At 25.4% G+C, this 114353-nt stretch overlaps 12 protein-coding genes and 1 non-coding gene across 16 annotated transcripts; 11 read left to right on the top strand and 2 right to left on the bottom strand.

Annotated features, from left to right (window-relative positions):
• Positions 1–11982: 11982 nt before the first annotated feature.
• Bma-aakg-2 (Uncharacterized protein) lies at positions 11983–21978 on the top strand (the record flags this gene model as incomplete). Its single annotated transcript, XM_043074991.1, has 14 exons — positions 11983–12035; positions 12690–12863; positions 13626–13715; positions 17316–17530; positions 18029–18128; positions 18430–18641; positions 18810–18867; positions 19198–19324; positions 19711–19791; positions 20324–20527; positions 20759–20878; positions 21184–21296; positions 21575–21604; positions 21867–21978. The coding sequence occupies 14 exons, from the start codon at positions 11983–11985 to the stop codon at positions 21976–21978; spliced, it is 1689 nt and encodes a 562-aa protein (XP_042930925.1).
• A 7531-nt stretch (positions 21979–29509) lies between these two features.
• On the top strand, positions 29510–33485 carry Bma-gdh-1 (glutamate dehydrogenase, mitochondrial precursor, putative; the record flags this gene model as incomplete). 2 transcript variants are annotated; one of them, XM_001893078.2, is made up of 10 exons in its annotated part: positions 29510–29665; positions 29825–29965; positions 30681–30888; positions 31091–31330; positions 31457–31587; positions 31730–31885; positions 32374–32499; positions 32598–32805; positions 33080–33220; positions 33361–33485. In XM_001893078.2, the coding sequence occupies 10 exons, from the start codon at positions 29510–29512 to the stop codon at positions 33483–33485; spliced, it is 1632 nt and encodes a 543-aa protein (XP_001893113.2). The 2 variants fall into 2 exon arrangements, with proteins under 2 accessions (XP_001893113.2, XP_042930924.1); XM_043074990.1 differs by lacking the exons at positions 29510–29665; positions 29825–29965; positions 30681–30888 and having other exon boundaries at positions 31216–31330.
• Positions 33486–34852: 1367 nt separating this feature from the next.
• Positions 34853–38489, top strand: Bma-hel-1 (putative ATP-dependent RNA helicase p47 homolog, putative; the record flags this gene model as incomplete). 2 transcript variants are annotated; one of them, XM_043074988.1, is made up of 10 exons in its annotated part: positions 34853–34951; positions 35295–35397; positions 35539–35666; positions 35858–36134; positions 36211–36329; positions 37245–37376; positions 37548–37691; positions 37877–37987; positions 38161–38308; positions 38470–38489. In XM_043074988.1, 10 exons carry the CDS (start codon positions 34853–34855, stop codon positions 38487–38489), a joined length of 1281 nt encoding a protein of 426 aa, XP_042930922.1. The 2 variants fall into 2 exon arrangements, with proteins under 2 accessions (XP_042930922.1, XP_042930923.1); XM_043074989.1 differs by lacking the exons at positions 34853–34951; positions 35295–35397; positions 35539–35666; positions 35858–36134; positions 36211–36329 and having other exon boundaries at positions 37248–37376.
• Bm15601 lies at positions 37732–37817 on the top strand. The gene has a single exon (XR_006227984.1). It is a non-coding gene; the product is annotated as a small nucleolar RNA Bm15601 (small nucleolar RNA).
• A 574-nt stretch (positions 38490–39063) lies between the features above and the next one.
• Bma-pstk-1 (putative ATP-dependent RNA helicase p47 homolog, putative) lies at positions 39064–40311 on the top strand (the record flags this gene model as incomplete). The annotated part of the gene is made up of 2 exons (XM_043074987.1): positions 39064–39906; positions 40303–40311. 2 exons carry the CDS (start codon positions 39064–39066, stop codon positions 40309–40311), a joined length of 852 nt encoding a protein of 283 aa, XP_042930921.1.
• Positions 40312–44273: 3962 nt separating this feature from the next.
• On the top strand, positions 44274–47829 carry Bm7982 (uncharacterized protein; the record flags this gene model as incomplete). The annotated part of the gene is made up of 6 exons (XM_043074986.1): positions 44274–44592; positions 45474–45752; positions 46510–46622; positions 46925–47046; positions 47312–47428; positions 47724–47829. The coding sequence occupies 6 exons, from the start codon at positions 44274–44276 to the stop codon at positions 47827–47829; spliced, it is 1056 nt and encodes a 351-aa protein (XP_042930920.1).
• Positions 47830–50128: 2299 nt separating this feature from the next.
• On the bottom strand, positions 50129–51094 carry Bm7981 (Uncharacterized protein; the record flags this gene model as incomplete). 2 transcript variants are annotated; one of them, XM_043074985.1, is made up of 3 exons in its annotated part: positions 50129–50326; positions 50521–50639; positions 51034–51094. In XM_043074985.1, 3 exons carry the CDS (start codon positions 51092–51094, stop codon positions 50129–50131), a joined length of 378 nt encoding a protein of 125 aa, XP_042930919.1. The 2 variants fall into 2 exon arrangements, with proteins under 2 accessions (XP_042930919.1, XP_042930918.1); XM_043074984.1 differs by having other exon boundaries at positions 50521–50621.
• A 3437-nt stretch (positions 51095–54531) lies between these two features.
• Bma-ipgm-1 (2,3-bisphosphoglycerate-independent phosphoglycerate mutase, putative) lies at positions 54532–59448 on the top strand (the record flags this gene model as incomplete). The annotated part of the gene is made up of 12 exons (XM_043074983.1): positions 54532–54601; positions 54890–55053; positions 55206–55322; positions 55556–55688; positions 55772–55887; positions 56275–56419; positions 56956–57074; positions 57290–57416; positions 57922–58070; positions 58311–58428; positions 58711–58845; positions 59294–59448. 12 exons carry the CDS (start codon positions 54532–54534, stop codon positions 59446–59448), a joined length of 1548 nt encoding a protein of 515 aa, XP_042930917.1.
• Positions 59449–79747: 20299 nt separating this feature from the next.
• Positions 79748–85146, top strand: Bm18017 (Uncharacterized protein; the record flags this gene model as incomplete). The annotated part of the gene is made up of 8 exons (XM_043074982.1): positions 79748–79807; positions 81325–81468; positions 81792–82025; positions 82335–82487; positions 82873–82976; positions 83564–83678; positions 84036–84226; positions 84978–85146. 8 exons carry the CDS (start codon positions 79748–79750, stop codon positions 85144–85146), a joined length of 1170 nt encoding a protein of 389 aa, XP_042930916.1.
• A 3295-nt stretch (positions 85147–88441) lies between these two features.
• On the bottom strand, positions 88442–89252 carry Bm13351 (Uncharacterized protein; the record flags this gene model as incomplete). The annotated part of the gene is made up of 2 exons (XM_043074981.1): positions 88442–88575; positions 89207–89252. 2 exons carry the CDS (start codon positions 89250–89252, stop codon positions 88442–88444), a joined length of 180 nt encoding a protein of 59 aa, XP_042930915.1.
• A 1183-nt stretch (positions 89253–90435) lies between these two features.
• Positions 90436–92612, top strand: Bma-lntl-1.3 (Uncharacterized protein; the record flags this gene model as incomplete). The annotated part of the gene is made up of 4 exons (XM_043074980.1): positions 90436–90574; positions 90985–91204; positions 91636–91795; positions 92514–92612. The coding sequence occupies 4 exons, from the start codon at positions 90436–90438 to the stop codon at positions 92610–92612; spliced, it is 618 nt and encodes a 205-aa protein (XP_042930914.1).
• Positions 92613–95587: 2975 nt separating this feature from the next.
• Bma-lntl-1.1 (Uncharacterized protein) lies at positions 95588–103898 on the top strand (the record flags this gene model as incomplete). The annotated part of the gene is made up of 6 exons (XM_043074979.1): positions 95588–95603; positions 98961–99136; positions 101659–101860; positions 102271–102490; positions 102922–103081; positions 103800–103898. 6 exons carry the CDS (start codon positions 95588–95590, stop codon positions 103896–103898), a joined length of 873 nt encoding a protein of 290 aa, XP_042930913.1.
• Positions 103899–106449: 2551 nt separating this feature from the next.
• Positions 106450–113911, top strand: Bma-smgl-2 (ATP-dependent helicase, putative; the record flags this gene model as incomplete). Its single annotated transcript, XM_043074978.1, has 22 exons — positions 106450–106592; positions 107050–107200; positions 107450–107608; positions 107837–107887; positions 107976–108215; positions 108448–108615; positions 108854–108964; positions 109206–109357; positions 109493–109601; positions 109675–109789; positions 110040–110186; positions 110342–110508; positions 110687–110862; positions 111232–111325; positions 111577–111707; positions 111823–111890; positions 112077–112291; positions 112458–112568; positions 112781–112897; positions 112977–113194; positions 113316–113451; positions 113780–113911. The coding sequence occupies 22 exons, from the start codon at positions 106450–106452 to the stop codon at positions 113909–113911; spliced, it is 3111 nt and encodes a 1036-aa protein (XP_042930912.1).
• Positions 113912–114353: the final 442 nt, after the last annotated feature.

Raw genomic sequence — 114353 nt, 5'->3', positions numbered from 1 at the left:
ATCAAATATATCAAACTTTGAGTAATCAAAAATACCTGATATTTTGAGGTAAAATCATAACTTTTAATATTACTAACTTAGTAATAAATATCATTTCCTTTACAGCTGTATTAATTATGGTTTAGCAAAATCTACACATAATTTTAAATTATAAGCATAAAATTTATAAGATAATATTATATCGACCATAAGTCATTATATTTCCTTTTATCGTATTTCATTCTCTGGTAAGGAATTTCATAATAATTTATGCAAATTATAGAATATATTTCATTATTATCAATGGAATGAATCAATAGGATAAAACATTTATTTCTGAATGGAATTTATATGACTAATTATTGTAAATAATGAAGAAGGAGTAAAATTTTAAATTCAAAAAGTTTTAAAAATCTTTGATTTCCATTGTAAGAAAATCAAATACCAATAAAAATTGTCGAAATTTCATTCTAAAAGCATCAATCAATCATAACATTGATGCGATAAATGATGAAAGCATTCTTGTTAAATAATTATTTTTCTCATTACTTCGTCTTCTAATAATTCTAATTTGATAATAATAATAATAAAACGACAATAATAGTGTTTTATGCTAATTTAAGAACAAATTCGTTTTCTTTTGAATTTCTTTTTTGCTAACTTTTAACCAACAGAATATTAATGGTAATTAATTTAATAATATTTCAAAAAATATATAAATTTAGCAAAATTAATTAGCTAACATATGTATATGTAATGAAATCCAAAAGAAAAAAAATGTGATTTGGTAGTTGTCAAAAAAGAAAAAAACCATCTATCAACTCTAATTAACAATTTCAATTATCAATTCTAGCTAGGCTTTTTCCGAGGTGATTGGATAGCAAATATCCCGGGATAAAGTGATGCTGTCTAATTGTAACGAAATGATTGTAAACAGCTGTGCGTACAATTTACATGTCCAATATTTGAATAATTAATGCGACGGGGTTTCTTTTTTTTTTTATAAAATAAAAAACGGTATGAAACTAAATTATATTCCTTCATTTTATTTTCAATGTTTCTTTTTATTTTATTTTATTTTTATTCTTTTTTTTTATTATTTATTTTTCCAATAATAATGAATTAAAAGTTAAGAAATAATGAATAGAATAACCTTTATTTATTTACTCTAAAACTTTTTAAAATTTTTATTTTCTTTTTTTTCCTATTAGTATTTTCTACATTAATATTTAACCGTTGACTGAGAAAAAAATTAATTAATTAATGATTACGAGAAATAAATGGATTAACATTTATTTATTTATTCTAAAACTCCGTTCATTCGTTCGCGTCTTTTTTTTTTTCTACACTAATATTTACTTACTTATTTATATTTCGATTATTTATCTATTAATTGATCGACAGAAATTAATTAATTACTGATTATGAATGAAAAAGTAGGAAATATCTAATATCTTTTTTAATGATAAAAGCAACCCAAATCATTTTAATATATATTTATCAGAATTTTTATAAAATTTCATTACTCATGTTGGACCACCGAGTAAATATTATTTTGATTGATTTAAATTTAAAAAAATTTCAAACTTTTAAATTTTAAGTATTGCTAAATAATTGAAATGAAATAAAATGATTAACTGACTGGCCGGGTTATGATTCACTAGCAGGATTACAATTAACTAACCGATTATTGTTGGTATAGTATTCTTGGTAATGGCTCTAACAGTATTACTGATAATAATTTTCTCAATTTTATAACCCAATATGCTAAAAGGAAGCTTTTTAAATATATTTAAAATATATTTTAGTAAAAATAAAATCACTTTGCATAAAATTATAAATCTTATCAAATTATTTTTATCACAAATATTTTTTACTTATTTTTATAAAAAATAATAAAAAAATAATAATTTTCGTTCCTTGATAAAATTAATTATTAAAATAAATAATGTAAAATTTTTAATGTAAAATGAGTAATTTAAAATGAATAAATCCGTAAATTGTTTTGCGGTTTATAATATATGAAAATAATTTCCACCTATCATCAAATATTTCTCAATTATTTGTTTTAATTTTCATTAATTTTGTCGGAATTAATTAAAATACAGCAAAAGGAAAAATATTAATGAAATAGACAAAAACAAACAAATAAACTCTACAAAATATCGATGTAAAATGATATTTGCACATCAAATATGACATCTATTTCTAAATTCCAACTGAAGAAAATTTATAAAATGCCTTTCACTATGATATTTTCAATTCAATTCAGAAAAAAAAATTGAAACGAATTAAAATTATAAAAAGTAATCACATTTATTACTATGACTTCATTTTTATTTTCTTAATTTTACACAAATTAAGTATGATCTTTTTGCGCAATTATTTATATACTTTTATCGTAGAAAAAATAAACAATAGTTACTGTATACTATTGGTTAATGTTAAATGAAATAAATTTCATTGAACTAGGTTTCAAAAAAAAAAAAGAAAAGAAAAACAAAGCAAGCGAGCGAACAAACAAACAAACAAATATAATGAATAAATAAAAATGTTTATTATAAAAAAATTTTATTTTTAGATTAATGAATGTTTAAAGTAATTGAAGCAATATTTTTTAGAAATCTAAAAAGATTTCATCATTGAATCTTTTTTTATGTGAAAAATCAAAAGGGAATGAATTTTGCTTTTTTGTTAGTGTTTTTATCAAAAATTAATGTAAATTCAAAGCTTTCAAACCTATGGTAACAAATTAAAACATTAAAATGTTCACTTTCTATTAAATTCGATATGATAATTTTAGTTAATATTTAGAATTTTTCATCTTTTATTTCCTTTATTTATATCTAATATATTATATCTATAACTAAAAAAATTTAATTATTTAAGCAAATTTGAAATTTTGAAAATAAAATATTTTAGAATGGTTAGGTGATAAAAAGAACAGTGACAAAGAAAAAAGTTTTTGTTATTGAATGAATTAAAATAAAAAATGATTGAAATTATGCGATAAAAATATGCTTTAAATAATTTTTTTTTTGCTACCAATTATGAATAAATATGATTGAAATACAATATATAAATTTGAAATTTTTAAAAAACAATGATATCACTTACGCATCCAACTTATAAATTACAAATGCTATTTTTAAAATTATATTTTATTGAATAATTGAATAAAATAAAGAATGGAAAATTTTTTGATCATTAAAATCGTTGAAATGATTCATCAAAATGATTAAATGGAATAAGTGAAAGTTTCAAAAATGCATCACTTTGTTTATTTAACAACAAATACAAATATCCAAATACTTATTTTGAATGAATATATTATAGTTAAAGTTTATTTACGTTTTACGTCTATGATTACATAAATAAAATTTAAAAGAAAAATGCATCGATGTCTTTCCTTTTTTCTTTTCTAACACGTTTTGATCACTTTTTTCTAAATGATGGCCCTTTTTTTTTCTACAAATGATCTTTCCAAATTATGAAGTAGTATGGTGGGAGGATTTAAAATTCAATTTATTAATTAGTTTTGAAATTGGACAATAAACAAATTGTGCACCGGATAATTTTGGTTTAATTTTTTTCCCTTTTTTTTCCTGAAATAATTTGATTTAGATAGTTTTTAATTGATTATTTTCTGAATTATAATTTTATTTTAGAACCATTTAAACTTGCTTCACGTCATTTAAAAAAATTTAATCTGATTTAAAATTCAAATATAAAATTTGAACGAATCAATTTGCGCTCCATTTTTTTTTTCCTTTTTTTTTTGTTTGCTCTTCTGATTTTGATTTTATTGATGGATTAAAATTGATTCATAACCAGATTTTTTTAAAAAATTATTTAGCAACATTATCAAGAAAAAAAACTGGAAGTTGCAACTTTTTTTCATATGTTTCCATTACATAATTTATGCTTAACAAAAGTTAAGTTATTAACTATTTTTAGAATTTGTAAAAATTTTCTAAAAATTAATTTAATTGTGCTCAAATTACTTCGAAGCAATTTTTTAATATTCACAAAAATTGTTTTAAAAAAATGTGGCTTAATTAAAATAATCTATCACTTTTTATCCATTATTGAACTGTTCCACACAGCATAAAATTGTAAAAAAAATCACTTAATGGTTATTAAACGAGGAAAAACGAAGAAAATTTCATCAAAATGATTTTTAAGAAATGATCGTTTTCAGTTAATTAATTGCTTTCTAACTTCTTTGCATTATTCCTGTCAACATTTTTAAAACATATTGAAATTAATAATTATTTTAAAAAGAATTAAAGTAAATAATCACATATAATATATAAAAATATTTGTTGCATATAGCGGCTGACATTACCTTTGGATATTGCTAAGAAATTTCAATTTCATTAAAAAAGGATTGATTGTGATAAAAGATAAACTAACATTTTATTCATTTAATTATCATAGCTGTTATTGCAAATTAATAAACATGAAATAACAAAAATGTTATAAATTGAATCATTTTTTAATAATAAAAGGATTAACTTTTACATCAAAAAATTGCGCATTGTTTTTTGAGTAATATAACAGAAAAATCATTAAAATAATTTAAAGTTATTGTATTAAAATTTTACTGATAATTTAAAGTATTAAAATTTTACTGATAATTTAAAGTATTAAAATTTTACTGAAATCGTTATGTTATCAATTGATTTTTAATTGAAAAATTCATTAAAAATAAACAATTAGTATCAAAATAAGTTTTTTTTTTTTCCTTTTCTTTTCTATATAAAATACATTTGAAGGGGAAATAATCAACTTTTTTTCTTACTTTTTCTCATTTAAAAAATTATTTCTATATTAAAAAGAAAACTGTTGTTCTCAAGAGGAGAAGAAAATTTATAATACTTTCCATGTGCCCTCCTTTTTTTGTGCAATAAAATATTAATAATGATCAAAAAATATATTAACTGAAAAAATTAATTCCGTCAAATCTCCATTTTCAAATTGATTTGTTAAAAATGAAAAGAAAATATAAAAGTAATAATTATATTCGTAAATAAATTAGGTTTATATTATCGATGTAATTTTTTTTATTTTTTCAACTTCATGCGTCACTTTTTTTTGCTTTTTTTTATATTTTGATCATTTTATAACAGCAATTTTCACTTATATTTTATTGTGATGATTGCGGCAAAATTTCTACTTTTTGTAATAAATAGTGCAGTGTTATGATAATGATAATTGTTTATCGCTATTTTTGTAAAGAATAAAGATATTTTCCTGCATAATAAATAAATTTGTGAAGCTTTATCCCTATTATCACCATTATATTAATAAATATCATTTAAATTACTGTTAATATTACATTTTTAGATTAAATGATCTATTCAATGATGGAATCATCATTGGCTATCTTTTTCAATTCATCATTTCATTTTAATTATGTAATTATAAAATGATTACAAATGAAAATTTGTAATCATTTTTTTCAGACTAAACATTCAAGAATGTGCACACTATTATTTTTCACTCAGTTCTTACTTTTACATTTTCCGGAAATTTTCATAGTTGCAATCTAACATTACTAATTTCGCTCTAAATATATAATAATGCTTAACTCTTAGTGTACATATTTTTATGATTTGGTCATATCATTGAAGTTGAAACTGTCTTGAAAGTACTGATCAGATCAATCGATATTAAATTGACCATTTTTTTTGGCAAAATCTTTCAACTATTTCATAAATGATTTTGCTTCCTTTTCCAGGTAAACTATAATTGAAGGATAAACAACAATGAGCGCTGTTGCCCTTCGTTATGGCTTTGGTCTTTTGTTGTTTTTTTTTTTCCTTTTTTGTTGTTTTTTCCTTTTGAATGACTTAATAAATTATTCATGTCATCATGATTGTCTTTCCTTTTTGCTAATTTTTTGTTTCGAACTTGGTTATATTCTTATGAATTTCAGCTAATATCAATTCCTTGTTTGATGATTTATAAGCGACTACAGTTCATTTGCGGAAAATTATTTTTTAAGTTAATATTGTAAAAAGTAAAAAAAAAAGTGAAATACAAGTGATTTATCACTTTTGATTTAGCGCTATTTGTAATCACAACAGATTTCTTTAAAATTATTTAATTGAAACATTGAAAGAGAATGCAAAATTTATTACATAAAATTGTTTTTGAAAATTAATTTTTATTAAAAATTAAAGTTCTAAAAATTCAAATATACAAATAAGAAAATATTCACTCACCTTTAGTAAACACAAAGCATTTCAATCAATGAAAAGTCTCTTATTACACTTTTTCCTCTCTTCCTCTTTCTCCTGTTCACTTCATTTCATTTTCATTTTCATTATCGATCATTCAGTATTTTCACTTCACACAACATTTCTCTGATATTCTTGCACTACACTATTCCTCCTAGTCTATTATTTCTTTTTGTGCTTTCAGCTTTTAAAGGCATTAATATGAAAAATTTTTATAGTGTATAATCCTAGAAACAGTAAATGCTATTCTGACTTATATATTTTGCAAAAGTATTACTTAATTCTACAACATAGTAAATAAAGCAATTATTATAGTAATGTATTTTGTTGTATGTTTTACTATTAAAAATGGATTCAAACTTTATTTTTTCTTCATAAAATGAAGTTTAGTAAACGGCATTTAATTTGTTAAATTTTTATTTTGTGATCAATTTCTTAGAATTTAATTTTACTTTTCGTTTATTTGTTTTTTATTTGATTAGCAATATAATGAAAATTCATTCATTTATTCATTTCATATTATGTACTATGTTAAAAAATGTGATCTGAAACTTTGTATAATATAATTTACATATGACTTATTCATCATTTATATTAATCAGTATTAGCAATCATTTGAAATTTACAATGCTCATATGCAATAATTATATTTTATTTGCAAGCTGTCTCACCAACATTAATTATTATACGGTATAAATTTTCCCTTGTTTTTTTTTTTTTTTTCTCTCTCTCTCTCTCTCTTTCTTCTTTTGTTTTAATATTATTATTGCCGTCATCATCTCATCATTCATTTGTTTTTCTTTTCTTTCATTGAATTCAAATTTGTCTATGTATTATTAAATAGCAATTGTGGCAGCACATCACATCAAGAAAGTTTTTTTCTTTCTTTTTTGGTCTTTCAATCAGTCAGTCAACAAAAAGTTTTATCATTTATTAGCATAGCTAATCTTGTATGTATCAATAACTATAATTTGTCATACTGTAATGTGTGTATATGAAAGAAAGCAAATTTTTTTTCAAAATTTTTGCATTTAGTTTTTATTTGTCTTGTAATCGAGCATCTTCGGAAAATTAAACTTTTTTTTCAAATTTTTTTCTCATTTTATAAGTGTCCTAACATGTCATCAAGTTGATGATCAAATTATTGCAATTAAATTTATCTCAAAAACAATACTTTTACCCATCATCATTTCTTGATTAAGAAGTTGTTTTTTTTTTTCTTTTACTCTTTTTTGTTAAAAAAAAATTTTAGTTTATTTGAAATAATTTATTTGCGTTGTTTATATAGTTTACCAATAAATATTTCATTTTTGCAGCAGAATTCACTTACACTTACAAAATTTGAGTCAGAAGTCGAAAGAAAAATTCCCTATTAAAAATTTAAAATGAAGGCAAAAAAAAAGTTTCTATTAAAACATTTAACTAAGCAAACTATATTAATACAAATATAAATATTATTTTTCTTTCCTTCTCTTTTTCTATCCTTTTTTCGTGACCAGAAAATAAGCTACGATTTTAAAATCATTGTATCATTCCTGTTTGAACAACTATTGCGTTTCTTTTGAAAATTAATCTCATCATTTTAATTTCATCTTTCATCATTCAAAACCGTTGCTCTATTTAATTAAGATAAATGAAGTTAAACGATATCTTAAAAATCCACGAAAACATTATTTATATCTTTTTGCTAATAATTGAAGTTAAACTTTCTTAGTTTCGCAAATATTTTTGCTTCATTTTAAAAAGCTAAACTCAACAACTGTTTATACAATTTTTTTTTTCCTTTTTTTTTCTTAAAAAAATATGTTGTTAAAATGAGGAACCCAGTAATGAAATTTTTATCCATGTGTATCAAATTTCAAACCATCCCTTATTCATATTCAACATTTTTTATTCTTTATTCTTCACACATTCATCCTTCATATTCATACTCATTTACTTACTCAAATTTTACTTTACAATTTGAAATTTAATTTGCACATAGTATGCATTATAGTTACATAATTTTTTTAAAACATTTAATACATGTAATGAATTTAATATTTCTAATGAAGTTGATAGAATTTAAATATTTATATATTTTATTAACATTAACAAATATAATGAGTAAATATTTGAAATAATTGATAGTTTAAAGAATGAAATTATATGGTAAATAATTTTTGATATTCTTTCTCTTCTTTCCATCCCATTTATTTTTCTTCAGCAATTATTTATAATCATATAAATGATGTTTAAAACAAAAACAAAGGGAAAAAATGTATGATTGTTTATTATAAAATGATTCACTTCTTTTTTCTTTCTTTTCTTTTTCTCTTTTTTCTCTCTCCCTCCCCCTCTTTCTTCCTCCTTTTCATATCTTTCTCAATTTAATACAATTATCTTTTTTCATTAAAAATTCAAAAAATATTTTTCATAATATTTAATTACTATTTATTTGTTTTTTCTTTCTTTCTTTTTTATTATCAAATAAAATTAATTATTTTGCCTGGTTTATTTCTGCTGTTTTTATTAATGTACGAAATATTTGATAAAAGTTTCAAGTAAACTTAAAAAGAAATGAGAGGAAAGAGAAAGAGCAGAAAGAAAGGTAGAAAAAAAGAACAGGAAAGAAAGTAAATATATTTTATTGATGCATGAATCATACATTAAAATGATGTAAAAAAATAGAGAAAGAGAAGAAAAAAAAAAGAAGAAAAAGGAAAAATTTTACATGAAAGCATTGATGTGTGTATTCAATTCGTTTCATTCTAATTAACACACTAATTCATCTATTTTTTCCTTTCTTTTTAATTTGTTAAACTTTTGACAAATTTTTTCCGCTGTTTTTTTTTTTTTTTTGTTACTTTTCATCCTTTTTCTTTTTGTTCTTTATTTTAAATAATTGTTTTCTTTGCAAACTTATATATATATTTCAGTGATTTTTATGATTGGTTTTTATTTTTTAGTTTTTTGATTTCGTTTCTTTTTGAATTTAATAATAATTTAAAAGTACTTTTAAAGGTTATTTTTATTATAAGAAATAATATAATTGTAAACAAAAAAAAATCAATGTAATGTTAGGAAAAGGATGATAACATTTTGTCATTTTATTTCAATGAAATTATCGTTGTGATTATTTGGTGGAATAAAAAGATAAATTTTAAAAATGAGTAGGGAGAGGGAGAAAGAGAGAGTGAAAAAGAAAAAGACTAAGCGTGGATTAATGAAAAGTAATCATAAAGCTTGGTTTAAATAATTTTAAAAGATACGGGAGAAAAGAAAAAGGGAAATCTTAATGAAAGAAAGAATATATAACATATATAGAAATGTCTGAAAGAGGAAAATAAAACTATACAAAATAGTTTGATAGTTTTAAGAGATAATATGAAGAAAAGAAAAAAGAATTTATTGAAAAGAGTGCATGAAAATATGATGTTGAGAGAGAATAAAAAAATGCAATAAACAATGCATTGTATCAAACAGTTAAGATTGATGATAAATGAAGAGAGTGTTAGAATATAAGATAGAATAAGAAAGGTCAGAGAAAAAACTGAGAAAATCATACTGGAATAGAAGCAAAACATGTTTCCTTTTATGTTCTATTCATCCTTTCCTCTTCCTTCCTTTCTTTCTTCCCTCTCTCTTTCTAATTCTCCCACCTTTGTCCCCATTCTTTTTTCTCTCCCTCTACCATTCCCCCTCTCTCTCTTTTTCGTTCATTCTCTCTTCCTCTTATTTGTTAAAATTAGCAATGATGTGAGAATGAATGCGAATATTTCATTCATTTTGCACTTTTTTTTAATATAAGTTCTATACACGTACGCACACGCTTACGTGCATACGTGTACTTGATGTATGCGTGTAAGATATGACTTAACAGTAGGTTCATGTTCAATTCGAAAACTACTTAAGATTTAATAATTATATGATGCGAAGATGTACTATCACTAATCGATTTCTTTTTTTCGTATTTATACATTCGTTATATATACTTTTTTTCATTTTATATATTAGAAATTATAATTTTTCTATAATCATTATGAAAGAATTTTGATCATTCCTTCATTTATGATTAAAAATTAATTCCATTTATTCTTTATTTCATAATAGCTATAAATGAATTAAGTTTTCTGTTCTAATAAATTAGAATTGAAGTTTTTTTTCTTCCTTTTCTTTTTCTATTCATTTATAAGATTTCACTTTATAACATTGATTTTTCTTTGAGAATGGAATGTTTGTGATGTGTTTTAGCTAGTAATAACAAAATTGACGCTTTTTCTTTTTTTTTTTTTTTTTCGAACTTATATATATATATATACTATATTTATTATGTGAGATTAATTATTTTATTCCATTTGCACAATTTATTTACATTTTCATGTGATACTGATTATTGTTATTAGTTACTAATTAATGGGTCATTTTTTAGAATAAATTTTTTAATGATTGATAAGAATTTTTTTCTTTAAACTTGTTAGTGATTACATCTTACTCGTCTTTCTTATCATTGCAATCTTTTTATTTTCTTTTTTTTTTTGAGGACATTTTTTACTCATAAAAAATAGCAATCGAAAACTAATTTAGGAATTTTGTTAGAGGTTATCGTTGATATCTATTATTAAATAATCAAAAAAGTGTTGGTTAATTAAGATTACTTTGAAAAGGCGGAGAGAGAGAGAGAAAGAAAGAAAGAAAGAAAAAGAAAGAAAATGGAAAATAAACACTGGAAGAGATGAAACGGGCATGCTAAACAATCCGTAAGTTTTTATAAATTCTGATATGACTAACCGAATTTTCATAACAAAATTATGAAAATGATACATTACAATTAAATAGTCACAAAAAAAAAAGACAAAAGAAAAGGAGGGCTATAAACCGAAGTTTTTGCGGAAAATCAAAGAGGAAGGAAAAATTTTTTTTTAATATTTTGGTATCATTTGTTTTCCTGGTACGATGGACAAGCTGATCTTTATAAAATCGATTTTTTTTTTGCAGCTCTTTCAGCAATAATATATTGTTTTATTAATAGAAGGAAAAAGGATGAAGAAAGAGAGAGAGAGAGAGAGACAAAGAGGAGGAGAAAGATAGGTAAGGACAGCAGGAAAATATAAAATCTTTTCTCATTTCATTTTAGATCAATTAAAAGATTGCAAAATTTTGAACAGAGAAGAGGAAGAATGCAATTTTTTTTTTTTTTTTTTTTTGAATTAAAACGATAAAAAGAAAAGAAAGACGAAGGAAGGAAGGAAAAAGAAAGAAGGAATAAAATGAAATGGATAAGAATGACTAATCCACCATAATTATATTTCCTTCCTCATTTCTAAATTATGTTATACGTATACATGCGCACATTGATATATTACATATATTTTTCTTTTTATTTCTCTCTCCCTTTTCCTTTGTCGATTTTTCATAATTATGTCATATATTAGAAATTTGCTATAAGTTTAATATCCATGTGATGAATGATCGTCAATATGTCATTCGTAATTTTTGATAAAAAAAAATGCTAACCATATTTATTAATCATTAATTATCATTTATTCATTATTACTTAATTATGCATATTTATCCATTATTTATTATGCGATCAATTTATATCAATATTCTATATTTGTCCTTTGACCTTTACAGTTCGTGAAATAATATAATGAGAATTAATAAATCAGCAAAATTGTTTTTTTTTTTTTTTTTTTTTTTTTGTATTGCAGTCATTTGAAGTGATATCTTTTGCCCGTCGTCGGAAATTCGAATTATCGATAAGGATTGATTAATTATGTCGCATCGTCGTACATCAATGGGTCAGTTGAAGCATCGAATTTTTCGGAGGTTGTTTCAAAATTTTTTGCAAAATATCAAAAATTTATAGGTGATAACTAAAGTAGTGATGGAAAAGAATTTTTATAATATATGTTCTTTTTTCTCGTTTATTCTATGATAACAATGAAACTGATATGATAATTATCACTGAAGTGATCCTAAACGAATATATTTTGTTGTATTCCTTGTGAAAATAGTATGTTGACGATATTTTTAAATGGCAAGTCATTTGATCTTTCTATTTTTTTTTTTTTTTTTCGACCTAATTATTGCTAAATTGTATTTAATGATTAGTAAGTGTAAAGCTATTCGTTCTGGTTTTTTTTTTAAAAAAATTTAGTAAAACCAAATGAATTTTCTCAAGTAAGTTATTTTTTTTTTTTTTTTTTTTTTTTGCTGATATTGACTACTTTTAGAAATGAAATTAGAAATTTTAGTGCTGTTTGCAGAATTATTTATGCCTTAGTTTTTTTTTTTTTTTTTTTGTAATGTATTAAATAATATATTGATGTTATACGACAGTATCACTTAAGAGTAATGCATTAGTTTAGGAAAAAGTTTTGTCTACAAAGAAGAGGAAAGAAAAAAGAGATGGAAAAATTAGGTTTTAGAGAGACTGAAATGGAAGAATTTTTTTTTTTTTTTGTATGATTTATATTTCAGGAAGAGCGCAAGTTTCACAAAAATTGAACTTGATGCCGAGAAGAATAATGAAGAGGTGGATGATAATGATGCAAAAAATTCAGCATCAGGTTCGAGAACATGGACTAACTCAATGGGACGTACTTTGCGACGAAGATTGAGTGCTTTTCGAAAAGATACTAGTGATAATGAAAGGTATTGTTATTAATTAAGGAATACTATATTTATGTTAGTTTCAGATAAAGAAAGTAATGTTTTTGTGTATAATGGCTGATGGTTGGCATGTAAACATCTTTTTGAAGATTTTATTGCTTCAACTTGATCTCATTATGTTGTTCTGTTCAAATAGATGAAATGCTGTTGACAGGATTATTACTATTTCAAGAATCGATTGCTATTTGTCTCAGCTTACATTTCTCATCTCTTTGTTTTCAAATTATTTGCTGAATTTCTTGGAATTGGAGCATATCTCTTTAAGGCTTGTTGGATTTATCGCTTTGCTTCCTCATATGAATCGCATAAGTGGATTGCTTCAATATAATAGATTGTAATCATGATGTTTTTAAGGATAACTTTGTCTTATATTTTGTGTGCAATCATTTTCATTCTGAATTTTAAACGTTCTTTTCTGAATTCTGCTTATTTTATAAATCTTGAATATTCTAGACAAACTTGAGTTGCAATTTCGGTCAAAGAAAAGTCCTGTTTTAACCATGACTGTTTTATTTCATAAATTGTTTTGTAAAATTAGTGCTTTATTGTTTCATGATGTACATTTTATACTTCAGTTTATTTATTGTCAAATTATCTAATATTGAAAACAAAACGAAATGAATTTCAATTATATTAATTTGTATGTTAATTTGTTTTCATTTATTGCAAATCTAATATTATAGAATTATAATTATTAGCAACATATTTTGTGCCCAAGTATTTAACTGTAAAATTAATTTTCAGTTCTGTTGTTTCGAAATCAGTACAAGAGAAGGTGAATGTTATCCAACTTCGAAATTCTTCACATCGAAATATTCCTTCAAATACCGTGAGGTAATTTAGTAGTTGTTTGCATTTTCGTTTTCTTTTTTTTCTTGTTGACATCAATTCCATTTAATTATCAATTTTTGGGATGTTTTGTTGTTCAGAGATCATCTAGAAAATTTAGAAGTCTATTATCGCATAGAAAACTAGTTTTTCATTTATAAAAATAGCAATCATTTATGAAGTTACTATCACTTTTTTTTTTCAATAATACATAAAAATTTATCCAGGTTCTTGTATTTTAAATATTTTGTAAATATCTTTTAAACCTCTTTTTCTATCCTTCCAACAACTACGTAATTTAATATTTTCCATCATTGCATTATATAATGCTGTATAAGCTTGAAAATTTTAACTTCGCTTATTTTTATTGATTGTTGGAAAAAATGAGGTGAAAAGAGATAATTCAAGCAGAAATATGATTAAGATTAACTTTGTGTTGCTTCGTCTTTTTTTATTAGAAAAGTCTTATTATTTGCTATCCTCACATTAGCCTTCAACATTTGAATTTTCCGAAGGAATTTTAAATAGTAAATTTTTTTTTTTTTGCGAGAATATTAAATGAAACGAGATAAGAAATGAAATTTCTGCATTTTCTCATAGGTTTAGCTGTAAATGATATTTACGAAGAGTAAAGAAATTATTTATGAAGTTGGAATTATATATATATATATATATATATATATATATATATATCAGTGTTTACATAGGTGATAGAAAAAACGATTAAAATAGTAGTAGAAGGATGAGAAATTTCAAAGATTATATTTTTATTATCTAATCACATTACTGATAACTTACGAACAGATTAATAGTAATGTAATCGAGAAATAAGACTATCGTTGTGGATTTTGTAAGATTTTCTAGAATATAGGAGAAACTTTTTAGAATCCATATGTAACAAAGTAAGAAATCGAAATAGAAAAGAGCTAAAACGAGTATAACACCAATGATCCTACCAACTTTTTCTTTTTTTTTTTAATTTTGCTAAACTAAGGAAAAAAGTAAAGTGATGATAAGAAGAGGAGATAGAAAGTGATAAAAAAAAACGAAATTATTGCAAATAGTAGTTTTTGAGAATTTTTGTCAATTTTTGTGTGCGTTTATTTCGTTTAGCTATGGTCAAGCATCATTGCTGATTTATTATGAATTAGCATAGCATTGTCGCATTCAAATGATAGCATTATGAAAAAAAAAAAAAAAAAAAAAAAAAAAACGATGACAAAATGATTAGTTAGAGTAGAAATAAAATTTGTATGATAAAATAAATACAATTCTATGAATTATTTTTTTTTTTTTTTGTATATGAAAATTTAGATAAAATAGAGTTTTTCTATTATTTATTTTATTTTTTCTTTTCCTTTTTTTTTTTTCTTTTCCTTTTTTTTTTTTTTTTTTTGTAATATCTTGATAATGGATATTCTAGCACTGAAAGATATTTGACATTGAAAAATAAGAATTGGTAGTGTTGCATTTGAAGGATAAATTAAACTATAATATGTTGACTCTATCTGATTAAATCAATATGATATTTTGCAACGAAGCTATTATTATTTATTGTTATTATCATTATTATTATTACTAATTAGTTGTTAATTATTATTAATATAATAAATATATGTGAAACGAAAGCTTCAGCAAGCATATTTGCTGAATAGGAAAAAAAAAATCTTTTAAGAGATATCTGAAATGTCTTTTCTAGAATATTTTATTTTAATTGTTTTGCGTTATCATCTGATTTGAATTATATATCTTGTATTTACCTGATTTTTAGCTAATGATACAGTGTGATTTTTTACTCTGATGCACATATCAATTGTATCTGCTGGATATTATACTTCAAATCTTTTGTAAATATTTTTTTTCATTTATACTTTATGCTTACTACAGCAATTAATGGAAATAATTTGAGCAATTGTTAACAATTTAACGTTATTTATCGATTGTAATCATTATTGAATCTTAAGTATTGAGTTAGTTTTATCCATCACAAATATATGTATTTGTTACTGTTTTGATTGTTATCACAGATTGTTATCACACATTTATTTGTGAATAACAATTTGAAAATAGAATGATATTTGTAATTTCAGTTATTTTCTTATAGTAATTGCGTATGAATAATTATCATTTAACACGCATAAAGTAGAGGTTTTTTATAAATTTTTTACATATTTTCTAAATTTCTAAAGGTTTTTGATAATTTTATAAGTTGTTTGAAATATGCTCTTAATTATATTTCGACTTGTTGGAATTTTATATAAACAAAAAAAAAAAGTTTTCCATTTGCATACAGTACTAAATCTTGTGTAAATTTCATTTTTTTTTACTACATTTTCACTTCTCAGTTTTTGCATTCAATTAGAACTGTCTGAATCAAATTTGCTCAGATCTAGCTTTATGGCTATTATTTTATGCTTGAAACTTTTGTTAATTTTAATTTGCTTAAATTATTATTTATTTTGCTATCTAGTAGATGTATTTCAATAGATATTTCTTTTTCAAAATTTAATTCAGTAGCTATGATGAATTCACTGTTTTAAAACTAATTTTCACATTTAACATGGAATTATTCTTTTAATTTAGATTTCGTATGTGATTTGTCTGTGATAAATTTATTTTGTTTACTGTTATATAAGTGAAATGTTATGCATTGTATTTCTAAAAGAAGACAAATGTTCAAGAATTAACTCAAAACTAAATATCTTATGTAATTATATAATAAAACTAAAACAAATAATAAGGTTTCAGGTTGCTAATGAATCTTTCAAGTTAGTTAGTTAGTTTGTTTTGTATTAGATAAAATTTTAGAGTTTTTTTTTTTTTCTTTTTCTCCTCGGCTGTTTCAATTTATGATCGCTCACTGATTTGCTGTTTCCAAAGCAATGCGTATCGATCTATTGCTATACGAGCTTGCCTGTGAATTTTCTCTATCTAAACACTTTCATTTTGAAAACAGCTCTTTGTTTTTGATTTCTGTGCTTTATATTATTACTATTATAAGTTAAGAAGTTAGATTATAAATTAGAGTATATATCACATATTTACTAGGAATATTCGGCGATGTAACAATAATTACATATTTGTTCATCGTATAAGTCATTTTTATACTACAAATAGTTTAACTTCACTAGGATCAAATTTTTATGTTTAGAATTGTTATAATATTAATAACAGGATGATATTTTTAGTGATTTAAGTAGGAATATGGTAATTTGGATGAAGAGAAAGGAAAAAATATAAATGCATAATAGAAAAAGAATCATTCTGTTACTTATTTATGATTTCTAGAAGGAAGCAAATAGAAACAGAAAAAAACGTTTTATTATTATTTCTATTTCTTTGTTTCTTTTTTCTTTATTTTGTTCTGTTTTCTTGTATTCAGAATGGGAAATCATTTTTTCAATATCTTACTATTTCACTTTTACTATAGTATTATTTATTGCTATAATATTAAGGAGATTTTTGAACTTATGTGCATATAGTAATCAAAAATTTGAGTCTTAATTTTCGATAACTGCCAAAAGATGACAATTTTAGTAATTTTCGGATGTAAAGCTTCTTAATTCATTTTAAATTGTTTTTTTTTTTCTTTTTTTTTTTTTTCAGATTTAGTTCAACTTGTCGGGAAACTGACGCTTCATCAACGATTGGCATTTCACAGCACAGTTCAAATATGCAGAATAGTTCAGATGCGAAATTAAATTATGTTCATTTGATGCAATTTAATGCTTGTTATGAAGCAATGCCAACAAGTTCTAAAATGGTTGTTTTTGACACTAAGTTGCAACTCAAAAAAGCGTTTAATGGTCTTATATATCAAAGTAAGTTTTAAATTTAATAATGATTTGTAGGAATTTTGAAAATGAGCTGTTTTATTTTTATAATTCATCTATTTGCTTAGATTTATTACATTTAATTATTACTGTAATGGAACATTGTTATATTATTAAATTTTGTACATGTTACTTTTATAAATTCTTTACACTGGCTCCCATTACATCAAAATTATGATCTGACCTTTTATATCTTATATATCGAATTCCACTATATCTGATTAATTAGTTTCATGGGAATTGAAACCTACCTAAATTACTGTTTTTATTTATTTATTTATTTATGAAGTTTCATTCGTAAAAAGCATATTTGTTCGTCACAGATAAAATTTTTTTCCTGAAGTGTTGGATGCCAAAAATAGTTTCTGAAAAAATTTCACCTCACTTCTCTTTAATTTAGATTGAAAATGAATTGATCTTCTATTCCTAGTTGTTAAAATAATAAAATAGTTGTTAAAATAATATTTATGAATAATTTACTTACAGATACACGACATGTATTGTTATCGGATTCAGCTAAAAATAATGCAATTGTTGGTATATTATCTGTGACAGATTTTATCCGAGTCCTTTTGTTATTACACAAGTAAACTTTTTTAGTATCTAAGATTTTAAATCTCATACTTCAAAATATTGCGGCAAACTTAACTGCCGGCCATTCTTTATCTATACCTTACTATTTCAGGATAAATTTCATTCCAAAAAAAAATGCATGGTTAGTGCGGTTATTATTTAAAACCAAAACTATTAGGTTAGGTTTGCTATATTTTGAGATTTCATCTCTGAGCCGACTAGGGTCAATTACAAAAATATGAAATTCTATCATGATTTTTCCGGATACTTTTTTTTTTTTTTGTTTGTTATTCTTTATTGTTCTTTCTTTTCAGGATGAAAAAAGAAAGAAAAGATGAACAAAAAGGAGCTGTATGCGAAGGAGAGAAAAATTCTGCAATAATTAAGGACGATATAGATAAAAATACGAATTTAAAATTGAATGATGAATGTCAGAAAGATAAGAAAATAATAGAAGATGTGGCGGGTGCTGTAATAAATGCATCAAACGAAGACATCGGAACCCTTACCATATCCGAATATCGAGGTTTTTATTTCATTTTCAATTCTTTCTAAATTGTCTTTCTGGATGAAATCATAATTTGCAAATTAAAAACCATTTCCAAAATGTAAACAGGTTATATTAATGTTTGGCAATTTTATTCATTAGTTTTGTGTATTTGCCGTAAATTTTTTTTTTTTTTTCTTTTTATAGATTTGGTATGCCGTGAAGGGAAATTAATGGATCTTGTATCAATAACTGCAGAAGAAAGGTATATGTATTTATCAAAACAAACTCTCTTATTATTACCAAATAAAAGTGGGTTTGTTTTTGTGAGAAGCTTTTAAATTTCAAAATTGGTTTTCGGGGCAATTTGGAATTTTATGAAAGATATTTCTTATAAAATTTCGAGCAAATAGTTTTTGAATTTGTCCAATCTTCAGGATTCAAATGTGAGATACTTATTTATAGAACTATTTATGGATAAGATTCTTCGAATCAATTTCCAAAATAGTTCTGTAATTCTCTACAATTCTTTATATTTTACTATTTCTGGGATACGTTATACTTAAGTTATTCCTTCATTGTCTGTTAATTTCAGTTTATTAAAAGCGGCTTTTTTACTCAGCAAACAACATATACATCGTTTGCCAGTGTTAGATCCAAATGATGGAAGTCCATTGTTCATTTTGACTCATAAACGAATTCTAAAATTTTTGTGGCTTTTCGTAAGTTATTTGTTTATTGTATTATATTATTATTTATCGATCATCTTTATTTTCCTTCAAATTTTTATGTAGGCGTTTATGGAGATTGTTTTTTTTTTTTTTTTTTTCTTTATGTAGATTGGATGCCAGCTTATGTTGCTTAGTGTAGAAAAAGACTAAATTTGAGGCAATTTTTACTGCTAAGTTGAGTGAACTTTGGAGAATTAAATAAACTTTGTTCCGGCTAGAAGAGTTACTAAGAAATGTGTTAAGCATAACAAACAGAACCTTCCGTAGTATTAATCCTAGCAAAACTGTTAGTATTGTATTACTTAGCTATAGTCAGTGTTCATTTTGTCTTCAGGTATTGTTATTTATCCTTTATTGGTCATATTTCTTTATTGTAGGGTCAATCACTTTACATTCCTGGTTATCATAATAAAACATGTAAAGAGCTTGGTGTTGGCACATATGATGGTATACGTGTGGTAAGTATTTCAAATAGTTTCTAAACTCTATGAAGTAAATATATTTCTCGAAAAAAGAAAAAGAAAGTATTCATTTGAACAAGAAGTGGAATAAATTTAACTTAGAAAAAAGTTAGTTGTTTAGAATTTTGTTTTTATTTGACATATATTAACATGAAGTATTCATGATAAAGAAAGGTTTTTTTTTTTTTTTTTTTTCCTTTTTTTGTTTTCAATGGTTTTTTCTCAGAAATTCTTTATCAAAATAAAGAGATTTGATGATGGAAAAAATCTACTTTTCTAAGCTAAATGAAATTTTGTACTAAACAAATGTCGTAGCAGATGCTATCACAGATAGGCTGAAGAATGAGCCATATTGTTCAATTGGTCATGAGTATCATTCTAAGAAATCAGCAGAATTAGAAATTACCACCAGTTTTACTAGTGGAGTAGGAACTTTATATCGAAGTGAAGTAATTATAGTGGATAAATAAATGCTTGAGATATATTAGGTTCATAACAAGTATAACCTATAATTTATCTCACATTTCAGGTCTATCCGGATACATCTTTAATTTTATGTCTTGATATATTGCTAAATAAGGGTGTTAGTGGTGTCCCAGTTGTGGAGCATAATACATTCCGGGTTGTGGATATGTATTCACGATTCGATGCGATTGGTGTAGCGTTAGAGGATAAAATTGATGAGCTTGATGTAACGGTTGAAGAAGCACTAGCCTTCCGGAACACTTTCAGGGTTCAGTTTATTTCTTGATATATATATATATATATATATATATATAAAGTTTTATGCAGGAATGTAAAAATCATCTCTATTAATAATAACAATAATTCGGTTGATTTCTTTAGAAACTGAATGAAATTTAAAATCGCTCAATGTTGAAAAGGATCACACAAAAACAGCTTTTTCAAAATGTTTACCAATTTTGACATTTTTATAAATTATTTATTTTTTGCTTTTTTATAGCTTGAGAAAGATCGTGTCGTTTCAATATCAGTAAATGATTCATTGTGGACAGCGATTACAGTACTTGTTGAAAGGAATGTTCATCGACTTTGTGTTTTGAAAGATAATGGCGCAATTGAGGTAATTTCTAGTTTTTATATTTTGAATATTTTACATCATGTCTAAAGTTAATAAAATTATAGAATATATAAGGTTCATGCTATTATTAATTTGGTGGTTAGAGTAGATTTAAAGAATAGTAATTCTTCAAATGTAACAATACAAATGATTTCACATTTTAATTGATCTTGCATGTCATAGGCAGTGACATTGTCGTTCCTCTTAAGTGATCATATATTTATTTTATTATGTGAAGAAATCCAATATCCTCTTATAAGTTCTCACTTTCTCAAATTATTTAATTTAATAGTTTATCTTCTTTACAGGGTTTGATTTCTTTATCTGATATAATGAATTTTTTGGTTGTTAATGTAGCTGATATGTCAGCCGAAAATCTCCATTATCATTCGCGTTTTAGTCAGCATTCGCGGCACAGTTCGTATGTTTTCATATCTAATTTTTTGAAAGCTTATTAAAATTATAGCTTTATTGAATGGTATTTATGAAAAATTAATATTCTTCTAACTTGACATTTGTGCTAATTATTTGATCTTATTATATATTAGGATTAAAAATAAAAGAGCATGCATATGTTTTTTTTAAAGAGTGCTACCAGTTAGAGTGCTGTTGGGATTTTAAGGAAATGACAATTCCAAGATTTTCATCTAACCGAAACAGTTGCAAAATTTGAATTAAAAAAAGGAATACATTTTTCAGATTGGGCATACTTCCAGAAGGACTCGAATCGTTAGTTTTTTTAAAAAATGTTAGAAGGACTGAGTATGAAAAGAACATTTTATTACGAAATCAAGAGATCGAAGCTCCTTGAAATGAGATGTTCCAAAAAAGAAAAGAAAATGAAATAATAATGATAATAAGAACAAATAATATTGAGGTATGCAATAATCTTACAAGGAGCACCAATAATATACTGAGTATATGACAAAGAATTAGAATTCTTTTACTGTGGAAGTTATAATTAACGTTTAATGAGAGAGTTATCTTTTAGAACAAATGATCTTTCGGAGACGAAAATCGATGATGAGGCGGAGGATTTATCGGAACGACAAAATGATGCGAAGGAACTTCACCAAAAGTTTCACACAATTTCGATGAATTAATTAATCTTTTGCATTTTGCATGTGTTGATTGAATTTAAAAAAATATTTGAATTAGAATTTTTTTTTTGTTAACAGTACTATGTCTTATTTGCTTTTATTACATACCCTGTTGTAATATTTGTTATGCTAACATTGATAATGTGAGAAAAATCATTATCCATCAAATAATAATGCTAAGTGATAAGGTAAATTAATTTTATGACTAAATGACCAGGATAGGATTACTATATTTTCCTTATTTTAACAATAATAATAATAGTAATAATTGTTTTGGTATATTTGAAATATTCTGGATATATTTCTATCACTAGCACTGATTAAATTGTGCTATTTGATTTAGTGATAAGATTGTGTTTTCTAGGTGAATATTTTTGTTAATATAATGAGAGCACCTCATACTGCATCATTTTGTCTTTCACCTGGAATTATTTCGTTATTCTGTTATAGTAATATAAAATGAAATGAATTATGATTTTATAACATTTCCATTTTTTTTTTCTTTTCTCTTTTTTTCTTGCATTCTTGAAATAAATTTAATTTTCTACTGCTAGTCATATTTTCTTTTTTTTTTTTTCCTTCTTCCATTGCTTTTTTCCTTTCGTCTATAATTGCTTCATACTTTTACACTGTTTTACACTGTTATATTATTTTATGTTACTAAAAAAAAGAAAACAAAAAGGGTTTGTTTATTTCTATATATTTTTGGTTTTTCTTATAGCTCAAAGATTTTCAACTGTACGATAGCTTACCTTGAATAATTGCTCATATAAGTAAGTCATCCTAATTATAATTTAGTCTCAGGAATACTTGTACTTGAATGGATAATTGTCATACATTTTTGCATCCTAGTCATACCAAAATATCTCTGATACTTTACGAATGTTTAAATGAACATATTTTATTTGCTGCGGTAAATTTAATCTTCAAGTTTTGTTATATGCGGGAATGAACGATTTACTTTATTGTTAAAATTGATACTGTTATGAGTTTGACTTTTCTAAGCGAATGGTAAGCAATAGTGATGATGATAAGTGATAAACATTTTCATTCATTGTGATAGTGTTATTACTTAGTATATATGTGCCATTTCATCTGTAAAATTCTCTTTTGTTATATTTTTGTTTATACGTGCGCAATTTTCTTCTTTTCTTTTTTATTTTAACACATTTGTGATTAAATGTATAACTTTTACAAAGTAAATTTATGACTTTTAAAATTGCATGTTTTTTATGGACTGAAAATCTATCGTATGAATCATTACCATTTAGCTGTATCCTTTTTCATTCAGAATTATTAGTTCGTAGTTTTTATTAAGTTTTCAATAATGCTAACGTTATTACTTCAGAAAAAAAAACGCAATAAATATTCAAATAAATTTTCAAAAATCTTTGATCAGAAAAAAAGAAAGAATTGGAAAGATAATATAAATGCTAATCTGTGATTACTTGTTCATTAAAAAGATCAAAAGTTAAAGTAAAAGTGTCTAACTTGCTTATTTTAATATCTTGATTCAAACTTGAGGTTGCATTTGAAGAATATGCAACATAATTCAATTTCTGAAAATTTTCGAATATTGTAGATTGAATTACAATTATTAATTCTTAGAAGAAATTTGAAACTCTATTTCACATGGAGTTTTAGTTCCAGTTATCAAATTTCCTTTCTTTTTTTATGCTGAAAAAATTATAGGATTTACCTGATCTGAAATATTTTAGTATTTCTGGTATCATTTTTTCCCCTGATATTACTGAAAAGTAGTCACTCGATATAACTTTTTTTATTTAATGCTCATCCAAATACATTTTTTTCATATTACTCATTGGAAAAAGAGAAAAAGTATTGTATAAACCTTCAATAAACTTCTAATTATAACTATTAATAAGTGGTAAGTAAAATATAATAACTCTTCACAATTTGCAAATCATTCAACAATGATTTAATAAAATTTGATTTGTCAATGAAGTGATATTCGATCATCAACGGATGAGTTTTGAAATGATTTAACAAATTTCCTTTGAATTTTACATTTATCACTTATATGGAATTAGACACTGAATCTAAACTCGGCGACAATATATTTTACTTTGTAACGATATCAATAAAAGAGATAAATAGTTTATCAAATTAATTGGTCTCTCCAAAAAGAAAGGAAAAAAAGTATATATGAAAAATTTCCTTCTGTATACATTTTTTCATTAAATGTCGTTGTCATCAAGGCAGAGAGAGAGGATTTTCTGAAAATTTTAAACGTTAAAAGTAATCAGAGATTCTCACTGTAATTCTTTTTTTTACACCAAAATATTCACTGACAATTTCCGATTATCAGTTTGATTTTAAAATACGGGATAATTTTGGCCAGAATTCGAATATATTTTCAAAAAATTTAATCTTTTTTTTGACAATATAATGCAATGCAAACTGTAAAGTGCTGTGAATATGGAAAATGTTGCATATAAATTGTCAGATGCAAAATTTTTCGACAAATAATGCAGAAATCACTGCTTGCTCTCAATAAATGTATTTGAAATGTTAACAAAAAAAAGAACTAAACACATAAATATTTGAATTTGATGTTTTTTTCACTTTCTTTTTTGTTTGGAAATATGGAAGTTTCTGTAAGGAAAAAAGCGAAAGACAAAAAAGTATGGAATGAATAATTGTATAGTTAAAATGAAATATAATTTATTTCAAAAATAATTGTTTATATAGACAAATAGACGACAATAACATTGTTCATATTCTCTCTGATCAACTAAATAAAATCAATAATATTTTTTGTGATCACTTGGTTAAAATCAATAATATTTTTCCTGATCGATTAAGCGAAACAATAATCTTGCTCGATCGTTGAACAAAATTTGCAATCTTCTATTTATTTTCTACGATTTATTAATATTATGAATTTATTTATTCATTTATTAGTTAATTTCATATGATAATTACAATTAACATGTATTTTGCAATTACTTTGAATATTTTTTTGAATAATTTTTGATTAATTTCGGATAATTTTTTTGAAAAATATTTGAATAATTTTGAATAATTTTTGGTTAATTTCGGATAAGTGATTTTTGAATAATAATAATTTTTTTTTTCTTTGAATAACAATTTCATTTATTTTTTAATCAATTTTTCTTTTCGTAATTTATTTTGCAATCCTTTTATAAATGTAAAAATTTCTAATGAATGGGAAGAAATGAATAAATCTTTTGCTATTTTGTTTTCTCATTTCCTTTATTTTTTTTTTCGTTTTTCTTTGCAAACTATAAAAAACAAATAACTGAATGAGATGAAAATGAAAATGCAATTTATTTCACATCAAAATGTTTACAATGATTTTTGCATTTGTAATTTTATTTTATTTTCAAACAAAAAACGAATGATAACATTAATATTGATGATGAATTATAGCTGTGTTGTGTTACTATGAAAATGGCATCATTTTTAATTTCAGTTTTTTGAAATTCATATATTCTATACCGCTTTTCCTCTCCTTTTTAATTGCTTTGTGTGAATGAGAAAAAAAGAAAATTCGATAGGAAAAGCCTTTTTTTTTGCTTTAAAAGTTAAAACTTTCATTTTGTTCCTTCATTTTTTCTTTTTTTTTCGGGTCATATAATTGACTATTGATTTTGAATTCTCAGCAAATTGTATATATAAATAAATATGCATACCTTCTCGTGTATTATGACGTGTCATAGCTAAGGTACTTTTATGTTTATTCTATTTGTACATACCTATTCAGGTATGGTCACGTGTTATATCACGTATTGCATGTAAGCTCTTACATGTTTGTCTATATAGTTTACTTCATTTTGTTTTGTTTTGTGCCATTATTATTATTATTATCATTAATAATTAAGCATTGAGGAAAAAAACAATCTCATTTACATTTGTGTGTTATAATTTTTGCAAATGTAAATGATTAATATTGAATTGAAATTTTGTTATTAATTCTCTTCTGAATGAATAAAACTGAATGAATTTAAAAATTAGGAATGCAATATCCCTAATAAAAGTTGTCAGATAATTCCGGAAAAACGAAAAATACTAGAAATGGTAAGAAGTGATAAATTTAAAGTCATATATAGAAATCTTCAGCGCTGTTCAACAAATCAATTTTAAATGCTGAATGATGATGACTACTTGACAGTTGACAAACTTGTTCCAACAATCAATATATTATCATAACATACATACATGGACACAGACAGATACATGCGAATATTGGTGCGTCACATGCACACATACACACGTACATACATACATACATGCATGTATTAAGTAAATCCTGAAAATCCCCATAAATTTTGAAATTCCTCATAAATTACTCCATATTTTGTTTAACTTTGTTTGATTTTTTTTTTTTTTTTTGTTGATTTTTTATACATATTTAAAGTCTAATTTACATATTCATATGCAAATGTATATCTATCATACTGTCATTTTTATTTTTTCCCCTCCTTTCCTTCTCTTTCTTTCTCTCCTTTTATTTTTTGATTCATTTATTTTTGCATTTAATTTTTTCAAATAATTTCTTTACCATTTCAAAAATTTGCCAAATTCTTACTGAAATTAAACAAATTCTTTGCTTGCACTCATTCATATCCCTCACTCTCTTCCCTTCTTTTTATCTCATTTTCTATTCACAAAATGCATCAAATGTCCCTCTCATCGATTAATTTTGTTCCATTCTAGACTTGAATTTTAGAAAATGTGTTGAATTTCAGTAATGTAACTATTATGATTTGTGTAGTGAAAAGAGAGAGAGGGAGGGAAGAGAGAGAGAGAGGGAGTGGATAAAATAATATGAATACGAATAATCCTAATTCTATATCTCTCGATGAATTTGTAGTGAACAATTTTTCATTCCCTTTTTTCCTTCTTTATCTTTTTCCCAAAATTTGAAAAATGATCGTACCACTTAGTTCGCTTTCACTTTCTTTTTTTTGAAACTAATTTCAATTAGATACATTTCTAATTAATTCATTTGTTCCTTTTGTTTTTCTACTAACAATATCATAAGTAAGATATTTTAAAGTAATAGAAAATAATAATTAAAAGTTACGTATATATGTATATGAATAAATTTATTAGGAATAATTTTTGGTACCTAAAAAAATTGCAAAAATTAGCATAATTCTTTTAAGAGATTCTATTATAAATAATAAATTAGAGGAAAAAAGAAATCATTTATCCTATTTATCTTTAACATATAGTAATAGCAGCAAGCTATTTTTAATTCCAAAAAGATTCCTAAAATATTCCATTTGTAACATAATTATTTATTGTAAAAATTAATATATATTTTTTGGTTATTTCATTAATTTTTACAATAGCATTTATTTATTTCCTGTCTGAAATCTTTTTTTTTTCGCATAAAATTATGAGAATATTCAAGTTCTGATTAAAAATTGTTAAATTACTTGAATAAACTAAAAGTAATTAAAGTTTGCGTGTGTGTATGTATGCGTATCTATTGTGTAGTCACATGAGGAAACATTAAATAATCAATGAATGGACTAAGTAGTAAGTAGTAATAGTAGCTACTAATAATAGTATGCAAACATTTCTTATATCTAAATTAGAATTTTCTGCAATTTTTTTTTTTGTTGTAAAAATTTTCTTTCGATATCTTTTTTTCTTTTCTTCTCCCTCTCTTCTTGTCTCTCTCTCTTCCTCCCTCTTTTTATTCCTTTTTTGTCTGTATTTTAGTCACTTTTATCTAAGCTAGCGCTATTAACAATTCTATCCTCGTATTGCTTTTTATTTTAATTTCATTTATATCACTTATGAAAATGAACGGACCTTTTATTGAAATTATCCAGAGCTTATAAAATTTAAGTAAAATTTCAACTTTTTTTCTTTTTGCTTTGTCTCTTCTATTTAATTATAAACATTTCTGCTCATGTCTTTTTTTTTTTTTTATTTTCTTCTGTGAATAAAATATAGGCAAATATTGATTTTCGATATTTCAATTTAACAGTGTTTATTACTTCAACCGCTGCAATAATCTTTTCACTCTCTCTCATTCTTTGTACATTTGTCGATTGTTCACAGTCATTAAATTTTGCGGAGACAGATTTCTTACTCTGTCATTCGTACATCAAACGAGTAAAATTGCAGATGAATGGGTTTTCTCGACTAAAGGTCATATCTTAATGATTTAATCTTTTCTCTCTTCATATCATGTCGCAACTATTGATTTAATCATTTTTTTGTCTTCACAACCTAACGTTCATTGTTAAATTTTTATTGTTGCTATTTTTTAATTGTGATTACTATTTACTTGATTAATTAAGTTTGAAATTTTGATATGATTAAAATAACTTATCTTAGTTTTGATATTTTTAATCTTTTACAGTACATACACTTTTCATCTTTGCAAATAATTTTTATTTATCTTTCAATATGCAGAATTTTTTTTTATTCTTTCCATATTTTGCTAATACGAAAACCTACACTTTTTATTATTTAGAAATTAACTGGTCGTAAAAAAATTAGTTTTATTAAATGATCAGAAAAGATTAGGAAAAGCAAATAAATATTTGTAATATCATATTTATGATTTCATTGCATTTATTTTAATTTAGTATATTAGTTTGAAAACTTGTAAAATTAACCTCAAAGTTGTGACATCTTTTTTTTTCAATTGAACTTCATTTGACTTGTATGGTTTCAGAATTTTCTACAATTGAAGGTCTTTTTTTAAATTGAATATGTCAAATAATAATCTTTTTAACAATGCAAAATAATCTTTTTAATGTTTTTAACAACAATGCGTTGCTTTTTTTGCTAACATTTCATTTAAATTGTTGCAGATTATTGATGAGTATGTTTGATTAGCTTAGTAAATTTTCTCATAAATAACTGACGTCAGAATGAGTTATCAACATTGCTAATATCGTTTGCACGTTTTCTTTCTCTCTCTCTCTCTCTCTCTGCCTCTCTGTTACTTTAATTTCAAATTAAACTTTGAGCAAATTTTTTTTTTTTTTTTCTATAAATTATTTGTAATAGAAAGCAATCATTATAATTTACTGTAGTAGAAGAGGAAGAAAAATGTTAAGTTTATAAATTATGCAAGGAAAACCAGTTTCCATTAGTTGCAATTTGATATCTTTTGATTATACTAAGGCGAAATTTTGAAATGCTATTGAAGTTTACTACATATATGTCAGTGTTGATATGATTTAGACATCTAGGAACATTGTTTCTTTTTTTAGTTTTTAATTCAAATAAAAATTCTTATAAGTAATACAAAAGAAAAGGAAAAAGGAATGTTTTATTTTCTGATATAAAAAAATTGAAAATAATTTTTGTTATTTTCAATAGTTTCAACGTGGCGTATGAAGAATTAGAAAAATTGGAATAAGAAATCGAATAGTTTAATTCAAAGATTTATTTTTTCATTTCGTTTTTCTTTTTTTCTCTTATACACGGATATTAATGAAATGAATTTATAAATTTCGAAAAAACGATAAATTATTTATTGCAGGAATCAGTTTTTTTTTTTAAGAAGGAAAAAAAAATGGTATCGTTATATACTCGAAATATGACGCGATTTATCACAACGGCTAATATCAGCGTACGTTCTATGGCGACACCACCTAAGATGGGTGGTCATGCTCAACTGAATGATTCTAAACTTCCAATGGATGAACAAATTAATCCTTCGTTCTTTAAGGTATCATTTCTTTTTTTTTTTTTTTTTTTTTTTTTTAAATTATTTTCAAATATACTCGAATTTTTTTATATAACATTTTATGAATGATAATAATTTAATCATTTTACTAAATGTATTCATTTTAATTATTATCGCAATCATCTTATATATCTTTTATAGATGGTAGAATATTATTTTGATAAGGGATCACAAATTATTATGCCAAAACTTATCGATGAAATTAAATCACAACAAATGGGTGGAAAAGAAAAAAAGAATTTAGTAGAAGGAATTTTACATGCTATCAAACCTGCAAATAAGGTAAAATAAGCTATAATGAATACTTAATTTCAATGTTAAAATATGTAATATTTGTTCCTGTAATTAATTAAACATGTGTTGAAAATGAAAATATTTGATCATTCTAATTCATTCTTAACGAAATGTTTAGTAAAAAATTTATTCCAAATAAAGTTTATCTTTATGTGAGGAGAAAGTTAGAGGGAAATTATTCTAGTTAAAATAAAATGATATAAGTAGTTTAATTTAAGTCTTTGATTATTGTATGAAAACATTCCTGCTTATGGAAGCATTTTTTATAGTACATAAGATAATCATTTGTCACATTTTTTTTTTCTTGTTTTCATTCGTTAGTAAGTGATTTGCAAACATTTTATAACTTCTTGCTTGTTTACGTATAATCTGAGCTATGAGAAAAAAAAAAATATTAGCAAAAGTCTAAAACACTTTATATGTTTTCCTTTTTTTTAGTTTCAAAATTAATCTCATATTACTTAATCTAAGTCAAGTATTACTACGATAATGATAATGATGCTAACTTTCTCTACTCTTTTTGCGTACTGATTTAAAAGCCCTGAAATAGATTAATACATCACTAATATGTTAATTAGATCAGTAAATCATGAAATGATTTTACTTGTAAAAATTCATTTAAAATTCTTAATTAATAATTTTTTTTCGTCTTTAATCCTCAACAGTGAATTAAAGAAAATATGTTTGATGAAGAATTTTCTAGGTTTTATATATAACATTTCCAATTCGACTTGATAATGGTGAATATGAAATGATAGAAGCTTGGCGAGCACAACATAGCGAACATCGTACACCTACTAAAGGTGGTATCCGATATGCACCTGATGTATGTGAGGATGAAGTACGAGCTTTATCTGCACTAATGACTTATAAATGTTCCGTTTCTGATGTACCATTTGGTGGAGCTAAAGGTTTAAATTTTAATACATATCTTTATTATATAGTATAATGAAATGGAGAAATTTAGCATGTCATTAAAATTTAAAGAGTTGATAATACTTGTCGTAAATGCTTTTAAGTTAAAATTAAAACTCAAAATTATGATTTGAAAGCAGATTTGAGGTGAATTTTGTTAATGTTGAATAAGTGAGAAAAATTTTTTTTTTTTGTAAGGTGGTGTAAAAATTGATCCAAAAAAATATACGGAATATGAAGTCGAGAAAATTACACGTCGTGTAGCAATTGAATTTGCCAAGAAAGGATTTTTGGGACCAGGTGTTGATGTGCCAGCTCCAGATATGGGAACAGGTGAACGAGAAATGGGGTGGATTGCGGATACATATGCTCAAACAGTGGGACATTTAGAAAATGATGCATCAGCTTGCGTTACTGGAAAACCAATCGTAGCTGGAGGTATAAATCTTTTTTTAATAGTTTTTTTTTTTGATCGAACAGAATTTATTGTATAGTTTGGTTTTCATTTTATTCTTCAAACTTCAATTTCATTTGTAATTACTGTTCGTATATTTTGCAATTCAGGAATACATGGACGTACATCAGCTACTGGACGAGGAGTATGGAAAGGTTTGGAAGTATTTTTGAATAACGAGGAGTATATGTCACGAGTAGGATTGACACCTGGCTATGAGGGAAAGACATTCATCGTACAGGTAGTTTTCATCTCCTATCCATTCATCCTTAAATAATTTGAAACTTTTGAAATGTCCAAACTGCTGCTAAAAAAGTGAGGACTGTCATATTTGGAGCTTATCTTTATTGAATTCTCATTTAAACTTATTTCTTCTATTCTAGGGATTTGGAAATGTTGGTTTGCATACTACTCGATATTTCCATCGATCTGGAGCAAAATGTATTGGTGTACAGGAATATAACTGCTCCATTTATAATCCAGACGGGATTCATCCACGAGAATTGGAAGACTATCTCATCGAACATGGCACTATCAAAGTATTGATGTAGTTTCACATAGTTAATTATTAATTGAAAAATCATATGTCAAACATCTGAAAGGAGAGAGAGTAGCGAATAAATCGGTCATGATAGTAAAGAGTTAAATTGATATTATTAGTCAGTCGTATTTCATTTGAAAAAGATAATTTGAGTGAAATTGTTTTGAAAATATTTATTACCTAAATATTTTCAAAAAGTCAAATTTCTCTTTCAAAAAAAAGAGATAAATTTGAAGTAGACTATAATCAGTTTGATATGATACATTTTCTCCTCATTTCTAATGCAGATTTAAATTAAATAGCTGACATTAAGAATATTGAGCATTTTCTAGGAACTTAAAAATACGTGAATGACATTTTGTATCTTTGTGTTAATCTAGGTTTTGTGGTTCATTGTTTCGCTTTCAGAATAATTCACTACATTATTTATGATTTATATCATTTCTGTATTATTTATTCCAATGAAATTGAATTTCTACCTTCCAGGGCTTTCCAAAAGCAAGAGCTTATGAACCATTCAGCGATCTCATGTATGAAAAATGTGATATATTCGTACCAGCAGCGTGCGAGAAGGTTATTCACAAGGAGAATGCTGAGAAAATTCAAGCGAAAGTAACAATTATTTAACATTAGCGTGGCAGTTTTTCATTTTAGAGTTAAACAATAAACTTTAGAAATTTTTTCCAAATTAACAAGTGTTACTTTTACAGATAATAGCAGAAGCAGCTAATGGACCAACAACACCAGCTGGTGATAAGATATTGTTAGCTCGTGGTGATTGTCTTATCGTGCCTGATTTGTTTGTGAATGCAGGCGGTGTTACAGTTTCTTATTTCGAATGGTTGAAAAATTTGAATCATGTCAGTTTTGGGCGTTTAACATTCAAGCACGAAAAAGATTCCAATTATCATTTGCTTGGTTAGCCTTTTGTAATAAATTTTATAGGATGTTTTTTTTTCCTAGGATTTTAATCATTTTGTCTTGAAACGTACAGTCTTATCCATGTTATTCACAATGTGATGAAGTGTCTGAGAAGGGATGTAAAAAGTGAAAAATCTTTTCATCAATTTTATTGAAATTTGATCGACTCTGTCAATATAACAATGCAGAAATAGCAAACTTTGTGGATTTTTTTCAATAGCGAATCCTAACTTTTTCGAATTTTCTAAATTTTTCTTGCCATTTTTTAAAGATAGTGTACAAGAATCATTGAAACGGTCACTCAACAAAGATGTGAAAATTGAGCCAACACTTGAATTCAAAAATCGTATCGCAGGTGCATCAGAAAAGGATATTGTGAATTCAGGCTTAGAATATTCGATGCAACGTTCAGGTAAAATATTTTTTGATCATACACCTTAATAAAATATACAACACATCAATGTCCACTGAAGCAAATATAAAATATAAGAATGTATCAATTTTTTTTAGAAAAAAATTTTTCTTATAAAGAAAAATAAAATGTTCTTTCAGCAAAAGCAGTGATCGCTACAGCACACAAATACAACTTAGATTTGGATATTCGTACAGCAGCATATGCAAATGCAATCGAGAAAATCTATCAAACATATAGAACCTTAGGATTTACCTTTACGTGATTTCTCATTCAGAATCTGTTTCCTAGGTAAAATAAATATTGAATTTCGTTGTTTCTGCGGTGAAAAAAAAGAAACATTCTCATCACTTGCTGCATCTCTTCTTTCATTTTTTATTTCTGTCCGGTTTCTAATTTAATTGAAAATACAGGAAAGATTAATTACATGGGATTATATTATCTTAAGCAATGCTCGAATAATTGTTATTCTTTTATATCATTACGAGGAATTATTTTTTTATTTTTGATTGATTTTTGCTGATAACAGTAAGAAATATGACATAATTGTTTTCTTCGTTTAGGTACTAAAACAGTGTATTAATATTCGTATGATATTGTAATAATTGTTGAAGTATAAGAGAATAAATGAACAAAATGGAAAGGGACATGATTAGAATTACTAAAATTACTCAAACATTTTATTGAATGATATTATCGAGGATATATAAATTAGAAACATGTGTTCTATTTCATATTTTCCTATTTCGAAAAATTTCCGTTGATCGTTTTGTGTCCAGATGCTTTTGTAAGGCATTATTGTAAATTGAATATCTGTGTTTTACATTGATTTTTTTTTTTTTTTTTTGTTATAATTGCCAAGAATTAAATTAAATGCTACTGGGGTTTTAAGAATTTCAAATTCACTTATCGATAAAATAGGAAAAACCAATTCCAATATCTAAATTATGATATGATGAAGTGGTTGCCGTAAAAAGCAAGGCGTGTGTAAAATTCGGATTTTGTGGAAACGACAATTACAAATTTGTTGTAATTTAGTTTAGATAAATGTAAGTTGATTTAAATTTTACTGAGATAACTTATTGATTCAATTATTATTAGTAACAATAAAGTCCTTAAGTGATCATTTAGGTGTGGTGGATTTTGCTTCATTCACTTGTGCATTTATATATTCTAAAGCTATACCTGCTTATTATCGCAACTAAGTTACTAATGGATTTAACTTGCAGTGGAATAAATATTTTGAATTTAGAAAATATAATAGGAAAAGCATCGAATCCCCCTCAAATGTGCGCTTGCCCTCCTCATTGGTAGTGTTGAAGTTTTGAAAGTTCACACCTTGGGATGTGCCTGTTGCGTTGCGTTGCTTGGTCGGTTATGTCAGAGTTGCATAAAAAATCAATAGTTAATAGTTTCGTTGTATCGGTTCATTTAGGTTGTAGGTTGGTTGGTTGCCTATATGTTGTTTGGCCGTTTCTTAAGGTGTGAGTTGACGTGCATATTTTGCGTGTTTTCATTTTCATACGTTAGCCTTTTACATTTTTGTTACCAGTAAACCTTTTTTAGGTTACAAAGTTTATTTAACATTGCTTTTGTCACGTGGTTACTTCGAAGTAGTGTCAAGGAAGAATAATGGACGAAGATCAGTTGTTGGACTATGAGGAAGAGCAAGAAGAAACGACTGATGGCAACAAAACAGAAAATGGATCAGCAACAGATAAGAAAATTAAGGTATCTTTTTTTTTTTGTTTTTAACTGCCATTCACAACGATTTCAGATGGAGCGAAATTTTGCTGGTTTTGAGCTACTTTCTAAGTTTATTCGACTAGAAAATTAATTTAGTCCGATCGTGGAATTAATTGTATTTGAAAGTCAAATTTGACTGAAGAATTCTATGGTATTCAGAATTTTTATAGGGTAGTTGTATCGTTGTTATTTTCTTTTATATTGTCGGATGAAATGGCGATTCTGGTTTAGCAGCGAAAGGCATTGTAAGGGATAATGGAGTGGTTAGTTCGATGAGAAATTTAATTATTACTTGCAATAGTTAATTAAGAATGTTCCTTTATTTCAGGGCACTTATGCTTCCATTCACAGTAGTGGTTTTCGAGATTTTCTCTTGAAACCGGAGCTGCTGCGGGCAATTGTGGATTGCGGTTTTGAACATCCTTCAGAAGGTATGTACTTCTGTTTTGCAGGTGTTGAAAATCTTTGATTGTATGATATTTGGTGCGGGTGAAAACATTTATTGTTGCAGCTGCATATGAATAAATTCTTTGCTCTCAGTGAGAGGCAGATAACTGTGCAAGAAATTTCAGTGCAACATGAATGCATTCCGCAAGCTATTTTGGGCATGGATATTGTTTGTCAAGCAAAATCGGGAATGGGCAAAACAGCTGTATTTGTTCTGGCAACTTTGCAGCAACTTGAACCTGTCGACGGCGAGGTGAGTCTTATATTTTGCATTACCAAGATGTCCACTTTTTATAATAAAATTTGAAGTTGAAAAAAGACGTAACATGGTTCATAAAGATGATTACAACTTTTATGTGGATGCTTTGCAGAAGAATTGAAAATTGTGAAGATCATAAATTATTATGATGATTCTGCAGTGGAGATATTTTCCGTGTTTTTCAGGTGTCGGTTTTGGTAATGTGTCATACCCGCGAGTTGGCATTCCAGATTTCAAAGGAATATGAACGGTTCAGTAAATACATTCCTGGTGTTCGTATTGCTGTCTTCTTTGGTGGCATACCAATCAAAAAGGATGAAGAGACACTTAAAAACAATACACCACACATCGTTGTTGGAACTCCTGGCCGTACGCTCCAACTAGCTCGACAAGGAAGCTTGAAATTGAAGAACATCAAATATTTCGTTTTGGATGAATGCGACAAAATGATTGGTGATAATGGTTGGTTTTTGTCTTTTTCTTTCTTTTATCTGAAGCGAATGAGCATGCTGTATAACATATGACGAGGTTATTTTAGATATGAGACGAGACGTTCAAGAAATTGTGAAAATGACGCCGCAAGAGAAACAAGTGATGATGTTCAGTGCTACGTTACCAAGGGATTTACGAGTGGTCTGCAAGAAATTCATGCAAGATGTAAGATTTTCTGGTGCAAGCAGCAACACACACAAAACACCTGTACACTATACGCTTTGATGGGATGTCAAGTGAATACCAGCTGGTTGCTGATGGATACATAAATCCTGCCGCTGTACATTGAATTCACGTCGGAAAAATTACTCGAAGAGCTTTGCTCCCAGCAAATCTGTTCTGTTTTGGTGAAGCTACTGCAATGCCTTTTCCCTAAATGCTACCAAATTGCGTTTAACCCTCTTTCCTTAAACATTAATTTTCATGGTTCCCCATTTGACTATATAATTGGATTACGGAGTGGATTTCCTGGAAGGTAAGCTATTTTCATTATCTTGTCACTTGCATATTATTATGTTAATTTGAAGAAAGGCTGAAAATTATTGCATGTTGCTGACTTACATGTCTCTTGATGCAATCAAACGTTTACAGTTATGTTTTTTTTTTCGGAATTCAAGTTGCTGCCTTATACTGTTGATACTCGTCCAGTTCAAAATTGATAAGTTTCAGGTTTCCTTCCAAGATCTACTCCTGAAGAAGGATTCGACATGGCGCACTTCGTATGGCGTTGCATGTGCCAGTTGAAAATTTTTGGCGCAGCAATTTTGCAGTAATTTATATTCGTGGTGTGGAAAGCCTTGCGGTTTTTTTTTTGTACGAACCCAAAGCAGGCACTCTGCTATGTTTATTTTTAACATAAAAGAAACCTTTAATGTAGGTAATAAAACATGAACATGAAATCAGAGGTACGCGACATTCAATCTAGGATTTCCACAGCATGTTAACTGTCACTACCATGATTTCTCAGAAAATAAAGCAAAATTTGTAATTTGGTTCAGTAAACTGTAACAGTCAGTGACGATGATGTGTCAATGGTTTTTTAAATGATTTTTTAGCCATTTATATAGACAGATTTTTCAGCCAATGGAAGTGTATGTCGATGATGAAGCAAAGTTAACACTGCATGGATTGCAACAGCATTACGTGAAACTGAAGGAAACTGAAAAGAATAAGAAATTGCTTGAATTACTTGATCAACTGGAATTCAATCAAGTAAATATTAAAAATAGTGTTAGGAAAGCAAGTTGTGTATGTTGTATCGCAAAGGTAATTTTAAGCATTAAGAGTAGTTTTTCCTGATCTAACAGTGGTCGTAGAAGCTAAGATTTATCGGTAGCTGAGATCCCTTTGTAGTATTATCGTTTTATATATTGCACTTTTCAGGTTGTGATTTTTGTGCGATCTGTGCAACGCTGTGGCGCTTTGCATACTTTGCTCTCTGAACAGAATTTTCCAAGCATTGCAATTCATCGTGGTATGCCACAAGAGGAGCGCCTTTCTCGATATCAGCAATTCAAGGATTTCCAGGTATTTTGAAGTCCACGAGTACCACTTTTGCTTATTCTCAATTAAATTTGCCAGTGATGCATGAAATGATGTATTGATAAAAATAGTGATAGTTGCATCATTCGTCACTACCACTGAGGCATTCATGACTGATAAGGTGGAAGAGACAATTCGTGACAATTGTGGTTTCATTCTTATTCTTTTAGAAGCGTATTCTTGTTGCGACGAATCTTTTTGGTCGTGGTATGGATATTGAACGCGTGAACATTGTGTTCAATTATGATATGCCGGAAGATTCAGATACGTATTTGCATAGAGTATGTTTTTTTGCTCATTTTCACTCTCACTCAGTTTATAGATATGCTTCCTTAAATTAGCGTTTTCAACGAATTTTACAAAATTAACTCAATACATTTGCGCAAGATGTATTGAGTTCTGGTAAATGAATTCAAGGGGAATTTTAAATGAGTATTGGAATACTGAGTTACAGGTAGCACGTGCTGGACGTTTCGGTACCAAAGGTTTGGCGATAACATTTGTCTCCGATGAAAATGATGCGAAAATTCTGAATGATGTACAGGACAGGTTTGATGTGAATGTTACTGAGTTACCGGCTGAAATCGAAGTTGCAACATACAGTGAGTTCTCCTTTTAGTCTTTCCATATTTCAGTACACTTTGATATATGACATAATGGGATTGGATTATTCACTTTTTTTATGTTAGATGTTTTCAAGTTTAGTATGACTGGACTTCACTTTTCCAATTATGTTTCTAGCTTATCTTCCATTCAATTTCAGTTGAGGGACGAGCTAATTGAAGCGGCGTGAAATATTTGCTGTATTTGGCGGCCTTGAAAGAACGCTGCAAAAAAAGTTGTTGCTGTTAAAGAAACATTTCTCTTCATTGTAGTAGTGTTTCTGTTTGTCAATGATTGTTTTCTTATTAAGCCTATATTACAGTTGTTTCAAGAGATATTTTTCCTTTTTTATTTACCTTTGATAATTATTGTATCATTACATTTCTCAATACTGTTTGGAAAATAAATTTGTACTGTTAAAAAATTTTGATGTGAGAGCTATACAGAGCTGTATATATATATATCATCAGGTCAAGAGAGTATAGGATGTTTTTTGTTCAAATAGACCAGTTATCAAGTAAACTTGGCTGTATTTTAGAAACGTTTATAACGAAAGATTTACAATGGTCATAAAATGTGTAAATTATTCTAGGAAAGAATCATGGTAGGTATTGTCAGAGTTATCCAAAACGTTTATACTTGCTTGAGATCAAAAGACATAATCTTTAGTTGCAGTTCACTCTTTCAGGATTTCTGTGCTAATCAATATGATTGGATGATGTAATTGTGGTGTTCCATTCATCACTTCAATTAAATGGCTTTAGTGCTACTGATGGGTATACCGGGTTCCGGTAAGACATACCTATGTAGAAAATTGAAGGAGAAATTTGGCGATGAAATTTGTGCTACGTTCTCGTACGATGACATCTTCAATGATGATGGTTTTATGAAGTACATATGGGGTAGCGAATATACCGATAAAAGTATGCTACAACTATATGATTTAGATGAAAGTACAAATGCTCATAGTGAACGGAAAAGATGTGAAAATCGAGTAAGAGAATTTTTGAAAATAAAGTTATCAACTGAGAATATCATACCACCGGTAACTGTAGTGGATGATATATTTTATTTAAGAAGTATGCGAAGACCTTTCCGTCGAATGTCAAAAATGTTTCATCTTCCGTTTCTAGTTGTGGTAGTAGATGTACCACTTACTATAGCTCTAGAACGGAATATGCAACGTCCGATGAAGCGTCGCATTTCGGAAGATACCATTCGAAAAATTAATCAACAAATGGAATTACCATCAAATGATGATAGTAGTTTTATCATCTATCAATCAACGAATGATTTGCAGCCATTAGTTGAACATATTGATCGTATTAGATGGAAAAAAAATCTATGGATTATTTCAAATAATATTAGATCAAAGATATCTAAGGAAAATGATGAAATATCAAAAGATGGAAAATGGATGAAATTGGAGCTTGATTTGCGTAAATGTATTAGTGAATTAATTCGAGAGAAAAAAATCGGTAAGAATGGTGATGTATTAGCTAAAATAAAGAAAAATCTCTATTGGAGAATACGAACAAAAGATGTAATTAATTGGGATATGGAAGAATTAAAAAATATTTTATGGAAAGAATATCAGGTAATCGTTTAACAATTGATTTTCAGCATTTCTTAGTGTTTCAGACTCAAATCTTATCCAAATATTGAATTTGACTAAAAAATTAACGTTGAGCCTTGACTTGACTTCAAAATACAATTCATTGCGGTGAACAATAAACAGAAAAAAAACAACGATTACCTCATTGAGAATAGTTAAAGCATTATTTTTATCGTAATGGTTTTTTAATTCCTAATTTTCTTTTCTTTAGTTTTGTTTAATTCTGTTCTGTTTTATAAATGGAAAAATCTTTCAACAGTAAAATCAGTCAGTCATTCAAATAATCACTAACTTATATTTTTCTCTTTTCCCATTTTGTCATCGATTATTATTTATTATGATTTCCTCATTTCCTTTACTTTTTTTCTTTTATTTCAGGAATCTTAGAATATTATTGCTTTAAAGAAGATAAATGAATGTTTAATTCATTAAATTGATATTATCTAATGCGAATAACAAAACGATAAATATTTAGACTACTGATGATTATGCATTATTTAATAATGATTAAATCATTTCAATTTGCTTCATGCTTATTTTTTAACACTTATCATTTTTTTCTTTCTTTTGTTTTTCGTTGTTATAAAAGTACGTACTGCCAAGTCGGAATATTACTAAAGATAAAATATCAAATACTCTGTTCTCATCATTTGAAACAATTAAAATGAAAAAATACGTATATATATATATATATATATATGAAGTAAATGATTTCTCTTTACCTCTTCCCCTAAAATTCATTCTTTCCGTTCTTCTTCCTCCTCCCTTCCTTTTCTTCCTATTCCTATCTTTTTCTTGAATTTTTAGTCTTACTCTTCGGAAGAAATGTAAAGGGAGAATTTCATGTGTATCCGTGTTTATATAATTTGATATATATATATATATATATATATATAAGTAGAGGAGGACACCATAAGGCGGGTAGAGGAGGGAGAGGGGAGGAGAGGGGTATAGTGAATGGAGAGAGGGAGGGAAGGGTTTGTACCCCTTCCTTTCCTGGTTTCCCTTTCCCCTTACATAGTGATCGATTCGTCACCGTTGCTTTTATCGCTTCACCCGAGCGACCCCTCTGTTTCCTCCTCTCATCCCCATCCCTCCTGCATCAACGTTTGCTAAAGGAGGAGAATGAGGAAAGTGATGTCTTGTTCCTATAATATGTTTTCTAGAGAGATGGAACAAGGGGCGGGTAACGAGAGGAAAGGGAAAGAAACGGCGGGCGGATAGGAGGGACTGAAGAGTAGTAGTAATATTTGTGATGTAAGGGGGGAAGGAGGAAGCCTCTTGTAGTAATAATGATAGTATATGGGTATGAGTACGTGTATGAGTAAGGATAAAGGTAAGGGTGATGAGAAGTCATATGGGGAGGAAGAGGGGCGCAAACGTCCCCAGAAATAGATGGTGGAAAAAAAGGGGCAAAAACAAATCGACTCGCAAAGTATCTTCCCCCCGCCTCTTCTCCACTTTTCCACTCATTCATCGTTTTCCCCGTTTCTCTTCTTTTGCCCACACTTTTCCTGTCCCCTTTACCCCCGTCCCTAATACCACCTTTCCCTCTCATTCCATCTCTCCCCTTATTCTTCATAACGATGGTGATTGAACAAACTCGTAAATTTTCATCCAATTTTTTTCCCCCTTTCTATAATTTTTACAACCTTTTTAATTTTTTCTCAAATAAAGTAATGATAATTAATTAATTAGCATTATTTACTAAATTCAGGAAAAAAATAGTTTTTGTGTTTGTGTTCATTTAAACAAATAAAATGGACAATAATATTGTGTTATCAAATTTCTTTCAACTCTGAAACAGTTTTAAAATCACAGATTTATTTTGCTATCGGTTTTTGAACACTTATATGCCAGTTTGTGAAATGACAAATGGTTCGATGATTGATTGATTCATTGGTCGATTAGTTGATTGATTGATTGATTGATTTTGATTGATTGATTGATTGATTGGTCGATTAGTTGATTGATTGATTTTGATTGATTGATTGGTTGTCGTGTTGATATCTCTGCGTGCTAGTTTAATTAATACATGGTCGATATGCATAAATATGCCATTTAATTCATTCATTTAATCCATTTACCCTAGTAAACGAGAGATTTTCTACAGTGCTATAATTTAAAATTTATGATTTTCCTAGAATGCCTATTTATATATATATATATAATGAGAGTAAATTTAGTTATGAAAAATGTCATTTTTTTTGGAATATGATTAAATTGGATTAAGAAAAGGTCATTTTCCGATTAGTACTGGGATTTACTTTTTTTTGTATAACTATTTACATTATAATTAGGTGATTGACTGATTGATTTTGATTGAATACATTCATATATTTGTATTCATATAAATATATGACTGTATTCATTTGAAATACAACATAAAAAAGATAGTTAGTGCTTTAATTAAAGTATAACAAATTAATATGAACAAAGCAGAAAAAGGAAAAGAAGTGGAAATTTTTGAAAAGAAAGAAGTACTTCCAATCATCTGATATTTTGATTATTAAAAATTCGTAGTTTCTCTCTGGAATTTAATTAATTTTAATACATATGCTTGTATAATATTATCTGAAATGAAATCTTTAGACTTTCTTCCTTTTTCTTTCTTTCATCTCTTTTTTTTTATTAGTTCGAACATTAATTTTTAACCTTGACGGCAATATCAAAATTTCAAGGCTTTTCATTTATATCTATAATTTATTACCGTTCTACAGCCCAGCTTGTTTTCTGCTTGGGCCTACTTTTTCTTTTTGCCAAAGCATTTTTACAAAAAAAAAGGCAACGAAATTAGCGGAATACACTTCTCTGCTTAGGTCCCTATACACTTAGCTCTTAATTGCATTTCCACTTTTTTGCAATTTCACATGCGCAGACATAGATAGACACGGACACGCACATACACACGTGTACAGACACACACACATATATATATATAAATGCACATACACAAGTACATGCCAACATACACACATAAAATGCATATATTTTCCAAAAATTTAAACTGAACACATAGCGTACGCATGTGCACGTACACACGTACGCATGCACGTACACACACACACACACACACATAAATATGCATACACAGGTACATGCAAATATACATACATAAATACACTCAGATATACATTCCAAAAATTTAAATTGAATACGTACACACAGACACGTACGTACGTAGTGCACAATACGTGTATAGCCGTAAATCGCTGACTGTTATGTCCGCTTAAGTTTGTACATCTGTGCCACTACTGATGTTGCGTAGTCGCTTATAGTATTATGCATATCCTGAAATGCTGACATGTTCAGTTTGAAGCAGCTTTTCATTAATCATTTATATTAATTTTTATTTGATATAATTTACTATCCTATACTATCGATCATAGTTGAGCTGAACAAAGGAAGCATTATATTTTGCATAAATTATATAAAAGGATTAATTAGAATATTAATTATATAATTAACAGATTTGTTATTATCAAGTAATTATAAATGATTACAAAATTAAATTAAGTAAAGGAATCATTCATAAAGAATAGTTGCAAGAATAAATTTGAGTTAGATAATTACAGGAATAGATTTGAACAGTGAAAATATTTATATCGTAAATTTGAGTAACTGATTGTAGTGTATAAAATAAATAATAATTTTAAAAAAGCAGTAGTCCTACTGATTTGATTAATTGAAAAATCAGATGGATTTTTTGAAAATAAAACGAATTATTTTATATACTATATTAGATAAATGATATTTTGCGTAAAGATAAATTAATTTTTTTTTTTGCTTTAATATAATCAGTTTCACATCTGACCAGGCTTGTATTTCCATTTTAAGCTTGGGAATTTCAGCACAAATTTAATCATTTCAAAAGTTCCTGTTATATCAGAAAAAACAGTATAGCAATTTTAATTAGTAATATCTTAGATGAAATATTCAACAAATGAGCTATAAAATGTGATTTAACTCATTTCATTGACCTATTGAATCAACTGATTTTCAAAAATAAACGAATATCTTATTATCATTTATCATTTGTTATAATTCATTATGATCATTATTTTGTAAATGTTACAGTCAAGAATTAACTGTTTAAACATATTTGTGTATATCTAATTAATTCTTTATTAATTAATCTTTTTTAAATTAATTTCTTTCCTTTGTAATTTTGGGATAAAATATAAATATATTTACTGTATATCAGTTAAGCGAAAAAAAAAGTATTTTAAATATACGTTTAAAATGTAATTGAGTCATTTTTACTTTTGTTTTGTTTTTTTTTTTTAATTTATTTTTAATTTTGATTCATATTGGAAATTATTTTATTACTATATTATTATATGAGCAGAATGAAAATGGTAGATACAGTGGTAGCAGTTATGGAAACTGTTAAATCACCAATAACATTATCATCAACAATGGAAACTATGCAACAACAACGACAACAAGAGCAACAACAAAAGGATAGTAGTGTTAAATCACTTGATTTACAATGTGATGAAGAATTTGATGAAATATTGGCTGAGAGGCCTAGTACTAGCTATAATCATTTACATCATCATCATCAACAACAACAACAACAGCAGCAACAGCACAATTCAACTAATAATCATATATCGATAAGCAATGGTGAAACAATTGACAATTGCGCTATTGTTGATTCACCTTGTAAGTTATTGGAAACTTTTCATTCTAACTTATATTTAACATATTTGCAATCTGTGTTTATAATGAACAACTAAATTAATTGGATTGAAATTTGTAGTTAGGTATTAATGAATGTTATTTGTTTCACAAGTTAATGAAGGTAAAATTTGTGGTTAAATGCCATTCAATAAATTTGTATTCCTGATTTTATATGGCTTAAAATTGTTAATTATCTAACTACGACAATTTCAGTATGTTAAATGTTTATGAGTCTGTGTAGTGACTGTTACCAACGATATGACAGATTAACTGAGTGAGCGATAGATGGAAAGTAATTAAGTATTGTTGCTGAAATAATTTAGTTCGTACTAATGAATTAATTATTTAATCGTTCCTAATTAATGAAACGAAAAATTTGCTTCTCTTTGGCCTGCCAAGAAATTAAATTCAAAATTTCAGAAAAAAAGGTTTTTTCAGAAATTGCTTAAAATATTTTCAAATATAGCATTAATTATTTTTTAATGATGGATGAATGATTAAATTGAGAATATCAAATGTTTCAGATTTCTAAATAACCATTTTTCTTTGTAATATTTTACATTTTATCTTACTGATGAAAGTAGACAAATTGCCGTGTAAAAAAAGTTATCATGAAATTATCATTTCATTTTTTTTCAGTGAGATATTTTAATATGTATGTATTTGTAATCAAATTCTCTATCATTATAATTTATCTCTTTCTAGAAATAAATTATTGAAGGTTATTCTTTGTTATAAAATATATATTAAAATATAAGATTATAATTATTTGCTTAATTATTCATTATTGAATAACAGTGATAATAAGTTATTCTGATAGTATAATTTTTTTAAATTTATTTTTATTTTTTTCGTTTTTATAGTATTTAACAAAATGAAACGCCAATGGCGAAATTATGGTTGGTATAAATCATGTGAAGAAATGGATGAAGTACGTCGACGTGAGAAAGTATCAAAACGTAAAAGTGTTACATCAGTTCATGGCACAAAAGTTTTTTATCGTTGTAACAATTGGAGACGTACGAGATGTAATTTTCGAATGTATGCGATTATTTTTACATCTGATAAAATGTGCTTATTTGCAAGTGGTGAACACGATCATACTGCTAAAGATCCATATTATGTTACGGATGTTATTCCACGTAAGTAATTTTTTTTTTCTCAGGAAAAAATTTTTGTTTATATGTTTATCATTTATTGCTGTCATACAGTTATCACTAAAGATAAAACTGTTTATTATCCTTATTAACTAGTGATTTTACCATCAAAAATAACAAAAATAGTTATCCGATTATCATCAAAAGAAAAATCATTAACCATAATACATACTGTTTATTTATCATCAAAGATAGGATGCTATTATTGGCATATATTTAATTATTTTATCATTATGAATAGTACAGTGCTATGGTAGGATGCGAAACGATTATAGATTCAATGTGTGTAACATAATTTAATTTAAATTTATGTATTAAATTTTCTTTTCTTAAATTTCATCGTATTTCACTCGAAGCCGTATTTAATAAAAAGAAAAAAAAAAGAACGAAAGAATAATTATGAAATTTGAAATAAGTTTATTTTGAACGGTTGCAATATGAAAGAGATGGAAACACCTGATGACGATCAATTTCATACCATTTTTAATCTTAAGCTTATCTATCATTTAACTTCATTATCCAGAGAGGTGTGCCAGTTATTCTGAATGTGTGTTCAATAATTTTAACATTCATTTAATGTTATGTGAATATTACTTCTAATTCTTTTTGAGTATTGATTATCGATCATATGAATATGGATTATGTTCATTAGCTCGTATTTTTGGTCTTTATACTTATTAAGAATGAACTATAAAACATGAACTGCTATTTATCCTTGTATATGTATTCTAACATTTTACAGAAGCGGAAAAAAATTCTGAAATAACACCTCAATCTACTACACAGCAAGATATCCTTACACAGTTTGTCCTGAATGCTACAGCGAATTTACCGTTTGGTGCCAATTCGGAACTAGTTCATTTTTTTTTTTTTGTTCATCTTTCGATACTTATTATTTTAAAATAATAATGATTATAAACAGTAATAGTAAAGTAAAACCGAAGATCTTATGAGCTAACATTTTTTATCATTCTGATCTAAGAGGACAAACTGTTATTTTTTTTACATAACCCACCAAATCAATTGTATTAAAATTTCGAACATCAGTAATAGAATAATATGGTCTTATGTTATTTGAAAATGGATTAGCTAATTACTGTAATGTCCAAATATTAAGTTCTTTTTGTTGTATTTAATGAGAGAATTCTTTATTTTAGTCAACTTCACAGCAGTTATTGTCTTATCAACCTCCGACATATCAATTAGCGGATGAGCAAAGAATAACAGGAATGCTTCAATTAGCAATGGAAATTGATCATAAATTCACTTTCATTCAACGGTAGAATATACATTTTTTTTTTCTTGCATAAAATAATGTTAGCATTTGTTTAGTTAAAGGAAATTTTGAAAGAGAGAAAGGGTGAGTTGACGTTATCAATAAATCATTAACAATTTGAAGGAAAAAATTGGCATTTTTTAACATATTTCTTTCATTGTTATTGATTGAAGCCATTTATATGTAAATTAGCTAAGTGTTAATTGATGCTGAGGCAAAATGTTATCAGACAAGTTTGATAAGTAGCTGATAATTATTTCGATTTTAGGAATAATGAATTCTGTTTCGAGCCAAACAATCCTGCACTGAAAGGAAGAAGTGTTGTATTATTGGATGGTGGAACAGTGGTACTTGTAATTGAAAGATTTAATGGAATGGAATTGAGGTATATTTTTTGTATTAATTATTTTATTATTAATAATTTTCAATTTATTTAGTATATAGTTTATGAAAGTATTCATTAATTCTCTATTGAAGAAAAAAAAATTTTTCCAATGGGTTGATAAGAAGCAGACATTTCGAAACATTTTCAAATTTCGCATACTTCTGATAAATTATGCAAAGATTGGGTTGTCAAAAATTTTTTTTCGCATTTTAATCTCTTATACACTTCATCTATATCATATAATGCAAAATCAATTAGGTTGAATAATTTATCAAATATCAGTTATCATTTTCAGTCGCGAAATATGGCAAAAAGCATATTGGAATCAGTTTCTTTGGGCTGTTCGAGGAAAATGTATGCGTGTATTATATCAGAATTTTAAGGAACCAGCTTGTTTATAATATAAATTTAAGAAATCATTTTTAATTACTTAATTTTCAATTTGCTTATACTGTTAAATAATTCATCTTTTTCACTTTCTCATTTTGTTTCTCATCGAACACCTCGGTAAATTTTGATGCTGTTTTTTTTTTTTTTTTTTCATTTCTTGTTTGTATATCTTTCTTACTTTTGCATGTTTTTATCTTTGTAAACAAGCAAAAAAAAAAGAGGAATTATCCATCAACACGGGGTAAGATATCAGGTTTATGGTTTTTTTTTTTTCTTTTTTTTATATCATTATTTATGTTTATGTATTTGAAATTCCATTCATAAAGTTATAACATATTGAAATATTGTTAGATGTATCATAGGAGTGAGTATAATTCACATTTCTAATGAGATTTTAATGATAATTTAAATAAGTTTCGGAAATTTGAACTTTTCAGAAGAAATGCAAATAATGTGTAATATAAATTGAGGATTTGTTTCACTGGTTATCCTATTTTTTTGAATGTCTTTCTCAATAATACGTGTATTGAGACATTTGCCGTTTTATTTTATTTTTTTCCTTTTATTTTTCTTTTACTCAACAAATGCTTTATATGGTATAATTTTATAGCGTCTTTCCAACCCTCTGATGAATTAAATTCCACGAACATTTTATTGGCATTTTATTGGTTTATTAATGTGGCATAAACAGTTATACTAAATGAATGCAGTGGAACATTCTCCATTTTTCAACTACTTTATCACAGATTAGCTATGCAGTGATATGATAGCAAAAGGTTTTTCATATTCAAAATCAAGGAATCCATTGATACGAGTACTAGAAGTGGTTGTTTAAATTTATGTATATTATCCTAATAGTAGCAAACAAATAATAGTAATAATGATGATAGTAATAATAATAGTGATATAATAATGGTAATAATGATAGTAATAATAATAATAATGGTAATATAATAAAAAAATAGTAAATAACAATAATAAGAATCGGTCGGGGATACCGTAATATGTAATATGCATATGCTATCTCTCGAGTATTTCAATTAAAAATTGTTTATTACTGATCAATCATAATTGTTTTACCAATTGGTCTTCAATTATTTATTCAATTTAAACTATAACTCACACAATTTTTCATTCTTCTTAAGTGAATTGTTGTGGATGAAATCATACTGTCTGGTAAATTTGTATTGATTCATGGAAATCTTTCATTTGAAATTAGCTTATTGTTTTCTCGCTTTCCCTCTTCTCTCTGCTTCTCTCTCATTGTAATTTCCATAAGTGATAACTTCTCCCAGTTTTCCTTTAAATATTTATGCTCAAACTGAAATCCTTCTGTTTTCTCTTCTACTTCAAATATTTTTTTTCATTTAAGTTCACTGAATCCTTAATTTTTTGTTTTTTGTTTTTTTTTTTTTCAAAAAAACTAAAAGTTGTTTTGATTTCTAACAAATAAATAAAACTAAAGTCTTTTATAGCTTCAAGAAATCTGATGAGAAAATTTCTTAGACGAAGAAACTATCGTTGTATTGTATTATATTTTTTAAGCATCCTTATATATATTTCATTATTTACTGGAAATTAATTAAATAATCATTCAAGCAAATCTCCTTGTCTCTTTGTAGTTTCGCTCTTTCTTCTTCTGCAATATTTTAAACTTAGAAAATTTTATGTTTGAAATACTTATATAAAATATGTTAGAAAGAAACTGTTAACGAATAATATGTGTCATCATTTCATGATTTTAGTTATTTTATCAGTATTTTTTCAGTTATTTAAATTACAAAATAAAAATTATTACAAACATGAATGTATGCTATATTTCTATATGTAGCTCGTTTATTCAAAATTTGAAATCTGAGTGAAATAATTTCAAAAAGTTTTTGTTTAAAAGTAAATTTCAGGATTAGCCGCATGCAAGAAATATGCACTTCATTTCTTTTTTTGCTTATCCTTTGCTGTTGTTTAGAAAATTCAATTTTACAAATGATTTGATTGACCGATGTAGACACATAATATTATCATTTTTATTTGAAATTAAATAAATCAGAAATGAGATGTAAAATGAGAAATATTAACAACAACAATAATTTGAACATCATAATTATCAGTGTAATCGGAAATTTTATCCGATTAAATCAGAAAATATGGGCAAGAAATATAATAGCACGAAAAATACAGTAATCAAACAAATATCATATTAATTTCATCCAATTCTAATTAATTATACACCCTTCTCATTTTTTCATTTGCTTATTTTCTTCTGATATAAATTATTATCGGTATTGCCTTATCATTTCTCACTGGAATGAATCACTCTGCAAGATTATCTGTTTCTGTTTCACTATCATTACCGTTATCATTATCAGTCTCATCATGCATATCTGCTAATTTGTCCATTGTTATTTCGTCATGCAATATTTCGTTATCTTTGCTAATCATTTCATCGTTATGATCATTATCGAAAAAATCATCTTCCAGATCATCCATGTTAATCTCACTTACACTTATCTAAATTAATTAAATAAAATTTAATTTGATAATTTTACCGTAAAATTTGTAATCACTTTCAATCATTAAAGCTGATAAGATTTAGATCAATTTCAATATTGATAACTGCTAAATGTCATTACTAAAAGTTAATTTATTACTTATTATGAGAGAGATATGATGAACTTAAGCATAGGAATATTTTTAAAACTTACCAATCCATCATTTATTGTATGATTTTCAGTATCGATAAGATCATCTTTTAGTATGATTTCCGATAATTGTTGTTCATTTGTGCTGATTTCCGATAATTTTCCTAATTTTTTTTTTGCTCCTTAGGTTTTAGAAAAAAAAAAAATCATATTAAGCTTATAAAAAAGAACTAAAAGTTGTAAATAATTTTGCTATTACGAAGACTCCATATAGCTTATTTGTTTACATATTGGAAAATGAAAAATTAAAAGTTTCATTTTCCTTTTTTTTCCCAAAGAGATAAACTAAACAACAATAATAGCTTTGCCAGAAAAACTGGAAAAAAATGAATTAATTGGACGATTGAAATATGAATAAAGACAGAATTTTTTTAAAAATTATTATTTTTTACCTTTTTTTGTCTTAATTTCTTTTCATACAAAGTATTTTTGACAAGAAAAAAAAAGAAATCGAATAAAATTGAAAAGTAAATGATTATAAGTCAATTAATATTAGCAAGAAAATAATTTAATTACCTGATCCGCTATCACTATGATAGGATTTTGAGGTAATTGGAATAAGCCATGTAATAAGCATAGAAAAAATAAATATAACAGCAAACATTTTATTGCCAAAATGAATTTATTATTTAAACCCTTGCATACATTCATTTATATATTTGTTTCATTTTGTTGCATTTTCAATTATTCAAAGATATTATTTCTTTAGTTATTATCATTTACAATTTTTTATCTTTAATTTTTGATCATTCTAGTAATTGTAGCAATAATATTAAATATAAAATTTTATAACTGAAACAAACTTTAAACCTTTTTTTATTACATTTTCTATTGGTAAAAATTTAATGTTATAAAATAAACAATTCATAAGTAATGCAAATATTTACCATTTTAATGTAACGTATACATAAAAAAAAAAAAAAAAAAAAAAAAGAAACATATCCGAAAACGTTAATTATGTAATAATAATATCTGTATGCTTGATTAAGCTAACATAGCTTAATTATATAGCATAATATTTTAAAAAAAAACATTGTTTTAACCACTATTTTTCATATTTTAAAGTTCTGATTCCTTTTCTTCCCTTTATTCATTAAAAAAATTGAAATCTAGTTTCAAAATAAAAATTGCATTTCATATTCCTGTTTTTATTTTGAATTATGATTATGGTATGTAATGCACGTGAAATACACAAAAAATTTATTTTACTATAGCAGTGATATAAACGATTAGCATTTTTCATTCAGAAATTTATGTTTCAAATAAAATTAGACAAATAACTAATTTAATCTTTTGTCAAATTAAACAATCAGTATTTTTTACTACTATATTATATTGTTTTTAAAATTTCCGTTTTTATTTATTCAAAATTTTTTTTCTTCTACGGAAATACAAAACAATTTTAAATAACATTTTATATTTGAAAGTTTTTTTTCTTTTAATTGAGTATTTAATTATAATTATCTCACATACAACAATGCTACACATCTATCTTGTTAAAACTATGCAGATTAGATCACTTTTATTACTATATTATATATAGTTTAACTGAACTAGCGTAAGTTAAATGATTAATAAAGGTAAACGATAATGCATTTTTCCAAAAATAATTTAAAAATATACTACTGTTTTGAACGTTTTCCTTTTATATAACAAAAAATCGTTTTTTTTTTTTTTTTTCTTCCTCTGTTTATTAATACTTAATTATATCATCGTGTTACTTATTAATCTTTATGATTACGTGCTATCATACTATTATGTTTTCCAACTTGCAACATTATTCACTTTTACGTTATCAGTTTACAATCCATGGAGTTATTAGTTAATTTTTAACAAATTTAGCATAGTACATTTTACATTTTATATAAATAATCATTTATATTATCATGTTATCATCAATGAATAATAATTGAATGATTGTTGTCAACTATTATTTGATCAAAGTCAATGATATAATTGATATTAACTTAAAAAAAAAAAAAAAAAAAAAAAGGAAAGAATCAGTCAACTGTCATCTATCATTTCATTTAATATCGTCGTGTATTATTCGTGCATTTCACGTGAAATTGTACACTTTTCGTCTCATGTAAACGTGCAACAAAGTTCATATATCAGTAAATTTGTATTTATTATTAAGGAAAATAAATGGAAAATTTTGACATTTATTTTCATAATATTTCTTCCCGCTGACGTTTTACAAGATTTTAAAACATAATTTCATATCCTTGTATGCAAAAAAAAACACTTAAATATTGTAATAATTATTTGTATTAAAATAAAAAAAAAATTTTGAAGAAGGCAAATAAAATAATTTAATATTTTTAAGTTCAAAAAAAAAAAAAAAAAAGTACGTAAATATTGCAAATAACGTAGTGCAAACTCGTATATATTTATTCAATCTAAACAACTACATCAAATATTTGTTATGTCATTAATTGGTAATGTGTATTACTTCTTAATATTATATTTGAAAATCATTTCTTTAATCTTACTAAAAAACTTTCTATTTTAATATATTTTTTATTTCCTAAAACAAAAAATTTTTTCAAACCCTTAAATTACTTTATTTCTTATCATTAAGCAATTGTTCCTTTTTTTGCTATTTTTAAGCATATAAATTATCATTTATCTTATCATATCGTATTAACTTCTAAACATTGTGTAATTTAAACAAATTTGAAATGTTGAAATGGATGATAACTCCAAATTTTAAATGTATTTTTGTACATTAAAGACGCATAAAGATAATTCACTTTTATATTTTTTAACTTTTTTATTATCTTGAAAAATCATTTTCTTTCTTTACTCTCTCTGTTTCCTTCTCTCTTTCTGTCTCACCACCTCAAAATATCTTACCTCCCTTATCGATTTAACAGCATTACTCTCGATTTCTCACTTCTCATCTATCCAGGAACAAACTTTTGACATAACCCTATTCGAGACGGATCATTTTTCTCTTTTTTCTATCCTAATCTCACTCCCTCTCTCCCTCTCTTCTTTCTTTCTCCCTCCTCCTCCTCTCTCTCTCTCTCTCTTATCAACTAGACTAGTGGATGATAGAAATATTAGCTTTTCAGTTTTTTTTTGTTTAAAACTTGCAAATGAAAAGTTATACTTTCGTACAATTTTTTCTCTCTTCGTCGTCTTAAAACTTAAAAATTTTTTCTAGGCTATAGTAAAAGTAATTGTTTTTTTAATTTTTTTAATATTTTTGGAAAATAAGGAATTATTTCATACTCTTATTTGAAATCAGCCATTAATACTTTTTGTTAAAAATTACCTTTATCGAATTAATCAATAATATTTTTCATTAAGAATTACCTTTATGGAACTAATCAATAATATTTAATGTTAGTAATTGTGATCATGTTTTTTTTAGGATGCAAATTAAAACAATGAAACTGCTGCAACTAATATGTAATATTTTAGAAGAATGCTAAAACTTTTCAGTTGGAGATAGTACTAAGAATTGAAAATTACTGATTAATTTTAATATTTCCTTTAAAATGTCTCACTTCTGAAATCCTCTATCTTATGTTATTATAAATTTTGCTATTAACTGCTTAAGCTTGCACTGATATACACAATTACATATCAGTTTAAATTAGAAACTGTCGAGAAAAAACTTAAGAATTCGATCAATGGAATTTAAATTGATCAAAATCCAAATAAATATCTTCGTTAATGAAATCACTTTGGATTAGACACATGCGATTCTTTATTTCATATTTCGTTGCATACACTTTCATAGCACATTTTTGCGTTTTGCATCTTCGTTTAACGTACGTGAGGACGGTGCGTACGTAAGTAACTGGTAAGTTGCGTGGTTGTAGTAAATTTATAGTGTCGAATTTTTTGAATTTTCAAGAGGTTTTTCATATTTTGTAAACTTTCAAATTTTCTTTTGAATTATTATTGTATTCACATTTTATTGATTTTTCTTGTTCGATGGTTATGCATGCACCGCATTAAAATAATATTGTGTCCTAGTATGTTCTTTCAGAATTTCCGAAAATGGCCGAAGCAAAGAATCGAGTATGTCTGGTAGTGATTGATGGTTGGGGAATCAGTAACGAAACTAAAGGTTAGTCGGTTTTTTTTTTAACTTTATTTTCACTGTAGAATTTTTACGAAATATTACATAGAAATTGATCAGTCACATTTTTACTGAATGACATGTGCTGAAGTGGAAAGGCAATATCCCAAGTAACATGATAGGTCAAATATTTCGAAAGTCGAAGGGTATACCGTATTGAATAACCGATAGTGGTGTTTTCATGCTGGTAAAAAATTAGAGGAAGAATATCAGCCACAGTTTTAGAAATAAAATAACGGTGACAGTTTTTTTTTTTTTTTTTTTTTTTTTTTGCAGGCAATGCAATACTAAATGCTAAAACACCTGTAATGGATGAGCTTTGTGTAATGAATTCGCATCCAATTCAAGCACATGGCTTGCATGTTGGTTTACCGGAAGGACTTATGGGCAATTCAGAAGTGGGTCATTTAAACATTGGCGCTGGCCGTGTTGTTTATCAGGTAATAGGGTGTTTGAAATATTGCTTCTCAAAGGGGTTTTCCCAGTTTCAAGTATAATCCCAAAAAATTTTCGAGATGACTCGAATGTTGTTGTGGCGCAATTGCAGTTTTCTGTCAAATACTTTATTATTAAAGTAGTAATCGTACCTTAGGATATTGTACGCATAAATTTGGCGGTCAAGAATAAGACTTTGGTGGAAAATAAGCATTTGAAGGAAGCTGCTGAACGTGCAATTAAAGGGAATGGCCGCATGCACTTATGTGGTTTGGTAAGAATTGGAATTAATTTTGTTCACAGATTTGTTTCTTATCCATTTAGCCAGAATTATCGAGTGCTAAGATAGTATCTGTTTTCTGATCATGACATATACAAAGGGATTGTTTTTTCTCGAAAGTTCCATGAGTATGTCTGGCTGCGGTTGTTTCATATTCTCCATGGACGCATACACAAAGCTCTGGAATACTAAATTTATAGATTTCAAAAATTTCAAGAAATTTTCAGGTCAGCGATGGTGGTGTTCATTCACATATTGATCATTTGTTTGCTTTGATAACAGCTTTGAAACAACTTAAAGTACCGAAGCTTTACATTCAATTCTTTGGAGATGGTCGTGATACGAGTCCAACAAGCGGAGGTTCCATTATGTTTGTTTCTTAAATTTCCTTCAAATCACATTTGAAAATTTTCCAAAACTAAGAATGATGGAGTTTTTTTCAGTTGGTTTCCTTCAACAGCTAATTGATTTCGTCAACAAGGAACAATATGGTGAAATATCAACAATAGTAGGGCGCTACTATGCGATGGACAGAGATAAACGGTGGGAACGAATTCGGGTTGGTAGTTTTTTATGACCGGTAAATTAACCAAAAGATGAACTTTAATGGAAAACTTATTTGTTAACGGTGACTTTTTAATAAATCGATGCAAGTTGCTCATAACATAACTAAATCTGCTGAACAACGGTTAGTTCGGAGGAAACTCTGCGTTACAGCTTTTCTATCATGTCGGAGATATGTATTAGTCTGTTTAAAGATTCCCACATGCATTCGCACTATTTATTCGTATTTCATATCTATGGAAGTCGTTATTATTTTCATATCTTTTCATATCATTATTTAGGCATTATTATTTCTATATCTAGATCAAATATCCAAGTGAAATTTATAATAATCGTTTGTAATGTCCAGTATGTATCTCATATTGTTTGCTCATACTTCCAGGTATGTTATGATGCACTAATTGGTGGAGTTGGTGAGAAGACTACAATTGATAAGGCGATTGATGTTATCAAAGGACGATATGCAAAGGATGAGACTGATGAATTCCTAAAACCAATAATTCTTTCGGATGAAGGACGTACAAAAGGTGAATTACATGCTAATTTTATCTCTCTGAATCTATTAGTTCTATATAAAAAAATGTTTATCATAAATGGATAATTATTTGATGTGCCAAATTATATTCTTTTTAAATGGAAAATTCCGTGCTAGCTTTGATACTGACAGTGACGATTATGTTGGTTAGCCAATAAGATACAAACTGCAGAAAATTAGAAGTTAACGTCATTTGACTTTATTATTATTTTAAATCATTAAGTCAAGTCATACAACTTGCTTATGAAAGTGTCTTTCGAACGGGAGCCTTTTTTATGTTCCTACCGCATCATTTCCAGTCCGTTAAGTTGGCAGAGTTCCAATGAGAAGACTCCTGACCTTTTGAAATACTTAACTGTTACCAGTTTTGACTATAGATTTCAAGACTAAAATAATTTCAGTTGTTTCGTGGCTTTCTTAATTGTAATGAAAGTGGGCAATTTTTCTTTAATATATATAATTTAATATATTTAATATATATATGTATATATATTAATATATATATATATATATATATATATATTTTAGATGGTGATACTTTGATATTCTTTGATTATCGTGCTGATCGTATGCGAGAAATCACTGAATGCATGGGTATGGAACGATACAAAGATCTTAATTCTAATATTAAACATCCAAAGAATATGGTATGTATAAAATCCATTCTTTCGACCATCAAAAATCTAGAAATATCAAAAATAGTCAAATTCTTGTTGTTCAACACATTATTAAAAGCCTTTCATGTTTTTGGAGGAGTGATGAATCAGTAACTGAAAGGACGGATGAACAAATAAGAAAAAAAAAGGTTCTATTTTTGATCTCATTGTTTACTTATATTACTCCCTTCATCGGAATGCTTTAGCAAGTAATTGGAATGACTCAGTACAAGGCAGAATTTACCTTTCCTGCACTTTTTCCTCCGGAATCTCATAAAAATGTATTGGCGGAATGGTTATCTGTAAATGGATTAACACAATTCCATTGTGCTGGTTGGTTTTATCTTCACTAGCACTTTGATCATACTGAATTTAAATATTTTGTAAAAACATCTGGCATGTCTATCTGGTTTTAATTGTAAACTATTATTAATTGCTTCAAACATCAATTATCTTCAGACATTTTTAAGCAGCATGTAATGAATTTCACATTTTGATTTATATAAGTTTTTTTCTGCTAAATACGTTATCTTCTCTGTAGGACAGAAAAAAAAAAAAAGAATTATTTTCTAGTATTCTATTGTGCTTATTTAAGTACGTAGCATTTCAATATATTATGTTTCTTCATCAAACGGTAATTAACATTATTAATAAGCTAGATTACCTCGTAGTGATAAATTCCGCATTGTGTTTTCGCATTGTAAAATTAAATGAAATACACAAACTATTTAAAATTTTTCAGCATTATTAATATGATTTGTACAACTACATTCTAATATGTTTAATCCATGCCCATTGATCGCAATGAAATTCATCAAATAACGTTCACATTTTTTAGAAACAGAAAAATATGCGCACGTTACATTCTTCTTCAATGGTGGTGTGGAAAAACAATTTGCAAATGAAGAGCGTTGTTTAGTAGTATCTCCGAAAGTTGCCACTTATGATCTTGAACCACCAATGAGTTCAGCTGCTGTAGCTGATAAGGTAACTTTGTTTGCATTCATGTAGAACCTTATTTTACATTATAGTAATTGTCGAGCAGCACATTTTTAATTTTTTAAAATTAAAGATATCGATATTTATTTATTTATTTATTTATTTTTTTTTGAAAGAGTTATGACAAGTTTACAGCTAGGTTTGTGAATTTCTGAAATTTTTATTTTTATTTTTTTTTTGAAGAAATATTGTTTTAACGATAATTCTTCAACGTACTGCTTTTCTCAGGTGATTGAGCAATTGCATATGAAAAAACATCCATTTGTTATGTGCAATTTTGCACCTCCCGATATGGTTGGCCATACTGGAGTTTATGAAGCAGCCGTGAAAGCAGTTGAAGCAACTGGTTATTTTTTTCATTTATCCTTCCTCATTAATATTGTTGTGATGAAAAAGAAAAGCGTATATTAGAATTTGTGTTGCAGAAGTGTACTATGTAATTCTGGCTAACATTTTGGCTAATTTCAAATCATAGACCACAATTCGTTTTTTTTTTTTTTTTTTTTTTTATCATAAAAAACGTCCAGAGTTTATTTTTTACTAATTTTGTGATATTTTATTCTTTTAATTAATCAATTTATTTATTTTATTTTTTATTTTTGCTATATTCATTCAGAAACTTTTTTAGATATTGCTATCGGACGAATATATGAAGCATGTAAGAAGAATGACTACATACTGATGGTAACTGCTGATCATGGAAATGCTGAGAAAATGATGGCACCAGATGGTAGCAAGCATACTGCTCACACTTGCAATTTAGGTACGTTTTCTTTTTTCATCATTTCTGTTAAAATGCATGAGCTGAAAGTATTTGGATAATACTTTATTTCAGAAGTTTTCAGTGATTTGTTGCCACTAGTAAGTTTAAAGGTATTTTTGTTTTCCAGAAGTAATTTTGATATGTCATAGTCCGTTTGATATAACTTTTGGATACTCATTGTATACTATGACTCATAAATGAAATTACTAGTTATCGTTTGAGTAACATTTGTTAGAAATGTTAATTGTTCGATATGGGTGCCTCTTGGATTATTAAATTTTATTTCGTAAGTTTGAAACATAGGCAAAATTTTGTTTTACCCTGAGCAGTTCATGGCAAAATTAAGGGAAAAGGTACTGTATTTTTGAAATGTTGTTACTCATTTTTTAAAGGCACTACATTTTATTTCACGCTAATTTTGGACATTTTCATCAGATTTTGCTTGCAGTGCCATTCACTTGTTCCTCAATGAAATACAAATTCATGGACAAGTTACCGGATCGGGAGATGGCTCTTTGTGATGTTGCTCCAACAGTTCTAAAAGTTATGGGTGTGCCATTGCCATCCGAGATGACCGGACAGCCATTGGTTAATGAAGCCTAGATGAGATGAAGTCTTGTTTAAACTAATTGAAATCTTCTGTAATTCATTTTTCCTATTTGTTAGTCATTAGAAGATGGTTTGTATATTCACTCATTAAATTAATTTTACAGATTATGTGATTTATGTTTGCCGGAATGAGATGAAAATTAGCATGATACAACTACTTTTTACTGTCTATGCTTTTTCTATGATTTAATTTTATTTAATTTATTTCCAAATGAAAGCGATTTTTGTTAGATAAAATATTACCATAATTTTGCTTCCATGAAAACACAAATCATTTAAATGCTATCCAAATAAAATATTAGCATAAAGCAGAGCGTAATACTGTTTCTTATTAATTACCATACAAATCCATATCAAATATTGATATGGATTTGTATAGTCAATATTTGATCATTCAAAAAGCAGATCTGTTTTGTTTTTTTACTGTGAGAAGAAAAACTAGCATTTCATTTTTTTTTTTTTTTTTTTAAGTTAAATAAAGAGAAAACATATATGAATTTGCAATTGAAATGTATTATTGAAAATTCTCCTAATTTTATTCGAATCCATTTTAAGTTGTTCTTCTTTATCTTCCAAATATTATCCAATAAACATCCCACTAATTGTTGATTTGGAATTTCAAAGAATTTTTAATGATATTAGAAAGAGAGAAGAAAAAGCATTCAACAAAATATTAAGAAGAGGAAATGATTTAAATAGTAGAAAATATGTTGCTAATATCATTGTTATTGTTCATATTTTCTTTTCCGCATTGATTACAATTATGAGATCAACAAATTTCATAATTATATATTTTTAAATAAGATATTTAAAAATTAAGCAAATACATTTTTTCATTTTTTCATCCTTCCTTTTTTTGGATTGCTATAAAATATAATATGAACTGGATTTGCATATCCAATAATTTTTTAATGATTATAAATTTAGAAAAAAAAATTAAACCAATTCATATTTTGCAAATTAAAATTTATATCCATTTTAAATAATTAGTTAGCAATATATTTGACATATATCTAATAAACATGTCAAAGTTTCAAAAAAAAAAGAAAAAAAAAAAGAAAAAATTATTGCAATATAAAATAATCAAAAACGAAACGATAGAAAGGAATCAAAAAAAAAAAAAGAAAACCATAAGAATAGAGAAAAAAAATGAAAGACTGTTTCCGGAAACGGAATGTTTTATTGATTTTGTTCAAGAAAAATTACCCCTTAAAGCAGAAAATTTCAGCAATGTTTTTCCTTTATTTCATTCTAATAAAATGACTAAATGAAAAATTTAATAATAATAGATAAATGAATGTGGATGTAATTTAGAAAATAGTTAATTTTAAATTCGAAAATTTCTACAAATTAAATTAAGTATATTTATTTCTAACTATATACATTCATAATTAAGTTAGTACTGACTGCTGTATTATATAAATTATATGGATGTACAATTCAACGATCATTTTAAAATTTTAATATGAATTGAAAATACTAAGAAAAAAGTATTATAATAAAATTCAAATATCAAATAGTATTAATAACAAATAATGTACCAATTGGTCCTATTCTACAAAAATATTATTTATTACATTTTAAAATATTTATATGCTAAACTGTAACATTTATCAATATTCAAAAATCACTTTGCTTTTTCATTTTTTCTAAAAAATTTATTTAATCTACAAACTTAATTATTTTTATCGCAATTATAAAACATTTCTTATTTTGAAAAAAGGAAATTTTTTTTTTTTGCGGAAAAAAATAAAAAAATAAGAATTAAATTCAATATAAGCTTTCATCTTATAATGCTTAGTTAATAATTTTATTCGTAATAATAACATTTAGCAAAATTATTTTTTCAATTTGCTGAAATTTTTTTTCTTTTGCAAATTATTTTACTTACGTCAATGAATAGTTTAATTTGTTTTATCGAAAATGATGGAATAACTTTTTAACTTTTTTCTCGCTTTTTTTTGAAAAAAGTTTCTTTAATGCATTCTTATATGACATTCTAAGAATGCTTGGAATCTTGTTGACTATTTACTTTAATTTTTATCATCCATTTAGCAAGATTTTATTCGAAATAATTCCTACATTCGTGCTCTACGTCGAATTTTCATCTCATTTTTTTTTTTTTTTCTAATTGAATTAATTCTTAGATAAATATTTATTTATTTGCTTAATTACTTGTCTATTTATTTACATTTATTGTGGCATCAATCTTCTTTTTTTATTAGTTTTATTAAAATATTTGACATTTATATTGAAGTTAAAAATAGTTATATTTATATGAAAACACGACAATGTATTTATTATATTCAATGTAACATTTTGTAAGATAAAGAAATCAAAAGGAATTCATTAATAATGTGCTAATTTATAAGTATTCATAAATATTTCTAATCTTATAACCTTCATTTTTCACTTATTTATAATCAAAATTAATGAGCTTACAACCTCATTAATCTTCTATTTTCTCGGATATTTTCAAAACTTTCCGAAAATTTTGCTATATATTATTTAAGAAGGCAATTAAATGTTGATTAATGTACAAAAAATTATGCATTTTTCTTGCTCTAATTTTATTTACATTTTCAAATGATCAAACTTTCTATTTAAATTATATATTTGTTGCAAAATTTATTAGACTCTCTGGAATTTTCCTATTACATGATTGCTTGAATTTGATATGATATCATAAAATTGATATCATATCATGATTAAGTTTAATATCCTACTTTTGATGTTATATCATAAGTATGATATCTTAGAAGTTTATCATTCCACTTTTCTTTTTTTTGAGTTTATTTTATGTAAATTCTTGCACCTAAGCTGATAAATTTGATTTCAACATTCTTATCAAAATAATCATTGCAACATGTGCTATTGAATGATTGCTGCTTTTACTATCTTTGATTTTCACTTCATTTTTTTTTTTTTTTTTAATTTCTATTATTTTATAATGAAATAGTAATTGAAATTATTAATTTTCCATTTTATTATTTAATATTATCTAACTTTTTCAACATTAAAATGATAGCATTTTTTCTAATTTTCAAAACAAAATAAAATAATTAATCAATTTCTTTTTAAAATTACTATAACGTATACAATTTTATGACTTGTAATACAAACAGAAGTTGAAAAATAAATCTTTGTTTTCAAAAACTTTTCGATAATATTTTATATGTTAATGATTTAATGGAATAAAAAAGCAACTAACAAAAACAATATTATTATTTTTAGAAAGGCAGAAAAAATTTTGATTTATTTAAAACAAAATGAAAAATATCAAATTATAAGTGATAGATAAATAATGATTAATTAAGAAATGCTTGATTTAGATATCGATGAAATTACGCGCATGGAATAAAATAGGCTTTGAAAAAAATTACAAATGTTTAAATATTAAATTATGGAAATTTAACTTTAGATTTAATTAAAAATAAATTTTACAAATTGAATAATATATGATGCTACAATATCCTATTATATTAATAATTTAACCAATGTAACTTTTAAACATCATTTCAGCTATGCACAATTTCAGTATTTTTTGCATTCAGAATGAAATTTAATATGAATTAAATTAATAATTTAAAAGACAGGCATTAGTGATAAAGTAACACCTTGCATTAAATAATCCCACCATTCTTAATATTTCGTTCATTTTTAATTAAAACTTCTATCATAGTTAAAATTCTTATAACGCAAAATTGATTTTATTGCCTTTTTAAACTATTGAAAAAAATTTCTCCATTATGCTTATTTCAACGAAATTAATTAATTAAAGTTAAATTACTAAATAAAAATAAAAGAGAAATGAACAGTTTATATAAGCAAACATTATTTATTTGTATGTGATATATAACCTATTGCATATTAAATAATTTATTTATGAAATTAAATAACATTCTTAGCTTTCGTACTAATTAAGCCGAAAGAAACAAATTACATCATTCTTTAAAATTTGAATTCTAATTTTTAAATTCGCATTTTTAAAAAAAAAAAAATTATTCTTTTATGCTCAAATATTTTTAATTAGATACTCCCGTTTTTAACCTCATTTTAATTTTGCATGTATCATCTGCAACATTCATATAAAATATTTATTATTTAAATGAAAATCTTTCATTTAATTTTAAATTACATCCTTGCTACTTTTGCTTTTAATGCACCACTCATATATTATATTATTTGTATGTCTTATTTAATAAAAATTAAATAAATGAATGAATGAGTGAACGAAATAAATGGAATATAAATGATAATAATATCAACGATGAAATTATTTATTTATTGATTATAAAAAAATAAAAAAAAATAGTTAGCAATAATTAAAGCATTAAATTTTATTTGATATTTGATTACTTTAATGCAACAAACGAAATATTAAATTATTCGTTATTTGATTATTTGAGAAAGATATATATATATATATATGTAACAATAATAAAGTCGAATTTAAAATTTATTATTCCCATGACATAGTATTTATCATAACATTTTTTTATTTTGAATGTATTTCTTCATCCTTTTTCTTTCACATTCATATTTTGTTTAAATTATAAAATAGTTTGAAAAAAATTTTTTTTTCCTGTTGCAAACTAAATTTATCAAAGTATTTTAAGAAATTTGCAAAAAGAAAATTGGAAGAAAAAGATATTGTTGAAATGTAAAATAACAGAGCAATAAAAAGAAAGTCATGGGACGTAATGGTAATTAAATGTTAATAAATAATCAATAATATCATTTTCTTCCATTGTTAAAAGTTTGTCAAACTTTTTATTAGCATACTTTTAATTGATGGTAAATAACATTGCTAAATTTTAATCCATTTCTTAAAATTTAGTGACATTTTGTAAATTTCAATGTATTTTAAATTTTTGCAAAGATTTTTTTTTTGATGACAAAATGTGATGATAATAATGGAAAATGAGAAATTTGGGATTGGGAAAGAAAAAAGAAATGATCAATCGCATTTATTTTCTTTCTCCAATTTCTCAAATGATTTTTTTATCTTTGTTTTATTTTTTTTTTTTTTGTTATTTATAATTTGAAAATGACAATTTTCTCAAATATTTGTAAATTATTATTATTGTTATCATTTAACTTTTTTAACCCCTAATTTAACGATTTACTTATCAGTAGCAAATGTAACTTTTAAGTTACTTTCCCAACATTTATTCTCATTGATCATTTTATAAAATTGCATACAATTTTGCAGTTGCCTAAAATGAGACTTTAGTTTCCTTCTTTCCCTCTTTTTTCTTAAATTTAATTACTGAAGTTACGAAGGAAATAAAAAGATTTGCTTTAACAAATTTTTCATTTTCAAGTTTACTATCATCTAAACAACGTAAATCTTAAAGTTTATTTACTTTCGTTTTTTTTTTTTTTTCATTAACTGAATTTAAAAAAAAATTTTTTTAGAATTTCTTTCAAATTAGAATTATAAAAACAATGAAACCAGCAATGCTAGGTAGTAGTCACTATAATTATTCTTAATTATTATTTGTCAACAAAGTATTTTTACCATTATTTCAACATATATTGGTAATTATGTAATCATAAAAATATAATCAAAAAATTTAATGAAGCATGTGAAAAACCATCTAAAAGAAGTTAAAATTAACAATTACAAGCTATTTAAATATATGTTAGCAACGAAGTAATCCGTTTTTTTTTTTTTTTTTTTTTTCATTTCGTTTAATTCAAAAGTTTTGCATTGACATCCTAAGCAATTAATATTGGCCTTTAGATTCTCGGGTGGCATCTTAAAATAGTAATGTGTATTGCAAATTGAACCGATAAAATTTCCAAAATAATTAGCAAAATATCATTTACTTTAGCACATAAATTGTAATTTTAACCATTTACTTTAGCATATAAATTGTATTTTTAAAATTGTGCATATATTATTTCTCGTTTTGTTGTTAATTTTTTATCAAGTATTTCCAAAAAAAAAAAAAAAAAGCATAGAAAATTATCTTAAGCTAATAAATCAGTAATCAATTATTCAACATCATTTACTATGATAATATTTTACAAAATGTTATAATTCATTGATAAATCACCGGAAAAGGAATTTTGATAAAAAAAAAAACTATTTACCATTTCTTCAATTTCTATTCCTAATTAATTTCATGCAATAATAATATATCGTATGCGTAATTATACATATATTTTAAACAATAAATTTTAAAGAATAAAGAATATCTCCTTAATTTTTTAACTTATCTTTGATAATAAGAATTTAAATGATATTTAATGTTCATAATTAATAAGTAAAGTGATAAGGAAGCACTTTCAAGTATTTCATTTCAATTATAATTAATTAGAAAAATTTCTATAATTCTCAACAAGATATAACATATCAGAATAAATTCAAAAAAGAAAAAAAATTCTAAACCTCTTATATAATCATTTATATTCTTTACAATTGCTTTATATAATTATCTCACTAATAAAAACAAAACGAAAAAAGATATAATAAAGAAAGGAAGATAAAGAGAAAATAAAAACTGATTACATAATGACGAATAGTAATTGATAGAGATATGAATAATAAACTACTATTATTATTTTTGTAAGAAATAAATAAATTACACGAAACATATGTGATAAGGATGAATTGTATGACACGTACGTGATATAAGTGATTACCTGTGTGATGTAAAATTACTAATTTAATTTCTGCAGTATATTCTATTGATAATTTTCTATTAATTTAGTAATGATTCATATTTTTTTATCTTTCTCGTCCAATTTAAATCATATTATTTTCAAATTTTAGTATATTTTATTCATTCACTTAGTTACAAATTTGCTAAAACAATAACACTAATGACAAAAAAATTTTTTCTCTATTATATTTTGTCATTTGATGAATTATATTTCGTTATTAGCAATGCTAATAACATATAATTTACTAATCAAATTATTATTCACTATAATTGAAACTGCCTTAACATTTATTGCTTAATTTTTTATAACTGCATTCTAAATTATTTCATTTAACATTTCATATTATAACAATTTACCTCGTTTTTTATTTTTAATTTATTTTCTTTTTCAGTTAATTTATAAAATTCAGTTATTTTTCTTAATATTAAGTAAATCAAATCCAACTCATTTTTTTTCTCTTCTTTTTTATTTCTTGTCAATTAAGCTGAGCTATCTATTTAAATGAATTAAAAGAATTTCAATACAGGCAATTAATACAACTGATGAGATCAACTCATTATAACTTGAAAAAATAAAACTCGAAATGTTTCAAAATACTTTGAAATAATGTTTGAAAATATTAAAAAAAAACTTGAGTAAGCTTTCTGATATTCCTGAATTTTTCTCTTTCGTTTTTTTCTATGACAACAAGTTATAACTTTATGATTTGCGCATAAAATCCAATCGTTGTTTTGTCGTAATTTCAATTTTTTCTTCTTTTTGATGTCATAAACTTTTTGCTTCTTTTCTCTTTTTATTGATATACTTGGCTATTTCTTCCATATAATTCTACTATATAATTGTGCCAATACCTTTGTGCTTCCAAGTTTTTTTGGCCATATTTCTTTCTCTTGGCACTTTATTATTAAAGTTTTCTATTCACTTGTAGTCTTTTAAAAGTATAGAGCTGTCGGATACAAACATATATTGGAGTAAGTTATTCACTCACAATATCAACTTCTGTTCTTTTTCCCAGCCTTACTAATGTGCCTTGTAGGGAAAAACAATAATTAATTTGCAATAACAATAGTAATGATAGAAAATAATAATTAATAATAATGATAAAAATATAAAATAATAGTAATAAAAATAATAACAATAGTGGTAATAATAATGAATAATAATAGTAATAACAAATAATAATAATAATAATAGTAATAATAAACCGGATGCAGTCCAATTCCATTATATTTTTTGATCAATCACTGATACTTTTATCCTATTAATCCTTGTATTATTACTATTTTCGGTTGCTAAATCTATATTAAAATTTATAATCACCAAAATATTTTTATTGAAAATGAAATCAAAAAAAGAAAACAAACTATATCATTCATAATGCTTCTAAAAAAATAAGATTAAAAAATTGATAAGCAACATTTTAACATTATAAAAACAAATAAATAAGGCAAATTTTCCATGAATAACAACAAAAAAAAAAAAAGAAAAAAGAAAATTTGAAGATAATTGATAACATAAAAATATAACAAAACAAAAGAAAAAAGAAGAAAAAATTTTTTTTGAAGTTTTTATTTTTAAGCATTGTTAAGTTGTGAATTTTGAATCCTTTATTATCCCCCAATGAATTTATGAACAATGAAGAAAATTTGAAATATTTAAAAGAGGAATGGAAATAAAAATTGCGCAGAAATTATAAGGAGCTGTTTTTTCCTTTTTTTATGCTTAGAGACAGAATGAAAGTGAAAAAGAAGTCGAAGGAGATAATTTTTTTTTTATCACCTTTTTCATTCAAAAATTTTTTATAAGCGTTAAAAAAATTCAAAATAGCAACAAAAATAGAAACAAAACGGAAAACAAATGAATGACAGAGAGGAATAAACAAATATGAAACTTATATTTCATAAAGCTTAATTTTTAAATTGTAAATTGTCACTTTTTGTCGATTTTTTTTTTTTTTTTCAACTTATTGATGGGAAATTTATTATTAGCTATCGATTTGTTACTAAGTTATTATTTTGGTTAAAAATTATTTTATGACTTATGAAATGATTCATAAGAACAAAATAGATCAATCATTTACTAATTAGAAGAAAATAACAGTTGTCAAAAAAGTGTCAGTGTCATTTTTTTTTTTTTTTGACTGATCACATTGATGACAATTAAACAGTTGATTGCAACCAGCGACCAATCAGTAATCAATCATTTGCTAAGCTCACTTAATTAGTAGTCATAAAAATTATTTTGCTGTTTGTTTGAGATGAGAATGTAATTTCAAAAGTTGCGGTGATTATTGAAATTTTAATTTAAATCAATCAAAACATTCATGCAAACATTACTCCACTGCAAATGAAAAAAGAAAAAAAATCAGTTCACCAGTAAACGACAGAAAATAATTTTCATCCTTTTGAATTTTTACAATATTACACAATTATTTAATAAATTAAATAGCTCAATGTTATATATTAATACAAAATTATTCAGTTATTACAAATTGCTGAAAATATTTGATAAATTAAATAGAAAAATATCAATAAATAATAATATAACAAAATATTGCTATTATTATTTAACAAAATATTTTGTTACTAGATTATTAATATTATTTCAAAACCCATTTTTAATTATTCTTCTCTTTCTCTCTTTCTCTTTCTCAAAACAAAACAAAACAAAAAGCGAAACAAAATTAATAATTAGAAAAAATTTTCTGAAAATAATAAAAGTATATTAAATGCTAAATGAAATTTGAATTTGTCTTCTAAAATAATATAAGAACAAACTTTTTTCCCCGTTTTTTGGACTAATTTAATTTCTTTTTTTTACTTTTTTTTATCTCTAAAACAGATTCGTTTCTTTTTTGTTTCAAACATTTCTCTTTTTTGTCAAAAAACAAATTTGATTTTCTTCATCATTCATCTTAGTCAATTTTTTTTCATTGATAATCAATGTTTCCTCTTGTACCTTTTCCTTCCTCTTTTTTTTATTTCCTTTTTTTTTAATTTAATTCTTTTTGTTTTCATTTGTTCGTATTTTAAATTATTCTTTGAAATGATAACGGCTTTCTTCTAATTTCCTTCTTTTTTCTTCTCTTCTTTTTTCTCTCTTAATTTTCTCATTTAACCTTCCACATAAATAAAACTTCGTTATCTAAACTGACTGGAATTGTTAAATTTAACAAAAAAAGAAAGAGAAAAAAGAAAACAAAAGCATTTCGTCTTCTCTAAATTTATCATTTTGTTACTTGCACAAAAAAGAAAAAACATTTTTAATAAAAGTTAAAAAATTGTTTGTGTAAAAGTTTTTTGAATGAAATGAAATTGGAAACTTTTAGATATTTCATTTTAATAAATGGTTTATTATAATGTCTTGAGATTTTAACATATGATTTATTCTAATGCTTAAGGCTTATTATAATGTTTAAATTTATTATAATATTTTAACAAATACGCTACACTTTTTCAACTTGCTTAGATACTAGATACATATACTTAGATATTGTATATGCCTAGGTATTATGTAATTAATAATTATGCTTGGATATCATATAATTATATGAAGTAATTATATAATGGTAATTTTATTTTCAACATAACCAGTAATTAGATTAAATTCCATATTTATAATAACTAATACCATTTATATGCTTTTTTTAACCAAAATAGTCGAAATACGTCATTGTTGGAGTAAATCAGTAATATGGGATAGTATTAATGGAATACAATTTAATTGATTCATTTCTTTATATATGTGATAAAAATTATCAATACGTTAATCAAATGACTAATGGCTAATTGGAATAAGCTAATAAAAGAAAATAAATTTCTATCTTCGCTTTCTTTTTTTGAAAAGGTAAATTTTTCCTATAATAAAATAATTAATGACCATAATTCACTACAAGAAGTGGTAAAATTGTTAGAAAAAAAAACAACCAAAGAGCTTTTTTCTTCTTTCTTTTTGAAAACATAAAAAAAAAAAATTGAAAAGTGAGAAGTTATTAAAGAAGAAGGTGAGAAATGTTGCTGATTAATACTGATAAAAAACGATAAATGATTGATGATTTGATAAACACATGTAATTTAAATATTTTAGTTTTTTTTTTTTTTTTTTCAAATTATATCTCCTGATCAAGAATCATTGCTATTTACCTTCATCACTTTCATTTTTGATTATTTTCCTCACAATAATCTAATTAGATTACCTAAATCATTTGTCAGTATTATCTATCAATAAATAAATAAATAAATTTTCCATCTTCGCTCTCTTTTATGAAAAGGTAAACTTTTACGGAAAAGAAAGAAAATTTGTTCAATGATAGGAACAAATTTTTATTTTACACTGAATTATATGGCATTAATATTTAGTGTTACAAAATAAAAAACAAGCATTTCAGCTTACAATTAAGAAGTTATTCTAAAAAATAAACTATTAATTAAAATAATGAATCATTAATATTATTTGATAAAAATGTTACTGTGAAAATTTCTAAATTTCTTTCAATTACGATTACCTAATTAGCATGCAATAGCGATTTGAATTAATTGAAGAAATATTATAATTTATCATATCAATTTTTTTTAACAGTACATTAACTAATTTAATTATTTAAATATAAAATCAAATTTTTCTCATGATAATTTATATGCCATTGAAAAAACTCATATTTAAAACAAATTCAAAATTCAAAGATGGGAATACTTATTTCTAGGTTTCTTTCTTTTTTTTGATTTCATAAATTTCATTTGTTTCCTTTTATACGTATTGATCTAAAAATATGAGTTTTGAAAACGAAAAAAGAAAAAAATTTTTTAATTAATGCATTTTTCCAATAATGCATAATCATTATTTTCATTATTATTATTTCTTTAAAAAACCTTTTTTCCTCCATTTTTTTTTAAAAAAAAACCTTTTTTCCTTTATGTCACATAGAAAATTTTCACTTAATTAACAAATTAACCTAAAATGAAAAAAAATTAAGAAATTTGTCATTAGATTTTTTTATTAAATTTACTTTTACGCGAATATTCTAAAAAATGGATTATTATAAAGGAAGAAAAACGCAAGTATGTGTCTTTTTTTATCATTTCAGTTTCTTTTCTTTTTTCTTTTTTACATTTAGACATAATTTTCTTAGTGTCATCTTTTTTTAGTATTTTGAAATAAAATTTTCTTATTATATTAGAAAAGAGAAAGAAAGAAAGAGAAAAGGAAAAGCAGAGAGAATGACAGATAGGAAGAGAGAGGGAATATTCTGATTTTTACTATATGAATTGTGATAAATCATGGTCAAAAAAAAGAAATAAATCTTTTTCTCCTTCCTCTCTTCCTCTCCCTCTCTTCGTCTCTCACCCTCTCCCTCCCTTTATTCTTTACTCATTTACAAATGACCAAAATTTGTTTTCATGAACGACAACTTACATAAACAATGGGTATTTTAACATGATAGCTATTTTTCACCTCCATCTTTCCCCTTTTTTCTGATTTTATTTTGTCTTTTTTTTTTCTTCTCTTTTTTTTAAAACTAACAATATGTTATTTTTATCGTCTATTTATTTATTTATTTTTTATTATTATAACTTTTAAACCACTACCAATTATTATTACTAACGTATTTCTATCAAATTATAATAATTTGATTCTTAATCTACTTATAAATAAAGAATTATTTCGTTTTCTTCTCTTTGTTTTTATAATTTTCATAATCTCAATTATCTTTGTAACTTTTTTTTCTTCATATTTGTAATTTTCATAACATTAATTATCAGAAAAATTCCTCTGTATGACAGTTTTTTCTTTATCGATAATACATTACTCTTAAACGTGTCACTTTTACACGGTTCCATCAAAATATTCACAGTCATACGTCTTACCCACTAAAATTCACGTTTGAACGCATCCATCCGAGACTCATCAAATTTTTACGTCCTCATATGTATCATTATCATTCCTATGCCTATATTAGTTGATATTTATGCTCTAAAGCATCATCCCTATATGTCTTTATCAAATACGCTTCAGCAAAAGACTAAATTTATATTATTACGTCATATTATACGTGAAGGAAAATCAGTACATTATTCATGACAATTATTAATAAAGTAAATATTAATGAAAAAGAAAGAAAAAAAATATATTTCCAATCATATTTAAAAAAAAAATTTCTCGAACTATAATTATTACGATTTCATTACAAGTAAAAATTTTTTTAAAAAAAAAGAAAAAGAGGAAGAACAAAGAAAACAGCGATTAGAAATATTTGGATTGACAGTTTATTCAATTTTTGCTCTTGAAAATCTTAATATAAATTTGCTTTAGCAATGAATTTATTACAAACATAGAAAAATGAATTAAACTTGATATATTAATGAAAATTAAAATGAAATTGAAGATAATTTCTTTTTTTTTTTGTTCATTTCACACATATCTTATAGCTCAATTAGAACAAATATATTATGCCTAGAAGGGAAATAAGAAGATAAAAAAGGATGGAAAATGATTTTATTTGAGCATCAAAAGTTACTAATAAAATCTACTAAATTGTAGAAATAAATTTGAAAACATTATTAAATAAGCAATTCTTTTCAAAACTTATTTCCAGTTTTTTTTAAAAAAAATGAATTTTCAAAAATTTGTTACCGTATAATCTTTCGCTATTTTCAAGAAGAAATCGGAAAAAAAATCGTGTTTTTTATTTCCAATAATCATTACACCTATTTAATGCCTTTCGTCATTAATCGACTATTACATATATTAGATATTGTTTTCCTTTTCTTTAAATCCGTTAATTTTTGCTTAATCTATCAGTTTTGATTAAATTATACTAAATCTATTTCCTTAATGACGCAATTTGTGACAATTTTCTCCGATAACAATTTGCAATTTGCGCCACATATTAAATAAGAAGTAGACACATTTTTACAAATGCGATTTTTTGCTATAATATTACTTTTCATTTCAAATTCTTTCTTGCAAACATATTTGTTACACATAATTAATGCCTTATAATAATGCGTTTTTTTTTTGTTGAAAAGTACATAATTATCGAAACTATAAGTAATATTGTAAAATTTAAGGAATTAATAGCTTGCTTTCAACGCTTATTTTTTTATTTAAAATTAATCAAATATACATACAAATTTTATTTTTGCATTTTTTACATTTTTTTACATGGTTATCCTTCAGATAATCATTAATTTATTGCTTATAATTAGAAAAAAAAGGAGGAAATACTTAAATAAAATTATTCTCAATTATATAATTATTATAATGGATCCCATTACTAAACCATCTCAAAAATGGCTTATTATTATTTAATTAATAATAATAATAATAATAATAATAATAATAATAATAAATAATGATAATAATAGATAATAATAATAAATAATGATAATAATAGATAATAATAATAATGAATAATGGTAATAGTAAATGGCATTATAATTAATAGTGTTAAAATTATAATAATTTCAAAATAGAATTTTATAAGAAAAAAAGAAATTATATATTTATAGTTCGTGACATAATTTCAATGTATTCATTCAGTTGCAAACAGTTAATTTTTTATTCGATTTAATGTTAGCAATCATTAGCAACACCTGTCATTTTGTAATATTTCAAGTTCCAAATTGCTTTTATATTATTCATTACATCGCTACTGAATATATTGAAAAATTTTTTCGTAACTTTGATTTAATATATTTATAAACTTACCTTTCCTAATTTGGAAGTAAAGGTACTTATTGATAATTTTCATCTATTATACATTTTACATGATAACTATGGCTATGTTATCATTATTTCCACTAATAAAATGGTAGACATTAATTTGTAAAAAAAAGAAGAAACAATATTATTTTATAATTATTTATTTATTATATTTCTTTATAAACTGTCAAGCATTGTCAATAATTATTTCTTCTTTTAAAAATTTATTTCCCTGTTCTTTTTCTTTTCTTATTTATGAATATGATGTAAATTATTAAAAAAAAAGAAAAAAAAAATTTCTCTGAAGTTCTCATTTTTATAGTGAAAAGAAAAGAAAAGAAGCTAAATGAGATAAAGCCTTCAATGTGAGTTAGTATTAATAAGCATTGTCAATATTCAAATATCACTAAGTCATTTAATATAATAATCAATTTTTTTTTTTTTTTAATTTAGAGTGACAGTTATTGAGTAATAATCCTTTCTTTCACTCTTAATAAATATATTTGTAAAATAATATAGAATATCGTTCGATTCATTTAATATATTCTTTTTCCTATCTTTTTGTTTTCTTGCTTTATTATTTCTCTCTTTTTCTGAAGAGAAGTAATTAGAAAACTAATTAAGGATCAATGAAAGAAAAAAAGAAAAGAGAGAGAGAGGGGAAAAAAGAAAATGGAAGAAGTAAATGTGATTAATGTTGTAAAAATGATTTTATTTTCCTATAACCAATTTTAAATTTACTTTAACTTTCAAATTTTAACTTATTTCGACAAAAAAAAAAAAAAAAAAAAAAAGATGAAATGAAAAAGAAAACAAAAACATTTATAGCTCTCTTTAAATGAAGAAGGAAATTTTTCTCTTATTTTTTTTCAATTGACTATTTTGTTTACAATTTCAAGACGAAAAAAAAAATTGTTCTTTCATTAATTATGATAATTCAGAAATAAGCAAATGTTTATCAATTCATTAGGTGTGATTATTTATAAATCATATTATATATTTAAAAAAAAATGCAATAAGATGAACATTTTTTTAAAATATGAATTAAGCGACAGTAGAATTTAAATTGTATAAAATAGCGATTTAATCATTTCAAGACATTATTTTCCATTACTTACTGGTATAGTATTGGAATAACTTTTCAAAAGAAAGAAAAGGAAAAAAATTACTTTTGCAAAACTAAAAAATATATAAATTAGTTTTTCCAAAAAAAAAAAAAAAAAAAGGAAAAAGAAAGAAAAGAAAAAGCAAAAAAAGAGCTAAAGCTTAAAAATTCAGAACGATAGAGCAGTCAACATACCAAAATATGAAATATATGATGTGACATGGATGAAAAGGGGCAAAAAAGAGGAAAGAAAAAAGGATTTTAAATAATATTTCTGGAATTTTCTGTTTATAAGTCAAAAAAACCCCAATTAAGAAAATTTTTTCTGCTATATTAAAATTTAAAATGTTTCATTCTAGCTAACTAATAACTAAATCTTTTTTTAAATAATAACAATATTTTAATTATATTAGTTGATAAAATTCTCTATTTTTAATTCTTTTTTTCTTTTGATCGATGAAAAAAGAGAAAAAAAATTTTTTCTCGATTCTTAGTCAGTTTAATTATAACAGTTGCATTTCAGTTGATTAATGATGAACAATGAAAATTGTATAAGAAAAAAAAAAAAAAACGATGTAACAATTTTTTTTTAAAGAATATCAAATTGCCCTATAAGTATTTTTATGTTGCACAATTTTTCATCAAAAAAATATTTCATCCATTTAATTTAAGAATGTAATTTAGCATTCAATCCTCTCTTCTTAGTTTATGATAAAAATTTTATTTAGCTAACATAATTTTCTTCATTTACAGGAAGGCAAATAAACTAATAATGAAGTTTTATTTATAGCAGGAAAAAAAATTTATTTTTTACTAAACTTATAAAATAAATTGAAAAAATTTTGTTCTTGTCCTAGAAACTATATCAAATTTCATCTTCAAAAGCCATACAACCTTTTTTTTTTGAAAGAAAAAGCTAAAATAATAAGTTTGAAATTTGGTAGTAATATTAACATATTAGTGATATATTAATTATTATATATATTATTATTGATGCAATATAACAATAAGCTAATTTGAAAATTGTTAATATTTTAATTTTTTTCTTTCTTACTAATTCATTTATTTTTTTAAAATCATTTTATAAAAAATAGCAAATCATATGATATTTTAGATGGTAATATGATAATTAGGAATGACAAAGAAATTGTGTATGAAATAAGTTCAAAATATGTAATTAGATTATTTATTATTTTATATCAAATATATTAGCAATGCTTTGCTTTTTTTTTAATTAAAAATCATCAATATTTGATTCAATAAAGTAAATGTTAAAGCCAATGAAATGTTAAATTTTAGCAATTAATAAATTAAATATGTAATAATTTAAGTAACAATATTATTTAATAAAATATTCACTGATATATCATAAAAATATATAAATCACATTTCTTTTTTGCATGTTTATGCTTTATTAACATTTAAATTATATGTTAAATATGCATTACTTTTATTAATTTATACTTTCATATATAATATAATTTTTTTTTTCTTTCGCACGAATATTTCTCTAATATTTTCCTGAAAAGTACATAAAATCTCTCTAAATTATCGTCGTTTTTTTTTTCGGATAATAGTAAATAAATTCAAGTAAAAGGTCAAATTTCACAATTTTCAGAATCAACAACCATACCTAATCTTCAATTTATTGAAAAAATCTATTAAATAGCTTATGTATACTTATCAACAATAATTCATTCAAATTCATTCTCCAAAATCAATCGTATATAAACAAATATTTCTTTTTCACTTAATAATTGTTACTCTTTTTTTTTCTTGTCTTTATTTTGTTTTTCTTTTTATTAGCCTTTTAATTATGATTACTATTAATTTAAGATCCTAATTATTACACTATAAAAGAATTTTTTATTATCAACATTTTATCAATTTTTTCATTTTTTAATTCTTGTTTTATTACTTTTTCTTAGTCAATTAATTTTTATCTCCTCTAATTTTTTCAATGCTCTTTCGCAATTACATTTTGCATAATTATACTCTTAAATATACTGTATTTCCAGTAAAATTTAATATTATTACCTTATCATCATATTGTAATTAATTTTATTTAAAACAAAAATAATTTTTTGTTTTCAAATTGTAATTTTCATTTATCAAAAGAGATAAATTATCATTTGTCAACGTTTCTGTTTTCCTTTTTTTCTTTTGTTCTACAGTAATATAAAAAAAATAAACGTTTTCCTTCTTTTTTTTTTTTTTTGAAAAAATTTTATCTTACAGCTTTTCTATTTCACGCTGATGTTATTAAGTAAGATGACAACTTATTTAGAAAGAATCATAAATAGTTTAATTAAAAGTGAACAAAGTAAACATAAGAAAAGATCAGAACTGATGATAGCTAATTGCTGATGGCTACACATTTATGTAGCGAATGAATTAATCTTGACAACATTCATCACTGATACATAAAGAAACGAGTAAATTCTTTATAGGTGAATGAATATGGCAACCATTAATGAACAGATAAAATTTTATCTCATTTTTTTAATAAAAAAAAGCAATAAAAAACTGAGTTTTTTTGAAAGAAAAGTTAAATTTGAAATGTTTTCGATTTAGCTTATCATTTAAAATTTTAGGAAATTATTTTATTCCAAAATTTATTTTGTTGTTTTAAGTGCTATCAATAAATGATTATGATAATTACTTATTGATAATATTTTATTGTTTAAAAAACGAAAAACTAATATAAAAATATTGCAAAAAAAAAAAATCAACATGAAAGTAATCGGATACATTTACATTATTTATATGCCAGTGTTTAATTATTTTATTACATTTATATATTTCAGTGATGAACAGAGAAAGTAATTGATTATATTTCTTTATTTCATTCTATTTACTCATTTGATAATTGTAAAATAATTAAGTGATAAACGTTAGGTTAATTTGTTACAAAAGAAATAAATTGTTGGACGTAAAATATCTGTCAAAAATTTAATTTCTTAATTAATTTCTCTTCCGACATGCCGTACAAAATATTTTTCTAGCAAACTAGAAAAATTTATTGCTATTGATGAAACAGTGGTTACGCCTGCTTCTTCTGCTTTCAGTAATTTTTAAGATCGATTCTGATAAGCATTTCACTTACTTTTCATTCTTAAATTATCTTATTTGTACTCTCTTTTTCTATTTCTGATTATTCTTGATATATTTCTTATTGATTTGTGAAACAGTTTAAATATTAAAATTGTTTTTATGAAAAAAAGGCACAAAAATGTTCACTATTATTGAATTTGTAATAGTAATGACAATAACAATAACAACAATAATAGCAATAACAATAAAAAAAATATCAACAACAATAACACCTGCATTATCTTATTTAATTGTTTCTACTTTTATATGTTAACTACAAATTTGCTAAATAAATTTCCATTAATGCAATCCTTTCTTCTTTTCGTAAAAACAATACCAAGCAAATTTTCTCCATCTTTTTTTAAGAAAAACAAAAATCAGATTTTAAGAATATTTCTGAATCAGATGAAATGAAATTTATAGCTATACGGAATTAAAAAAAAAAAAAAAAAAAGTTAAAAATCTATTTGAGACATATTGTTTATAGATAAGCGAAATAATATAAATAGGCAAATTCTTTGATTTTAATTGAAATTTCATTATATCTTAAGTAGAAGAGTAAAAGAGGAAATTATAATGCGATGCAATATGTTATTGAACTTAAATTTAATGGTATCTAATCAAAAATACTTACCAAGAATGCAAAACAACTTAGTGTAATTAACAAAACAAGAAAATAATATTTCTTTTTTTAGTTCCATTAATAGCATTGCTTTATAGTTTGAGCATGTAATATTGTTTCAAACACTCTGATTAATTAATTTATTAAAAGTGATAATAATGATGGAAATTTAAGATTTGTATCGATGTTGGAATGAAAAGGAATTTTAATAATAATAAGCTATGTTTATATATATACAATTCCGTATGAAAAAATTGAATTTTGCTAATATGTTCCAGGTGAAATTGTATCATTAATCATAATTAATGCATTAGAAACAATATGCTTTTTACTCAATTATTTTTGATGTTTTTTTTTTTTTATAATCTTAATATTACTATTGACATAACTAAAAAAAAAACGAAAGTAAGTAAAACAAAAAAATTTTTTTTAAAAAAGTTGCAAAAAAATTAAAAATTTACAAAAAAAAAAAAATTGGAATTTTTTTGGGAAAAACTTTTTTGAGTAACTTTTTTTAATTACATATATAGATTACATGATTACAATATTTTTGTTAATAGTAACTTTTGTAATTTTAATTTTCTCACACTAATATATTTATTTTTTTCAGTTAATATCATTATTTTTAATTTATTAATCTTCAATTAAAACCGTTATTTTTTAATTTTAATTTTTTTACACTTAATATTTATCTTTCTTTTTCATTTCATAAATTCTCACAGCGTTATTATGATTATTCTATTCATCATCCAATCTAAAAGGCTATAATACTTTTGAAAAAAAAAGTAAACAAATTTCCTCCCTCTTTTTCTCATTCATCTCATCATAACTCACTTTTTCAACTTTATCAGGCCGCAGTAAGTTTTCTTTTATTATCATATTTCAAAAAAAGAACTTTAATAAAAATTTTTTTTTTTTTTTTGTTTTAATCAATAACAAATTTACACTAATTAAATGTAAGAATAAAAAAAGAATTAAAAAAAAGAAATATTCTAGGTTTTATGCAATTTAGTAAGGTGATATTAGCTGAAGTTTTACATACTGCCACGGATATTCATTTAATCTGATAACAACTGATACCATCACTGCGTTCATTCATGCTAACAAATTCAGCGACAACTGACAACGATGATTTCATGAAATGCATCGTTTACACGGTTATTAATAATTCATTTTATTGATTTTTCCCTTTTCTTTTTTTCTTTCGTTTAATTTTTAATAATATGTTTCCTTTTTTTTGCAAAATATTGAAATTATTATTCTTTAATTATTTCAATTATTGATGACATTTAACAATTATTCCTCGTGACAAAGAGAAAAAGAAAGATAATTTAGCAGATGAGTTTTACCATTGATTTTTTTTAAAATATCATTTCTCATTTCCTTTTTTATCGTTTTTGTTTTTTTTCTTCCTAACTTCTACATTTTTAAATGAACTTTTTTTTCCTACTTTATAACTTTTATATGTTAGTACATAATGCATTAGCTATTAACAACAAAATGTAAATAATAGATGGAAATAAATTGAAATTGTATCATATTAACTCTAATTTATTGGAAAATAATAATTAATACTTCTTACTTTTGTCTTAATCAAAGAGATTATTGCAGTATAAACAGCAAACAATTGCATTTTCAGCAAAAAAAAAAAAAAAAAAAAAAATGAAATGAATTAAAATTTAAGAAATTTTATTTTTATTATATGAATATTTTCCTGAATTAATTTTTCATTTTTTTATTTTTTATTCATAAAGATTTTTTTTTATTCATAAAAAAAATCATTCATTTAGTTGTAAAATAATTGATGTAACATTTAATTTCCAAATGATAAAATCTCTTTTCTTTTAATTTTCAATTTTTTGTTTTGTTTATGATTTGATATTTGAAACTATAAATGTTGATGAAATTTATAAATTTATCATTTTATTATTAATTGTTATAAGCTAATGCTATAATAAATAGATTATCTAATTGCTTTTTAATTTTAAATTTGAAGAATAAAATTATATTAGGCAATTCGAAAGTTGTAATAATGATGATAATAAATGATTGTATTAACAATAATAATATGATAACATCAGTATGACAATAATGACAATAGCAGGAAAATATTCATCTATTAATGATAATTATAGTGTTAATATTAATATAATACTAATAATATTGGTGATAATTACAATATTAGTGATATAATAATAAACAATAATAGTAAATGATAAAAATAATAATAAGAACACTAATAATAGTAATAATAGTGATAATTGTAATGTTAACATTAATATAGTAATAACAACAGTAATTAATAATGATAGATTAGTGTCAACAATATATCAGTGCGAACAATGACAATAAAAACAATGGTGATAAATATAGTGTTGACATTAATGCAACAATAGTAATAATAACTATAACAACAACCGTAATAATTGTGATGCTACTAGCATCAATGTGAAAGTAAAAACAATAACAGCAACAATAATGCTTATAATTATAGTGTTAGTATTAATATGACAATAAATATTAATTAAAATCTCTCTTCAAATTCATTATAATTTTATTTTCATTCTATCACAAAAATAAATAGAAAACAAAAAAAAGTATTATTTATCAACTTTTTTTCCCTTTTAAAAATACTACAAATAAATATAATTAATTAATACATTAGTTATTTTAGGATAAATTTCGTGATCCATCAATGGATATTCGTGTAACTGTACCATTTGCAATTGCATATTTACTTATATTCATCTTAGGAGTAATTGGGAATGTTTTGGTAGTATGTCTTACTTTATCGCATCGAAAACTTCAAACAGTACAAGTAGTTAATTATCATTTTCTTTTTCTCTGCTAATATTACCATTTTATCTATGCATGCATAATAATTTATTATTTAACAAAAACAAATAAAGGGTGTAATTTATATTAATGTAAAAATTTGATATTTAAAATAGACATTTGCTATTACTAATAAAAACTATTTACTTTTATTATTTTTACTTATTTAATTACTTATATTTTTATTCGTCATCAGTCATTAACTAGTTAATGAACAATTTTGACAATTTTTAAATAATCTAAAAACTTTTTTCATTTTGAATTATAATATTTATTTAAAATGAATTGTTAATTTTTACATTTCAGAATATGTTTATATTGAATTTAGCTAGTGCCGATTTAGTTGTATGTATTTTTTCACTTCCAATTACACCGGTTGCTAATGTTTACAAAAATTGGTATTTTGGCTCGGCAATGTGTCATGGACTTCCATGGATGCAAGGAATTGCGGTATTCATTGGTACCTTCAGTTTGTGTGCTATATCCGTTGATAGGTATATTATGGTAATTCTACCAACGAGGAGGATTATTAATAAAACTGTTTGTTTTTTCTCTTATTAAATTAAAAAATTAATTAATTATTCATTCCTTTACTTTCTGGACGAAAAGATTTTGATATTAATGAAATGAGAATGAATTTCGCCAGTAATTATTTTGTGAAAAAAAGCAGCAAATTTTAAAATAAGTTTTGATATGTGATTAATTTTTTTTTTTTTATTTAGCTGTAATTTTATTTTCATTAAGTTCGTAAAATTATTTCCTATAAAATTCAATGAAAGCTTATCTTTTTATATTTTTTTAAATCTCATTTCTCATTACTTTTTTTTTTTTCTTTTTTTTTTGTTTTAGCGCTCGAAATATATAACAATTATTCTTTGGACATTATCAATAATTTCAACGCTTCCATATGCAATGTATATGGATCTTATTGTTGTTGATGGAATTTGTGGCCAATTTTGTACTGAAAATTGGCCAAGCTCACGTTTAAGAAGTGTATATACGGTAGGTAACTTGCGCAACATAAATTTCTAAAATAAAATAAAAATATTGTATTCTATTGTATGAAATTACTATAATCTAACATTAATATTCAATTATATTATCAAATGATATTCTTTCATTCTATAAAATATTCTTTCATATTTTAAAATAATGAAATTCAATAAGATTAAATAAGCATAATTTTGAGTAAATTTCTGCTCAGAAAAAATTAATTAATAATTTGCTAATTTCTCATTTTTATCAAATGTTTTTGAAATAAAAATTTTTATGAAATAAAAATATGAAGAAAAAATATAAAATGAAAGAGAGAAAGAAAGAGGGAGAGAGAGCAACAAAAATTGCATTAATATCATATTTGAACATATTAATTGCATTATTTTTATAGATATTTGTTTTTGTGGTACAATTCGTAATTCCGTTAACAATTATGTTCATTTGTTATTATTATATTTTTGCTGAATTGCGAAAAAGGACATCAAAAAAGATTATGTAAAACACTTCATTTCATCCCTTTTTTTTTTGTTTTTCACTTTAATATTAATGTTTATTAATTCGAATTTAGATCAAAATTTAAGATTTGTTTCTTATGTTTATAAAAAATAATATATTGAATAAATATTTTATTTAATTATTCATTTCATTTTTCTTTTTTCTTTACTTTTTATGATAGAATCTATCATATTAACACGTTACAAATAGTGAGCATAAAGTTAATAAATTATAATGAACTAACTAGGCATGCATTCTGGATTAACAAAATCTAAGCATTTAATATTAAACTTAGTGTATACATATAGTATTATGATATTAAATTTAGGTTTTGAATTTAGATTTCAAAACTTTTTCTTTTTTCATTTTTTTTTTTTTTGTTAGATCAGATTTTTTGTGAATATTATAAACGTTAATCTCATATATATATATAATAAACATTTTTGCTGAAAACAATTTTGTTAAAAGAAATAATGGATAAATAGTTTCCTTTAATAAAAGTATTAAAAATATGAGATTTTTCTAATAAAGTTTTTTTCATTTAAAAGCGTAATAGGATACCTGTCAAATAAAAAATTAATTTTTAGGCGTTTAAAAGAACGTTCAATGGCTATGGCATCAGCAGGTTTAGTAGAGAATCCCAATAATAATATACTGGATTGCAAGAGAAATTTTGGTAGTAATGCTTTTAAAGAAAATCATGTGAGTAAATAATTAATTAAACATTTAATATTACTAAAAATAATCAAAAAATTTATTGATTATCGCTATTTCTAAAATCTATTTATCAAATTTTAACACTTTCATTAATTGTGTTTTAAATTCATCACTTTTTTCAAAGCAAATTCCTCATCAACAAATTAATGCAATTTGAAGAGCAATCATATATTTTTTTTTCTTTTAATAAATTTGTTAAGAAAATTTTATGAGAATACTCTTTAAAGAAAATCATATCAGTAAAACAATTGATGAAATAGGTATAATATGATTTTTTTAATGATATAATATAATTCAATATTTTCATCTTTACTTTAATTAAAATTTTTTTTTTTTTTGTAGGATCGTTTACGAAATGAATTATTAGCAAATGCTAGGCGTAATACAATATTACTTGTTAGTATGGTTGTATTATTTGCCGTTTCTTGGCTACCACATAATATTGTTTCATTATTAATGGAATTTGATGAAAGCTTATTTGAGCGACACGATGGTGTCAACATTATTTATCTCATCAATTTATTCACTCATTGGTATGAATGTAATTCTTCCACTTAATTATGCAATTTATTTCTCATTTTTTTTTCATCACATATATATATTGGAAAATATAAGTATAGATCGAATTTTATATTTCTTCATAAAAAAAATTTTTTTTTATTATATTTTTATATTAGAAATATAAGTATAGATTAGATTATACATTGAAAAATGTAATGAAATTTTTGTAAATGTTTTAAAAAAAAATTATGTGTACATTAAAAAAGAAAAAATAATACTTTACATTATATATAATTTCATCAGGGAGTAAGAACGAAAGACAAAAATGTGTTTTTTTTTTTGACTTTAAAAGTATATGAGAAAATTTTTGAATATAAAAAATACACTGTATACTAACTTATTTTTGACTTATGATGTTGCTTTCCATTTATGATTTATGAAAAACAAGAAAGAACGAAGAAATGATAATTTATAGATGCAACCAAATACAAAATATTCAATCTTTTATAATAATAATAATAATAATAATAATAATAATAATAATAATAATAATAATAATAATAATAATAATAATAATAATTGATAGCAATAATGACAATAATAGCAATAATAATGACAAATAGTAATAAATTAATTAATCATACAAGTTATCAATGCTATTAATTTCATTGTATAATTAAATTTTCGTGGTTTTTTTAACTTTTTTAATTTCGTCCATATGCTATCAACCACATGATTATATTAATAGTATAACCATATCATAACTTTTTTTATTTTATTTAGGGTAGCAATGGCAAATAATGTTTGGAATCCAATTTTATACGCACTACTAAATCCGTTATTCATTGAATTAATGGCGAAGACATTGTATAGGTTACGAAGGTTAATCTGTTGTTGTTTTTGTGGTGAAAGAAGCACTACTATACGAGAGGAACGATTTGAAGTTGAATGAAATTAATGTTTCATCTCTTTTACTTCTGACAAAAACTTGAAATGATGCAACAAAAATAAATTGAAAATGATGAAAATAAGAAAATAAAATGATTTATATTCCATCTTTAAATTTATAAATGTGATAATTTTAAAGTTTCTAAAATATTAGTAGATTTAAAAAAAAAAAAAAAAAAAAAATGAAAAACAAAATGCCATAAACAATTTATTATTAATTGCAAAAACGGCACAAAATTAGAAATATTTCATTGAAATTTCAATTATTTGCTTCAAAATTAGCACAAAATCTTGATTTCTGAATAGAATTGTCAAAAAGAAATGCATATTAATTCAAAAAAAAAAAATCTATTTGTTTTATAAAGTGAAGTGAAAAATCGAGATACAAGTAAATAATATGTACTTGAAGTATGAAGTAAAGTGAACAAATGAATGAATTGACACTTTCATAACTTTTAACTTATAAATCATTTTAGAATATATCTCGGTGTTAATTCATAATTCAATAAAAATTCTCTGAAGTGAGGAAGCAGAGATTAAAACGTTCATGTAAACTTAAATACAAAAAAAAATTGAAATTCCAAAGTTTTAACAATGCAATCTAAGTTGCATGCTGCAAACTTCATGCTATATATCTTATAAAAATCTTTTTTATTTATCTACATTAACATTTGAAACAAATTAATTCTTTTCTAATTCAAATAAGAATTATTATAAAAAACGAAAAATTAGTTGAATATATATAAAAATAAGTTGGAAACATTACAAAATGCTTCTTTTTCATGAATATATGAAAATGATGAATATAATATTTTGTCAGTAAACAATTGATCACTTGAATAGATCACTTTGACAATAGGCGAAATCGAACAGATCACTTTGACAACACGAAATCAAACATAACTTTTACAATAATATAAATAGTAACGTATGGTAATATGTGTTTGCAATGATTTACAGAAGTGCAACAAAATTCTTTATTCAAATTAGAAAATAAACCCAAAATCAAAACTATATGAAAATTTCGATGCGTATTGTGAAAAGTTTTATATAATTATTTGAATTATAAATATTGTAAATTACCATTAATGTTCTTCCTATTTTTTCTAAAATAATAAAACTTCTTGAAAGAAAAAATAAAAAATCAAAACGAAATGTTATATATATATATATATATATATATATATATATGACATGTCACATATATATTGCAGAAGTATTGAAAGAAATCAAAATTATTTGATAAGAAATTATCAGACTGTGACAAGAAATTAGTCACAGTCTAATCAGATGCATTCTTACTGTATATGCAAAAAAAATGTTTCCGATAAAATTTTGCAAATGTTCGCATTGATTATGAATGATAAAGAATAAAGTTAACATTTGGCATTTAGTTTTTGAACTGAAATTAACTCAAATTTCAATTCATTCGTTTTTTTATTCGACTTTTCTTAACTAAATTTTAAAATCTAACAGCTTGAATTTTCCAATCATTTATATTGAATTATTTTTCATTTCAGAATATGCAAGTGCCTTAAATTATCATATCTATTTTATTTTGAAACAATTTCTTCAGTTTATTTTAGTGGAAGCCAATTATTTAACTGATAATCCCACAAACGTTATTCATATTACTATGGAAATATTTTTTGTAAAAATTGATAAACAAATTTTGAAGGCAAAAATTTTAAACCTTGTCAAAATAATTTTTATTTATTTATTTTTTAAAAATAGTGTGAGAGCAGAAAATCGAAGATAAAAATAACGTGCTTTTAGTTCAGGTTAACAAAGTTCCATTTATTAGTAAAGATAACTTTTTAATTTCTGAAATAATGATAAGGTTAGGAATGATAACAAAGATAGGCATAATAATGGCAGTGATAATTAATTAATGTAATGAGTCCTCAAAAGAGATATAATTTAGCAACTGATAACATTGCTGTTTTGATAAGAAAGCTTTGAGCAAATATTTGATGTAACTAATATATTGCATAATGATGTTTGATGTGTTGTTTTCCTTTTCCAAATTGTATTATTAAATTACTTTTGTAAAAAAATTTCCGACGATAATTAAGGAGTAAAAGTTTCAAATGATAAATTACAAAACAATGCTTGAAAAGTAAACAAAGTTATAAAATAAATTATGAAGATAAACAAAATTTTAGTTTTGATGAATTTCCGTATTTTTAAAAAACGTTGGGACTACAAAAAAAAGAACGAAAAACAGTAGTTAATAACTTCTATGTCTTTTTTTATCTTTTCGAAAAACCATATTTTTGGTAGATTCGAGTAATTTTTGAAATCGATCAATTTTATTAGTTTAACCTAAAATAAATAATCAATTGGTAGAAGGTAATTAGATATATCAAATTGGTTAATAGACATCATTTTCGGGTGAATAACTTAAGATGCGCAGTCTATAGCACCTCATCCATCAATTTAAATTTGCTTAAAACATAGCGTGTTTGAAATGTTTAAAATTATCTTTTTATGCTTAAAATTCAAAAATTTCTTAAAGCTATTGTTTGGGATCAATTTTAATGTTAATTTAAGACCTACCTTTCATTTCATTTTAAGTTTATTTTACATCTATTATTTTATACTGTCGGCCAAACCAATAATAACATGGATTTTCGTCTAAAATTAGGAACCTAATTTTTTTTTTGACCAATAATGTCAATATATTTATTAGTTTTGATAATGATTGCGACATATCTCACTTTTCAATTTTAATTTTTTGGCTTTTTTCTAAATTTTCAAGATTTTCACTACTCATAGAAATGAAATGTTCTAAAGTTTAATGTTATGATCCGTTATTCTTACTGACTTAATAAATTAACAATCGTTAAATGCGATAATCTTCAATGTTGATAATATAATTGTTGATCGCCAGAAATCTGTGCATTCAGAAATTTAACAAATTCTTCTCGAAGCTGACAATGAGCGAACAATGATTCACTGAAAGTAAATGGTAGAGTATATGAGTGTTATTAATCTAAGTCATAATTTGCATAATTACAAAAAGCAATTTTTAAATTACACATTACTCACAAATCTATGTTTTTTTAATTTGTCTGCAAATTTCCTAGAGCATACAAAATTCGGAAAACGTAAATAGTGCAAAATACGGTTGATGCAAATTTTAAGTGCAGTTTTTTACTAATTTTATTACTTGTCATTTTTTAAATTGATTTAAAATAAAAATTTATATTTATGTTAGGTTTTTTAGTTTATAAACGCTACAGCGATGTTTATATGTGACAAAAGGTGAACCGGTTTTTTACATCTCTGACTACTTGCTATTTTATTACTTGGAGAACCGGAATGAGGTCGGTTTTTCGATTACGGACCAAATAATCACTTCTCATCCATTTCATCGTTCCGGAATGAATCTCGCTGTATTGAAAATAACAAATAGGTAAGGAAACAAAATCTGAAATTGCATCTGTCTGTTTTACTCTGAGCAATGCTCTTCATTTTAATTTTGTTTTTGCATTTCGAAATAATCATTTTCTAATCCATTTGAAAATTGATCTATGGCAATATTATCGTAAGTTAAATGTAAATTTTTATATTTTTGACTATTATCTACAATGTTCGAAACAAAATCTTTGAAATTTCAGTGAACAATTGTAAAGTATTTTCATTATTTCATGACACATTCATACATTTTAGATAAATTAATCAATTTTGTCATACTAGAATTTGCGATATATCAAAATTTACGTCTAATGCATAATTGACAAGCGGAAAAAGTAAACAAGTGTTTCAGATGGTCTAACGATACTTTCAGAAGATCAATTGCCTCACTCAATCGCATATTTCTACTGAACTCTGTACTATTTTTCCCACAAAATGTAACTAATTTTTCCAAATCATTGCATTGAAATTTAATATCAGTTAGATCTTTTAATAAGGATGAAAAATGCTTCTGAACATTTCAGTTTGCCTTTCTTTTCTTCAACAATCCTTAATAGCACTGATTCAATTATTCAGGTCGAAAATAAATATTAATACATTCCAAAAAATTCTGTTTTGCTGTAACGTATTGGAGAATAACTTACTGGAAAAGCGAGATCGGTCCGGTTGCAAAATCCACACCTGAAACATTTATCTGGTAGTATTGGCCCCTTGAGACTGAATTGTGTATGCCTTCTCAAGCAGTGTTATGGATATCACTGAAGTTGAGGACTGTTTTGTGGTGGACAATGGCGAGTCATAGGAAGGCGGTAATCTTTGATCCTGGAGACGAAATCGGCCAAACGTAGCTGCATCCTAAGTAAAAAAAAGTTTCAATGCTAGTCACCTCTGCCGATTCAAACTAGACTTGAAAATTATCTCACAGTTGTTTTTTTTTTTTTATTATTTTGTTTTTTTTATTAAAGTAAGTTCTCTCATAAAACATTGAAAATTCTATGATTTTCTGAGGAATGCTTAGTGTTCTAATTAAAGAAAAAGAATGATTTATCAGCGTTTTTAATCAATTAATTTTGAGTAATATTAATTAGCATCTAATATGTTTCACATCTTGACCAAATTTGGCAAAGTGCTAAATTCAATCAAATTTTTCTTATTATAAATTTTTCCTAGATATTTTAATTTGATGTGTAAAAAGAAGAAAAAATTATAAAAATGAAGACTTTTTTTCTTTTTTTTTTTTTTGCAATTCAAACCGCAAAAACTTATTTTCAATTATTTTATGGTTCGTATTTTCTTCATTTATCGCTCATCAGATTTTTTTTTCCTTCATTTTTTTGTCCAAAATTTTTTAATGAGAATGCAAGATGAAAGAAGATGGATGGAATAGAAGGAAGAAGGCAGAACGAGAAAGATAAAAAAAGGACGTAAAAAAAGCAAAAAGCAAATTGAAAAGTATGGCGTAGCGGTATTTCAATCTAAGAATGGAATGTAATTAGTATTTGAATTAATTTTTATTGAATCTGTAACAAGAAAAGATTAGAAACAGATAATTTTTTTTGATAAAACCTGTAAAATTTCGAAAAAAAATTTATAGCGAACTATCTATTCATCTATTTTTCAATGAGTTTTTACCTATAAGACGATGGCAATGATATTAAGAGATAAAAAAAGCGTAATTTGCCTGCTTAGATCATAAATTGCAAATATCATTTCGCTATTTGATAATTTTTTCCTAATAAGATCAACCAGTAATTAATAAATTCAACATATACAATTGAATTACAGAAAACTTTGTGATGCAATTTTGCAGTTTAATATCAATTGGTCGCATTTATTTAACGAATATTTGGAACCGCGGTATACGGTATCAGGAATGGATACGCGTTTTGTTCACCAATCAAAGAGCGAACAGGTTTTATTCAAATCAACGTTCACAAATAGCACCGAACGGGCGCAGGAATATACTTTTAAAACAGAACGTTCTACTCGCAGTAGTGCAACAATTTCAATCGGTTAGTTTGAATTATTATTAGGAAATTGAAGTTTAATAATTGCATGTTTGAAAATTACATCATTACTTATATTCAGAAAAATATTTGTGTTTAAACATTTAACATAGTCAAATACTGAGTATATTAATTGTTTAATATGATTTAATATTAATATTAATAATAACAAGTACAGTTGGTAACAATTAATTAGTCAAATAATTGGATAATTTAAAGCAGAATGGAAAAGACAATGTTAAAAAACAAATAAATATGTTTGAAAAATGGAATAATTAGCAAAGATCAAGAAAGGAAATAAGAAAAAATATGAAAGTATGATTAATATTAATTAGCAAATAGAAAATATGTAAAAAAAAAAGAAAGAAATGAAAAATGAAATAAACATTGATTGAAATAAATTTGAAAATTTTTAGAGAAAGGAGTATGTCGTGGAATGGAAATGGAATTGAAATTGAAAACGCCATGTGAAATTGTTGAAGCAAATGCTGGCTTTCACAATGAATTAAGTATTGTAAGTATTGGTGAGAATATAGTAGAAGAAGAATTGAGATGGGGTGTTGATAGTACCATTAAGGTACCACCGTTATGTGAAACTGTTGCTGAATTGGTCATTCTCGAGGATAGTCAGACAAGGTTAACGTTGTTTCTTTTTATTTCACTTAATTGCAATTTTACATAATTAATGGTTATATAATGGAAAAAATTTTAGATTAAGAAAATGTGTGCAACTATTAAAGTTGAATTATTTGCAATAATATGTATTAAATGATTATAAACTTAAATTATTATCTAAGAATTTATTCACAACATTGAAAACGGATACTTAACTTGCTGTCAAAGAAGTTATTGACAATTTTGAGTGATATAGTGATAACAAATAACAAATGTGAAACAATTTCTTTTAGCCATTTGTAATAGATATCTACCATTTACAATGTGTAACGTAAGAAATAAAATTTCAACTGGTCAGATTGATTTGAGAATTGACGTCAATATGTGCATTGCGTGCTACATGTGTTGCGATATGAAATAGACTAATTCTGGTGAATGCTATTATATTTCAGGAATTTTGCAGTAGACAGTCGTATTTCTGGCAGAGTAATAGTAACAGTAACGAATTTGAAGGAAAATAACAGTTTGATAACAATTATTGAAGGGAAAGTGGCCGATATCATTCGCAGTATCGCGAATTATTCGGCTCTTGGTTTCACTATCAAAGATGATGTTTGTTCCTTTATTCTTCATCTATTTCTCTTTCATAAATTCTTTTTTTTTCGTAAATATTTATCAAAAAAAAAAGGAGATTTTAAATTTGGTTGCTTTTTTTTGCTATCGAAAAATCATAAGTAATTTGTTTAATTTTATTTAGAAATTTAAGTCTTTAATGTGAAATATTTTACTTTAGTAAAATTTTGAAATTATTGTTCTCAGAGTAATTTCACTGCTAAGATGAAAAAATATCACATGCAAATTACTGAAATTATCTAAGCATCAGCCGTAACTTATTCGATGCTTTAGACCGATAGTTTAAAATGGCACAGCTGAATTTCAAACGTAACCAAATTTGCAAAAAAAAAAAATAACTAAAGTATAATTTACTTTAAAAAAATATGTTAGATTTAAAAAAAAAAAAATGAAAATAATAATAAGAGTAGTAATATTAATTAATAGTAATGGTAATAATTAATGATAATGAAAAATATAAACAGTAATAAATGATAAGTAATAATGAATAGTAATGATAATAAATGATGAATGTTTCTAAAAAGGAATGAATGAATATTATCTCAAATATACTACAAATTCTTCTTCCCAAATATTTTTGTGATATTTTGAACAGAAAAGAAAATGGAACAGCTAGAAAAAAAAAAAATAACCAGATTTCTTTTTTTTTTTGAAAACATGAAGTAAAAAAGCAGTGAAACAATTGCAATCATTGCAGATTGTAACATATACGACAAGAGGTATATGTAAATTCAAATATGGCGTCGAGCAAATTGTCAAATTAAAAGAGCATCCGCTGATGCTACCATCTTTGTAAATATGCAAAAAAAAAAAAAAAAGAAAAAAAAAAAGAAAATGAAAGCATCGATGGTATTATGGGGGGGAGGTGAAAATTTTTAGTGATTTTATCAATAACGATTGATGGTTTCCTTATGATTGTTATATTTGTGCATTTTTCCTCAAATTAAACATTAATTGATCTTTTAGTGATTTTATTATCATTTATAGTTGTTTTTTTTTCTTATGGTTATGAATAAATTACAGCATTGAACATTTTATAATCGATTAATCAATGCTTTCTTTCTAATTAAATCAACGGTGTTTTTTTTTTTTTTTTTTTTTTTTAATGTCAAATATAAGTATTGCTCATCTTTTTTGTAATTCAAAATTTAACAAACATTTCATTTGGAAGTTATCAATTGGCAAATTATAATTCATTGGAAATATGCATTGCATACTTAATGTATATCATTTGTATGCCATTTTTTTGTTAATCTATCAATCATTATATTCGTTATCTTTTTATTCTATGCATAATTTCTTCTAATTTAAAAATAAATTTAAATTATAAATGTTTTTTTTTTAATGTTATATTTCTTCAATTACATTATAAATTATGTTATTCTTTTTCTTACTGATAACAATTTATAACTTAGTTATTCGACAGATTGTTTAATTAAAATTTTCATTTATATAATTTTATTTATATAATTTACTATGTCCACTAATGCTATCTTCCTTGATGGAATTTCTATTAATAAATTTGAAGTATTTATTCGTGAATTGAACGAAAGAAAGTGTTTGTACAACGGAAACATTAAGAATACAATGATTGATATTCATATCGTACAAATTTCGACTGGATAAACAATATTAGTGCCACATGCAAATGCCTTTCATCAAGTGTGCATATTTTTGATGAATCATAATTTGTTCATTGTCAACTTTTCGATAGAATTTTTAGGAATTTTTCAATGTCAAAAAGTCAATTATTGTAATATTGACATTGAAATTTATCTTATTTATGAAGAAAAAAAGATTAGAAGTTATATAATCAATTCATAAAGTATGAATTTAAATTAAAAATTGATTATAAATAAAATTATTTATATAATACAATGAATAAATGTATAGTGCATATTAATAAATTTTAGATATTCAATTAAGATAATAATGACATAATGCAAATATGTGAAAAGTGAAATTCAAATTTTTTTGTTCGCCAATTTGATTAGCTTTACTGTGTGATGGAGAAATTGGTTATTTGATGTGAATAATAGCTAAAAATGTTTGGCATTATAAATATCAATGAATTTGTTAGTGATATTGCTATATCTCATATGGTTACACTTAATTTTATTTAAATATTTTCCAATAAATATTTTTTTATTTAAATATTTTTCTATCTGATTTATTGCTAATTGATTTATTCATACTTAAAGTTTATTCATATTTTGTTTATTACATTATTTTATACATTTGTTTGCATATACTTATGCAATTTATTTCGTTCTATTTGTTACTTGTATTAATTTAATTTATTTCATTTTTTTAACTTAGATGATTGATAAACGAAATATGTTAATGAATAGATCTTTTCCAAAAATGACAAGAAATTAAATTAAGCAAAAAAATATATGATGATAATGAAGTAATAAAGAATACCCCTACTGATTTACATGATTAATTAATTAATTATTTTATGAATACGATTTCTGGTGTTTCTCGAAATGAGTCAACGAAACGAGGAAGAAAATTTCTTCTCAAAACAATATATATTTTTGTTTAACTAGTTAATCATAAAAAAATTCCGATTATTAGAGGATTTAGTTAAAAAGTTTAGCTATCAGAATGATCGAAGAAAAAAAAGTAAACAATTTAATGCATAACACTTTTTTGTTGGTTGAATTAACTAACCTCTTCGTACAATAATGAAAATTAGAATACAATTAAATAGGAATTACATTAGCTTTGATTTTATTTTTTACTCTAATTATAATAACATTTCGCTATGAAGTATGATTAAATTATTCATTGAATTATAAAGTATGACTAAATTATTCATCAAAAAAAAACTTATAATTCTGATCATTCAGTCAAAGAAATTAATGCATTGATTGAAGCTTACCTTATTCCATCATCGTTTACATTAACGGTTATTAATCATACCATTAGCGCCTGTGTAAACATATGAAAATTTCGCTGAATGTGTCTCATCAATAAATCAATCAATAAATATATGGAAGAATTTTGGATTGAAGAGAATGTTAAAAAAGGAAAAATAAGAGTTAGAGTTAGTGTGTTCTTTCATCATTTCAATGCTTATCCTTTGTAATGCTCCACCCTTTTTGAAATCTTCTTGAATCATACATTTGTATTTTTCATCAATAAATTCAATAATTGTCACTTAATTTTTCATCTCTTTGCTTCTTTCATAACTGTTATTTTAATGATTTAAAGTTTAATTACCATTGAAATTCAAATAATGCGCGCACAGGCATACAACGACACATATATGACATTTTGATGTACCTAAATAGTTTGGCCATTTTAAGCCTCCGATCTAATCGTCTTAACGAAAATCTTGTTTTAAGTTTGTGTATTTGTACTTAGCTGTGTGTGTGTGTGTGTTTGTGTACTGAAGAAGAGTTATGGAGCAATCATATTTAGGTATATTTGGCTGATATTCTTTTTTATTTATTACTGAAAAATCATTTTATTTAATTTTAATTTCTCTCATTATTAACTTTCTTAGTGTAATGTGTTAGTAACTTTCTTAGTAAAGCAAAATATTAATCGGTTTTTACTGTACGATATTTAATTTTATTTCACTGTAAATGAGAAATTTTTATAGTAAATTAAAGGTGAAGTTATTGTGCGCAGATTGGCTGTAACCAATTTATTGCAGTTAAAGCTAATTTACTACATCTAAACTAATTATTTACTATATTCTGTTAAGACATTATTCTTATAAGCTATTTGCGCTTCTTTATCAGCACTAAGTTGCGGATTATGCTCTCATTTTGTAGTAAGTTTTATTCATTTTTTTCTGATAATTTAAAAATTTGCTGATTATTAGGCTGTTTTTTTGCCCTGGATAAAATAATAACCTTGACGATCAGATTGCAAATATTCAGAACAATGATTGGATTATTTGCATTTTGCTGGATGTTCCTTTAAACCTTAATCAAAGCTGAATTATACTCCTCAACTGAGGGCAGCAATTAAATATAATTAATCAGTGGTTCAACAGTTTCTTCTTTGTGCAATTTATTAGCCGGTAGAGTTAAAATACAAGTAAATAAAGGATTTATAGTTTTTATTGAAGCAATTATTGCGCTTTTGGCAATTAATTATAAAATAAATGTGAAATAAAAAAGATGAAAAAAAAAAAGCATTGATTTATTAAAATGAAATTCTTGTAAAAAAAGAATGGAAAATGAGAGAAGAAATAGAAAATTGAATATGAATAAAATTAAATCAAAAATCCTTGCAAAGGATGAAATTCATTTCGAGTTTAGTTATTTAAAACACAATTTTCCAATTCAAAATTTTCTGAGCAAAAATAATTGTCGTAATATGTAAGTTAAATTTAGTGTCCCTATTATTATACCTGTATCGATTACTTTTATCCTATCATAATTAATTATATTGATCAAGAATACAGCATCAAATGTTTGCATCAATGGCATTTAATTCAACATTTTCTCTTTTTTCACTTTTTTTTTGACTCTAGCAGAAAAACCAAATGTAAATTAGCAGAAAGCTTAGTTATTAATATTTTTTTAGTCTAATGTTTAACATTTATTTGGCTTTATATTTAATATCAATAATTTTTTTAGATTTAATGCTCAATTGATAATAAATTTGCACTTTTATGTAATCGAAATAAGGCCAGGACAATAGTAATTTAATTAAGTTAACGGTATATGTTAACTAAAAATTTTGCTTGAATACTTCTATTCAAAAACAACCAAACTTTGGGATTATATGGCGGTAGCGCTGATGGAAGCGTTCGAGAAGTTACAGGTAGTAGCAGTAGTTGACCTAACATTGATATCAATACAGCAGTATATACTAATTTTTACTCTTTTCTTAAGGTGTTTATTACTTCAAATACTTTTATAATTTCTCCTAAATGTTTTGTATGCCTTATATCTGATTTCAATCTTTGCCCGTATCTCTCTCGATCATGATATCCAAGGAAATACTCTTCTCAAATAGCTAAACTGCTGGAGCAAACTTGACACACCTGTGCTGATGTAAGGTTAAAACATTTTTTGTGGTGCAGGTTGATCGAGAATACCTGTATTCTTTAAGCTAATTCGTCTAAAGTTGAATGAACTCACAGTGATACGATTCGATATCAAATGTAAATGTTATTTTCTTCACTGAAATATTATGTTAAAGAAGATTGTGATTAGAACATATTTTAATTAATTTAAACAGACATCTTAATTGTTCCAAGATTTGTTATAGTCCTTGTTTGTTCACAATGTCACTGTTTTCTTGAATTATTAACAAATTGCGCATAGAATCTTTTACTCTGTTTCCTACACATTTTTTACCTAAGAATAGAAATCGCATCTGCGGTGTTTTTAATAGACTTTGCTTCCAAAACAAAAACTTTCAAACTAGAATTTCTGAAAGTAAATTCTCTTACAACACATTAAAAAATAATATTCTAAGATTCTTTGAAGAATCCTTGGTGTTCTCTTTAAGGAAACACAAAGACTAATTTGAAGAAAACAATTAAGAGATTCAGGAATAGGAATTGTTGACAAAGAACAGAATTGCTCAGTGCTTTTGCCATGTAAGAATTCAAACAGAAATTTCAATACGTCTAAACAAACTTGGCGGATGAAACTTAACTATGAATAGATCCGAACATTATCAAAGAACTGTAAAAAGTCTATGAATCTATCTTTCTCATAAATAAAACTTCTATCCTGAATAGATCATCTGAACATTTTCAAATTCCTTCCAGTTGTAATCCAAGGAGTAGCAATTGACAACCAGTTTAGTTATATTTACAGTAGCTGCTGTGGAGAAGGTCGTATAGACAAAGATCATAAGGTCATAAAGTACAAATAGCTTGGCTGATGAAGGCTTATCTAAAGTTTGAAAGTATGAAAGCCAAGCATTTGAAAAGACATTAAGCCGAGCTTGGCTTTTTATGAGTTATTGAGATGAATTACACTTAGATCTCCATCGATCAGTTGAAATGAGAAACTGTTCAAAGTACAATGATATAACTTTACTCTCCTTGCAAGAGTGCTTTTAAAGAAGTTAGTATCCGTTATGAATGTTCAAATTTGTACCTGAAAGCTATTAATGTCATTAATAAGTCATTAAATGATTAGTTAATGATATGTAATTTTTATCAGCTTTCATCACTAATAATCATAATAGTTAATTCATATCAATTTTTGTATTATTACCATTATCAGTAATATAGGCAAGTTTAGAAAAGGTTAGAAACTATCAAAGGTTAAAGATTGAGATAATGACAAATTCTAAACTTGCTTATGCTCCAATCGTAATTTAAGTTTGTCAAGTTAATCAGGCTGCAATGCATATGTGAAAAGAAGAAGCCATTTCATCATATTTTATTAAAAATAATTTTGAAATTTTATTAGTTGTCATTAACAAAAATTATCTATCAGACTGTTTTCTCTATAAACTATTTTAAAATAATGAATGCTGCCAAATTTCATTCCTTTAATTTAACCTGTCAAAATTATTTAAATTGTACCACTAAACTTCACAAATCAAGTATTATTTAAAAAAACATAAGTAACAGAAATATGACTCAAAAGTTCAAATAATTTTTCCAAAATTTTGCTAAAAATATTTTTTTAATGTCGCATTAATTTTTTCAATAAGGTAAAACGGAACAATGAAAAAGTAATTCAAACATTTTTGCATTTTTGAGAACGAATTAGTACGAATCATTATTTTAAGCTAAAGAATTCGAATTATAAGGAAAATTATCGGCAATTAATGCAAAAAATTGTTATGAAAACAATATTAATTAATGTGAGTAATAATCAAAAACAATATTTGACTAACTAATTAATTAATTACAAAATTTGAATTTAATGTTATAATCAAAACTTAAAATAGAAGAATATAATATATAAATGAATGCACATGCGTTAGTGTGTATCCTACATTAAAGTTTTATTTGAAAATTCAAGAATAAAGTATTATAATTACAAATTGGTTTGAGAAAAGACAAATCAAAAATATTTTATTGTTTTTTTTTTTTTTGAATTTATGAAAATCTTCTAAAATTAATAAGGTTAAAATTATTGTTCTGATTTAAATTTATGCATATGATTGAAATTTCTTTGTTATCAATCTTTAATTTTAAAAATTTCAGATGATGAGCGTAAATTGGATCGATCAATGGTGTCATCACATGCTAATATTATGGCTGAAACACAGAAATCAAAAGATTTGGTGGATTTAGAACTGATCATTCAAAATTGGGCGAAACAAATTTTTGAAGTTACGAAAACTCGCGACGAAGCTAAAATTAACAAAAAATATCTCGAAGTATAAATTATTATTTTGTTTTTTCAAAATTTTAAAACAAACATTAAAATTGACAAACTTTTTTTCATGAGAATTTTTGATAGGAAAACATTCTTTCTCCGTTTTTTATCGTTGACAAATATACTGTAATTGAAATTCGTTAACTTATTTTCACAGATGACAGAAACAATCGATTTGATTTATTTTTTGTTTTTATTTTTCTTTTCTTATACTACCATTTGATTATTATCTACCGCTTTCATTTTAAAAAATAATTCTTTGATAAGCGTAACGAATAATTATACTTAATAGAAATGCTAATAATCAAAATGCTACTTAGTAGAAAATGCTAGTATTACAATTAAAAAAAAATAAAAACGGTTAAACCATAAAAATTATGGTGTCAAATTTTTGTATTTTTTCTTTTTTTTTTTTCATAAAATTAGATCTTGAAATGATAAATCTGATATCATTAATGTTTATATTATCAATTAAAACTTATTAACTGCTATTTTAACGAGGTTTCGTATGAAACAAGATTATTATTGCAGCAATTTTCTCAGACTAATAAATGACAACTTTTATTTTTAATTATAGAAAAAATAATTAGAAATGAAACATACATAATTGGATGATACTTATCACTTCTACTGTCTTTTATATTTTATTGAGATTTTTTTTTTTTTTTTGCACATTTATTTTAATAAATGAAAATTTGATGAAAATTGCATCGCCACTAAAAAAAAAATCAAATGGGTTATGTATATTAGCATATATACAATCAAGTCGTTTTATGGTTTAAAATGGAAATTTGTTAAAATTTTAAGTGATTTCGAATTTGAAAAGGAAGTGGAGCAGAGGATAGAGTTAGAAGGTACATAAAAGGCAGGTATGAAGGTGAAAGAAAAGATTATTTGATGGAAAATTCGACATCATTTTGCAGATTTTCGTTTTCTTTCCTTTTTTTTGCTCTAATTTAAACTAAAAAAATTGAAAGCAACATTCGAGGATTACGAATGGAGAAAATTATTGAATTGTTAGTAAAAGTTAACTTTTAAAGAATGTCAACATTTTTTAGACTAAGTGGAAAAAAAAAAATGGAAAATATATGAATAAATTGGAAATGCTTTTCATTCAAATAGGTTAAATTCCTTTCAATCTCAGAAAAAGAAAAAAATTTAACCCTCTAAAAAAATGAAAAAAATTCTTTCCTTCTTAAATAGATAAATAAATTACTAAATTAAAAGTTTTTTTTTTTTCTGCCATCAAAAATACGTTATAAGAAATATTTTTGTTTTGTTATTCTTTTGAAATAGGATTTTTTCAATATTTTATGATTTTAAATACTTTTTTTCAATAACATATTCATTCACTGATGCTAATGAATGATCGTCTTAGCTTTGCCGAACAAAACATCTGGCGCAAATAGCTTCTTTAAAAAAAAAAAAAAAATGATTTAAATAAATGAAATGAGAATTTGTACTGTTTTTATGGAATTATTTGAAAACAACAGCAAACAGAAAAAAAAAAAGAAACTCCAAAATTTTGCTAAAAAAATTTTGTAGAAATTATTTTTATGTGGAAAATCTCACATCTTAATTTTTTTAATTTTAATAATGGTGCCGTCCTTGATTTATTATTAGACGTGCTAGAGTAAAAGGTCAACAAACTTTTCGTTTCATTGATTCGCTGATTCATATCAACACGAATTTACTATTGACCTGTAAGTCTCCCATTAATTCAACAGTATTTTAATTCAATTAATTGATCAATTTCGCATGATAGGTACTAGAAATGTAGTATTAATTAGTATCTAATATGTTTCACATCCAAATTGACTCTTGATCAAATTTGGCAAAGTGCTAAATTCAATCAAATTTTTCTTATTATAAATTTTTCCTAGATATTTTAATTTGATGTGTAAAAAGAAGAAAAAATTATAAAAATGAAGACTTTTTTTCTTTTTTTTTTTTTTGCAATTCAAACCGCAAAAACTTATTTTCAATTATTTTATGGTTCGTATTTTCTTCATTTATCGCTCATCAGATTTTTTTTTCCTTCATTTTTTTGTCCAAAATTTTTTAATGAGAATGCAAGATGAAAGAAGATGGATGGAATAGAAGGAAGAAGGCAGAACGAGAAAGATAAAAAAAGGACGTAAAAAAAGCAAAAAGCAAATTGAAAAGTATGGCGTAGCGGTATTTCAATCTAAGAATGGAATGTAATTAGTATTTGAATTAATTTTTATTGAATCTGTAACAAGAAAAGATTAGAAACAGATAATTTTTTTTGATAAAACCTGTAAAATTTCGAAAAAAAATTTATAGCGAACTATCTATTCATCTATTTTTCAATGAGTTTTTACCTATAAGACGATGGCAATGATATTAAGAGATAAAAAAAGCGTAATTTGCCTGCTTAGATCATAAATTGCAAATATCATTTCGCTATTTGATAATTTTTTCCTAATAAGATCAACCAGTAATTAATAAATTCAACATATACAATTGAATTACAGAAAACTTTGTGATGCAATTTTGCAGTTTAATATCAATTGGTCGCATTTATTTAACGAATATTTGGAACCGCGGTATACGGTATCAGGAATGGATACGCGTTTTGTTCACCAATCAAAGAGCGAACAGGTTTTATTCAAATCAACGTTCACAAATAGCACCGAACGGGCGCAGGAATATACTTTTAAAACAGAACGTTCTACTCGCAGTAGTGCAACAATTTCAATCGGTTAGTTTGAATTATTATTAGGAAATTGAAGTTTAATAATTGCATGTTTGAAAATTACATCATTACTTATATTCAGAAAAATATTTGTGTTTAAACATTTAACATAGTCAAATACTGAGTATATTAATTGTTTAATATGATTTAATATTAATATTAATAATAACAAGTACAGTTGGTAACAATTAATTAGTCAAATAATTGGATAATTTAAAGCAGAATGGAAAAGACAATGTTAAAAAACAAATAAATATGTTTGAAAAATGGAATAATTAGCAAAGATCAAGAAAGGAAATAAGAAAAAATATGAAAGTATGATTAATATTAATTAGCAAATAGAAAATATGTAAAAAAAAAAGAAAGAAATGAAAAATGAAATAAACATTGATTGAAATAAATTTGAAAATTTTTAGAGAAAGGAGTATGTCGTGGAATGGAAATGGAATTGAAATTGAAAACGCCATGTGAAATTGTTGAAGCAAATGCTGGCTTTCACAATGAATTAAGTATTGTAAGTATTGGTGAGAATATAGTAGAAGAAGAATTGAGATGGGGTGTTGATAGTACCATTAAGGTACCACCGTTATGTGAAACTGTTGCTGAATTGGTCATTCTCGAGGATAGTCAGACAAGGTTAACGTTGTTTCTTTTTATTTCACTTAATTGCAATTTTACATAATTAATGGTTATATAATGGAAAAAATTTTAGATTAAGAAAATGTGTGCAACTATTAAAGTTGAATTATTTGCAATAATATGTATTAAATGATTATAAACTTAAATTATTATCTAAGAATTTATTCACAACATTGAAAACGGATACTTAACTTGCTGTCAAAGAAGTTATTGACAATTTTGAGTGATATAGTGATAACAAATAACAAATGTGAAACAATTTCTTTTAGCCATTTGTAATAGATATCTACCATTTACAATGTGTAACGTAAGAAATAAAATTTCAACTGGTCAGATTGATTTGAGAATTGACGTCAATATGTGCATTGCGTGCTACATGTGTTGCGATATGAAATAGACTAATTCTGGTGAATGCTATTATATTTCAGGAATTTTGCAGTAGACAGTCGTATTTCTGGCAGAGTAATAGTAACAGTAACGAATTTGAAGGAAAATAACAGTTTGATAACAATTATTGAAGGGAAAGTGGCCGATATCATTCGCAGTATCGCGAATTATTCGGCTCTTGGTTTCACTATCAAAGATGATGTTTGTTCCTTTATTCTTCATCTATTTCTCTTTCATAAATTCTTTTTTTTTCGTAAATATTTATCAAAAAAAAAAGGAGATTTTAAATTTGGTTGCTTTTTTTTGCTATCGAAAAATCACAAGTAATTTGTTTAATTTTATTTAGAAATTTAAGTCTTTAATGTGAAATATTTTACTTTAGTAAAATTTTGAAATTATTGTTCTCAGAGTAATTTCACTGCTAAGATGAAAAAATATCACATGCAAATTACTGAAATTATCTAAGCATCAGCCGTAACTTATTCGATGCTTTAGACCGATAGTTTAAAATGGCACAGCTGAATTTCAAACGTAACCAAATTTGCAAAAAAAAAAAATAACTAAAGTATAATTTACTTTAAAAAAATATGTTAGATTTAAAAAAAAAAAAATGAAAATAATAATAAGAGTAGTAATATTAATTAATAGTAATGGTAATAATTAATGATAATGAAAAATATAAACAGTAATAAATGATAAGTAATAATGAATAGTAATGATAATAAATGATGAATGTTTCTAAAAAGGAATGAATGAATATTATCTCAAATATACTACAAATTCTTCTTCCCAAATATTTTTGTGATATTTTGAACAGAAAAGAAAATGGAACAGCTAGAAAAAAAAAAAATAACCAGATTTCTTTTTTTTTTTGAAAACATGAAGTAAAAAAGCAGTGAAACAATTGCAATCATTGCAGATTGTAACATATACGACAAGAGGTATATGTAAATTCAAATATGGCGTCGAGCAAATTGTCAAATTAAAAGAGCATCCGCTGATGCTACCATCTTTGTAAATATGCAAAAAAAAAAAAAAAAGAAAAAAAAAAAGAAAATGAAAGCATCGATGGTATTATGGGGGGGAGGTGAAAATTTTTAGTGATTTTTATCGACAGTTTATGTATGAATAGAAAAAGTGTTTTCGTTATTATTTTTTTCCTTTTTCATTTTTTTTGCCGAATTCTGGAAATAAAAAATCTTAAAAATAAATCAAAAAACAAAAATATACAAAAAAACAGAAAAACGATAAACAAAAAAAAAGGAAAAAATTCTTCTAAAGCGACGTATATGTGTTTATTTTGTTAAATAGTTATCGTTATCTGCTTATCTTTCCTTTGCTCTTTTTATGTTAAATGTTTGTCAGTTTTGTTAAAAATGATTGAATTAAAATTTTGCAAAAAAAAGTGAGAAAAAAATTTATGAAAGCATATTTTAAACAAACAAATGTTATGGTTTATTTTTTTCTTTTAGTTTCTTCAAGGTTATTATTTTTAAGTAGTGCTTCACGCTATTTTAACTATTATAATAATTTAATTGCTTTTAAACGTTTATCTTATCATTATGATCTTATATGTACATTTTATTAGCTTATCCTGTCATCTTATAATTAATAGTGTAAATTAATTTAGTAACAATATGAATAATTTCTTGTGCTAATAATTTTCTAACTTACCATTATGTTTTCATTGTCATCTTTAATAAGCTTAAACTTCATTCATTGCTTATTATTGTATTTCGTTCTTATATTTGTTATCAATTCAATTCGCTTGATCATTGTCGGAAATGGATAGCAATAAGTTGAAATTTAGGAGAAGTCAATAAACCGAATGCTTTTTAATTGGATTTTAAAATTTCATGGAATTAATAATTATTACTTATGGTAACAATGGCAATTAATTTATTGGACATTACTCACACAATTTTATTTATTATCATTTGTGACTAGTGGTGATAAAATTTGAATTTTATACTTAAAGTTATCTATTGTATGTTTCATCCTCCACACTCTTAATTCATTTCCATTTTTTTTTTTGAATTAAATTTAATATTATTACTCAGCGATTTTTTTCTTGCGTTTTTAATAAATTGATATTATTAAATTTACAGCACAATCAATTTAATTGACATTAACCGAGCATGTGTTTCTTCTACTGTTTACATTTGTTGTATGAAAGATTTTAAAATGTTTCATTAACATTTGAAGTAATAATCAATTTAGATAAATCTTGTTAAGTAATCATTTATCAGTAATTCACTTCCTAAAATATGTAGCATTTTTTTTTTATTTTTATGATTGTAATACATCCTTTTTTGCGCCATAAAGAAATATCGATAGATTGCACACTTGAATAAATAATACGGAAATGTATCTGTTGTCACATCAAATAGTTAATTATATTAAAATAAATTAAACTGATAAAAAAATAAAAAAATACATACAATGTAAATATTTCCAGAAAAAGTACTAATAAAAATGACACATAAACGATTAAACTGACCATTGTGACCATTTTGAGCAATAGTTGCTCAATAAATTACTGGAAGTTTTGCATATGAGCGAGATTAATCTAAGATAATAGCTTGAATGTTCCGGAATATTGCAAATTGCTTATGCATTCAATCAGATTGACAATATTTTGAGACTGATATTTCCATAAACTAAAATTAACCAATTCATTATTTAAACATTGCTTTCTTTTTGAATGTTACTTTAAAAGTTATCAATTTGATAGATTAATTCTTGTAGCGTGCAAATGCATTTTAAAATTGGCAATCTTCGTGTAATTTTTCTCTGCAAACATTGAATTCATTTCAATTTATACTTTACTGAGATTAAACTAATTTGTTTAACTTTCCGAAATATTAGTAAATTCATATTCTGTTATTAGCGTGCCTCTCCCGTAATCTAAAAAAAGGCAGATTCTAGGTGACTTTTAAAACTTTCACTCTTTTTCTCTTGGCAACTTGTTAAATGCTGTGTTGCTTCCTCTCTCTCATCAACTATTTCCGTTAATTCGTCTCATCACCATATGAAATTTTTTGCATCGTACTAATCTTTCGTTTCTCTTAAAATACATACTATTTTGCATTATATATAAATCACTGTAAGTTATACGAAGCGCGAAATAGTTATGCCTTTGTTTAATTAATTAATTGTGTGGTTGGTTCGTTATCTTAATTTCATTCTTTTTTTTTTTTTTTTTTTTTTTTTTAGGATTTCTGCATTATAGTTCCATAAGAATTGCAAAAATTTCGAAGTTTGATTCAGTCGACTTTCAATTTCAGTTGAACTTTCTTTAAACTTCTATTTAAATCAAATTTAGATATGATTTCAGCTCGGGAAATGTTTTAGCTCCTCTCTGTTTTAGCTTTATTTCTAATATCATTTTTTGCAATATGATTCGTGTAAAGTTTGATTTCATTTAAATTTACTCGAACATCATACTTATATCGAATTTTCCACCTAAATTTGTTGATTACAATCTCTGCTTCATATTTTTGTTGTAACCACAAAGAATGAATTTTGAGAAACTTATTTATTTTTGCAGGACAAAGTGTACGTATGAAATGGATTCCGATTTGAAACTACATTATGGCCGCTTACGGCGATTCTTCTTCGGTGATGAACCATGGAAAATAGCTGGGAAAGATTCAGATATCGAAAAACTTTTTCGGAAATTCTTTTCTAAATTACAAACTAAACTTCAAAGGTTTCGTTTTCTTTTTATTGCTTTTTCTTGGGTCTCTCTACCTTCAAAAATTTTTGATTTAACTTCTTTCTGTAGTAATTGACTTTATTTTATTGTTTCACCTGTTGAGTTCCTTTCTCTTTTTTTTCTTTTCTCTTCTTTTTTTCTTTTTTCTTTTTTTTTTTTTTTTTTTTTTTTTTTTTTGGGTTTGTATGGTGACATTATGTCGATTTCAAAGACTGAAGAGAATGAAATTATCATAATTTTGATTTTTTTCTTCCAATTAATGGCAGCAAAAATTTATAAGTATGTTCGTGGCGCAGTTGTTATTATGTAATATTTATATGTAATATGAAGACTGGTGTCATTATTATAAAATTATCACGGGTATCGATTTTGATCAGTTTTGAAGATACTTCATTCATATTCTCGCATTAGCACATGATTTAATTATTGTAATCATTTGTCATATTACCAGGAAGAAAGAAAGTGATCAAAAGAATGAAGAAAACGCCACTCCATCAACCAGTAGCGTCCTGATTGTACCGGACAGTTCCAAGTTCTTGCGCCATCATACAACTCGTTTAGCTGTGAACATTCTGAAAAAATATGACCTTGAATTGAGAGAAGTAAATTATTTGCCTGTTGTATGTTTTCGAAACTTCCATCGAGTAATAGCTTAATATCAATGTAAAAACTTATCCTAATATTTCTTGTGATTCTTTCGATGAATTCTATTTCCGAATGCTTCATTTACTTAGCCTTCAAGCTTAACTTATTGTTTGTTTTATCATCGCTGTTTGGATTTTTTTAATTGTATATTTCAATTAAAAGGATAGTATTTAATACAGGGTACGAATTTGCTATATATATTTCAGGTTCCGGACCATGTTTTATACGATTATACTTTTGCTCTTTCATCATTTATTGCTTACGAGAATCGATTAAAATTCAATCAATTACGACGGTTGCGTGTCTCTCAGAAAAACTTACCTGTTTCGGAAAAACGTGACGAAATCTTGGAGACACTCCAAAATGTTAAATTTTGACAGTAAAAAATTTTTTTTCTTCATTAAGTAGTGTAAAAGAATTGAAATGGAAGTGTTAATTTCGTGTTGAAATCAGTGAATGATACTTTTATTTTCTTGATTCGGTTACTTGAAATCTCAGACTTTTTGACAGTTATCTTAATATCTTTAAATCGAAGGCAACTTATTTTTGGTGCTTTATCTATTTACCACGGATTCAAAAGCATTTTTTTTCAGGTAAAAGTTCTTCTTATTGCTGGTGACACGGGTTGCGGTAAAAGTACTCAGGTATATTTTCTGTGCAGAAACAATTTTTTTCTCATGTGTGATACTAAATTCTTCATTTGCAATTTCGGGAAAGAGAAACGGTTTTCAGGTTCCACAATATCTTTTGGATGCAGGTTATGACCGTATTGCGTGTACGCAGCCACGTCGCATTGCAGCAATGGCTCTCGCTCGACGAGTTGCCTATGAAACACTGAATGAATATGGAAGCAAGATAGCTTATCAAATAAGGTTCGAGAAAACGCGTACATTGAGAACTCGGCTGTTATTTGTCACCGAAGGATTACTTCTAAGGCAGTTACAGACCGATCCGGAACTCAATCAGTACAATGTATAGAACCATTTATTTTGATCACTTTTTCAGTCTTTATGCATTGTTTTTCAATTTCAAGTGATAGAAACAATGATATTAGCAGTGAACTGCATGTCAAATCAGTTCTTAATATATGTTATCAACTATTAGTGACTAGTAATAACTGTTCATTCCTATGTGTTTGTAAATAAGAGTTTGCATGATTTGTTTGGAGAAAGTTACTTATCATTTTCATTAGGTCATGTTTTAGGTCATTATATTGGATGAAATCCATGAACGCAATTTATCCGGTGATTTCTTGTTGGGACTACTTCACAATTTGCTGCGAAAGCGAGATGATTTAAAGCTAATTTTAATGAGTGCTACCATCAACCTGGAGTTGTTTCAAAACTATTTTAAAGATGCGCCAGTTATCAAGGTGTCTTTTTGAAAGATGCAGATTGTTTCTAAACGTTTATACCTTTGGTGAATTCAAGAAAAAAAAAGGCATAATCAATCAATGAATTCTTCAGATGATAAATAGCTATTTCGTTGAAATCACTTCATGATTTTTACCATCCAGCTTACTAATTATATTAGCTGGCACTTATATCTGAAAAATCCATCCTACTTTTCAACCAGAATTCTTCTGTCTTGGAAACTACTGGTTATTTTAGATTGCTGGACGTCTTTATCCTATTGAGCTACGATATATGCCAATAAAAGAACATAACCAATATGAATCGGAAAAGAAGAAAGCAAAAATTGATCCGGGGCCATATCTTAATGTGAGTCTTTTATTCCCATTTATACAAATTTCGCATTTTGAGAAAACGAGGGACATTCGGTCGGTGAATTTAAAAATGCAGTACTTTTTAAACCATAAAATAGGTTATCCTTACAGTTTCCGGTCCTTTTAGTGCATGGAAAGAAAAATGTTAGTTTTTTTTTTTTTCTCTTCCCAACTATTTTTTTTTTTTGATTGGAAAACATGATGCAATCTTCACAAATAATCCTTAGTACATTTAGATCCTTCAAATGATTGATGCAAAAGTTGACAGGAATGAGAGAGGCGACGTTTTGATATTCTTGAATGGTGTCTCAGAAATATCGACAGTTGCAGAAGCCTTAAAAATCTACGCGGAAACATCAAAGAAATGGGTTATTCTAACACTTCACAGGTGAGATGCTGGAGTGATGTCTTTGCAGTTTGTCACATCTTAAGCACTATTCTTATCTATTTGTGAAATAGTAATAACTGAATAAAGCGTGGACAGTTAAATGTTCTTTTGCTAATATATACTTATACTATTTAGCACGCTGTCGACAGAAGAACAGGACAAAGTGTTCGATATTGCGCCTTTAGGAATTCGAAAATGCATTTTAAGTACTAACATCGCAGAAACATCTGTTACTATCGACCAGGTATTGTTACTTAGATTTTCCTGCTATGAATCAAATATTGTTAATATAAAAAAGGAATGATTTCTTTTTACAGATCCGATTTGTTATTGATTCCGGGAAGGTAAATTTGGTAAAATTTGATTCGAAAACAGGGATGCACTCACTTCGAGAATACTGGACTTCTCAGGCATCCGCTGACCAACGAAAAGGTTTCGTAATTTTAAATTTAATGAGATGGAAAAAAGAAAGTTTGATGACACTAAATTTTCAGCAGAAGAAAACTTCAGTCTGCAAACTTTAACAAATCTTCTCTGTCATAGAGTTCTGGAAGTCAAAAAATCCAGGGTCCAGGTGTATTTGGTTATAATTGAGCGCTTTTCGAGAACAATCTAAACCATGGCGAGATCTAGAAAAGGAGGAAAAACTGAGAAACTTTTAGCACTTTTGCGGCATTTTCAGGCCGTGCTGGCAGAACCGGTCCAGGTATATGCTACAGACTTTATTCTCAGCAACATTTTGATAAAATGGAACCGTTTACAGTTTCCGAAATTAACAGAGTTTCGTTGGAATCACTTGCCATGCAAATCGTTAGTATGGATCTTGGAAGTAAGTACTTTTATGCTAAATAGATTATGGTATTGTCAATTTACTTTGTATGTACTTAATAAATTTACTATTAAATAGAATCATTAATTTTTAGATAAGCTTAGTTGTTTCTGGACTGTTGCATATGCATGCCAACATAATTATTTTATTTTCAGTTTCACCTCTTGAATTTCCCTTTATTGAAAGACCGAATATGGGTGAGTTAGAAGAAGCAGTGGAAAGCTTATGGAGGCAGGGAATATTGGTGGCTGGTAATACGAAGGCTTTAACACCTTTGGGCAAGATCATAGCGAATATTCCAGTGGAAATACCAGTTGCAAAAGTTCTTTTTAAATGTGTATTTCTGTTTGTGCATGTGTATGCGTGTGTGTATATGCAGGAGAAAAATATATAATTGCAATGTGGAATGAAGTCTAAGAGATGGCTGCTTTTTATTTTCCTATTTTCTATAATAAATTATCCCATGCTGTTCATTTCTTATTTTTTATTCATTTTTTCAGGTTTTAATATATGGTTGTGTTTTTGAACAAGTCGAGCCGTCTTTAACAATTGCTGCTAGTTTAGCAACTAGCTCACCTTTCACCAATCGATCATTTCGGGAACCGGACGTATTGGATAGAAGGAAAAATATTATGTCTGATAACGGTGATCCGTTTGCATTAATTAATGCGTATCGGTGAGCTTTAAGAAATCGATATTGTGATGTATTTATATGATTCGACGATAGTTTTCATTGCTCGGAGCATTTATACTAGTAATTATGGAGATCGAGATAATACCCACAACATTTAGATGCAAATTAGGTCAGAAATATGAATTGAATCTGGTGCATCTGTATCACTTTTATTTTATTCCTGGTATATTTCTTCGACAACTATGATATTTCTTGAATAGAAAGCAATTATGAAATAGTTTCACTTGAATTTTTTGGATTTTTTCACGGATAACGTACGCGATACTTTATGCTATGAATTAATACAGATATTTTCGAAATATTTTAATAAAGTGCATGGAAATCCTCTGAATTAATTGTTGGACTTTTCAGAGAATTTGTCGAAGTGCAAGCTGAACGTGATGATATACGTCGATGGGGTCGAGAAAAGGGAATCGATATTCAACGCATGTATGAAATTAGGCAGGTAGTTTAAAATTAGATAATTTTGACCAGTAAGCATTCTTTCTTAATCATTTATGGTAGCAATGAATTTATTTATACCTGTAATTTCTTTATTTTCGAGAAATCTATAATTAATCATTATAGAGATAAAGTGAAGCGGTTTGATAACTTGTATAATGATTTTTCTTAGTTGATTTTTCTTCATGTGGAATTTTTAAAGTTATATTTGAAAATGGAATAAACTATATAAGCGACTGTTACAATTATAGGCAGCTAAGACGCCAATTTAAAGAACTATTGGAACACAGTGGTATTTTGGAGGCAGAAAATGATATAGATAGTCGTGAGCGTCGTATTAATGCCGGTGATAGAAAACGTCTCAATGAACTAAAAAAAGATGCTCGGTTCATTTATTAAAAAATAAAAATAATAGAATTATTCATAAAGTAACCATCATTCTCCTTCATTCTTCCAAAAATTTCAAAAATAAAAAAATAATCCATACATTTTAATTTTCAGTTATGAAGTGAAGAAACGAAAAGTATTGAAGCCTGAAGCTCATTTCGACACATTAATGGATTCTGAAGGTTAAAAAGTTTTTTCTTTTTTAAAGTCATGAATTATAAGGTTATTCAGTTTTTGTGGAGTTGCTTTGACTATGCGCTGAAGGAACAGTTGAAAAAAAAAAGTAATTTCTGAATAAGACAGGTAATTTTAATTGTCAAGCTCCTCAAACCAATTTGTTTTCTTGATTGCAGTAACAGGTTTTTAAGCTAAATATAACTTAAGTGCAATAATTTCCGGTAATCTTTCACTCATGGATAGTGTCCAAGCTCTTGAATTCTACATGGAAAATCGTGAAAGTGGTATTCGAAATATTTTGAAGTCCCACCGCCTAAACGATGCCACTTTTTCGATTTTGAAATTTATTGTCACGGCTGGTGTCCATCCTCAATATGCCATACTGGATCAGTACAATTCGTACAAGGTGAAATACCTTTGTTTTAGCCAGAAATGGTCAAAATTTTTTATCTCAAATGGTCAAAGTTTAGATATACCGTTATTTTACTGCATCTTTCTACCTTTCATCCTTTCTTCACTTTCTTTCTGATATGTTCACATGCAATTCTATCTTGTTTGAAGCTTATTTTCAGGTCGGAAATGAACTTTTTGCTCATACGCGAAGAAAACCATTTGCTGCCTTACATCCAAATAGTTGTTTGGCACTTTTGCCAGAGTCTTTGGATTATGATCGCAGTGACAAAGTAATTTTGTATTTCATTTTTTTTTTTTTTTTTTTTTTATTTAGAAGAGAAGTTTAATTTTATTCTATGAAGTGACTAGCATATCTGTTCTTCTGTACTTTCTTTGCGCTACTCTCTGGATGTTTTTCTTTTTTCAACCGAAGCAGTTAGACTAATTGTGCTATTAAATTATCCTTGACATTGCTTAATTCTAATGCTGTTTTTTATTACAGGGTTTATCGAATTATCACCAGCTAATTTCGTTTGCATCATTTATAGAAACTACAAAGCCCTATATATGTAATAGTTTACGTGTACCAGCGCTGGCTTTACTGCTACTATCGAAATCGGTATGTCCATTGAGAGAATGTCTTTTCACATAGGCGTCTTCATTTAAATTTAAAGAACTATTGGCTTTTTTTTTTTCAGGTGATATGTTCGGAAGATGATTATTCAATTATTTGTGACGATTTCATTAGCTATAAATTTCCACGGGTCATGGAGTTTTTTTCTGTTGTGGAGCAAGCATCTGCAACTCGTCGACAACTTACTAGAGCGCTCAAAAAAAGTCTTGAAGGAGATCTTTCCAATAATCATGCGCTTGTTAAAAGTGTTGTTTCATTCTTGCGATCAGACGTGGAATACATGTAAGTTCACACAAAAGACTTAGATCCTCCAATATTTCACATATGCAAGACAAAGTCAAACTTGACCTTATTAAAAGGAATAGCATTTTCCCACAAATTATTAATCTTTCATAAGTTCTAGTCTTACTCGTCGTGCGTGTCCGGATGATACTAAAGAACTCGGTTTTATACTTCCGTCGGGCGAAAAGTTGTGCGAGGACGATGACGAAGAAATACTAACATCAATAAGACTTTATGAAGCTCAAAGCGATTCAAGGGTCATTTTTGTCATTCATACTGTTTTACTTCAAAGGAATAGCATTTTTTATTCATTTCGCAATACTTGATTTGTATCATAACGTTTTGTTCAATTATTCCCAGTCTCCCTCTTTCCTGCTAATCTTAGTAATATCAGATACAATGAAATAAAACTCATCAAAGAAGCTCTTGGTAACAATCTTTAAACTATTCCCACTTAGTCTTCTTCGGAGTGCTATTTCGGTGATTCAGAGAGCTTCTCGAAATAAATTTTTGCAGTAAAAATTTCGAGGTCCTTAATTTTTGAGTTTATGGTACTACCTGTTCAACTGACCTAGTACTTTTCAGCTAGAAGATGAGCTCTCAATCAACAAAACTGCCGAAAAGAAACCAAGCATTGAATATTTTTGTGATGTTTGTCAGAAGACTCTTTCTTTTAGTACAACTTTTGATATCCTAAGGCATAAACGATCTCATTGATTGTTCTTTATTTATTTTCTTGTTCAGGTTGGAGAGGGATGCTATTCTTCATTGTTTAGATTATTGCAGAATGAATTCTGAATTTTCAGTTAAAATAGTTTGACTAAAAATTGTTTAAATAATATATTTGAAGTGACATTTCAATATTCTTAGAGTCTTCAAAGACTATTAGTCGTAAAAGGAGGGTGTAAATATGATTCAGAGCTTCCGAGTTTTATTCTTTTATTTGAAAAATACCAGAAGTTCATTTAGAAAGCGCTAATGATTACGGAACGCTCAGTCTTTTACTATGCGAAGCAACTAGAGCTGAGCTTGGCGATTTCTGGATATTCTCGTATTTCCCGAACTGATAAGGCATGTCCTAATCCTTGCATCTGAAAAGATCCGATAACCGATACAATCTTAGAAAGGCCTCTTTCGATTCTATCTTTGATTTAATTTA

Source organism: Brugia malayi, assembly GCF_000002995.4.
Source record: "Brugia malayi strain FR3 genome assembly, contig: Bm_v4_ChrX_scaffold_001, whole genome shotgun sequence".
Taxonomy (NCBI): Eukaryota; Metazoa; Nematoda; class Chromadorea; order Rhabditida; family Onchocercidae; genus Brugia; species Brugia malayi.
The sequence above is the reverse complement of the archived record's forward strand: the minus strand, read 5'-3'. Positions and strand labels throughout refer to the sequence as shown.